A 144,179-nucleotide genomic window follows, 5' to 3' on the forward strand; every position below is an offset into this window, starting at 1 on the left:
TCGTCCCATGCAGAGGGGGATGTACCTAAGATGAGGACTTCAGTTTTGTCTGAGTTCAGTTTCAGACGGCTTTGTTTCATCCATTCGGCAACTTCTTTCATTCCTTCGTGTAGGTTAGTTTTGGCGGTGCTGGGGTCATTGGTGAGAGAAAGGATTAGTTGAGTGTCATCAGCGTAAGAGATGATGTTGATGTTGAGGTTGTGTTGGCGGGCGATGGCCGCGAGGGGGCTCATGTATACGTTGAAGAGGGTGGGGCTGAGTGAGGATCCTTGTGGTACGCCACAGATGACTTCAGTGGCCTCGGACTTGAATGGTGGGAGGCGGACTCTCTGGGTTCTTCCGGTGAGGAACGAGGTGATCCATTCAAGTGCTTTTCCTTGGATTCCGATGTTATTGAGGCGTTGTAAAAGGGTGCTGTGGCAGACTGTGTCGAATGCTGCAGAGAGGTCGAGGAGGATGAGGGCGACTGTGTCTCCATTGTCCAGTAGAGTTCGAATGTCGTCTGTTGCTGCGATGAGGGCGGTCTCAGTGCTGTGTTTTGCTCGGAAGCCAGATTGTGAGGAGTCGAGGGATTTGTTGGCTTCGAGGAAGGCGGCGAGCTGGTTGTTGACAGCTTTCTCGATGACTTTGGCCGGGAATGGAAGGAGCGAGATGGGGCGGTAATTTTTGAGTTTGGTGGGGTCCGCTGTGGGTTTTTTCAGGAGGGCGGTGAGTTCAGCGTGTTTCCAGTCTTCCGGGAAGGTGGCGGAGTTGAAGGAGCAGTTGATGACGTCTCGGAGGTGCGGTGCTATGACGGAGTCTGCTTTGTTGAAGATGTGGTGAGGACATGGGTCTGTGGGGGATCCTGAGTGGATGGAATTCATCAGGCGGATTGTGTCCTCAGTGGAGATTGGGTTCCAGTCGTTGAGGGTGTTCAAGGGGGGAGAATGTTCAGCAGATGGTAGGGTGGGTTGGCTTCCGGGTTGGTTGTCGAAGCTGTTGTGGATGTCTGCAATCTTGTTGTGGAAGAATGAGGCTAGGGAGTCGCAGAGGGCTTGAGAGGGGGTGATGTCGTTGGATTTGGCCGAGGGATTGGAAAATTCCTTGACGATGTTGAAAAGTTCCTTGCTGTTGTGGGCGTTGTTGTCAAGTCGATCCTTGAATGCTGTTTTCTGGGCCTTTCGGATTAGTTGGTGGTGAGTGCGGGTGGCGTTTTTGAAGGCGTCCCTGGTGCTGGTGTCTGGGTCTTTTTTCCAGGCCTTTTCAAGGGAGCGGCAGAGTTTCTTGGACTTCTTAAGATCATCGTTGAACCATGAGGCCTTTTTGCTGCCAGGTTTGCTTTGGCGTTTTTTCAGTGGTGCCAACCATAGGGTGAGGTTGGCGGCGGCTTCGTTTGCGTTAGAAGAGTGGGCTGGGGTGTTTAGAAGGAGCGATGCGGAGATCTGGTCCGTGGTGATTTTGTTCCAGTTTCTTTGCAGAGTTGGTTGGAGGTGGTTGGTGGGTTTTGGTTTGTTGTAGGTGAAGTGAACGCAGCTGTGGTCAGTCCAGAGGAGATCCGTAGTGTGGCTGAAGGAGACATGATTGCTGGAGGTGAAGATGGGGTCGAGTGTGTGACCTGCGATGTGGGTGGGGGAAGTGACTAGTTGTTTAAGTCCGAGGTTGGCGAGGTTGTCTAAGAGGGTGGCGGTGTTGCGGTCGTTGATCTTTTCAAGGTGAAAGTTGAGGTCTCCCAGAAGGATGTAGTCTTTGGAGGGGAGCGCGTGTGGGGTGATGAAGTCCGTGATGTCTTCACTGAATTTTGCGCGGGGTCCTGGTGGTCTGTAGAGGAGGGTGCCTCTGAGTGTGGTCTTGGGGTCGATGTGGATCTGGAAGTGAAGGTGTTCGGAGTTAGCGAGGTTGGCGTCAGAGCTGGTTGAGATGCGGATTGATTTCTTATGGACGATAGCGATTCCTCCTCCTGTGTGGTCGGTGCGGTCCTTGCGTGTGATCTTATAGTCTTCAGGGATGGCAATGGTGATGTCTGGGGCGGAGGAAGCGTTCATCCATGTTTCCGTTAGGAAGGCGACGTCTGGACAGGAGCTTTTGCGCGCAGCGTCCACGCGCAGCGACCGCGCCCAATCCGCGCCGAAGGTGCGCCAAAGGTAAGCCCGTCTACGCCCGTCCGCGCCTGGACCGCGCCCAGCACCAGACCCCCTGGCCCCCGTCCCTGCCAGCCCCCCCGCATTACCTACGATGCCGCCACCCTCCTAGCCCTTAACCCCGGTCGCGCCCCCAACTGCGTCCAAGCCGCCCCTGGACACACCCATGGACCTTTCTCTTGCTACTCCTGCAAATTCATCGGCACCGACAACATCTCCGCTACGACCACAACACAGATTCCCGACCCCAACCACCTACAGTGCATCCTTCTCAACACTCGATCGGTCCACAGGCACGCCATAGACCTATGGAATCTACTAGACACCATATGGGTTGGTAATGAAAGTGTATGCAGCTGTTCAGATATTTTGGTCCTGTGCTGTGCATGGCGTTGATTGTGTGTGAGAAGTTTGAATTGGCTGTGCTTGTGAATGCTGAGCCAGTGACTCTTCCTGAGGTGCGGTGTGATGTGGGTGCTGCCTTGCAGGTTGAGTTTGAATATTGCAGCGGTGTTCTGGATGGTGTGGAGTCTGTGTAGGAGTTGTTTGGAGAGTCCGACAAAGAGAGTATTGCCATAGTCCAGCCTTCTGGTGATGAGTGCTTGTGTGAGAGTCCATCTGGTGTTGTGAGGCAACCATTTGAAGATGTTTTGCAGCATGTGTAGGATGTGGAAGGAGGAGGTGCACACTGCATTGACTTGAGCTGTCATGTTCAGGTTATCATCTAGCATGATCCCTAGATTTTTTGCGTGGTCTGTGGGATTAAGTGTTGTTCCTAGCTCCGACAGCCACCGGGTGGAGTTTCACAGGGAGGCCTTGTTGCCAAAAAACAGCACTTCCGTCTTGTCAGCGTTGATCTACAGGCAGTTGGTTCGCATCCAGTTTGCTACCATGGTCATGCAGTTGGTGAAGTTGGTCCTGGTGCTGGTTGTCTTATCCATCAGGGAGAGGATGAGCTGGGTGTCATCAGCGTAGGAGGTGATGGTGGTGTCTTGTGATCAGATGATGGTGGCGAGCGGTGTCATGTATATGTTGAAAAAGGGTGGAGATGAGGTAAGATCCCTGTGTGACTCTGCATATTAGTTCCTTGGTCTCTGATGTGATGGGTGACAGCTTGACCCTTTTGGTTCTTCCCAAGAGGAAGGAATAGATCTATTTTAGAGTCGATCCTTGTATCCCGGGTGATGATGTTATGTGAGACAGTGTCGAAGACCGTAGAGCGGTCGAGCAGGATGAGGGCCACTGTTGCTCCTCAGTCCAGGATGATTCGAATTTTATTGGTGGCCACAATGAGTGCTGTTTTAGTGCTGCGGTTCTTTCTGAATCCTGATTGAGTGTTGTCTAGAAGATAGTGAAGTTCAAACTGGGTTGTGAGTTGCTAGTTGATGGTCTTCTCAATCAATTTGGCTGGATAATGAAGCAGGGAGATAGGTCAGAAAGTTGCTCAGTTGATTTAGGTCGGCTGTGGGCTTCTTGAGAATGGTATTGGTTTCTGCAACTTTCCATTCTTTTTTTTTTTTTTTTTTAAATATATTTTTATTGCAGGAATTGGCCAAAGTTACATAATAGATCAGAGACATAACTTCAGAGGAAAATAAAAGCAACAGACCCCCCCCGTGAGGGAACACTTCTCATGCACAGCCATTCAGCCCACAACCCGAGGGTCGGGCGGCGCCTGCGATAAGTTCGCATACGGGGATCTGGTAGTCTGCTGGAGTCGATCTGAATAAATGAGCGTTCTTCGTCTGCTTTTCTAAATCATCCTAAAAACTCCCCCTAATTCCCACCCAACCCAACTTCCCCCAGAGGAACGGGGACTAATCACGTAGTATGAAAAAGACCCAGAATGATAGTAAAATGAAATGAGAGTATCCTACGCTCCCCTCTACCTCCATCCACCCCCCTCCCCTCGCCTAGCCACGCCATCAGTGTGTTGTGTGTGCGATAAGAGCTTTTAGAAAGGAACCTTTATCTGCTGTATAGAAACTCAGTGTTATGTATGTCTAACGGGACTCAGGTTGTGCCGCATCATCACTCTCGGAATCGCTGGAAGCGCTCTAATCGCGCAAGGCCTGCACTAATGTCTCCCATTCCTGTGCAGCTTCTAGCGCCCTCTAATTCTGCTGTCGCCTCGCCAGTTGGTACCGCAGGGTGCTCTCCCCCGTAGCCCACTTCAGAAGTTCATTGTGCCATTTAGTGCCTGTTGGACCAACTCGTGCCTTCCAATGCCTGGTTATCTCTCTCTTTGCCAGAATGAGCCCTAGGTCAATGAACTTACTAGAGATTTTGTTTTTTGGGGTATGAGGGAACCAATGTAGGATCCCCACCGCTGCGTCAAAGGTCAGGGATCTCCCAGTGATTCCATTGAGGGTGTCACCTATCAGCAGCCAGTATGAGGACAGCGCTGGGCAGGACCACAGCATATGTATAAGGTCCGCCGCAGGTGATCGGCATCTGGGGCAAGCCGCTGTGTCTGAGGCGAAGTATTGTTGAATTTTCGCCGGAGTCAGGTAGGCCCGGTGGAGTACGTAAAAGTGAACCAATTGAAACCGGGCGTGGCGCTTACCTTTCCAGGCACGATGCATTAGTTGTGCCCACGCCGTTTCCGGTATATCTTTCCCAATGTCGGCCTCCCACCCATTCCGTAGTGTGTTGAGCGGGGGCTGCCCTTCATTGATCAATCTAGTATATAAACACGTGACCGTTTTGACCGTCCCTGAGGACATCATGACATATTGGCACACCGGTGATGTTGGTGGCTCCTCTATACCCTTCTTCCAGTGCGTCTGAATTGCTCGAGTAACTGCTGTGTGAAGGAGGAAGTCGCCTCGGGGAACGTCAAAGCGGTCCAGAATCTCCTGGAAGGGCAGTATCACCCCATCCTCATAGAGGTCTCCCACTAATTGCAATCCTGCATCTTCCCAGTGCCTTAAGCGCGACCAGTCTCCACCGTGCGGCAAGGCAGTGATCATCCCCAACGGGATCTCCGGAGCGTATGGGAGTTTCAGCTCCCCTCGGTCATGGGCACGATTCCAGCACAGTCGTATAGTACGTTCCTCGAGCGTAAGGTCTTTCAGGGCTAAACGCTGGCGTAATGCAATGTAGGAGATAATGTGTCTGGGCATACCTCTTCCCCTCCTCTCCTCCGGACCTCGGAACTCTCTCGCTATCTCCTGAGTAAAAGTTTGCAATTGAGCCGCTAGATAGTACTTTTCGAAATCCAGCACCGCTAGGCCGCCCTCCGATTTTGGTCTCATCAGGGTTTTGAGCGCCACCCTACGGCGGCCCGATCCCCAGAGGAACCCCACCAACATGGATCTTAGGAGCCGGAAGGTGGCCGGCGGAATCCAAATCGGGAGCGCTCGGAAGTAATATAACAGCCGAGGGAGTGCCACCATTTTCAGCAGTGCTATACGCCCAGCTACTGATAGCGGCAAGGTGGCCAAGAAGTCCATACTGCCTCGTAACGCGCGAATACAGCGGCCTATATTGCCATCTAGGAGATCGGCAGGGTCATGGTACACATATACTCCCAGGTACTTGAGGTAGCTAGGTTCCCATCTGATCTCTCTAGCGGTGTCAGGTCTAGACTCCCCTTTTCGAACCGGAAATAAGCAAGTTTTGGTCCAATTTACCTTGAGGCCCGAGATCTCTCCGAATGTCGTGAGGGCCGTATCAGCCCCAACCAGGGCATTGCTCGAATCCTCGAGGAAGAGCAGCAGATCATCGGCATAAAGAGAGATGTATTGTTGCCCCGATAAAGTCTCTAGCCCACCGAAGTAGGCTCTAGTCCGGATCGATAACGCTAGCGGTTCTATCGCGAGCGCAAAGAGCAGGGGGGATAACGAGCATCCTTGTCTCGTGCCTTGTTCCACTGGTTATTGTTGGGAGAACAGCGGGCCCGTTCTCACTCTGGCCGTCGCCGAGGCATATAGTACCATGGTCCATCTGACAAACCCCTCTCCCAGACTGAAGCGCGCCAACACCCTACGTAAATATTCCCATTCCAGGCTGTCGAAGGCCTTTTCCAGGTCAATCGAAAGGATTAATGGGCACGGGGCCTCTGCGTGGGATTCCTCCAGTAAACGGAATAAGCGACGGATATTCATAGTCGTATTGCGTTTAGGGATGAATCCTGCTTGATCTTCATGTACTAAGGAACTCTTGTGACCCAACAGTCTCGACCCCAATATGCTGCTCAGAATTTTATAATCAACCGTTAGCATCGATAACGGTCGATAAGACGCTGGGTCATTGGCCTCCCTACCGGGTTTGAGGAGGGGGACTACTAAGGCTTCGCACATCGAGCCGGGGAGGCGTCCCAGGCGTTTCGCTTCCCTATATACCACTAACAGTCAGGGAGCCAAGAGGTCCACGTAGGCGGAGTAAAATTCCACCGGCAGCCCGTCGAGGCCCAGAGTTTCTCGCCATCCCCTTTATGGCGCTACGGATTTCTCCGATCTCTATGTCTTTACCCAAGTCCTTCGCTATTTCAGGTTCCAGTGCGGGGATCTGTAAGGACTGTAAGTAGTCATCAATCTGGGCAGTATCATGAGTCACTCTACTACGATATAGCCTTTCGTAATACTTCAGATAGCAGTCGAGTATCTCCGGTTGGGTGTGTACCTCAGTTCCCTCCGCGGTGCGCATTGATACCGTCGGGGTGGTTCGTCTCATGGGGTTGGCTAGCCAGGCTAGGAGTGCGCCCGATTTATCTCCTTCTGTAAGTGATCTGGTGACATAGGCTTTATAGTCGAAACACCGCAATTGTTCGACCTCCACCGCCACCGCCACCGCCTCCCTCGCTGTGGAAGTTCGTTCCTGAAGTTCTGGGCGACCGGGGCGGCAAAGCTCCATCTCGCAGAGCTTCCGGTCTGCGTTGGCCCTGATTTCAGCCCTCCTTGACAGAATAAAGACCGCCACCGTTTTCACTAAGCTAGATCTACGTGGAGCATACCATCTGGTGAGAGTCAAGGAGGGGAACGAGTGGAAGACGGCCTTCTGTATGAAGTTCGGTCTATACGAGTATTTAGTGATGCCGTTTGGACTCTGTAACGCCTCTGCAGCGTTTCAATTCTTTATCAACGAGGTTTTACGGGATTTGATAGATGAGTTTGTAATCGCCTACATTGACGATCTACTCATTTTTTCCTCCTCAATCACTGAACACAAGGACCATGTGAGAAAGGTACTGGAGAGACTGCAGGAAAACAGTCTATTTTGTAAACTCGAAAAATGCTTTTTTCATGTTCCTGAGGTAGCCTTTTTAGGATTCATTGTATCTTCCTCTGGCCTCCGGATGGATCCCCAGAAAGCGGAAGCAATTCACCAATGGCCCACTCCTCGCTGCATTAAAGAAGTGCAGAGCTTATTGGGCTTTGCCAATTTTTATCGTCGTTTTATCGACGGTTTTTCGAAGGTGGTAGTGCCTATCACCTCTTTACTAAGGAAAGGCGTTCCTTTTCAATGGACTCCTGCAGCTGACACCGCCTTTACCGCCTTGAAGGAGGCTTTTACTAGAGCTCCTATAATACGATATCCTGATCCAGCTATCCCATTCTTGGTGGAGGCGGACGCCTCCGAAAAGGCAGTGGGGGGTGTTCTTTCCCAACCAGATCCTGAAACAGGAATAAGTCACCCAGTAGCTTATTTCTCACGTAAACTTAATCCGGCCGAGATGAATTACTGTACAGGGGACAAAGAATTGTTGGCCATTAAGAAGGCTTTTAAAGAATGGAGACAGTATTTACTAGGAGCAAACCACACGGTGACAGTTTAAACTGATCATCGCAATTTACAGTTTCTGAAGTCGGCCAGGGCTTTATCTATGCGTCAGCTTAGATGGACTCAATTCTTTAGCGAATTCGATTTCGTGATTATGTACCGTGCAGGACACAAAAATGGGAAACCCGACGCTTTATCTCGTTTAGGGTATGTTACCATTGAAGAACCGAAAGAGACACCACCCATTATCACCCCAGACAGATTCATAGGAGGGGTCAGTTCTGAAGATGATTTTCTTGACAAAGTAAGACAAGAACAAAGCTCAGATAGGATGGAACCCATTAAAATATCTCATGATACAGTCCAAGTGGGAGATTACTACTATGTGAATTGTGGGTTAGTCCTTCCCTCTACAGAATTACAAGGCCAAGCTCTCATATGGTGTCATTCTCATCCCCTGGCTGGACATCCTGGTTACAAAAAGACCTTAGAATTGTTACGGAGGTATTTTTGGTGGCCCGGAATGAGAAAAGATGCGGAAAGGTACATACAGACCTGTAACATCTGTGCTCAAAGCAAGGTATCACATTAAAACCCTGTGGGATTATTGCAGCCTTTACCAACACCTCCAGGACCCTGGCACACAGTGTCCTTAGACTTTATCGTTGAATTACCTGTCACAAAGAAAGTGAACAATACAGTGCTAGTGGTGTTCGATACCTTTACCAAATTAGCCCACTTCATACCTTTGCCTGGGTTACCTACAGCTAAAACTTTGACCTCTGTGTTTTTGAGACAGATAGTTAGATTGCATAGTCTACCTTCAGTATTGATCTCAGACAGGGGGTCCCAGTTTGTGTCTAGATTTTGGAAGGGTATATGTGCTCTTCTGTCTGTTGATGTACGTCTCTCCTCTAGCCATCACCCACAAACAGATGGACAGACAGAGAGAGTGAATCAATGTTTTGAGCAGTATATCAGAGGTCAAGCTCTGCAGTCCTTTACAGAATGGGATGAGTTGGTTTGGTTGGCCGAAGTGGCATATAATAACAGTCATCACACATCCACCGATTTTTCACCTTTCTTTTGTACATATGGTTACCACCCTCGAATTCTCCCTGGTTCTTCCACACCATGCACAACTCCTGCAGCTAGTGATTTAGTACTAGACCTCCAACGCAACCAAAAGCTTGCACAAGATAAGTTTGGAACAGGCCAAAAAAGGGTACAAGAAGGGAGCGGATGCACACAGACAGCAGGAACCCGCTTACGCTGAAGGGGAGGAGGTTTGGTTGTCCACTAAACACATCAGTTTAAGAGGATCTTGTAAGTTTAAGCCTAGATACATTGGACCTTATAAGAAGGTCGTAAATCCAGTGGCCATGAAACTTGACCTCCCCCAGACGGTGAAAATCCACCCCAGTTCAGACATGGCCATATGCAAATCAGTCTGACCCTGTGCCTCATGGGAACAGTCAGCCCGAACTGCCAAGCCATGCCTACCCTGGACCGGAAACAAGCTTCCGAGGACCGGTTTCTGGCATTTCAGCCGTCTTCAGCCCGGCTTGCTTGAATCCAGTGGCAAAGTGAGCAAGGGACTCACGTCTGAGCATACCCTGCCAACTTATGGCCAACAAAGCGGTACAAAAGGGGGTGGTGATGGACGGAGCATCTAAACCAATCAAACACTCACACCCAGTCAACAGATCTGGGTTTAATCCATCACCGTTCTTTAGCCCACTCTGCCACCCAAGTTCAGACATGGCCATATGCTAATCAGTCTGACCCTGTGGCGGCTCATGGGAACAGTCCTGCCTGAACTGCCAAGCCATGCCTTCCCTGGACCGGAAACAAGCTTCCGAGGACCGGTTTCCGGCATTTCAGCTGTCTTCAGCCTGGCTTGCTTGAATCCAGTGGCAAAGTGAGCAAGGGACTCACGTATGAGCATACCCTGCCAACTTATGGTGAACAAAGCGGTACAAAAGGGGGTGGTGATGGACGGAGCATCTGAACCAATCAAACACTCACACCCAGTCAACAGATCAGGGTTTAATCCATCACCGTTCTTTAGCCCACTCTGCCACCCCAGTTCAGACATGGCCATATGCAAATAAGTCTGACCCTGTGCCTCATGGGAATAGTCCAGCCTGATCTGCCAAGTCATGCCTTCCCTGGACCGGAAACAAGCTTCCTAGGACCGGTTTCTGGAATTTCAGCCGTCTTCAGCCAGGCTTGCTTGAATCCAGTGGCAAAGTGAGCAAGGGACTCACGTCTGAGCATACCCTGCCAACTTATGGTGAACAAAGCGGTACAAAAGGGGGTGGTGATGGACGGACCATCTGAACCAATCAAACACTCACACCCAGTCAACAGTTCTGGGTTTAATCCATCACCGTTCTTTAGCCCACTCAGCCACCCCAGTTCAGACATTGCCATATGCAAATCAGTCTGACCCTGTGCCTCATGGGAACAGTCCAGCCTGAACTGCCAAGCCATGCCTTCCCTGGACCGGAAACAAGCTTCCGAGGACGGGTTTCTGGAATTTCAGCCATTTTCAGCCCGGCTTGCTTGAATCCAGTGGCAAAGTGAGCAAGGGACTCACGTCTGAGCATACCCTGCCAACTTATGGCGAACAAAGCGGTACAAAAGGGGGTGGTGATGGACGGAGCATCTGAACCAATCAAACACTCACACCTAGTCAACAGATCTGGGTTTAATCCATCACCGTTCTTTAGCCCACTCTGCCACCCCTGTTCAGACATGGCCATATGCAAATCAGTCTGACCCTGTGCCTCATGGGAACAGTCCAGCCCGTACTGCCAAGCCATGCCTTCCCTGGACCGGAAACAAGCTTCCGAGGACCGGTTTCTGGCATTTCAGCCATCTTCAGCCTGGCTTGCTTGAATCCAGTGGCAATGTGAGCAAGGGACTCACGTCTGAGCATACCCTGCCAACGTATGGTGAACAAAGCAGTACAAAAGGGGGTGGTGATGAACGGAGCATCTGAACCAATCAAATACTCACACCCAGTCAACAGATCTGGGTTTAATCCATCACGGTTCTTTAGCCCACTCTGCCACCCCAGTTCAGACATGGCCATATGCAAATCAGTCTGACCCTGTGCCTCATGGGAACAGTCCAGCCCGAACTGCCAAGCCATGCCTTCACTGGACCGGAAACAAGCTCAGACGTGAGTCCCTTGCTCACTTTGCCACTGGAAGCTTGATGGATTAAACCCTGATCTGTTGACTGGGTGTGAGTGTTTGATTGGTTTAGATGCTCCGTCCATCACCACCCCCTTTTGTACCGCTTTGTTCGCCATAAGTTGGCAGGGTATGCTCAGACATGAGTCCCTTGCTCACTTTGCCACTGGATTCAGGCAAGCCTAGCTGAAGACGGCTGAAATGCCAGAAACCGGTCCTAGGAAGCTTGTTTCCGGGTCCAGGGTAGGCATGGCTTGGCAGATCGGGCTGGACTGTTCCCAGGAGGCACAGAGTCAGACTGATTTGCATATGGCCATGTCTGAACTGGGGTGGCAGAGTGAGCTAATGAACGGTGATGGATTAAACCCTGATCTGTTGACTGGGTGTGAGTGTTTGATTGGTTCAGATGCTCCGTCCATCACCACCCCCTTTTTATACCGCTTTCTTCGCCATAAGTTGGCAGGGTATGGTCAGACATGAGTCCCTTGCTCACTTTGCCACTGGATTCAGGCAAGCCTAGCTGAAGACGGCTGAAATGCCAGAAACCGGCCCTAGGAAGCTTGTTTCCGGGTCCAGGGAAGGCATGGCTTGGCAGTTCGGGCTGGACTGTTCCCATGAGGCACAGGGTCAGACTGATTTGCATATGGCCATGTCTGAACTGTGGTAGCAGAGTGGGCTAAAGAATGGTGATGGATTAAACCCAGATCTGTTGACTGGGTGTAAGTGTGTGTTTGGTTCAGATGCTCTGTCCATCACCACCCCCTTTCGTACAGGGTAGTGGACACAGCATCAAAGGATCACAGTTAGAAGGTGATGGGTTTGCAGGCAATGAGGACATACATGAAGAAGAATACTAGGGGCTTCAGTTATGGGGACCTCAGGCCGCAGCCTCCTTTTCAGATCCACCTACGCCTTGGTTTAAGTGCGAAGCAGCTCACCTGGGGTCCATATAAGTACATGACACAGCTTCGATTCTTTGGAACATGTTAGCAAATGGTCATGGAGGGCTTTGCCACCTGTGCCAGCCAGAGCAATGAACAGGGACTATCTGGCCCAACGCTCTACTCTCCCTGGTGCTGCGAATGGTTACCAGTTTGAACCCTGAACTTTGGGTCATTAGTGTGGGGGTAAACACTGAGCATAGCTAATCTCTAAGTATAAAAGCACAAATGTCCATGCAGTGCACAATAGAATATATCACATGTAACTGTGGTGAACGAAGAGAACAGAAGATTCAAATTGGTCCCTAGAGGAGCACTGATGAAGCATATAAATGGTGGTAAGTGGGTAAAGATAACTGATGCGTGTTATCCACACGCAATAACGCATTAACATTTATACTTATGATACTTTGAGGCGTTTTCCCCCATCCAGATAGCATGGCTGGGTTCCCCTGCATGCTTCGGTGAAGTTTGATCACAAACTGCAGCAGAGACTAACTGGGAGTGGGCCGCCACCTCACATTTTACCAATTCAACTTGTTGGCAAGGGATTCACCTCCATGGGGCGCTGCACGCCTATCAAGGCAATAAGTCAACCATGGGGTAAATCAACAAATTCTTGGGACACAGTGAGTTATGGTGGTCCGGGATAATCCTGCGCAAGGAATGGCATGGGGCCCGGTCTGGGGATGTCAATAAACAGTTGATAACTCAACTAGAGGTAGGTGCTGATCATCAAAGAGGAAATAGAACATTCCAGCGGGTGGGTAAATTGCGCTGTGCGCATGTTCACCAAGCACAGGGCTTTGGTTTCATAAGGCATGGCCTAATTAATGCACAGGGTTCTTCGATAGAGACGGGGTACACTTGTCAGAGGATGGCACAGACTTGTTACTCTTGGACCTTCAAGAAGCACTGTAACTACAGGAAACAGGTGATTAAGGAGCCCCGGTTGTGAAAATGGCCACATTCAAGGCAAAGGCGGGGTTGGAGGGTGATCTGGAGGCAGTTTGATACACAAGGGTACCATCTCAGGTAGCACAGTAGGGGTACTCTATGCCAAACCCCTAGCAGTCTGTACTGCAGGACCTGGGGATGTAAGTGACCGTGCCCGGTTAGCCCTTTGGGCTTTTGCAAGCCTGAGCAACTTGTGGCTTTCCTGGTTGACACTCCGCCTAGAAAAATGTGTGAGTAATAATCCTGGACTGTTGGTCCATTGTATTAATGTGAGAAAAACTCTCCAAATAATATTGTAGCCTCGAATGGGTTGGCCCTCGTTGCTGTTTGGCTCATCAGGCGGGTGGGCTGCTTAGGTTACTCTTCGCTGCCTGCCATTGGATTGCCCCTAAATTAACCCACCACGCTGGCATATTTCATTTATGAAATGTACCTGCAGCAAACTGTTTTTCCACCAAACCATGTGCAGTGTGATTTATTTAAGTCCTTGTGCGCTAAGTTGCCATTTACCATTGTTTGCTGGGGGGGTTGCCAATATCGGCACTATGTGGCTGCCCGCGGCGCCCGCATTGCGCCCTCCTAAAAGGCCGGGTGCTTACTGCCGCATTCTGGCACACTCACCTCATGTCACTCGTGGGGAGCCCCGTGGGAACCTCTCTTTTCCGGCGCTCTCCCTGCTTCTTTTCCGGCACTTTGGAGGTTGGGGCAGGGTACTTATACCTGCCCCACCCAGGTGCCAACCTCTTTTTCCCCCACTGGACACTCTGTCACCCACCCTATCCTGCACCAAACGTGCCAGCGGTGGAGTTTTGCTTCAGGTGCTGTGCTTGTTAATTGTTTATTTGTGTTGCAGGCAGAGTTACAGGAGAGTCCTGGGGCAGTTTGATACATAGGGCTATCATCTGCGGGAGCACAGCGGGGGTGCTGTATGCCAAATCCCAGGAGTCTTTACGGCAGGACCCTAGGATGTAAGTGACGGCGTCCCGTTAGTCCTTCGGGTGGTTGCAAGCCAGAGCAATTGGGGGCTGGTCGATGCTCTGGCCAAATAAAGGTAATAATCCTAGACTGGTGGTGCACAATAGTTATAAGGAAAAAAACTCCCCAAATAAAATTGTAGCACCAAATCGGTTGGCCCACAGTGCTGTTTAGCACATTGGATTGGCAGGCAGCTTGGGTTACTCTTCATTGCCTGCCCTTGGAATGCCTGTAATTTAACCACTAAGTTGGCATATTTCATTTATGAATAAATCGGCAGCAAACAGTTTTTCCTCCAGACCATGTGCTGTGTGATTTGATTCCTTCTGTGCTAAGTGTGCATTTACCATTGTTTGCAGGGGAAGGTTGCCGATATTGGCACTATGCCCTATTTAGCGGCCAAAACCTGGAATTCTCTCCCCACCCACCTCCGCCTTACAGAGAACCACCTCTCCTTCAGAAAACAACTGAAAACGTGGATATTCGATAAGTAAAGTACCCCCCTCCCTCAAGCGCCTTGAGACCCTATGGGTATAGGGCGCTATACAAATACTGAACTTGAACTTGAACTCTTATGCAGAGCTTACTACCCCTAATGAGGCGCTGAAATACTTTGTAACGTTGTACTGCCCGAAATTAAGAAATCGGGGAATACAATTCCTGGGAAACTATTTAACCATTTTCTCTGGCATGTCTAATTAAGAAAAGGTAGGTATTAAACTGTCTGTGCTTCAAAAGCCGTCACCAAAACAAAGGTTTCCTGTTATGTCAATGTGGTCCAACTATGCGCCCGTTTTTTAACGGGATATAATGTTTTGAGTGTTACAGACATGTTTTGGTATTGCATTAATGCGTATTGCAAAGTTTGTAGCAAACAAAACAATTTAGTTAATTTAGTAGAATTTCAGAGACCACGCTGGTAGACGTCAGTTATCAATTTTATATGATGTATGCACAATTCTTTACATGTCTGCCTATTTCCACTCCGGTTATAAGAGTGTCTATTACTAGCTGTTATGTGAGCTTAGCAAGTAATTCAGTTCGCGAGCTGCGCGAGACACTGTCTGCCTAAAGGTTGGGTGGTGGTAACTTGCGCAACCGGGAGAGCATTATCTAGTCACAGTTTAACAGGATCACATTTCTGCATGTGATCCTCCCAACTACAGCCCCCAGACGTCCCAACGCCCGCCTCCGCCTTGGCCCGCCCATTACACCGATTGACTTCCCTGCTACCCAATCAGAAATCGCGATGAGAGGACGGGCCTGGAAAAAAAAAGAAAGTTACTCTTCCTGACAAGAGTTGCGAGTTGGTGCCCTTCTGGCACTGCCAGCCCCCTCGCTTGTTTTGGGGCCCGGGTGTGTTATGGTGAACGTACCCCTGCAGCTGCATTGCATTCCTGTATTCGTGTGCATTATTTGCACAGCGCTGAGGGGAAGCGCCGCGACTCCCCCGAGGACGCAGGCACGCGAGGGGTGAGTAAACAAGGAGTTGTGTGCCCGAGGGCACGGGACTGCGTTGCAGCGCTCAGCCGTTGCGGGGGTGCAAGCACGGTGCCCCCTGATCACGCGGGCTCCGGCCGCTGTGTGCCGCAGAGCACTGCAGTGCCAGTGTGCAGCAGGTGCAGTGAAGAGACCCGCCCGGTGCGTCGGTGGCAGGGTGAGGTTAAAGAAACCCGCGAGGGGCTTGAGGGAGAGAACAAAGGGAGGGGGAAATAACTTTACAGCGGAAATATTCAGTGACGTTTTTTGTTTAAAAAAAATATGGTGCATAGACGGCTGCTTGCCTCATAAATGTTTGCAAATTTGCATCTAAATTAAGTGTTCAGTTCCAGTGCGGAAAATCGATATGTTTGTCTAATGGGCGGCCAAAAAGAATGCGCAGCGTGTGTTTTCAAGGGTGTTGGAATGTGTTTTGTGTATAGGGGTTATTATTACAGATGTTTCCCTTTCGTGGCGTTGTATTCCTTTTACTTGGCAGTACTCTCTTTGTAAACCTCGCAAGGATAGAAGACCGAGTGGGCCCTGTCGAGTTTCATCCCGACAGGCCTGTCGGGTTCCGCATAGATCACAACAGCAAGCGCTATGCGGTTGTCATGTAGCGCTTCATGTCAAAGTGTCAAGTCCCTGGTGGCGCTGGTAACGATGTGGTTATTTTGGCCAATATAGCGCTTAATACTGGCGAACGAGTGAACTGATGTAATATTGTTAATTGATAGGCAAAACCTTGCTTAGGTGTTACCTTTGTAAGCACGCCTAATTTTGGCAGATGAACAGTGGGGAAGGGACATGCCTTGTTCAGTATCACATACAACTGGTCACAGTATGATGTGACCACACACAATGTATTCATTTTTTTGTTTTTTTATATAGCGCTAATGTGGCCCAGGGCTTCGAACGTGTTTGGACTTGAAGGACGGGGTTGAACGAGTTCAAGTCGGGCTCAAAACAAACACATGTGACCATAGCCAAATATACAACAGTTATGCATACCAGGGGCGCAACTAGACCCATACTTTTTTGCAGGGGGAGGGGGGAGCTAACAGTCCCAGACAGTGCTGGCCCATGCACTGGTTGCACACGGTGCAACAGTCTTTTTTTGGCCCCCTCCCGCATTCCCTCCTCCTCCATGAATTCCCTCACTACCACTCGCCAACAATGCACCTCAACTCTCTATAGCACCTTTCTGACAAACATTTATTTTTTTCTTAGCGCTGCTCATAGTTTACTCACACTCAGTTCTGTGGTCTGCGTGGTACACATTCTTTGTAGCAGGCACATTAACCCTCTGCACTGTGTGGATGTTAGGAGTGCCCATGTGAGTGCACAGTTAGCGATGTGAGAGTAGGGTAAGAGGAGTGAGTGAGTTGACCATGTGGATTTGGGTGCAGATGTAAGTGCAGAGTGGGACGAATGAATGCATGGTTAGTGATGGGCTTGTTTAAGTGAGATTGCAGATTGAGCAGTGAAGGGAACAGGTGAGTGACGTGTCACATGAGTGCAGGGCAGGCCCGGACTGGCCGTTGCAGGCACCGGGCAAACCCCCGGTGGGTCGCATGGTTGGGGGCCGTTTTTGGGCCCCTGGGGGCCGTTTTATATTACAGGGCCGTTTTTGCAGCTATGCTGCAAAAACGGCCCTGTAACAAAAACGGCCGAAAACCGGCCCTGGCACAGAGCGCGATCGCACCCCGCCCTGCCCCCCGTCCTCCCGGAGGGGGGGTGGGGGGCCGGCCGAGCACTTTGCCAGGGCCGGTTCTGGTTCCCAGTCCGGCCCTGGTGCAGGGTGAGTGGTGTGCTCGTTTGACTGTAGGGTGAAGTACAGGGTGACCACCACAAGTGCAGAGTGATTACTGTGAGTGCAAGGTGAGCAGGTGAATGGTGTGAGCGCATGGTGATCGGTGTGAGTGAATTGTGATCGCTCTGAGTGCAGGGCGAGTGTGAACGTGAAGGACGAGAATGAGGAGTGTTTTGTCTGAATGCAGGTTGCATTCCCAGACAATTTGAAGTAACTCAGCATATTATGGACGGTGGCCTAGGGTTTCAGATATAAGTTAAACTATTGCTATTATGGCATCAATATGGGATCAAGGGTGGAGGAAGTAAATAATGTGATGATCCTGCAACAATCTTCTAGTCTTCTTATTAGGGTTGCCAGCTCATTATTTTGATGTCCCATACGGTACAAAAATAAACAGTCACGTAAAGCTGTTTTTCAGCACTTATCTGTGAATACTTCTAACAGCAAATATTAATAGAAAGCATTTTTAATTGTGTTCTAAGGCGCATGAATGATCTATGACTGATAATTAAAGGGAACAAAGAAAGAAAAGTCACTAAGACAGAAAAGTCACATTACAAATGAATATATACTTTTTTATTTATAAACCTATTTAGTGTCAAGACGAGGTCTTGCAGGCTCTTTAAACAACGCTTGGTTGGCATTTTTCTTTTGGCATCCCATACCTTCTATTCCTGTTCATGAAAAAGCATTCTCAAAGGAATAGGCAGAGTGGGAGCCCAGGGGGTACTGGAACCAGGAAAAAAAACCTAAGCCTCTGTAACCAGTTTACAAAGGTATGTAAATATGCAAATGTTCTTAAAAGACCTGTGAAAAACTCAGGTGTGCTGGAGATGAGACTCCAGACACTGCCCAAACGAGCCCACAACAGCTCGAGCTGCAGCCGCCTGGGCTGAGACACACGACGGGTGGGAGTACGGGGGACTGAAGCCCTCTGAGCCCTATGGGTGTTGCGTGCCTGATACAACTATCAACGGGATGACTGTATACAAGAGAAAACATGCGAGAGAGAGAGAGAGAGAGAGAGAGAGAGAGAGAGAATAGACCGCAGGGGCAGACGCCAGAAGAAATCAATGAGGTGAATTACATCTGAGATAAGAGATTAAAGGCTTGTAAGATAACAGTGGGGCGGGTGTCACAACCACCAGCAAGTGAGCGGAAAGACAGGAGCGTAGGATAGTGAACAGCCAGGAAAGATGAATAAAGCTGAAAAGGCTGCAGAGTAGGAAGTAAAACACTCAAGTAAACACAAGATGGCGGAGCAATCAATGTAGCGTGGCCGAAGAAGATAATCGTGATAGATAGACCCACTGTGGGAGTGGCTTTTGCGCAATAAAAGTTGAAGGTTCTTGTTGAACGGTGCAAAAGATGTGGTGGTAGGTAGAGCAGAAGGGGTCTAGTTCAAGATTCTGATAGGGCGGCCAGAAATCACTGTGCATGTCTTGATTTAAAAGCTGCAAAGGAAAATACAAAAGAGATTGAGCTCTGCATAGAGTCTTGAGGCCTCCAGAAATGATCATCTGATCGACCTGATGCAAATGAATCCCAGTGTGTGGGACCTTTTGAGTTGTAATCCTAGAACAGTGTCCCCGGCCTTCAGTGTCCCTGCATTGTTGTCCATCATTGTCCCTTTAGCACATGCAAACCACCCAGTAGGAGCTTGGAAGCTGGAACCAGCCTCCTTCGCTGCCCTTGAACCACTCTCTGTCTGTCCTTCACGGCTTGGCACAGCTACTCTGATGTTGGCACAATACTTTTCTTCCAAGAAGCCTGCGCTGTTCCCAGGGAAGGGAGGTATTGAGGCGCTGCCAAGCAACGCGTCTTCTGGTCGTCCACCTCACACCGTGGTTTGATGTGTTTTTTTAATTATTATTATTTGAGGAAATGTTGCCTTTCTCTACGAGATTACACACATAGCGACAACATGTCTTGTTTCATTGAAATACTACTTTCCCTTAGAAGCAGCAGCTATGTTGAAGAGAAGGAATGAGATATACATGTTTCTTAAGAAGGTAATGTTAATAGATGTTCTGAAGAAGAGCAGTAGGTTGATATGTTTGTGGATGTCGCCCTATTAGTTGAAGTTAGACCCTTTTCTCGAGGGCGCCGCCACCTGGTCACTCAGATAACAGGCCTTTGTAGAATGGTCTCCACCAGTCTAGGGATGGTGATCTGTTATCACTCCTCTCCACATTACACCATTGAATTGGTGCTCAAAAATCCCCCACTTCCACCCACCCGTTACCGCGTTCTGTGACACCAGTCTGGAGTTTGAGCACTTTATAAAAACACCAGACAGCATTTTTTTTTTATTACTACAAACCCATGTGCACCTTTTTGTATAGCAAGGATCCTTAACCAGTATTACTATGATAGAGAATCGTTGTAGCTAAGCATTAAAACCCCTTACAACTGGCGATAATGGCTGTTAAAGTCCCCAAATCCATTATGAAGAAGAGGGCCTTTAGCAATCATTAAAGCCAGAAGCGGAAGGGCTATAATGATGTTAAAGCATTCCACCCACAATGGGTGGAATGTTCTTAATTTAAAAGGCTGAAATAGTAAGACAAACATTAGTCATTAGTATGTTAGAGCAGAAGGTCTTTACCTGCCATTATTGGCCTCCAGCCACTCCAGTGGAGCTCTCATCATTCCAGTGTACTTATACAGATTGTTTGTAAACTGCATCCTTATCCCCACCCAGAATGTGCCTTGGAATCCACTCCTTCCAGCAGCTGTTACATACTTGACACTCGAAAGTTTGTTACAATATGTTAGTCACGATGCCCACTGAAATACCATATTAGCAGTGGTGTAGCTTCAGGGGGTGTTTGGGGTGTGACCCCAACCTCAGTCCCCCCCCAGCCCCCAATAAGTTATCTGGACGCCCTGAGTTTGGTCTCTCATGCTTATGTTGGTCCTTGTTTGACTAATAGGTTTTAACTTGTTATTTTTTGTTTTCATCAGGGACTTAGACACTGGCCCACCTACTGCAACGAAGTATTCATCTTGTTCCTCATGGGAACAGTGTATGCAAAGCGTTGCCAATCCTCCACTCTTTGGCATGCTGTTTTCGAGTCAGGAAATTTACGATTCACCCCCCCGCCCCCGAATCTCACAGGCTAAGCCACGCCCCTGCCTCTCAGGTAAATCTGGGATCTCATCCACAGACATCTGAAGTCAGACGAAACCATCTAGTGCAGTTTAGAAGTAGCATTTTTTAATTGTTTTCCTTGGCATTTAAATTAATCATCACAGAGTGAGTGGCCCTAGAACAGAAAACATTGTAAACTTTGAGAACAGAAAATTGAGGAAGAGGGGGGAGGAAGAAAAGAAAGCGGGGGATGGCAGTGCAGGACAGGACAATCAGAGCATTATCATTTCACATGCTGACAAAAGCTGGAAGAAGAGCATCATGAAATCTTCAGTCTGTAAAGCAGCAGAGCAGCCTTCAATGGCTTCTAGATAGCTTCAAATGATAGGGTTGTGTTGCAGTCCACCAATGGAGCCCAGTCAAGAGGCGTCAGACAGTTCACGGTAACGATTGTACCCCAATGGGGGTTCCACATCCTCAGGTTCCGGGGATTAAACATTCAGAGGAGGTCTCGCCTCTGTAGGCAATCGTGGCGGGAGTTCCGGAGACGTACATACGACAGCAGGGGTTCCCGAATGTCTTCAGGGCGGGACGTCGGCGGCATTTTTTCGCAGTTTTGGAGCACCTTTGATATCAGTGTGCTACAAGAAACCAGGAATCACCAGCCCAAGGAACGCCAAAATTTACTTTAGTATTGGTACATCTAAGGAAACTACATTGGCTTCTTGTAGAAAAAAAAGGATCAGGTTTACGGTCCTGTGCCTCGCACATAAAGTATATCATGATGCTGGGTCTTCTTACCTCAGCTGTAAAGTGCAGGGATATGTACCTGGAAGATGCCTTTGCTCAGCACACTCATTGCTAGCAGTGATACCAAAACCTAGGCTTGCTAGACCAGAAAGCAGAGCAGTTTTCTACAGTGCTTCCGCTATATGCAATCAACTTTTGCGAGGGCTCAAACTTCATATTAACCACTTATCTTTTAGGAAGCTTCAGAATACACGGTTCTTCTCTAAATTAACTCCAGCCACCACAACTGCCTCTTTGGGTGCTGTTAGCACTGGGGCGTCCTTGGGTAGCTGTGCGCTTTAGAAATTCCTAAATCAATCAGTCAACCCTAGAATCCCCAGAACGTTCAGATACATAACATCCCATTAACAAAAAACACCAAAGACAGTGATTCTAGTCACCTGCAGTTCAATTCTAGCGTCAACAAAATGCCCTCTTCTGGTAACAATGGTGCACGAAAATGCCCCAAACCTACAGGTTCTACTGATGGGTATAGATAACGATGAAGTTTTGATAATTACTTATGTGTATTTCTCACTCGTGTGAACAAAAGAGTTCTTGCACTGATTTAATAATATTGGACGTGTTCTCTACTGCTCTCGCATTCCTTTCCCCCCGTTTTTTGTGTGCTTTCTCCTGCTTTTGCCTAGTTTTTACTGCTTTCTCCGTGAAGCAGCTAGCAACTCCAGCGCCATGAGACCCTCATGGGTGATTTGCTGCACTTTATAAATCCTGATTGATTGACTTGGGTATAAAGGCCTGTTGTCCTCTCCAGATTCGGACGTGCCACCTGCTGTCAGTCTGTCCATACCCTGGTTTAGGGGCTTTAATCAGTTTTTCCTTCAGAGTGATTCAACATCTGACCACTTGAAATGAATGTACTATGTTTGGCTATCCTATATAGCAAACACAAGGAGATGATGGACGGAACACTGAAACTTTTCAGACACCCACCCCAATCACGGATCTGGGTTGTTACCCCGAAACCAGTCCCAGGATGCTCTTTTTCGGTCCAGGGAAGACCTGGCTTGGCAGTTCGGGTTGGACTGTTCCCATGAGGAACAGGGTCAAACTGATTTGCATATGGCTGGGTCTGAATTGGTGTGGCGAATTGAGCCAAAAAACGATGATGAATTCGACCCAGATCTGTGACTGGAGGTGAGAGTCTGAAAAGTTTCAGCGCTCTGTCCATCATCTCCTTGTGCTTGCTTTGTTCGCCCTAAGTTGGTTGAGTATGCCCAGATGTGGGTCCTTTGCTCACTTTGCCACTGGATTCAAGCTAGCCTGGCTGATGAGGGGTGTTACTCCGAAACCAGTCCCAGGATACTTCTTTCCAGTCTGGGGAAGACCTGGCTTGGCTGTTCGGGCTTGACTGTTCCCATGAGGAACATGGTCAAGACTGATTTGCATATGGCTGGGTCTGAAATGGGGTGGCGAAGTAAGCTAAAAATTGATTATAGATTCAACCCAAATCTGTGTCTAGGGGGGAGTGTCTGAAATGTGTCAAAGCTCCGTCCATCATCTCCTTGTTAATACCTTGGCTATTCTATATTTCAGCAAAGACCTTTAATACTGCAGACAAGTCAAGATCTCTGGGGAGAAAACTAGCAACACGACTAAAGACTTCTTATAACATTTTATAATATGCCTGCTTAGTAGAACTCAAGCTAAATCTGGTCCTCAGCACCCGAGAACCAAATATCTCCCTCCTAGAGTTGTCAAACAATGCTTGATCTCTAGTGATTGAGCAGTAAACGATGGCAGACATCTTTGAGATGGGGCATCCCTCAACCCAAGAAAAACTGAGTGAGATGGATGCGAGGGGTAAATGAGCCATTGTAATAATGATGAGAAACTCAATAGAATCCTGGCTGCCACTCGGAAGGTGTAGTTCGGTGTCCCCCCGGATGCCCTGCTGATGCTGATGAAAGGAGATTGGAAGAGAAGTGAAGAGAACAGTTTGTAACAAAATTTGAATAGATGGGTGACAGCCTCCTTACCAGATCTCATCAAATCCCATACATGATACAGCTTTCACCCATCAGATAGAGGTGAAGCAAAGAGGTGCACATGAGTGGCTGCTTTGGCTCTTCTGTACCTTGGGACCAGGGGGTTGGTGGCAGGGACCCCTGAACCTGTGATCCTTTCAATAGGGGTTGGTGTATATTGACCAGTGATGGTTGGGAGACTAAGATGAAAAGATATATTACTACCGGTTACCCTTCCCCACCCCTACTCCCTGGAATCATTGAGCTGATTCTTTATAAGGATGGGGAAGCACGTACTGGAACTGGTAGTAGAATAGGCAGAAAGAAGAGAGAAAAATAAAGTTAGTCCAAATGATTTGTTTTGGTTAATAAAAACAGGTAATAGAAAAAAATCACAGCAGCCTATCAAAACAAAGAACATTAGATAGTAAAATATACAATTATGCACATATTAAAAAAAGTAAACACAACATCCTGATAGTTCATCAACTTGCTTCTCAGTTTCTGCTAAATCTCCTAAAATGGCTGCGAGCCTGAATAAGTTGAATACCAGAGGATCTCGTAAAAAGGGAGTCAATAACAAAATCAAGCAAATTAAAGCATTACACACGTTTTTAGAAAGCACCAAGGATCTGGGACTCCTTTCGACAAGAATCCTACCAACCCTTCCTTCCTGCATTTCAAGAAGATGCTGAAGACGCTCCTTGTCCTGAAACAGCTTGTTGATAGCTTATCCCACACGTATCCCAGCACAGAGGAATCCCTAGTTGGTTAGCCGTCTTCCCCTTTCTGTTGTACAGCGCTCCATTGCTTCATATCGAACTCTATCGCGATATCCTTCTATACATGCAAATGTAAAGAGAAGAATTATATGATGCTGACCCACGCCTACAAGGCCCTGCACAACGAAGAACCAGCATACATCAACAAAGGCCTGACCCTCCACCACTGACTGGACACCTTCAACCAGCTTCCCTCTCTCTTCTCGCACCTGACAGCCACGGCTTGGAACAACCTCCCCTTGCACCTCAGGACCGCACCATTGTTCCAGCAACTCAGAAGAAAACTAAAGATCTGGATGTTTGAATGAGCAATCATCCACACAGCAGCAAACAGCTACAGCGCCTGAAGACCCCATGGGGGTTCTGCAACGCTCTATAAATGTTTGGTTGATTGATTGATATGTTACATAATGCGCAATGCAGGGAGTGATCATAATGAGACATAATTAGGATGGGTTTAGGCTGCAGACATGAGTTAGTGCTCTAAAAGGAGAGAAACCTAGAAGGAGGAAGGCACTGCAAGCCCTTGGAGAGAACAGAAGAGGGAGAAGCGAGCATCAGGAGGGAGACTGAAAAGCAAGAGTTGACCACCTAGTGGAGAGGAGAAAGTGCCCACCTTGGCAAGAAGCAAGGAGGAGTACATAAGGGAAGGAATACACAAGTGAGAGTGAAGTACTTTGTTGCTAGGAAGGAGAGAACGATTTTAAACCTATGCACCAGCTGCCGTGCTGGTAATGTGTGCAGGGCAGGGAAGGGATTGGTCAAAACGCCGCACTCCGCTTGTGGGCATGGAATAGAGAGGGAGGAAAATAAAGGAGTGGGGAGGGTGTGATGTGATGATTCAGATTGGGGGCACAAGGAAACACCAAAACAAACAAGAGAATCCCAGTCTTCCATCACAACTCCTCAGGTGTAATGTTCAAGAATTCCAGCCAACCTTTAAACCGAAAATGCCACCCTGACCACGCACAGGTGAATGTCCCACAATCTTCTGCTCTGAGACACATGGACACACGGCCATCACATGCAAAGCCTGAAATCTTCCACAGCGGTTATCTTTATAGTCACCCGTGCTGGCCTCTCGAACACACCCAGAACGAAAGGCCCACACCTATAATTCCAGTTTAGTCAGTTTACTTATCGCCTCAAATGTCCTGGTGATTACACCGAGTCCCCTGCTTAGGGCACGGCTGAATTGACACCACTGCATTGCAGAATTCAGGGTGGCATGTCTCTTAGTTCACGGTTGCTGTATCTTAAGGCATAGGCGCACTCCAGCCGGTGCCTGCCTTAAAAACAAAACCTGCAATGGTCGGCATCGAACTGTAAAAGTATCACCCCACAGGTGCAGTGCTCATGAGGCAGTAACCGTGGGTTACACTGCCACCTAGGAAAACAAAGCCAATAGGTTGCACCTTTATTATACAATCTCTCGACTTTGTCAATGCTGGTTTCTTAAAGATTGTTTAAAAAATGGTGAAATACATTTTTTTACAATATTAGATAAAAAGTAAACACATATCCTAAGGTATTTCTTAGCTGTGCACTGTACTCAATATTTTCAGTCTCTACATGTCCCCTTAAAAAAATGCTTTTTATCCGGGGAAACTCTGGGTATAATTTAAAAAGAGAAACAAAGTGTCAGCATGTAAAAGAAAACACTTGCCAAGGCCTTATTTACTTTCCACAGGACTCAGAACTGAAACATGCAGCAGCCATTTGGTCCTCTGAAGTAGCCCAAGGATCAGATTTATGGGCCTTCAGTAGAAGAGACATCTGCTTTTCAGTCAGGCTAAGAGCCCCTTCGTACTCAAAAGGCGACGGCGAAGTGCAACAACGAGTCTACTACCTCCTCCGGCAACATAAGATCATGTGCATTAATGCAGTATGTGGAGCGAACGATATAGGGCAAAAACAACCCTTATATTCTGCTCTTTAGTCATACACGCGAGAAAATATACCTGTTGCTGTGCTTTTACCGTCAAAATGGGGTGTGGGAAACCACACTGAGCCCACTGGGATGGGATTTTGAGAGGTGGGGGAGTGGCAGCAGCACACGTGGGAGAGAGTCAAAAACTATGTACACTCTAAAAAAGTGCTGAATGCAAAAGAAAAAGTTGCTCCCTGGATGTGAGCAGTGGAAAGATACAAGTTATCCAGTCAAAAGGATGATCAAGAAGCTATCCTCTATATGATGACAAACAAGAAGAGGAAGCAAAGCCATCAAATAAGAAGTAATCAAATGCGAGTGATAAGAGAGCTGACCAGGGGTAAGAAACAGATGAGCCGTAAGCCACTGTAAGCTTTTGGTGTGATACAGAAGAGGTCTTTTGACAGTAGCCAGCGAAAAGCTGGCTGTAGGCAAGACCTAAAAAATGATGAGTGGATTGCTTGAATTAATCTCAGCCACTGGTAATTACTCTAGGATACCATCCAGCCTACTTTTTTTTTATCCTCCTTGCGACCTCAGACAGGTGTTGGCCCTATGAAAATCTTCCTTGGCCCTTCTCCCTTAGGATCAGTCCAACCGAGCTGACAGGCCAACTCCTGTTTGAGTGAGAACTCGAGCAACCCAGACGCGTTTCGGCCTATTTTTGCGTTTTTGTTTCCAGCCTCAAATGTATTTTATTATAGATTTATAGTGTTATTCAGGGCCGAGCTAATGATGTGTGGTGCTCAATGCCGCACGCAATTCCAAAAGGATCATTTATGTGCTCAGAGGTAGATGAATAGTGCGTTGAACAGCCATTCTTGTGACCCCAATCACCCCCCCCCCTCTCCCACATACACACTCCTCCCTCTGAGAATGCACCCCATCTCAAGGACCTGTGAGTGAGGAATAGTTTCACTTCCTCTGCAGGCCGCCTGGTCCTTCAAAGTGCAGAAATGTCGCCTTTAAAGACTCTCCTAAGTACAGATGTGCATGATTGGGTTTGCCTAGGCTAATGTTAACAGTAATCACAGACACAAATACCTGCCATCTGTTCGTGTTTTGAGATTCTGGAAGGACCTGGATCTGATAGTATAGGGGAACATTTTCTGTATTTCGTAACACGCTAGCTTTAATAATTACTCAGCAATAACTGTAAAATACTTCTGAACTAATTTCTTCTTGTATTCGCTTTTTTATGTTTATTGTTCAAGGGGGGAACATTACAGCTTTTGCTGATGCTTCCCATATTTTGTTGGCTTTTTGCATAAAGCGATCAATCATTTTGATAAAATGCTGGCCAGGTGGCATCCATAGCATAGGCTAGGATTGGGGGTGCCTTGTGGCCAGGCTGTTGTGCGTGAGGGAGTTAGAGGCATCAGAGAGCGTGTGTGAGCTTTCTGAAGCAGTGCAGTAGGCATCTTTGTATGCTTAGCTAGCCAGGGCATGGCTGATGCTCACAGGGTTATCATTTGGCAACAGGGTGTTGGGTTAGCTTGAGAGCCAGCAGAGTGACTGTGATTGTGCTGTGTGCCAAAAACATGCACCTGGCTTGCAGCTGATTTTCAGTACTATAATATTGCTGTCTCCATAATGTTAATGCTGCCTCTGACCACAAATGACAAGAGCCCAGATGTCCACCAAAAACTTAATTTCCAAATTTGATTGACCAAAAAATTAAAAAATGTATGCCTTTGCATCCTAACATCCTCCCCCATTTTGTATTTGCTAAGATACGCACACACAGGAGTGCAGCACAACATGTTGGTGGTGGAAATTTGACACCTTGATGGGGTTGTCAAAAACTTCTGGCACCTTGCCTTGATGCAGGCAAGGTGCCAGAAGTTTCTGACAACCCCAGCAAGGTGTCAAATTTTCACCACCAACATGTTGTGCTGCACTCCTGTGTGTGCATATCTGGTAGCGCTGCTGCCTTTGCTCGTATTATGAACACACTGGCTCTGCCAAGGTGGTTGAGACACTTTTGGGGCTGGTTGCTGTCTCATGCACGTGAGACGCAGCCTGTAAGTTTGGCTCCTGTTGGCTCCTTTGGGACGTTTGGCATGATTTCCACAAGGTTGGCCTTCTTCCATAATGGCACAGCAGGACTAGCAACTGAGTGATTGTTGTTCTTATGGCAATATCTGCAGTGTTCCAACCAAACCATATATTTTTAGGTCGAGCCTAGGCAGCTCATGCGCTGCTCTGCAAGGCAAGCTGTACCTAGGCTGTGGGCTTGAAGCACCTCCCATCTTTTCTATTAGTTCCTTTTCGTGCCCTTCATAAGTACCTGCTTTTGTTTAGTTAGTATGCTTATTTAGTCCTGCTTTTTAATGTTTCGGGCCCTCCCAGGAGAATGTTCCTGTTACATGTGGTCTTACTTTTCTTTTTTCTTTTTATTTAGGTGCCTTGGTGCGCACAATTTTTTTTGCTTGTCCCAGCTCTTGTATCAAAACAGCGACCACTTCATGGACGCCACGCTTCATGTTTCAGATCACATTTGACTGCATTTTCTTTTACGATTGTGAGTTTCCTTTGTTCAGTTCAGCCTGCCTAAAATGGCTTATACCCGCTGCCGGCAAGTGCTTTCACTTTAAATCTGTGAGCCGTTACATGCCTAGGTATGTGAGTTTCCTTTGTTCAGTTCACCCTGCTTAAAATGGCTTCCACCTGCATGCACTTTCACTTTAAATCTATGAGCCATTACACACCCTGTATGTTCGCTCTCCACCCTTCTCTTTGGCAGAAGCTAGTCGCTGTTTATGGAATAAATCAGTGTGCATGGAGGCTCCGCTTACAGCCCTTCAGAGCATCGCTACCCACGTCTACAGATTTTTTTGGATTGCATGAGCCCTGCCCCGGGCCACAAGCTGACACTCGACTGAGCCGCTGGTCGCAACTGTCCAGAGACGGCTCATCGTTTTAAGTGGTGTCCCTACATATTCCCTGGTGGCTCACACATTCCTATGTTGGGTGTGTGTACACACTTTCATAGAACCACTCCCTGTGCCATCTCCCTCCACCACTAACCCCTTCCACAACACTGCTTGCCCGTCCCACCAGCCCTCCGAGACAGCTTTTTGTTTTCTTTGCACCTTTGTTTCCTCCATTCTTTCCCTTTATGCCTCTTTCTTCCATTATTTTACAATGTTTGTGTTAGTATTTGTTTTGAGGCTTCTAATCAGGCTTTGGTTTGTTTGAAAAAAATTCTTTGTTAGAAATGGGGGTCTCTAGTTGGCAATGGCTTGCCCCTTTGTCCAAATAGGGACCCTTGCTTCTAGTCAGGGTAAGGGGATACACTCCTCAATAACCCCTGCTCACCCCCTTGGTAGCTTGGCACAAGCAGACAAGCTTATCTCAGAGGTAGTGTTTAAAAGCATTTATCAACACGTACAGTAATACAGTGTAAACACTACAAATGGACACCACACCAGTTTAGAAAAATAAGTAATCCTTACTAGACTAAACACAAGATCAAACGACAAAAATCCACAATACTGTAATAAAAATATGACTTTGAAATGGTAGAAATAGCTTAGTTCACTGTAGATGGTAAAAGCTACACTTTACTCTCAAAGTACCTTGGATGCGTCACGCAAAATAAACAAAAGGGTCTCCGGGAAAGTGATGCGTCGGTTCCTTGCTTCGGGAAAGGTGATGCTTCGGTTCCTTACTGCAGTGCAGGGGAGGTGATGCATCAGTTCCTTACCGGAGAGGAGGTGATGCGTCGGTTTCTTACTGCGTTCCAGTTATGTTGTGACAAGATGGCGCGTCGATGCGACGATCCGGTGTGATGAGACAAAATGGCGTCTTTGATGCGATGCGACAACGGGGATGAGAAACGTGCACGCCAAATGACGTGTGTGGTGAAATCGATGATCTTTGGAGTCACGACAGGCTCTGCAACATGCTTCTCCAGTGAAACGGCGGCAACCGCGGCGGCGGCACGCTTCTCCGTTGATGCGACACGCTTCCTTGGCGATGTGACGGTGAACAGCTGCGGCCACAACACGCTTCTTCCTTGTTGTGTCGCGCTTCCAGCTCCCAGCGACAAACAGTCTCTAAAGGTCCTAAACAGCTGCAGGCACCTCTTTGTAGGTTCGAATACCCAGCACGGAAATTCAGGGGGAGCTGGTGTTGAAGTTTGTGTCCCTGGGACTTCAGACAGGAGGCAAGCTCAGTTCAAGCCCTTGGAGATCTTCCTCAAGATGACAAAGCAAACAGCAAAGTCCTTTTCTCCTTTCCTTGGCAACAAGTAACCGCTGCAGGCCAACCCAAACAGCACAGGGGCAGTAATCCTCCTTCAGCTTCTCGGGTTTCTTCTCCTTGGCAAAGGTTCCTCTTGATTTCCCAGAAGTGATCTAAAGTTCCGGGGTCTGGGTTCCCCTTTTTATACACACAAATCATGTGTCTCTGAAGGCAGAGACTGTCTGTACCTAGTCAAAACCAGCTCTGTCCTCCTGGGTGCAGCTTCCTGGCAGGAGGTGGCGACAGCATTGTTAGAGAGCAGACATTGCCCAGGTAGCCTGAAGTAAATCTCCTCCCCCTACTCTCTATTCTATGAGGGCTCAGGTCAGTGAAAGGAAATCTCTGCCCCCCACTCTCTATTCAAAGCAGGCCCTATTCAGCCCTGACCCATCAGACTGCTGGAGCCAAGGCCCTCTCCAGCCTCCGGTCAATCACAAATCAGACACGGAATACACAAACCTAGCAGAGGCATGCTGGATAGTTAGGCAAGAAAATACCTACTTTCTAAAAGTGGTATTTTCAAACACAGGCTGTAAAAATCACCCTCACTAAAGGATGTTTTTTTTAGTTCAGGCATACTAAACTAGAATTTCTACCTTGTTCCCTGGGTCAGTTAGGATTATATGATGTTATAATCAAACTGCCCATTCTGGCCTATGGGAACAGGTATTCTTGCAATAGTGAAAAACGAAATTGGCTGTAATTCACTATCAGGACATGCGCACACATTGGGCATGTCCTACCTTTTACACACAATGCACCCTGCCCTTGGGCCTACCTTAGGGGTGACTAATATGTAGAAAAAAAGGAAGGTGTAGGGACTGGCAAGTGGGTGCACTTTCCAAGTCAACATGGCAGTCGGGCTGCACACAGGCTCTGCAATGGCAGGCCTGAGCCATATTTTGCAAGCTGCCTCTCTGGGTGGCACAATCAGTGCTGCAAGCCCACCCGCAGCATTTGATTTACAGGCCCTGGGCACACATGGTGCACTGTACTAGGGTCTGACAAGCAAATCAAATGACCAATCATGGAATTACTAATCCATTACATCATTTTACAATCGGGAGCACTTGCACTTTGGCACTGATCAGCAGTGGCAAAGTGCCCAAAGCATCTAGACCAATAAAAACAGATGAGGCAACAGCAAAAAGTAGAAAGAAGACTCACGCCAATGGTGCCAAGTACACAGTCTTCTTATTCCTGTTTTCTGAGGAACGTTTGTTACCGTAGAGAGTGTTTCCACTTGTAGCGCTGGCGTGTAATGCGTGCGCACCCCACAGAGCTTCGGTTTGCTGGAACTGTTTTTGAAAGAAGAAAATGTCAGCAAGCCGCATCCTGGGGACGCCAGTGGGAGGCATGGTTGCACCTCATGGAGTGTAAGCGAAGACACCTGGGTGCACTGCTACAATAAGCAGCTTCATGTGGAGGTGTTGGAGATGTGTAGCGACTTCAGCAAAGCTATACTAGAGAGCCAGCCACAGCTTTCTCCGGAGCAGAGGAATAGGGCGATGCAGGAGGCACGCTGGGTGAGTAACTATGGTATGTCTCTACCTTCTAATTTCGAAGGGGTTACCTTTGCTAGAGTCACGAGGTTTAACGTTTCCAATGTCCCTGAGTAAGTAGCTCGACCAGTCTTGTGCTCGTATTCTGTTACTTGTCGTTTTGTTTGCCCTTTTATAAAGACAGTGCAAAGTTCAAGAAACCAAACCTAGACTGTATGCATAGACCTGGGAAACTTCAGAGGTATTCTGCTTGGCTTCTTCTCAATAAATCTTATACTCCAGAAGCAAGGGTGAAAGGTATCAGATTGCTGTTACTTAGTAACTGCTGAACACCAGTACATTAACGCGGTCTCCCAAGGCTGCTTGGACTCCGGTGTATGTTGTACTGCTACTACTCATCAACATTGTCATCCTGGTGGTAGCAAGAAGTTATACACTTTTGAAACTTGGATTAGAGGTAGAAGTGGGCGGATAACGAAGATCTCAAGCTTTATTAATTTGATCTGAACAGTTCCCATGCTTTTAAGGAAAAAAATAAACACAATCGTTCCTGAATGGTTCAGTTGCTGCGGGTTGAAAGGGGACTCCTCAACTGTGAATGAGAGAAGGGAGAGGCAGCTAAAAACAGAAGCAAGCCTTCTCTGTAGTGTCCTTGCTTTTTGAATTCATTGTAAATCTGTGCAATTGTTTAATCGGCGAATCTAAACGGCCAATATAGGCTTCAACTGAAAGAATCTGGAATTTGTCAATTTAATCAAAAGCTATAAAAAAAGATTTTTACAGGGTATTATCCCCATACTACTGAAAACATAACCTTTGAAAGCACTGAAAACAATCCTTTTGCACTTTTTCCCGACAGCCTATTTATACTGTGTGCAACCCATCTTTTACTGTGTGTAGTAGCGATGACAATTCGGATTCTTGTTGTGATTCACTGGTGTCTGCTATGTTTTGACCATTTTTTTCCAGGCTTTTTTCCATTGTGTACGACTTGTAGTATTTGTTGTTACAATGATGAAATATTTGATCTTTACCCATCAGTTTCAATCTTTTGTGAACTTCGTACTGCTGTATTTCTGAAGCATCTCGAACTCTCTTATGTCCAGCCGCGGTTGATGTTCTCTTCTGTTCTGGATTCGTTTGGCATATGACACTTTTTTGTTGTTGAAGGAGTCCTCAGATTGTGTAGTTAGCAACGCTCTGTGAGAAGGTAAAGATCCTCAGCTACCCCCTGCTTAGCTCATGTTTACAAATTTGAATCAACGGAAAATCTGAATAAAAAGCAATACTAAAATAAATTACCAACAAGATGGCTAAAACACATCATTCTAGAGCCGCCATTTTGGACTATGAGGGAAGTGTTGCTCTGCGGGGTTAATTTCTGTCTCTACAAGACTATTTGACCTCCAAAGCTGTGTTTTTGACATCAACATGAAGTATATAGGTCTCATGGTTCCTGAAATATGACATTATCACTGCAACACATCCGCCATTTTAAGAATGTTGTCCAGAAAAATTTGTCACGGATTAGCAATGTCTACCCCAGTTAAATTACTTCTCTAATGATACAAAAACACAAATCAAAAATGAAAATCTCTGGACAACAATTTTTTTACAGAGGTATATCGAGGGCCCAGGACTAAAATCCCCCAGCTCTCTCTTTCGTTTATTCTGTTCTAATCTCTTCCTCACAAACTCGCCACAGCTCTCTGTTTCCCACTCCCTCTCATATTCCTTCTCTGCTCTACCCCATTGTTCTCTAACAATCCCTTTTTCCCTGTCACTCACGCACACTTCTATCTTACCCCCCTTTAATGCACATATCCTGCTCCGGTATTACACACTCTCCCGTCATGTGCATTATACCGACCCTTTACAGCAACTCCTTCCCAATTTTTTTAATTCCCTTTTTCAATTGGTGTCATTTATTTCCCACCTCCCCTTCCTCGTAACCTATTTCCAATTTTCTGGTTCTCCAGCACCGCAACATAATACGAATGGCAATAGCGCTATGTATATATGATCATTCCACTGCAAACAAGAAAAACAAAAGTAAAAAACATTGTGATTTACAACCCCAATAGCTCTCACTTTCACAAATGCGAGACCCGATTGCATTGCAAATGCTTGTTTCGGTTTGCCCTTTAGTTAGCTGTCACTAAGTGCCTGAGCTGCACGAACCCATACAAGTGCTGGCAATAACAGTGGAATTATTTGCTAGTGCAGTTTTGTTTCCTGTTCAGGAAAATGTTCAAGCTTCGAGTAGACAGTAGCTCACTGAGCCATCACAGATAAATCCCAGCGGTGCCCTCGGCGGCTCTTAAACCCCCGGACGCCGTCATAAATGCTGTGTCGTTTCTGATCTTAAATCTGGCTGTCAGGAGACACACTCCGTGCTCTGGAGGCCTCAGTGACTTCCTGCCCGCTCCTCGTTGCCCTGCCAGGACAGGCAACCAACACGCCAGGCAGGACTGATGGTGCCACTGCTTTTCCACTGCGCCTCGTTGGCAATTTTTTCAGGTCTTCGACTTGTCTGGTTTGATGCGTCCTCAAGGTGCAAAATTATGAATTTTGGATCCAGGGGAGTTGGATTGTAATCCTGGCTCCCAAATGCCGCCACTTTGTGTGATTGTCTGCATATAACCGATGACCCACACAGAAAAAAAAGTAAGGCATCTGCTTCCATCGCTTTTATTTCTGCATCTGGATCAAATAATCAAACTTTCAGTGGCAGCCTCAGATAATCCTGTGAGTGAACTTCAACTATAATAGGCTTGACGGGCTGCTGGCAATAACTTGGAATAAGTTCGCGTAGTAGCATTTACACATGCAGAACTTTAATATATACAGTATTTTTCACATATAACTTGCTTAACTCTACGAATTAAATACATTTCCGATAGGGGGCCTTTCCTGCCTGGACATGGCTGTACTTCCGCCTTCAGGTGTGCATTTGCAATTGTTCCCACGATTAAATACTATTTGGAACGGACGTGAAGGACTGTCCTCGGATTTACAAGCCTGGAGACGCTCACCTGTTTGTTTTTTGGCATTAACTCCCAGAAACGCCTGCAAACTTGCCCCTCACCCTCCTGGTGGGACATCTTCATTCACAGGTGTTCTGGGGGCTAACATTGCACCTACCAGTAGTTTTCTGTGAAACTGGATTGCTCTCAGAATGTCACATCACACAAGTAGTTGGTGTTTTCTCTTTCTTGTGATTTCTCTTGTACACGCCTCTTGTTTTTGCACGCTGTGCCTTTTCGCCGAGTGCTGCCTCTTTCACAAGCTCTTTCTTTGGCTGTGCTCTGCGTCCAGTCTTTTAGTGTCTTTTCTGACCTTTTGCTGTGTTTTTTTTAGAGTTATTTTCGTCTCCCTTCTTCGAGGGTTGTCTGCTGTTAGTTAGGAATCCACATCCGGAGTCCTCGGGTGACTCTTGCGTGTGAGCCAGGCCTGCTGCTGCAGTGCGTGACTTCAGGTAAAATGATGTTTAACCCATAACACGTCGCACACGCCTCTGACCCCACTCGGATACGCCTGACTGCGACAGCAGGTGCAGGCAGCAAGGGAATGGCAGGTGTGTTTCTGTCAAGGAAATGAAAACAAGCGTTTCGAGATAGGACGCGGTGCTCCGAAGGGTGCCAATAATTGTGCTGTGCAGACCGTGTAATTGCAGAAAGTGTCGGATAACCGTGAAAACCGTGATAAGGCAACTGCTTCCTCACTCTTTATTCATAGGCCAAACCGGTCCGCGCCGGGACTGGCGTTGCTGTTCCTCCTGCAAGCACCAGACGGGGGCCAGTAGACCAAATAGTTTGGTGGATAAATGAATGCGCCTGCTTCTAAGAGCTGTACGACATGAAGATCGCAGCGTTTGAGTTTGAGTGAATGAATGAGTGATGTCGACTTGGCTGGTGGCAGCGGTCTATAAATATAATACACACCGACCCACAGACCCAGAGCAGGTGGAAAATCCTTCTCTCACATTGCAGTCAAGACCTGGAACAAACTACCGGCAGACATCAGATGTGCCCCCTCCCTGAGACCCTCAAGACCAGGCTCTTCGGCTAAATAGTTCTGCGGACCCTCATATCCCCCGCGTCTTGAGACCCTCACGGGTGAGTAGAGCGCTTACAATTCCACTGATTGGTTGATTGAAATATGTATATTAGCACTGCCTGTAACAGGCACAAACGCACACCACAACCCCTTTTCCAAATTGCGCAAACATTTTTTTATTAATACATTTTCATGTGTCTTAATCAAACAATGTGGGAATTCCAGAACTAATGCCAACACGGGTTTCACAAAAATCGGAGCATATGAAATCAATCACTCTTCTTATATATCAGTGTATACGTCCAGTATCTTTCTGTATAATATTATGTCTTGTATGAGATATGTACACGTCACGTTTACAGTGAGACTGCTCACAACCTTATGTTACTCGATAACATCCACCTGTATTAGAATGCATAGGACCCCTCCGTGTGTGCGCAGTACCCTGACAGCGTCGTCGCATGCCACCAGTCACCTGGTGTTGTGGTGTGGGTTTGTGCCCATTTGATAAGCAATCAGGGGCGGCTCCTCCGTAATGGCGGAGGAATGTTGCCCCATTCTTCAGAATCAGAAAAAAATTATGATAATAAAACATCATTTTATTTTTTTGTGACTGGTTAGGGCATGCGGGCCGGGGGGAGTGGTGGATACTTACATGTGCACATCTAAGTTTGGACGGACGTCTTAGGCCGGCCAAACAGACATGCGTATTTCTATTTCTCCAACGCAGCCACGTTGGACAAAAGCTGCAGGCTCCCATGGACTATCTGAACGGCAAACTAGGCTGCTCAGACCAATCCTGGCGCTGCTCTCATAGCCTGAGAGCAGCGTCTGGATTGGGTAGGGAGCCTGCCTTCCCAAAGACTACAGGGAGAGCACAGAGGTGCGCGTCGGAGACAGCGGCAGCGAAAGAAAAGGTACTTAAAAATATATATATATATATATTATTTTCCCTGTCACCCCCACCCCCGTCCATTCCCAACCCCCCACTTTTGATTTATGGCAGCCGTCCTCTGTCAGTAATACTGATGCAAAAAGTGGTGTAACTTGAACAATCGACCTCGCCCTCCACCTGTTCCCCTTCTGACTATGGCCACCATTGTCCGGAGCTCGTCCCCAGTCAGTATCACACCGCTCTCCGCCTTAAGAGATGGCCCCATGCCCCTCGCTGTCACTATGGCCCTGACCAGACGGGTGACTATCTGTAGGCAAAGCCTGGCGTGGCCCTTTGCCACACCCCCAGCATGCCATGCATGTCACTCATTAGGCAGTGCCGGCTCCGTAATTCTTACCACCACAGACCTGGGATCAGCTCTGTGCTCCACCGCCTGCACAGGCTTATTTCCTGCGAAAGGTCTTTGGGAGACCTCCCAAGCTCTTCCAGGGGCCGGTCATGCCATTGTACTGAGTGAGTTCTGCTGGCTTCCTGCACTCTCTCTGGTCTTTTTAACTCCCTCTTGCTGATGTTTCTCTGGAGACCGTGGTGCCGCGAAATCCGCAGCACCTGCCCCCCCCTCGACCCAAACACTGGCCATAGGGGTTCCCAGCCATGGGGAAGGGGATGGGAGGTGTTCTATGCCTGCAGTGACCGCACCTCTCTAATCCACCTGGGAACAGTACCATGGCAACCAGGGCTTCCATCGAGATCCTCTCAGTGGTGCTAACTTCTCACCCGACTCCCCAGGCCCCTCTGCGCTGACGGGGTACCCACCAGTGACCTCACACCAGACTTACTGCATCATGTCAGCACATTCTTGCTACAGCCTGCACCAGGACTGGCTAGGTCCCCTCAACCAAATTCATCTGACTGAACCCTGGCTTCTCCAGAACTCCTTGTCCAATTACTGTCCACATCGGGGCGGGCGTTGTTGTTCTTCGGACATGCACCAGAGGGAGGCACAGTAGCGGCCCCCTACCAACCCACTTAGGATTGCCCACTCTTCTCCTGTACCTGGGGGTGATCTACATGCAAAAATCACAGCAGAGACACCTGCGGAGTCTGCACAGCACAGGTGGCTGCAAACAGGTTGACCCCCCTCTCCCACTGCTCACCAACAATCGATGCCTGGTGGAACCTTCCTACTACTTCCAAAAGCTCGAACTCTGGCTAAATATCAAGATATCCAGTTCTGAGGGTGGCAAATTGAAACCCATCCATTCACACTTGAATCCAAAAGTACCAGTGGCGGCTGGCATGTACCAAGGGTAGTGAGGCAGGTGACAAACTAGAATAAAATAGACTTGCCTTCTTCCGCGACGCATATAAAATCATGCTTAATATAGTGGCATATTTGTATATGGTAAACACCGTTTACCACAAATCCTTTTTCCCGCAGGGAATTACAACACATACCATTACTCCACAAGTCGGAACAGCGACTTGCGGAGCGGGCAGAAGGTGTTGGATTGAAAATCCAACACCTTCCCTACTGTTGCACATACTAGAGGAATAGTACATTATACTATTCTAACAGCCATCGCCCCAAGTAGAGCAAGTCGTTGTTATGATTTGCGGGGTAATGGTATGCATTGTTACAACGTGGTCATTGTAATGACCATGTTGTAATTGCATGTGGCGAAAAAGCACGTGGAGTAAAGTGGCATATTCACAACATCCTCTTCCTTTGGTATTTGATGGCAGGCTCCAACGCAGGACCCAGCCAACTCCCCTAATCAATCCTGGCGCTGCTCTCACTAGCATGAGAGCAGTGCCAGGATTGGAGGGAGCAGCCTCCGCACTCTCCAAAGCACCGGAGGGCCATGAGCTTTCTCTAACTCGGCTGTTTAAGACAGCTAGTGTACAGAAGTTAAAAATGTGAATCTCTGGCTGGCAGTCACAAGACAGCCGGCCACAGGGACTTGCACATTTTAAACGTAAGCCCACAGCGCCCTGCTGCCACTCGGCAGCACTGGCCCCGTCCCATCCTGTCTCTCAGTTCGAACGGGTTGGTTGCTGTATAAAAAAATGGTAAACTTTATTACCATTTAATTTTTCAGCTCTGACCTGGGGATTTTCTTAGTTGGGCGACACTGCCTTTCATTAGCTAAATTAAGGCAAAAAGGTAGTGCTGCACCCGAAATGAGGAAATATTGTTACTTACAGCTCAAATGTTGGCCTTCATTATCTGCGTCACCCAAAGTCAGGAGCTTTAGAACTTCCCTTCAGGGTGGCAGGAGGCACAAAGAAAAGAGCACCCGCCGGCGTATGCGCTGACGGTGGGTGGCTTTACAGCTGCCATATCCCCTCTCCGTTCTCTCTTCTTCCTCCCAGCCTCCCCAAGTGCAGAACAACATTTAAGAATGGTTTAGAAACTGGAGGAAAAACTCTAGGGACACGTGTCTCTTTTTCACATGGGATTTCCTGTGTACTACTAGGCTTTTGTGTTTGAGGTTTCTTTTTGGGTTCTGTTGTATCCTAGAGCTCGAGTCACCGTTCATGATGCACGCCGTGTGTGCGTTGCATGCAGTGGTCGAAGTGGGAAAAAAAGTAGGGGAACTGTGGGTGGAGAATCAGGGGGCGGGAATAACCAAAGATTGAATCAGTGGGCGGAGTCATGGGTGTGGCTAGAAATAGCAAAACATACCAATTTTTAGTACGTTTAGCATTTGACTGACCAGTTACAACTTATAACGTTATTTAATTCAAACAATCGATAAACATGTTTATTTGAGGTTTAATTCAGGAAAAAGCGAACACTCATAGGGAATACAAGTTCATGTAAAGCGTGTGAAATATAAGCAGGAACAACATGTTACCTTAATGCATCGTTCAGAAATCCATGATTATTTTTTGTCTCAAACATTGAGGTCATGAATACAGGGCTACTCCTGTACACATGTGTTAAGCAGGGCTCAGAAGAGAAAGGGACTCTTCAGGAGAATCTAGACTCACGGAAACCCACAAAGGCTCCTTCATATTCATGTCAGCCAGCTAGCTGCTCAATCATAATATAGCAAAAAGAAGAACTGGTGGACAGAATGCAGAACAATGTCATACATTCACCCCAGTACAGAGATCTGGGCCTAAATCCATTGTTTTTTTGCTCACCATGTCATTCCAGTTTGGACCCAGCCATATGCAAATCAGTCTTGACCCTGAGCCTCATGGGAATAGTCCAGCCTGAACTGCCAAGCCAGGGCCTCCCTGGGCTGGAAACAAGCATCCTAGGACCGGTTTCGGGCTTTCAACCCTCATTAGCCAGGATAGCTTGATTCCAGTGGCATGGAGAGCACGGAACCCATTTCTGGGCATACCCGTCCCACTCGGGGTGACAAATGCAAAAAGAACAATTGATGGACAGAATGCAGAACAATGTCATACATTCACCCCAGTTCAGAGATCTGGGCTAAGTCCATCGTTTTTTGCTCACCACCTCTCCTGCCCCGTCACCTCTCCTTCCCCATCACCTCTCCTTCCCCATCACCTCTCCTTCCCCATCACTTCTCCTGTCCCGTCACTTTTCCTGTCCCGTCACTTTTCCTGTCCCGTCACTTCTCCTGTCCCGTCACTTCTCCTGTCCTGTCACTGCTCCTGTCCTGTCACTTCTCCTGTCCTGTCACTTCTCCTGTCATGTCTCTTCTCCTGTCCTGTCACTTTTCCTGCACCGTCACTTCTGCCCCGTTCATTGCCCCTTGCCTTATTCACTACTCCTGCCCCGTTCACTGCTCCTGCCCCGTTCACTGCTCCTGCCCCGTTCACTGCGCCTGCCCTGTTCACTGCTCCTGCCCCGTTCACTGCTCCTGCCCCGTTCACTGCTCCTGCCCCGTTCACTGCTCCTGCCCCATTCACTGCTCCTGCCTAATCACCGCTCCTGCCTAATCACTGCTCCTGCCTCATTACTTCTACTGCTTCATCACTTCTCTTGCCCCGTTCACCTCTCCTGCCCGTCACCTCTCCTACCCCATCACCTCTCCTGCCCCATCACCTCTCCTGCCCCATCACCTCTCCTGCCCCATCACCTCTCCTGCCCTGTCATCTCTCCTGCCCCGTCATCTCTCCTGCCCCGTCATCTCTCCTTCCCCGTCATCTCTCCTTCCCCGTCATCTCTCCTTCCCCGTCATCTCTCCTGCCCCGTCATCTCTCCTGCCCCGTCACTTCCCCTGCCCCGTCACTTCCCCTGCCCCGTCACTTCCTCTGCCCCATCACTTCTCCTGCCCAGTTACCTCTCATGCCCAGTCACCTCTCCTTTCCTGTTGCCTCTCCTGCCCCGTCACTGCTCCTGGCCTGTCACTTTTCCTGCCTCGTCACATTTACCACTCCGTCACTTTTCCTGCCCCGCCACCGCTCCTACCCGTTCACTGCTTCTGCCCCTTCACTGCTCCTGTCCGGTCAGCACTCCTGCCCGATCACCGCTACAGCCCCATCACTTCTCCTGTCCCATCACTTCTCCTGCCCCGTTCACTTCTCTTATCCGTTCACTGCCCCTATCCGTACACTGCTCCTGCCGGTTACTGCTCCTGCCCATGCCTAATCACCGCTCCTACCCCTTCACTTCTCCTGCCCCATCACTTCTCCTGCCCTGTCTCTTCTCCTGCCCAGTCACCTCTCCTTTTCTGTCACCTCTCCTGTCCCGTCACTGCTCCAGACACGTCAACTCTTCTTCCCCGTCACATCTCCTATCCGTTACTTCTCCTGCCTGTCACTTCTCCTGCCTGTCACTTCTCCTACCTGTCACTTCTCCTGCCCGGTCACCTCTCCTGCCCTAGTACCTCTCCTTTCCTGTCCCCTCTTCTGTCCGGTCACTGCTCCCACTGCTTCTGCCCAGTTCAATCTGTGTACAACATTGACAAATTACACAAGGTGTCAAGTTCCCCACAGTACTCTTTCTGGGGAACTCTCCTCTGTAATCACCAGGCCCGGAATGGCCATAGCGGGCACCGGGCGTTTCCCCGGTAGGCTGCTAGGGTGGGGGCCGGTTTTGGGCCCCTGGGAGGCTGATTTTGGGGGGTCGGCAATATCGGCCCCCTGTAACAAAATCGGCCAAAACCGAAATGGAACTGGAAATATTATCAGTGACCTAATACTGGTACTTTGTGAATTTCACCGAAATGAAATGAAAAACGTATGTATGAAACTGTTTTAATGTAAAGTGCTCTTATAACTATTATGTTAAGTTTGCACTATACAATACTATAAAAATAAATGCATAGTAAATAAATAAACAAATATAACACAGGGATGGGGTTGATAAGGACTAATATCAAAAGAGAGGTAATCCTATTGATTTGCAAATGACTGATGATGAGAAAATCAAGAAATGTCTCTCAACTCCCGACAATAAGGACCGCTGAACACAAGTGGCAATGGGTGGTAGCAAGAAGTCTGCAGTAAAGTACAGGAAGGTACAAAGCATTACGACATTAGTGAAATGAAGCTTTTTATTATAGGTCTGGGTGAAACTGATATCTGAAATACGACCACTAATTCTTATTTGTGAGTTCACTTGGTAGAAGGCAGATTTCTTGCCCAAAACAGAAAGCACGTATGCTCAAGCTGCTGGGCTGCACTCTCCCTCACCCCAGGGGAGGCCGGCTGAGCAGTTTGCCAGGGCTGGTTTCTGTACCCAGTCAGGCCCTGGTAATCACCAACTCCGATCTCACTGGCACTTGATATGCTAAAGGCAGAGGGCGGGCCCATTGTCATTCCAAAGGGTTAATCTGCCTCAATCGGAATGACAATGGGCCTGCCCTCAGACTGTGCGAGCTCAGGTAGGGGCTGCTGCAGCCTCTGGAGTTCAACAGAGAAGTGCGAGCAGCCCCTGGAAGCTGAATGAAAAAAGTTATCATTTTTTAAGTAGGACTATTCTTGCCGTCCCGGCATGCTTTTTTGAGAGTAAGAAGTAGGGGAACGGACTGAAATAATTTTTAGAAGTAGGGGCACGCTGTGCCCTTCCGATCCCGGCCACTTCTACCACTGGTTGCATGAGACCCTGTCTAAAAAGATAGTAAATATGGCATTTGGGACCTGCAAAATACATTAAAAAGCACTTGTAGCTTGATTCTAAATCTACTTTCAATCCAAATCTACTGCCCCTAATGCGCCTAGGTAGAATTTATCACACTTAGAATTTTTAAATTCTTAAAAAAAAAACACATTTTGAAACGCCTATAGATGGAGGCATCTTTGTTGCTGAAGCTGACTTCCTTTGCTTCATGTACTGTGTTCTAGTGTTCATCGGTTCTAGGGTCATAGAGACGGACATCTATGGAATGGGGAATCACATATGAGCACATTGAGCAGGGGTGCATCCACATGGGTGCCAACAAAAGAGGGATGGTACAGAAAATGTAGCTTGCCTATGTTGCCAAAATACCTTGAGACCGCCCTGCCCACCCCTTCTGCAGTCTGCCTGTAAGGGGTAATTTGAATATTAAAATACCTTGAGACCGCTCTGCCCACCCCTTCTGCAGTCTGCCTGTAAGGGGTAATTTGAATATTAAAATACCTTGAGACCGCTCTGCCCACCCCTTCTGCAGTCTGCCTGTAAGGGGTAATTTGAATTTTAATAACAACCCGGCCGCTGCAAAATTTACGAATGCCTGTGTATGTGAAATGTTTTACCATTTTTGTTGCACTGTAGCACAAATAACATATCAAAAGGGATAAACATGCCCGAAATTTATTTCCCTGGTGCTCTCCATTATTAAACACTAATTTCTTTTCCAGAACCTAATTGTAGGAAACTAAGATGCAGGGCAGCAGTTTATTTTAGTGTCACTAATGAATTTGCTTTCTGACCAGCTTGTTGTGTTTCTGCTGTTGCTTCAACTAATGTAAGATACAGCATATTTATACTGTCAACATGACCTGAAAGGTGGAATTTTTGTTAATGGAGATTGTGAGTCAGGCATGATTAAAACAAGTAGCTTTCTAATGCGGCGGATTTTCAGCTTATCCAGCAAAATCTTTAAATCCTTATTTAATTTTTGTAATTCCTCTTGCTCCCATCACCCCTCATCTATGGAGTGAGAATTAAGTCAGTGTGTGTAAGTGTAAGATGTCATTCATGCATGAAAGTTGTAACTTTTAGAGAAATCCTTGCCTTAAAACTGCAGGAACACCAACAAAAGCGTGCACCGTGCTGCCCTAGAACAAGATAGACAGTCTTGTGCAGGAACGAGTAGGTACCCCCGTTGACCTGTTTCAAGGGGGCATGGGTCCCCCTCAATGCTCTGGCATGTAGAGCTTTCCCCCTTTCTTACTTACAAGAGTCTTCTCTGGCTTTTCATGGAGAAGGTGCTCGTGGTGTGGAGTTGACTTGGGAGGTGCTTGAAGCTGTCACTATCCCCTGGAAAGCATGGTCAGGAGGACCAGTAAGGAAGAAGTTCTCCCTATCCCCGTTCCTTCCAGGGTTTGGGGGAGGAGAATTTGAGGTTCAGCAGTAGGTGCAAGGCCACGTGTTGGATGCTGCAAATTCTCATTTCAGCAGCAGAATTAGTAGCAATAGGAAGGACCTTATGATAACTTGGATCCAATAAAGCCTGCTTTTTTTTATATGTACCAGGCACCCGGTTATATTTTATGGGCCTGAAGGCAGCAAAGGCTAGATCAAACCCATAAACAATTTCCAGAACAGGGGTGGAGAGTTGGGGAGGGCTTAAACCGATCCAGATGCAGCCATGTCATGTAAGGACATCGTGGGCTCCGGGGGAACGCCATGGCTTCAACTCTTCACCGAGGCAGCAGAATACCAGATCTAATGTAGCAGCGGAGCAGTGGTGCTTGAGGGCTTATTCAAGGGATCCACCAGGATGAAGGTGCAGTCCTCACAAAAGCAGTGCTTTATAAAAACATTTCTATAGCCCGTATTCTCATGCAGTCGTGTTGGAGCACATGGTGGGGGTGCAACTAAGGTTGCGAGGCAGCGAACACCACTGACACATGAGGCGACCTGAGTTCAGAAGGGGGAGGATGAACACAGCTTAGCTCTCTGGATGTGTGGGATCAATTCCTAAATATGGCAGTGTGCCTTATATTTTTTTCTGTTTGCGAAATGTAAACTCATTTGATTCTGAGGAGAGGAGTTGGCCTAACGGCTAGGGTGGTCGACCTCGAATCTGGGGAACTGGGTACGAGTTTCGGCAATGACGCTGAACATCCTGTGATTCTGGGGAAATCACGTAATCTCCCCGTGCCTAACAAAAAAAATGAATGTGTCCTCATGTCACGCAGCTGGTACTGTGTAAAGTGCTCTGATACCCGGTACTGGGTCAAGTTTGCGCTACATAAAACTCAGTTAAAAAAAAGAAGGTAGCAGGTAACTGAAACTAGGGTTCGCGAATAGAACAGTGGATCGCAGGATAAGTCGGCATGGGGAATAATTTGTGCTAAGGGTCTCTAGAGAGGTAGACCGCCCGAACTTATACTAGCGCTGTCTCCAACTCCTCATCGGGTACATTGCCACAGTTAGTATCTCCACCTTCCCTCCCCCCCTCTCCTAATTCACGCATTTCTAGTCAAAATGTAACATTATGATTTGTTTGATATAGGGCTCGTGATACACTATGGGAGGGATGACTCCATCTGTCTCAACATATAATTTTCAGCTTCTTTAACCCTTTCGATGCTGATGACGAGCTCAGCTCGTCATCACACACGGGTGTCGTGTGCTGATGACGAGCTGAGCTCGTCATGTTGTCACTAAATTAGCATTTTCCAGCACAGGGGGGGAAAACGCCCAGCAGCCATGTGGTTAACAGAATGATGTGAACAGCAATTTTATATTCTTGGCAATGTATTTCTTTAAATTTCTATCTATAGTCCGGGCCAGTGGAATTAGGTGGCAGGAGATGGCCAAATTATGTGGCCGGATTGAGTAAATTATGTGGCAAGAAAATGCAAGTTATGCAGCAGAATTTGGCACATTTTGTGATAGTATTACTTCATTCTTTTGTCATTTTTACACTTGTGATCACTGTTTGGACATTGGTTGCACCTCACAAGTACCAGTTTAACACCAAATATAGCAATAAGCAAAGAAAGGTGACAAGTCAACCTTTGCCAAGGGCCTTCCACTGCACGGTAACATATAAATCAGCGTTTTTAGTAACTCTTCAACCGTTTCAGTTAGAAATATTTATTTGGTTAAAATCTGTAGAGTATGTAGCAGATGATGCATTATGTGGCAAATTATGCAAATCTATAATTATTTGAAAAACAATGTGACTGCACAGTCGTGTAATTCCAGTGGCTCTGTCTATAATTAACACCATTACATTGCTTACAACATCTTTTCGTCTCTAAATTACTTTTGTTGTAACATCACATTAAGCAATTATGTAAAACAAAAACAAAAAATAAGATCAGGGCGTATGTAGAACATCTGCATGCCAAGCAGAATATTGAAAAACAAAGACATTACCTGAAAAGGTGTTGTGATTGCTCGCAATGTTTCAACTTGATGGAGAAACATAGAGGCAGGAAAGGAAGTGTGGCAGAAGGTAAAAGAGATATGAATCTATCTAATTTAGGTTATTAAGAAAATCCAGCTAACCGTGCTTCTGCGCAATAGAACAACGCCTGCATGAGACGGCAAAAACCTAGGCACACATAATAGTAGACAAACAGTATGTAGGTAAATGCAAGAAATACAGTATAGTAGCCACAATTTTGAACGAGATATCTTCTGATGAGTCGGATAACGTTAATTCTTTTAATTTCTCTTAAGATTTAGAGCCAACGAACAGAAGAAAACCAGCCGACACGTGTTTCGTTGCAATTGGAAAATAATTCCGCGACTTCCTCAGGGCTGTAAATAAAAGATAGTTGTCTTGGTCATCGCTCAGCCGGTGATAATTCCAACCCGGCTGGGCTAAATACTCAAGTAGAAGTGGCTGACTGTACCAATGTGCCGTGAGAAAGAAACATCCGGCACGTTCAGATCCAGTCCTGCAGTGATGGACCAGGATTGTTTATAACCGGGGTAACGGAAATATTTATCTGCTGATGCCATGAGGGAAAGTCTGTAAATGATCAGTAAATCCAATTACGTCAAGGATCCGCAGCGTGTATGCCAGGACACTTCACGGCCGAACACTGTGTTCTGGGGTGTGGACACAGACACATACACGCCGCGTATCCTTGGTTTTACCGCTCATTTACAGACTTTTCCTCACAGCATCAGCAGATAAATATTTCCGTTACCCCGGTTATAAACAATACTGGTCCATCATTGCAGGACTGGATCTGAACGTGCCTGATGTTTCTTTGTCACGACACATTGGTACCCCTACAGTCAACCACTTCTACTTGAGTATTTAGCCCAGCCGGGTTGGAATTATCACCGGCTGAGCGACGACCAAGACAACTGTCCTTTATTTACAGCCCTGAGGAAGTCGCAGAATTATTTTCCAATTGCGACAAAACACGTGTCTGCTGGTTTTCTTCTGTTCGTTGGCTCTAAAACTTAAGAGAAATTAAAAGAATGAACGTTATCCGACTCATCAGAAGATATCTCTTTCAAAATTGTGGCTACTATACTGTATTTCTTGTATTTACCTACATACTGTTGTCTACTATTATGTGTGCCTAGGTTTTTGCTTTATTTATCATTGTAAGGGTTTCCCTACACAAAATTGAGGGGTTATAGGGCTTATCCCCACATGGTTACACCAATCTGATCTATTGTTCATTCAAACACTTGTGTTATCTGGCAGAGCGCCAAGAATTTTCCCTGGCCACTAAAAACCCTTCTCTGAAGTGTGCCTGCATGAGACGGGCCAGAGTAGGCGTGTACACGTCAGAACAGTCCGTGTGCATGCGCAGAACAAGCAAACGCGTATGAAACAGTGGGAGCTTAGGTAGATGCGCACAAGCTACATAAACATCTGCACAGAAGTGCATGAAACAGCAGTAAAGATAGAACACATTAAGACATGCAATTACACAGGATAAGTTACTTGCTTAGATGCCTGGAAATAATTATTTAAGGATAAAAGGAAAAGAAAGAAACAAGTACATATCAATGAAAGGGAAATAAAGAGAATATGTATAACATTTATATATTCACTCAAAAAACAAAGGTTAAAGGAACGTTGTTGGTAGGTGAAAATGTCAGTTAAAGCATGGCGTTTTAAACTAACAAAATCACAGAATTCACCAGTTATAGTTATCTCAAGTAACTATAAGTATAGTAACTATAATAACTACAACTCATGCCCTAAAGTAACTATAAAGTAACTATATATGGTGTCATATATTTGAGTTAACATTTTCTAAATAAAATATACATTTTTTAATTCCTACCATAGGCCCGATAGCGTTCTCATTGGGGATCGTGTTGTGGGGAGTTTTGATCTTTGCCTCACTCGATATCTTGTGGGATTGTTTTCCCTTCTACTACCGGATATAGCCCTGCTGAAGGGGTCTGGGGACCACCAGGATTAGGAAGTCAAGGCTAGGTGGTAGAGCTTTCTGCACCTCAGCATCAAGGCTGTGGAACGAGCTGCCTCAAAAGATTAGACTGATCGTTAACCTGCTGGAATTTAGAAAGAGTCTAAAGACATGGCTCTTTGCCAAAACCTAAAGTTCGACCCCAGGCTCATCGAACGTTGTGTCACTCCATCTGACACAAACTCCGCTGTATTGTTCTTTTCCATCTGAATATTCCTTCTGGCGCCAGGATACCCATAGGGTGACAGCTGCGCAGTATAAATATTAATACAATACAATACAATTACCAGCAGTAACCGCTACAGGCCACATGTCCCATAACCGGACATCATAAACGCTACTTTAGCATCTCGCAGCCCTGCTGCGCGGGATGCGCCCAGGCCAAGGGCAGGTCCGTCCGCGCCCGTCAGAGCCCAGAGGAGGCTGGGCTGGGTCAACTCTTGTTGCCATGCCATCCCAACTAACTATGGGGAAGAAGAAGCACTCGCCAGCTGCCACAAAGGGGAAGTCTCCTGGTAAGACTCATTCCTCAATCTTAAATTACATTTATGGTGCTATGACCGCACTAAATAAGGAGATTTCCTTCGTGGAAGAAAAATTAATTCCTGCCAACCAGATTTGATTGTATCGCACGGGTCCTTGTCGCAGGATACCCCCACAGTCTGCGCCACTGGGCCCCATACTTGCAGCTCTGGTCCGTAACTATCGAGGTTCCTAGTGATTTAACCAACAAGGGCACAAGCGGGCCGCTTGAACCCCAACATTGTCTCTTCTGATTTGGCTCTGCTCCCGCCCTCAAAGCGCATAAATAACCTCGGCCGTGTGCGAACCTGTCCAAAACAGCATTGGGGGACATTACAAATGCACCGGCATCATCGCCTAAGTTAAAGTCAAACATGATGGGTGGTGAAGTCAAGATCAAAGTATGGGGGGCAATGCAGGAAGAAGTTACGTAGATTTCTGATGCTATTCATGCCCTAGAAGTCGGACTGAAGTCTGCCCTTGCTTCGCTGGCAGAAAAGCTTACACATGCCGAAACAGTATCTGTTAGCTGCGTCGATCTGATGAAGTGAGAATGCTAACTCTAAAGTTAATTCTGGTTTGCCCTCAGAAAATGTTATCCTATCTTCATCCAGTCTCACTACACAGCGTAGTGAGACTCTGATGCTAACCAAAGGTAACAATCAGATGACTGCCTCACGTAGCATGCCCCGTTCCATTATCCACTTTTATGCAGAGGTGGTAGTGCCTAGATTTGTCGACGCCCCCTGTTTTCTTGATCTTCATCTGAAAGCCACACCTTATACCATGATACCAGCTATTGTACTGCCCCTCAGTCCTGGGAGTCTCAAAGACAGAAGGCCATGGACTAGTTGAGTACCAGAACAGGGTTAAACCGGCAGCTTTTTAATAACACCAAGATAGTGAGAAGAGTGGGTTGGGTTGGTAGAAGAACAAAAAAAATCCGACGAATGTGTGAACTACGGTGAGACCTCAACCCATCACTGTTTTACCTCTTGGGTTCTTCTATCGCCCTCCGCTTTTCCATACCTGTCCCCAGTGTCACTTCAAAATTTTCTGCTGCGTAATGTCAGGACACTCGTTTTTCTATTTTTCTCCATAATCGCTTCTCCCCCTTAAAGAAACTTGAGGGATTTGATTCACTCCTCTGAAATCTTATCCATGCATCTCCGGTGGCAGGTGCAGACTGCTGTTCCTATCCTTAGTACCACATGTAATACCTCCTTGTCCACGCAGGAGGGTTTGGATTTTACAGACAACTGTGGTATTAGCATATGTTTTTGGAACGTGGCAGGTCTAGGCAGCAAAATTAGTAATCCAGACTGGTTGGCTTTTGTTTTCAAGTTCCACAACGTACTGTGTGCAAAAGTCTTGGGTAGTTGAGCCAATCCATGTAAATGGTTATAAAACCTTCCATCATTCCACAGCGCCATGTAGTGTCGACCGAGCAAGGGATGGTTTATGTATTTATGTTTCCAAATACCTGTCATACTCTAGTACTACTACTTGGTCGCCTAATTTTGATCAAATAATTGAGTTGAACTAGTTATACAAAACAAATTTGGTTTTGATTAACTTTTTAATATTTAAATATGAATTAATACTTTTATATTAATTCATTCACCAGGGAAATTAGGCATGTTTTAGGCCAGTTGGATCATGACCTTACGTCCTTGTGTCGTAGTGGGAAGAAGGAACTCCTTGTGCTATGGGTGGTCATTTTAATATTCGTTGGGGTCCCTTGCCTCCTAGTAAGGTATGTGGTGTGACTGATGAGTGAGGTAATGATCAAACGTATTTTTGGCACACTGATTTTGGCAACAAATTCAACAAGTTGGTGTATAAACACGACTTGCCTTTGCAAACGAATTATTATTTTATTTTATTTTATGGTTTTATAGAGCGCGTAGTCACCCCGTGGGTATCCCAGCGCTGAACCTCTTACTCGCAAGGGGGAATAGTCAGGAAAGATGACGGCTCAGGGGAAGAGTAGGGTTTTGAGGGATTTCCTGAACCGCAGGAGGTTTGGTTCTGCTCTGAGGCTCAGAGGGAGTGCGTTCCATTTTTTTCCTGTGTTGACCGAAAAGCGGCGGCCACCTATACGGGCCTTCTTCACCTTGGGGATCGTGATGAAGTTTCCATGCTCCGAGCGGAGCGCTCTCGAGGGTCTATAGGGGGTGATCCAGTTGTTTAGTATAGGGGGGCCGGTGTTGTGGAGTACCTTGTGGGCAAGACAGAGGGCCTTGAAAGTGACCCTTTCCCTGATAGGGAGCCAGTGCAGCTTCCTCAGTGCAGGCTTGGCAGATGTTCTGGCCGGGGTGTTCGTTAGGAGTCGGGCTGCGGCATTTTGAGCTTTTTGCAGAGTTTGGAGAGTGGACTCTGGAGAACCCAGGTAAATAGCATTGCTGTAGTCCAGCCTGGATAAAATTAGGCCTTGGATCAGCTTGAGACGCGACTGGAAAGGCAGTAGAGGGATTACCTTCCTGCAAGATCTAAGTAGTCCGTAGCATATGCCGGCCGTCTTTCTTGCCTGTGTCCTGAAGGTGAGGTCGGTCTCCAGCCACACTCCGAGACTCTTGACCTCCGTCTTAGGGGTGGGGGGTTCACCCATGCAGGCGGGCCAGATGTTAGAGGGGAGGTTCGTGGTGTTATGTCCTAAGAGCAGGATCTCCGTTTTGGCAAATTATGTGCCCCGTGGCTCCTTTTGATTGCACGTTTAATTGCAAGGGCACTTACGTGGTAATTGACTAAATGTTCTCCTTGTTCGGAGCACAGTGCTTTCTCACTAATTTCACTATGCACTTGATATCCCTTAGTGATCACTACCCCAAGAGCGTCTGTTTAAATTTAAATGCAAAGCTAACACACATACGAAGGGAAAACGTGCAAGTTGAAAATGTTGAAGTTGCTTCAAATAATGGTCTTTCCCTACGCTTGTCGAAGGTTAATCCGATACATTTTTTGAATAAACTAACTGTGAAACATAGGAAAAACTTGGATATTTGTCTGGCTGAGGAAATGTATCCTAAAACTGTTGTGAATGCCTTGGTTAATATCTCTAGGGGGATAAAGATCTTTTTGCTGAAGGGGTACTCCCTATTAATAAGCTGGGGTGGTTCGTCTCTTGTTGTTCCAAAGCGCATAAGAACCTTAAAGATGCTCTTCCTAAAGTTCCTAAGTGTGTTAATGAAGTGCAGTCGCATAGACAAGAATATAGAATCTCTCTAAAGGACAGAAAGGACGTCCCAAAGGCTGAAACCTGGGAGGCATTAATCGGTGCCAGTACAGACTGGGATTGCACTGCTTCTCAGGGTATTATAAATTCCCCTCTTTTGAGAGATGATGTAGCTCTACGTATGAAGATAGCCATAACTGAAGCAGATTGGGTGACATATTTCGCAAAAATTTGTTCCAACTCTGGCTCGATGTGTATATTAACAACTTTGGACCATTTTTGGTGAAGGGTGCAAGGACCTCCCTCAAATTGGCCAGCGTCCGGTCCCAGCCCTCCTCTACGTGGACGTTGCCGTGCTCCTGGCTCATACCTATATTGGTTTACAAAGTCTTTTGATCTCTTTTACTGAGTACTTTCAGGAGCTTGGCTTAGTTACCAATTTGGATAAAACTTTTGTTATGAAGCGTGGGAAGGACAGTGAGGTAACGGAATTTATTTATTAATAATACCAAGTTAAATTGCACTTCTTTTTCGTATCTGGAAGTCATGTTTTCACAAAGTGTGTCATGGAAGGTGGCAATTAATTCCAGGAAACGAATTTTTTTGAAACCAACTGTTGCCAGGACCAATTTTGCACATAAACTTGGCAACAAACAGATCAATGAAATACTGACAATATACAAGGCCAAATGTGTCACAACAGCACTTTATGAAGCTGATCTTTGGGGTTCCTGTGACATGAATTCTCTCCACATGGGGGAGAACGCCTTCTTTAGACATCTATCATCAGTTTCCAGAGCTGTTCATCCAAAATTTGCCATTCAGAATTGGGCATGGCTTTTTTAGCTGAAATATCACATGCCCGCCCATTTTATTATGGCTCAGAGTTTGGACTAGTGAGGACACAATTCTGAATCCCAAGGTGATCGAGGACTTCCTTAAAGTGTCTGCATTTCTATGTACACCATGGTTGAGATATGTTAAAAAGGTCTGCAGTGACCTGGGGCACCAGGAATTCTCTGATGCCCCAAGACATTGCGGACTGTGTCGAGGAAAGGGCTGTATAAGATGTGCCTCGTGTTGTTCGAGGAAGCCAGGCTCTCGATTGAATTGAACAAACTGAGTGTAGTTACGAATCAACTGATTTTGATCACATTTTCTTTGAACCTTACCTAAAGCATGTGCAATATACTCAACATAAGTTGGTACTGGCTCGCTTTAGGTTGGATACCTTCCAACGCTTAGTTACATTTCCTACTTCAAACAAATGGTCAACATTTTTACCCCATTGTCCATGTGATAGCACTTCAGCACAAAGCACTTTGCACATTCTATTTTCCTGCAAACTTTTAAAGGATTTAAGAAAATCTTATATCAATCCAATTTTAAGCAAACTGGATTTTAAGCAATGTCGTCCTGTCTTTTGTATCTGCAAATGTTACCCTCCTTACCGATATGCTTTTCGCTTGCAACTTACTTGTGCTAAGTCCTTCAATTTAGGAAAAAAATGGTTTTATAGATTGAAATTAGGTTGGTTTATAATGTCCTGCTCTCTTGCTGTAATATATTTGTGCACAGCCTGGTATTTTAGGGAAAAACCTTTTTACAGATCTATTTTATGATGGCTCACAATTTGTATATTGCTGCTTTGTTGTTTTCTGGTATATGTATGTTTTTATGATTTCTGCTGAAATGGAATAAAGTTGATTTGATGTAAGTTAGAAGAAGTAATAAAAGTGGTAATAACCACACCGCAATCGGTGATCTAATCCAGTTGCGTCTCACATACTACATCCATGTGGCGTCTTCAAGATGAAAGCCCTACAAGTGCAATGCTAAGAAAACCCTGACATTTGATTTGTCAGAAACACAGAATATAGGAGGAAGATGGGAAAAAGGGATGCACAGATTTCAACATTCTGGGCAAGCGACATGTAAAAGATATAGTGGTGAACAAGCACAAGATATTTTCTTAAACCTTTAGGAGATGATGTCTTACCAGTGACATATCCGGCCGAACAGACCGAAACATGCAAGGTCCTAATAAAGTGCCTGAAAAAAACAATCTGGCCCTCAAAGAAACTTAAATTGTAAAAAGATGTATGTTTAACATAGCATACTAAAGGGAAGACACAACGATGGATGGTTTTGTAACACATCTGTGTTAATTAGTAACGTATTTAAACTTCCACGTTTGTCAATAGGGAGGCAATAAGGTTACAGAATATGGAAGGATGTCCCTTGAAAGAAATGTGGATTCAGCAAAAGCTCTGCAGCTGTCTACTCTAGAACAGAAGAAGGAGCAGAAGCACATACAGTATGGAAACGGGAAGGAACAACATTGCAGAAGTGAAACTAGCGAAAAAGAAAAACATAGATGTATCTTGGAGAATTTGGCAAGACAGTAAATTGGATACTGGATGTTATAAATGTGAGATGACCTTTCCGCACCACGCAGTATGCCCTGCCCAAGGACAAAAATGGTAGAAGCGCGGAAAATGCAATCACTTTGCATCTGTCTGCCAAGCCAAAGGAACTGCAGAAAATCTAGAGACAATGCAATGTATGACAAGAGTAGTAAATGCAGCAGACAAATAGGCAATTTAGAAGGAAATACTAAAGAGATATCTCCTGTTAGAAAACAAGCAGAGCACCTGAAATGATTGAGGAGAAAAGTGAAGAGAAAATACAATGTGTGGCCTAAAACATGGCCGGACTGGGAACAGAAACCGGCCCTAGCAAACTGCTCAGCCGGACCCCCCTGGGGTGAGGAGGAGTGCAGCCGAGCAGTTTGTGAGGGCCAGTTTCGGACTATTTTGTCACAGGTGAGCGATATTGCCGACCCCGGTAACAAAAAAGGCCCCCCAGGGGCCCAAAACCAGCCCCCACCCTAGCGGCCTACCGGGGAAACGCCCGGTGCCCGTTATGGCCAGTCCGGCCCTGGCCTAAAACAAGATAAAGAAAATAGCTTGAGTGCAGCTAAGAGCCGGAGAGCACCCAACATTTGTGCTGGATAGTGGCGCAACCTGCAACATTATGTGTGCAACAGAATTTACCAAAATGGGCAATAAACCTTCGCTAGCGAACATTAATATAGTCCAATGGGGAGCTTGCAGTCCTTTTGGAAAATGTAGGCCAATTTGGAGAAGTCATAACATATGGAAGTGTAATCGCAAGAAGAGATATATGTGCCAAAGGTTGAAGCTCCAGCACCTTGTTTACAGAGCAATGTGACCGGTATGCTGTGACCTATAGAATTACAGATGATCGTCAAATAACTCAACGACTCACAGAACTCCCCCTCCGAGCTTGGAAAGTATAGATAATCAAAAATAACTCTTCACAAAAAAGCAGCAGTGCAACTAAACATCAAAATCGTAGTGTCAAGCATCTCCAACAAAGGGTGGAGGAAGAAATTCAGAACTTGCTGGTGTAGGATATTATAGAACTAGTGACTGGGCCAATACATAGAGTGGCCCCAATTGTGGACAGGAAGATATAGGAACCCTGGGTTGCATATTTGTATGAGACAAGTAGCTCCACTGTGCTTATTTTGTGGATTTAATATGCAACTGAAAATAATAAAAAGGATTATAAAAACACTAAACCCCAGAGACGATTATGATAGAAGAGATAGAAAAGGCCACCAAAGAAGACCAACTATGCAACAGGTGATTAAAAACATTTGAACTAATAAATAGAAACATGTTAGCTCTGTGACAAGATATCAAAAGGGAGCAAAAATTGATGAGATGCTAAAGTTGAAACCGCTACAAGAAGAGCTAATGGTGACTGTAATGCATTGTTGCTGAGAGGAAAAAGGACTGTATTACCACAAATGTTACGGAAATGGAAGGTTGATATTGCTCATGAAAGTCATCTACGATTGTGTCGACCAAAAAGCAATTGATGGGAAAGGTGTTGTTTCCAAGTTTAGATTCTTTGCTCGATCATACAGTACAATCTTGGCAATTATGTCAAGCTGTTGGAAAACTGCTAAATTGTGAAACCTCCTAAAAATGTGTGATCCTCAGTCTATTGAATTATGGACTGATCGAATCGAGCTAAACTTGTGTGTATTTACTGATGAATATTCTCGAGTCACTGTAGCCCAACAAGTGTTGTGTACTTCTGCTACAGCAGCGCTCCCAGTTCTTGATAAAGTATTTGCAGAGCTGGGTAGATCCCTGTCACTTAAAAAAGATATAAGACTACCATTTAACCTACCAGAGTTTCAACAGTTTTTACAATGTCTAAGAACTATCATAGAAGCATCACTCCATTGTGGCTTGGGCAGATGGGACTGCAGATAGGTTCATGGCCACAATAGTAAGAGCTAGTCAAAAAGTAAAGTTGTTGCCCAAAATTTTATATTAGGCAATGTATTTGGATGCTGTTTGAATTCTCAGAGTTGATGTTCGCGTGGATAATCCATACCCGACTACCTGAGTTCGTAGAAAACTGTTAATCTGAAGATGAAACCATTCATGAGATGGGTGGCCTAGCTTAACAGAGAATGAAAGAATATGCCAATGCTTGTTGCCATGCGAAAGACTACCGAATCAGGCTAGGTGAGTGGGTTATAGCGAGATGGCCAAAGCTAAGGAAAATAGATGTTCCCTTCAAAAACCCTCCACTGCAAGCCACCCTGGTTTAAGGTATTCTGGTATCTGCCTCAGGCTCAGACAAGAAATGTCTTCTTTCAAGCAGTTGTAGGGGCGAAATAAATCTTCAAAATCCAGTCCAATCGCAGCGTATGGAGACCAAATGGAAGGATTGAAGGAACGTGAATAAGAGAGGTCATTTGAGTGCAAAGTTCTGTTACTTCTGATGGTAACCACAAAGGTGCAAGTGAGCAGGGCGCGTCTAGCCACAGGCTTTCATTAGAGTATAGTAGAGAGTTTATTTATGATCAAGAGGTTTGAGGGATGCTGATTTGCAGGTCCTCGAAGATTAAAAGGAAGCCACAGCAACTAATTTAACACGTGAGTGTGTCAATAGGACTGTGGTTTTAATACATTCTACACGTCTTCTTTTTTTTAAATCTTTCTCTTTTCTTTTTCTCTTCTGTCTCTTTCTTGCCACTGTTTTGTGTGTTTCATAAATAGATCCATTTTTAAAGAAAAGAAGGATAAAATGCTATAGTCCACACTCTTTGGTTAGAAGTACAGTGATGATTGATTGACATAGGTTAGAATGATTTGGTTTAGTTGTAAAGGCAGGTAAAGTTATGGCCAGAGAAGGGGGGCGCTAGAGGGCGCACACGCTAATGGCCGCACTTCCGTGAGGCTCTGGCTGCCTGGCCAGTGAAATCCTGACATTATCCGCTTCCCCTGCGTGCTGAAGCCTACAAACCGCACCGAGTGCGAGGCTGAGGGTCCTGCCGGTCCTGTCCGACTTTGGAGGGAGTTGGAGACACTGGGCCCGAGTTATGGAGCGGTGAGCGGCCACCGGATCAGGGCGACGCGGAGAGCAGCGGAGGTGCACCGGGAGCTGACCTACGCGAGGCCGCGGCTTCCCACGAGGCAGGTGGGCCTCGAATCCCCTGACGGCGGCCTGCGGAGAGGGCGGCCGGAGGAAGATCTGAAGGCGGCTGACGGAGGTGAGTCTTGCCGCCCCCTGTGAGCACCGGGGCGGGGGACGGACGGGACGCCCCCTTTTTTTCTGCCACCGGGTGGCGATCCCGTTCACCTCGGAGCGCAGCGCCTGGCTCTGCCGGAGGTGGGAGGGACGCACCCGGCCAGTGTACCTGCCCCTCTGACTGCATCCTCGACTGGCCTGCTGGACACTGCTGGCGTCAGGCACAGGGGCTAGAAGCCCGGAGGATCACCCGGCTGATCGAGCTGGCGATCGCACACTGGACCTGAGCTGAACTGGCGACATTGCGCTACCCTCCACTGCCGGTGGGCCTGCACCTTTCAATCCTGCACGGCGCTGCTGCAACGGGCTGAGCGCTTGATCCCCAGGGCGCCCTGGTCACTGCATCTGGGAAGGGGATTCACTACCCCACCTCCTACCTTAACCTACCCTGATAGACCTCGGCGCAGTGAGGGTGACTGGCTGGAGGGCCCTGAACTGGTGGGGAGACGTCTACTAACCACGCGTCAGCGTCCGGCCCCGGACGGCGTCACCGGACTGAACACCATGGGCAAAAACGACACCAAACAGGCGAAACTGTCCTTTGAGGCCGCGCCCACCAAGAAGCCATTGTGGGCCCTAGAGGATGAACCTGGCCTGCACTACATATGGTGATGTCACTGAGAACCATCTGGCCTCGTGAGGGGACTGCTGCCGAGCGACTGACAGCTGCTCATCGCATTTTACTGTTCTTTTTTTCTTTTGCCGAGGCCGTGCAGAGGCAGGTCATGGTGAGAGGACATATGGATTGTGGAAAGATTTACGAATGACGAGGGCTTCTTCCCTTCTTGTTTTTTATTCCTTTTTTTTGGATGTGTACATTGCTGGCCCTGGCGGTGGCCGGGAGACGGAGATTTGCACGAGAGATGAGATCCTTTGCCACCGACACGATGCTGGTCGTTGCCCAAGCACATTTGCTCGACCTCCGGATGGAGGAGCACATTTGAGTTGCATTGAGGTGTCGGGGGGGGCTTTGGCCTGCAGGGGCGATACAAACCAGGCACCACCCCACCTTCTCTGTCTTTCCCGTATGCTGCATGCGGATGGGGAGGGGAGTGTTGGGGTGTTTCAGTGTGGACCTCTTTTGCTCCCGATAGGGAATTCCCCACATGGTTTTTCTAATGTTCTGGGACACATGGGTTGGGGCGGGGGGGAGGGACAAGGTACTGGCAAGTTTGGGTTGCTTCAGTGGGAGGGGGGAGGGGACGGACAGTCAGAGTTGGGTGACTGTGCGCGTGAAGGGGAGTATAGTTCTTTTGTTAAGCTGCTAGTTGTTCGAAGTGGCGAGTTTGATGCGTATGGCAATTGTGGCGAGAATGCAGGTGGTACGGATGACATGTATGGGAGCATGGTTGATTGGGGGGGGAGGTTGCACTTGACGGCGGAGTTGGCGACGAATGGTACTGGTCGATTCAGAGCTGGGGCATTGGCTACCGGCTTCATACTTGGATTGACAGACGTCTATAGGCGATAATGTGTTGGATAAAGTTGTCATATTGTCATGGAATGTCCGCGGACTCAATGATCCCCGTAAATGCAGAAATGTGCTTGCATATCTAGATCGGCACCAGGTGCAAATAGCTATGCTCCAGGAAACCCACCTTAGGCCGAGTGGTACTCCCAAGTTTGCGAGTCGGTGGGCGTGTGAAAGAGAGTTTTCCTCTTATTCTACATATTCTAGGGGGACGGTAATACTGGTCAATAAGAAACTTCCATTCCAAAAGCTGGGTGTGCGACTGGATAAGGAGGGGAGGTATGTCATCCTTTGGGGGAGACTAGGATCTGATGTAATAATGCTTGTGAACTGCTATGCACCAAATGTCGACACTCCTGGATTTTTCTTGTCATTGTGGGGCCACATGTTGGAGATTGAGGCTGCGCACATTGTCTGGGGGGGGGACTTTAACTTATCATTACATGACACGATGGATAGATCCGACGGTAGTGGACATTACAACATGAACGCCACAAACACGCTTCAGGGGATACTTACGGAGGCGGCACTGGTAGACAGTTGGAGGCACACGCACCCGGCACTCAGAGAAGGCACTCACTTTACAGCACATGCGCGTTCATGGGCAAGGATTGATTATTGCTTCATCTCACGGGGACTTGCTGGGGGACTAGTGCAAGCGAAACATTTGCCTCGCACCTATTCGGACCACTGTCCAGTATTGACCGTTCTTGAGGTACCCGGGCACACTAGGGTGAGACCGCCATGGCGGCTCTTCCCCTCGGCCTTGCTGGATCCCGTCTTTAAGCACGAACTTGGAGAAGAGATCGAAGCCTTTTTCCCTAGAAACAAGGGTTCTGTGGAGAAAGTCGAAACCATCTGGGAGGCGTTTAAAGTTACCGTCAGGGGCGTCACAATCTCTAAAAGCTGCGGGATATTACGGAGCATAGTGCGCACTCTACACACACTCGAGGGGGAACTTAGGGCGTTAGAGGTGGAAATGGCGGGAAATACCAGTCCTGAGTTGGCAGCAAGATTCAGAGCTAAACTGTCGACTTATGAGGAGGAGGCGGCCAGGGAGGTAAAATTCCGAGGCAAATATTGGACAGCTAGACGGTACTGCGAGGGGGACCGACCGGGGAAGGTATTGGCGGCGCTCACGAGGCACCAACGCTTTGCCTCTCATATCCTAGAGATCTCTGATAAGGAGGGGAAGATCCATCAGGATTCTGAGGGGATTCGGGACACCTTCCTGCAACACTACAGACGCCTATACTCCACACAACAGGAGGGAGAAGTAGAGTTCGGTAATTACCTGGACGATATAGCGCTCTGCTGGTTGAGTGACGGGGACAGGGGGTTCTTAGGGTGCCCTTTCGAACTGGACGAGGTCCGGGAAGCGATCATGTCCCTCAGTAATGGCAAAGCGGCTGGGTTGGACGGCCTACCGGCCGAATTCTATAAATGTTATATCGACATAATGGCGCCGGTATTGAAAGAGGTCTTCGAGGAATCGCTGGAGGTGGGGATTTTGCCGGGGTCCATGAGGGAAGTGGCGATCACCTCACTGTTGAAGCCGGGTAAGGATCCGAAGGACACTGATGCCTATAGACCCCTGTCCTTACTGAACTGCGACGCGAAGATACTTGCGAAAATTTTGGCTACTAGGTTGTCCCTGTTGATGACTAAACTTGTACTTCCGGACCAATCTGGATTTGTTCCAGGGAGGGCCACGTCCCACAATCTGCGCACGTTGTTCTCGTTAATCCCCACCATCACTCCCGAATTGCCGGTTGCTGCTGTGTTTCTGGACGCCACCAAGGCGTTCGACTCGGTGGAATGGGGATACCTGCTGGCCATCCTGGGTAGGATGGGGTTCCCCCGGATATTCATCGCTTGGGTGACATTGCTATACACTTCCCCAGTCGCTAGAATCGTCATCAATGGGGCGCTGTCGGAACAGATGCCGATAACGAGAGGCGCTAGGCAGGGATGCCCTTTGTCGCCCTTACTATTCGCCCTGGCGATAGAACCGCTGGCCTGCAGGATACGACAACTGCACAAAGACAGGGCCTTTTACTGCAACCAGCGGCAGATAGGCATCTCCCTCTATGCAGATGATGTCACACTGTATGTGCGCCACCCGCAAGATAACCTCAATCCACTTTTGAGAGAATTTGTAGCGTTCGGAGGCATATCTGGAGTACATATTAATTGGCAAAAGTCACAACTCTTCCCCCTCACGGCATCGGTCACCCAATTTCCGCTGGACTACCCCTTGGAGTGGTGCAGCTCTGACTTGAAGTATCTGGGGATTACAATATCGCTGGACAAGGCTGACACCATCCGATTAAACTACGGCATAGCCATCACACGACTGACTGACAATATCACGCGTTGGCTGGCACTTCCCCTTTCGATGGCGGGTAGGGCCTCCCTGATCAAGATGGTCGTCCTCCCGCGATTCTTATATTTATTCCAAAATATACCGTATTACCCAGGCGCCTATTTCTTCAAAAGACTTCGCTCTGAACTGCTTCGCCTGTTTTGGGGTGGTAAACAACCGCGCATCAGGTGGTCGGTCCTTACGCAGCCGTATGACAGAGGCGGCTTTGATGTGCCCGACCTGGAAATTTATTACCTGAGCGCACAGGCGCAACATGCTTACTACTGGATACGGCCCGTTCCTTTTATGCCGCAGGTCGCCGCGGAGGACTGGGTAGTGCACCCACTGCCTCTTGAGGGCATGCTAATGGGAGAGGTTGGAGATGTTGAGACGCCCGCCACTACTGTGACTTGCACGATCGATGCCTGGCGGAGGGTGACCAAACTGCTGGACGCCCCCCTACTGTATTCGCCGGCACTGCCACTGGCGTATCATCCGAGACTATCACTCCTGCTGGAGGGAGGTTTCCGTTCGATGTGCCGCCGCATAAATCTTACCACGTGGGGTGACCTCTTTCAGGATGGCCTATTCCGCACCAAGGACCAGCTGTTCCAGATTACCCCCCCGACGCCTATGGAGGTGTTCTATTACATCCGGCTACGTCAGGGTATGCGAGATATTCTCCCTAACTTCCCGGAGGAACCAGGGACGGTGCTGCCGTTACATGTTATGCTCGTATCAGATGGGAGACACCTGGTGTCTAAACTCTATGCTGCCGTTCGAGAACACCGACCGATCTCCCTGGCTAAGGCTCGGACTGACTGGGATTCGGAACTACCAACCGCCCTCACAGACGACCAGTGGAAATATTGCTGCTCGGTCACGGCTAGAATATCCCCCAGCTCTCAAATGAAAATTATTCATTATAAGTTTGTGCAAAGGTGCTATTACACGCCGGTCAGAAAATTGAGATTTGGCCTCTCAACGGATGATAGATGTGCTAGATGTCGCATGGAAGGCGCAGGGTTCCTGCATCTGGCTTGGGATTGTGGGGCAATACAGGCCTACTGGGGCCAGGTGCACGCTGCCCTTCAGGTGATGATAGCCGGCCCTCTCCCGTTGGACCCGATAGTGATGATCTTGGGTCATACCAGGGATGTGCCCAGAGCGGATCGCAAGTTTGTTGACATCGCGCTATTACTCGCTAAACGGAGGGTTGCTTGCAGATGGGGGAGGGGTAGAGCGCCAAAGTTCAAGGAATGGCTGGATGACCTCCAACACTGTCAGGAACAGTATGGCGTCTATACGGAACTGATGCCAGCCCGATGTGCTCCCAGTGACATCTGGTCCCCTTTACGGGTATACTGGTTGGCTCAGGAGATGCACAACGACTCCTCTGGGGATGGTGACCTGGACCCTGGCCCATGAGCGCATTGACACTGTACATTACAATTGCCTCACTACATCCGCACTACATGCTACATATGGGGACACCTACATTGAGAAACGTCGATAGACCCGGGGATGAAGAGCGGTGGAGGGGATCTTGGTCGGAATGGGTCATGAGACACAACGCCTGAGTCAATTGTCCCACACCTCCCTCTTGGAAGTGACGCTGCGGGGCGGAGGGGATATACACGCATCATTTAATGTAGTGGCAAGGGACGGCTGCTGCCGCATTGGTGGAAAGGCATGGCGTGCCGCCCTTGGTCGACATTCATGGGGTCCAGGCACAAACACGTCACACGCTGAGATGCAGTGCTGAGCTGCGCACGCTAGGTACACATAGCTAACGACACTGAGTGGGTTCACGTAGCTAGCTATCAGGTATAGACAGAGATGATGCGGGGCTGGGATGGATAGTGCCACTGTGCCTGTGTTGCTCGGGCCCCATGGTAGCGCAAAGGGATGGAGTCTCCCGGCCTGAACTACTCCTTGTTCCCCCCCCGCCCCCCGTACCCCGGATGAATGAGACGAGATGCCCATACTCGACTAGCAGCCTAATGTGACACATTGGGAACTGTATATGTAAAGTGCTGTTTGCAATGTTAAAATGGAACTTGTACACATGCTCGTCTTTCTCTCGACTGCTGGTCCCATACTGTCATACGAAATTGTACATGCTGTGATGGTCATGCCTTTGTGTTGTATGCATCTAATAAAGGTTTAAAAAAAAAAAAAAAGTTATGGCCAGAGAAGGTAAGCTGTGCAGCAGAAACATTATATAGAACCTGGTTAGGCTAGTGGCTACTCAGTACAAGAAGTGAATGTGAGATGCTCCGAAACAATTGGGGAGAAAATCTATTTGCTCTTCAGAAAGACCACATCACAGATGTGAGTGACCAATAGAACTGGGGAGGTTTTAGGCCATTCTAATTCTAGAGAAACTGTGAGTTGCTATGTTTGTTTATGCTTTTTTTGTTATGTGAAGTTACAATATAAGTGTGTAGTGCAACCAAAACTAATTTGGCATGCAGACCCAATTGTGGTTTTAGATAAAACTGTGAATGAATGCTCTGTTGCCTGGAAAGGGGTGATTTAGAGTTCGGAGTACAGACTTTACTCCTTCAAGGCAATGGAGCAACATACTCCATTGCTCTAAATCTCCTAAGTTAGAGATGTCTGACGCCTTAGTAGATATCTCTTACTTTGATCAATGCACTGAAAGTGTGCCATGTGGCTCTGTCAACATGACAGTGCCAAATTTAAATATCTTTTATTACATTTTATTTTCAAAAACAAAATTCCAAAGCAGGATGTTTTGAATTAAAAGAAAGCAATGACCCTCTCACCATGGGAGTTTTTCCCCATGGCGTGGGGGGGGGGGTCATTAAAATGTTTTTGCTTTTGCTTACCTCTACGTTTTGGATGGTGGTGTGTGAAAGTAAAAACTGGCCCTTTGTCCGTCACCCTAAATAGGGAGGTAGACAGATGGCCAAACTTCTGACGGCCCTTAATCCATCTGGCAGCTGGAGGAGTATGTGAGTTGTGAATACGGAGTAGTATTCGCCGCTGACCTACTTAAACTGTGCCCGACTGTAAATGGGGCGAGGGGAACTTCAGTTTGGTTGAGAGGGCATTCTGTTGCAATTGTGGTGGAGTACCCTCTCGGCCAACCTCTAAATCAGGCCCTAAGTGTTTACAACTCCTTAACAAGTCAGCCTTTTAAATCTATCGAATTCTAAGCGCAACGGGTGCCGCTTCAATCAAGGACACGGTTGCTTTCCCCGGCGGTCCCACGTGTAACGCAACGAAATTGGAATACCTTGGCCACGCCTGACTTCGAGCCCATCCACCGCTCGTTCGACCGCGTCGCCGTGACTTGACTTCCACGTGTGCTGCGACGATACGGGAATTTCCTGATCAAACCTGACCTCGAGCCCATCCACTGCCCGCTCCATCGCGTTGCCGTGTTTTTACCTCCACGCAGGTCTCCATTTCCACCACAGCGCGCTGAAGACTTGTTACCAGCCAGCTGAGGACACGGTGCACTCCCCCATAGGAGGCGACACTTTTGAATACAACCCATTGGCTAAAGACAAACTGAGTTGATTGGCCCTGACGAGAATCCTGAGATTGATAAGGATTCAAAACGCGTAGGCCCTTGGGTCTGGTGGTTACATTTTGGTGTCAATTTGTTTTGCACCTATACGTATGTTTATACACTGAAATTTTGGTGATTGTGTTTAAAACCCTATGATTGTACTGCATTTTTCCATAGTGTATTGTTGAGAATATTAGGGATTGTTTTAGATTATATAGCAGACCCCGTATTTCACCCACTGGTTCATTGACCCTCCAGATTGTGTGAAGTACCTAGGTTGAATGTTTGAATGTAAGTGGTTTGATTGTGATATGTCTGATGAGTAATGAGTGATGGTATGTATGAGGTTTATCCCACTTGTGTCCTTATTTCCATTATTGTTACATAAAATTGCTTGACCTGTTACACTAATTTCAAGATCTGTACCATCAAGTTATTTTTGAATAAACAGCTATTGAATAGTATCTCAAAGTATTGAACTGTGGTCTGTACTTTTGTTATAAGTTGGAGTCAAATTGAATATCAGTATTGGCAACTCTCTCCTGTTTCCTAATCTGAAAGTAGTTAGCAGGTATATGTTGATCCTGGAAGATGTGGATGGTGCAGAAGGATAGGAAGGGGAGGCAAAAGTGTTGGTTAAAAAGCAATCCTTTCATCTCTTTGTATGAGAGAGTTAATGGAAGGGAGGGGTGGCTAAAAGGTGAGTAGCAGTCCAAACTTTTGGTGCACAGCCAGAGGAAGGTTCTTTCAAGGATGATTTTTCTCTTTAAATGTATAAGCGCTACAAAGATTATAGGACTTCCCAAAAAAAGCTGTCATAGACTCCTGCCTCTGGTGAGTCAGAGTGGAGTAGTTTGTGTTCTAAACCCTGATCAATCCTATTCCAGAAATGAGTCCGGCTACAACATAGAGAGTGGCTTTGAGAGGGGCAAGCGGAATATCCTCACTTCCTAAGAGAACTGAAATACCGTACTTCAGTCTGGGGAAATGCAAGGCTCCTACCACATCAGCAGTAGTTTGGATTCTTGGTGGTTCTCGGGAATTTGGGTATTTTTGATATATTTGTGTTGTTTGAGATGACTGTTTCAAATGAATCCAAGAGATTTGGAGCTTTCTGTGCTCTTTGGGGTACATTTCAAGATGTTATGTTATGTTATGTTATGTTATGTTATTGTCATTTATAAAGCGCACTGTTGCCCAAGGGCGTCCTGGCGCTGAGGGAGATGCCAATCCTGAAGGCTGATCGTTGTGTTGCCTGGAAACTTATAAAGTAAACAACCAGGTTTTTAGATTTTTCCTAAAAACAAGCAGGTCGGTAGTGCCTCTGAGAGAGAGTGGAAGGGCATTCCATGCTTTGGCGGCACCTACAAAAAAACTCCTGCCTCCCCAATTGGCTTTTCTAGCCAATGGAATGCAGATCAGCTTGGATTCTGAGGAGCGAAGGGATCTTGTGGGGACATACCAATTAGTGTTTTGAATCAAGTGTTTAGGACCTGTTTGGTGTAATGATTTATGAGTGATGCATAGAGCCTTAAACAGAACTCGTTTCTTAACCGGAAGCCAGTGTAGCTTCTTGATTTCTGTTGAGATAGCTACATATTTTGAAGTGCCGGACAGCAGTCTGGCTGCCGCGTTCTGTAGGAGTTGCATCTTCCTTACCAGGCACTCCTGCACAATTACATAAAGGCCGTTGCAATAGTCCAGCCTGGACATAGCTAGGGCCGTGACCACTGTCTTTTGACTTTCAGAGGGGAGATAGGCCAATATTTTTTTGCATGATTTTAAAATGTAGGAGGTTGTTGAGACAACTGAGTTAATTTGATCTTTGTGTGTCAATTTGTTGTCAATTATGAACCCTAAGTTTTTTACTTTCCTGACTGGTGTGGGGAGGGGGCCAAGAGAATCTGGCCACCATTCTGGGGTCCAAAATTGAGGGCTATTTCCAAAAAGAATCACCTCTTTTTTGGCCGAGTTGAGCTTCAAACAATTCCTGGTCATCCAGCCACCTACAGCTGTCATTCAGTCCTGAAAGCGTCCAGCAAGGTCCCGGGTATCGTTTGGAAGCATGGAGACCACTATCTGGGTGTCGTCAGAGTAGGAGTTCAACTTGAATCCAAAGGAGCCAATGAGAGGAGCAAGCAGGGAGACATAAACATTAAAAAGAGTGGGACTCATGGATGACCCCTGGGGAACTCCGAAGGGAAAAGGATTTTGCAGAGAAGTTGCCAAGTGTAACAGTCTGCACTCTATCTGCTAAAAATTATTTAATCAATTTCCATGCCCTGCCTGTGACCCCAATCTCATGCAGCCGATCCATCATTAAATTGTGATGGACCGTGTCGAATGCTGCCGATAGGTCCAACATGATCAGGGCTCCTTTCCCTCCTTGATCTAGAGTGGCTCTTATTTCCTCAGTAGATTTAATAAGAGCCGACTCGGTGCTATGGCTCCCTCTGAAACCATATTGTGTAGGATCAGCTTGTGTCCTTCCTCTAAGAATAGACTAAGCTGGGTATTTATCAATTTTTCAATGATTTTGGCAGGGAGTGGTAATCTCGAGATTGGCCTGAAATTATTGGAATCCATGGGGTCAAGCTTAGGCAAGGGGAGAATGGATGCTGTCTTCCACACCTTAGGAAAATAGCCTTCTGAAAAAATCGTGTTAATGATCTTTGTCAAAATTGGTATAACTGGGTCGGATACCAACTTCAGTATGGAGGGGGACAAGGGTCCATTGGAGATCCGGATTTGACTTTCGTCAAAATGGACTGTACTTCCTCTGTGGTGGTGGGAGTAAAATTACAGAGTTTGGACCAATTTCCCTCCGCTTCCTCGTTAAGCCTTGTATGTTGAAGGTTAGGGTAAGTGTTACCTGTAAATGTGACAAAAATGTCCTCCACCTTCTTAAAGAAGAAGTTGGCTATCTTGTCGCATAGTTCTTGGCTGGCTGTAACGGGATTTGATAGAGGTTGAGTTAGGGCAGTGACTATCTTAAATAGCTCTTTAGTAGAATTTTTTGCAGACTGTATTTTCTTCACAAAGAAGTCTTTAGTTTTGTGCAGTAGTTTTTTATAGTCTGACAAACAGAGTTTATATATTTTTTTTCTTCAACATTGTATTCCCTTCTCCATATCCTTTCTTGATGTTTACAGAGAGTTTTGCTTTCTCTTAGGTCCTGAGAGTACCATGGAGACCTTGGCCGTTCCCTATTATTGTGAATAGTTCTCTTTGGTGCTAACTTATTAGTAGCTGCTTCTAGCCAGGTAGTATAGGCCAAAGTGGACTCGTCTAGGTCTCCTGCTATCTGCGGAGCCGTGCTAATTAATTGCTGTTGTAAAACATTGGCATTTATTTTGCTCCATGCTCTGATGGTTGTTTGTTTAGCCCCGGGTTTCTGATGATCAAGAATTGATGAGATTACCTCAAAAAACACTATACTATAGTCTGACCATGTTACCGGGAGTGTGTTGATAAACCTCAAGTGGTTGTTATTAGAAAAAATCCCATCCAATGTATGTCCCGCTGAATGTGTCGCCTCAGTGACCTGTTAATGAAGGTCTAGGGAGTTCATTAGGTCGATCAGATTCAAGATATCTCCATCATTGTCCATTTCTAGATGAAAATTGAAATCCCCCAAAATAGTATAGGAGCTAGCACAGACCCCTCTTTCAAGCCAAGTGAGAGCTTGTGTTGAAAATCGGTTCCTGGGGCCCGGTGGTCTATATATCAAAGTACCTTTAAATGTAGAATTGTGGGCCAGCGAAAAGTTAAAATCAAGTGCCTCGCATTCCATGGTGGGGGAAGGGCTAAACTTAGCATTTATTGTTTGTATATATATCACTGCTGACCCTCCTCCCTTTTTGCCCATCCTATTTAGTGTGTGGCATGCAAACCCAGGGGGTGTAGCTTTGATCAGATCTGGTCCTGACCCATCATCTGTTTATGACTCAGTTATAAATGCAATCAAAATTTCATTTTCTTGAATTAGGTCTGCAACCTCAATGCTGTGTTTCACTAGGGATCTAGCATTTAGAAGAGCGCATTTAAACCGTTTGTGTTCTTTGCTTCCTAATTCGCACCTTGTTGTGTGCATAGGTAGCTTCTCGTGTTGCCTTATACAGCCTGGACAGCTATCTTGGCACAAACGAGTGTACTGTTGAGGCCTTATAATAATGTATGCAGGGATTTGCTTCATTGGGTTCAGGCTGTGGCGAACTCTACTGGAGTAAGAGAGAATACGTGGTTCTTCGTTACTCTGCTGAGCAACATGGCTGACGCTGTGTGCTGATCGTGCGCGGACGGGCGCAGACGGGCTTGCCTTTGGCGCGCCGGCGCCCCTTCACCTGCGCGCGCGCACACCAGCTTCCTGTTTTATCGTCAGGGAGCGGTGCAACGCTAGCCCGATAACCTACTCCCTCCCAAGATGACGGACGCGTGTCTCCATCGCCGATTCTTGGTTCGGGAAGCAGCCACCGAGGTGAGTGCAAAGATAGCAAGTTAAAAACCAAATGCTAAAATTCCTCCAACTGTTATCACAGTTTAAAATAAATGTAAAAGATTTCACAGGTCTTAGCAGCGCAATGGTCCGCACGGCTCACGCCTCAGGGGAGTCTAGCCAGTTCAGAACCACGAAAGAGGAGTAGTAAGATGAGATAAGCAGGAATCCGCTTGTTACCTATGAATTTGAGATGGCGAGAAGTCATCCAGGATTGGTTGTCATTTAAAGTCTAAGTGAGGTTGAAGATATTGTCAAGGGAAGGCTCGTTTAATTTAAGTTGGGAGAGCATTTTTATGTTGGTGGTGTAATTTGTAAGTCTCTTATTATGTCACCAAGAGACTGGGTATAAAAGAGCACAGGATTGAAGTATGGAGTTTTGGGGGCACGTGGAGCAATTCTTTGACGTAAAGGAGTGGGGTTCCTAACTTTATTTGTTGCTCTTGATATGCAAGGTATGTGGCTGGATTCAGAGTCGATCCAAGAGAAACAATGAGTGATGCTTTAATCATTTTTTGGCTTAGCATTTTGTGGAGCCAAGTTAAAGAGGCGGTAGAATGCACACATATATTGGTGGGGTTTGAAAAAGTGATGTGTGATAGGTTTCAATTCATACTGCTCAGGGCTGGTATGACTACCTCCAAACAAAGGTGCTTGTATAAATAGGATATTTTTAGGCTGTGGGGTTTTAGGTTTAAACCTATAATAACTGATGAAACCCAACTGAAAGATAAATAACCCTCACCGGTGAAAACATATAAGCACTGAAAAAACACCTGCACAACCACAAACTAAATGCCATTCAAAGAAAGGAAAAAGAGAGTGAAAGAGTTTTTTTCTTCCTGAAGGTGTCAATACAATGTAACTTTGTTATACAAGCTAGCAGTAAGGAAGACTGACTAACATTATTCTGCTTGAGTTTTGTTCTTTAGGGATGCCACTAAAATATTGTTTCTTCTTCCTTTTACTTTTTTCAGTTTTGTGGCCTTTGGTCTAAAGATGCAGGGTTTAGTTTCATGTTTTTGGTCTTGTTTAATTATTTTCTAAACTGTAGAGAATCAGGAAATATCAAACTCATATTTGATATTTTGGCTGCATTTGATTCTTTCACTGATAGGTAAAATGGCTGGTTTCTTAAAAATCATTCCTAATATGTGTCATCACATTTACCCACAGAGAATGGGTAAAAACCCTTAATACATCAGACCATAGTTTCTAGTGGGTTAGTATTGATAGTAGGTGAATTGCCAACACCTCAGGCCTTAAACATTCAATGCAAGGTATAGTGACAAGTATATATATCACCAAGCATCTGGGATAGTGGTGAAAACATGACACCAGACTTTTGGAAAGCATTGAACTCAGTGTCACTTGTAATGCTCGGCAAAAAGGTTCTTTCCAAGTTCAACAAAGATCCGAGTGATATTATTTGTATTTGCAGTGATTCAGCTACGTATATAAAAAAGTTGTGTGATGACCTGTCAAAATTGATACCCGAGCTGAAGTGATTCCCTGTAGGAGATCCTTGCCACTTGTTAGATGGTATGCTGAAAGCATCTTTACCATCTTCAGAGTTAATGAGGGATGCTATTGACTTTTTAGTCCATTCTGGTGCAATGTTTTCTTATGTACAGGAACTAAAACGCAAATATTTATCATTTCGTGCTTTATGTGGCATCAAAGAAAGAGTCATCTGAACTGTGTCCCTTAGCTGATGGTTCTCAGCCCAAGGAACTATGAATGCTGAGAGGGCCTTTTCACAGAAGATTACATGGGAAGGAAAGAGCAAGCGCACATGACCCAAAGACTCACTGAAGAAGTACAGTATAGTGTACTACAATAAGATTAATTTGCAAAAATCTATTTGGACCTCATATACACTATAAGTGTATAAGGTCTATATACAATGTTCTTTCAGTGCAGAAAGCAAGCAATAATAAAAGCAAAACGTTCCATAAACACTGCAAAAACACATTTTCTGTTGTTTTTAGTGGCACAAAAATGTGTAACCACTGATAACAACTGTTTTTTAAGATATTGAAAACACAGAAAAAACCCCACCAGAATTTACCAAAAATAGAAACTGAAAACAGGAAAGCCTAAATATTTTGAAGTCCTACATTTTCAAAGTGGTCTTCTGAAAACCTTTCATTATAACCATTCCAGGAGCAAAAGAGAGAGTTGTACAAAAAGGGGAGGGTGCCAGTGGTACGCTGAAGTATGGCCATCAAATTTGAAGGATTTAGGCTACAGTTGGAGATAACTTTAAAGCCCGGAACTTTTAGCATCAATATCTGGTAATTGAGTTGGTAAAAAACTTACGCCAAAGTTGAAGCAATTAAATGCCACTTTTTCTAGTTCTTTCTAAAATGTTTTCTTTTACACTTCGAGTTGCACAACTTTCCTAACTTGGCTGCCTTTTTTCTCAGGTGATCAAGGCTTTACACAGTCATCAGAAACTGCAATTGAGCCAGTGCTGATTGAGAAGCGCAGTCGGGACCAACAGAGAAACGGTAAGAGTTTGGCAGGAAGGTCATTCATACGGGGCCAGGGTTGGCAGCATTCGTTCTTTCTTTCGTTCTTTCTTTCTTTCTTTCCAGGAACATCCCCTGAAGAGAATGTTACATAAAGATGCACATATTGGTTTAACCAATAAGCATTTATTTACATTCATGGTTGAGCATCTTCTTATAGGAAGCTGAGATAGGTTAAGGAAAATTGGGGAATTACTAAAAGGTGGAAGTAATGCCTCCATAAAGAAAATAAGGCCAAAAGACAGTGGTCTCTCGCTGTGACTTAAATATTGAGCACATCCTCTATGCAGTGAGAAGGTGGCGGGGAAGTAGCAATTTGTTGGGATGGTAGATAGGCTTTTTGGATGTGGAAGTCAAATGGAACCGGTTGAAGAGTTTGTATATTCCAAATAGATGAAAGGCAACCAGGGAGTAATTGGCCATGCCAGCAACCAAACTTCAGCGTAATGAGTTATTCATACCCTAAGTAAGTGCCACGTTGTAGGGCTTTAGGCCTAGTGGTTCTGTTTTATCTCTGCAGGGTTTTAAATGAGGCAACGGTAAGATGTTGGTAGAAAGTCAGGGAAGCATTAAGCCAGTGTTCACTGATAGGTTCTTTCAAGGAAGCACCCATTAGAACATTACTAATACTTGAATAAATCATTAACAATTTGTTGGTTAGGCAGGGACTCTGCAATCATTACATTGACAGCCCATACAATAATACTTTGTATAGGTGTTGTGAAGAAGTGAACTAGATGTGTGTAACACATGTTGACCGAATTTAATTGCTCATGAAATTAATTTCAAGACTAAAGGAAGATACCATTTTGCAGGCTAGTTGTTATAGATTTCAAGTAAAAATACACTTTTTAATGTTCACTTCCCTCAAAATAAACTTTCAGTGGATGTATAACGCTGTTGTTGAGGGACACCGCAGGAGAGTCCACCTAAAGCTAATGTTCTTTACTAGCTAGGGTGCCCTTGCAAGCTCAGGTGTGTAAGTTTGCATTTAACATTTGTAGAAGATCTTTATAGAAGAAGATTTATACCCAAAAGATGCTTAAGCACATTAGCATAGTATGTTCACTCTTGGCGCCCTCAGAATGAGAAAAAAGTGGATGTGGCCTATTATTTTATATATAAGTATATTTACATACTATTCTCTTAGGAGTAGAAAAAACAAAGTGCACTCGGAGCACATGTATTAATTGTAAACTATGCTTTCATTTATTTCATACAATATGCAGTAAATTCCCAGAGCTGACATGTTTCTATCATTCGGTCATGGTCACCAGCCTGGTCCTCTCTGCCAAAGTTCAAACAGCTTTCATTGTATGGCTTCTATCATATGTTTACTACTCAGCCACACACAATATGCAGGAGGTCTTTTCTTGTCCTTTGATGGGTTATGCCATGATAGTCTTTCAGTTTTGTATATTTGGTTTAGTGTAATCCACTTATTTTTGTGTTAAATGATTTGAGCATTTATATCCCAATTCTCAAACTCATTTATTGAAATCCTACGTTATTCCTGATTTGGGCTTCATTTATGAACCAAACTAGGGGTTGATTTTCAACAGATGTTTATGGAGGTTCATCATACCTGGGTAAAGTGATTATTCAAGGTGTTTATGAAGTTCTTCATCCAATTTATGACCTGGTAGTACATTTGTACTTAATTAGTTACTATATCTTGATTTCATTTGTCTTATCTTTGTCACTTTGTCCATTTCTATTTGCTAGGACAATCTCAAAGTATACTAATGATGTTGGGTCACTGTTATGAAATCTCTTTTTTATTGGCTTGCCACAGGATGTAAACTTTGTGTTTTATAGCTTCAATATATTCTTGAATTCTTTCCTGAAAGGGACAGAGAGTGCTGCTGACATACCTTGGGACATCAATCATATAAACAACAAAAGTGATTTCGCTTGGTATTTTTCTTTGATTGTCAACATTAAAATGTTATGGGCTTAGTCACGGTCATAAAGGAAAATGTAATGTGATATGTAATCTCATCTGCTAGATGATTTGCATTAGTAATTGCATCAGTTTAATTAAGGGTGAGGTGATGAGCATTGCTTTTGGTGTGCAAATTAAAACACATTGTGAAATATTTCCGGCTGTCCAGATCACTTAACAGCCAGTCACACAAGCCAAAGAAAGATGTAATGCAAAAGTGTGTTTGGGAGTGAGGGGGTAAAGGGTGTTCACCCCACCACTTTCCTGGCCTGGTCTCACACTTAAAACCCAGGAACTGGCAGAGTGTCTTTTGCATGCACGTCGTGCTCAAGGGTAGAGGGTTTTGTTTTCTTTCCTTCCCGGCATTGTCCAAGGGTGTGAGAGGGTTACTTCAGTCCAAATCCTTAAAGCCTTTCCCAAGGGCAGCATGGCATTTTTGATTATACCGGGACAGCTGACTGCTGCCCCAGTGCCATTGCATCCTGCATTGCTGGATTAAAAGTGTGTTTTCTCCCGCTCCCTCTTCTGTCCACTGGGGTAAATGGAATTTAAAATAAAAGAAAAGGCAGATTTGCAGCTGACTGCCCTCCTCAGGGTGACTGGGTGTGGCAGCACAGCTTATAGCTGTCCAAGCATTCTTTCCACATTTTGCAAAAAGATCACACCGAGCTGAAGCTGCCCTGGTCCTCTGCTGCATGCAGCATTTCACTTCTTTCTTGGTTCTCACCAAGGGGCAAGGTCTGGAGAAGGCAGAGAGACACCCCTTGCTCTTGAGTGCGGCCATGGTGGGGAGGGGGTTAAATCTATCTATTCTAATTGTATACATGGATCTTTCCGCTACCGCACTGTGACCCTTGGTGTGGCAGCTTCTCCTCTGGTATATCAGGGGACCATGCACATCGTTAGTTCACTTTTTGGAATAGACGATATACTTTTATAATTAGGATTAACTATAGAAAGTGTTACAATCCATGGACCGTGTTGCCTTTTCTCCCTACCTAGAACAATTATGTCCTGGATAGCTTGTCTTCCAATACAATTTTAGCTGGAGAATCAGGCGGGTATTTCCCATACAAGGATCCAAACCGAAACTGCAGAGTGATTGGCGGTAGTCGTTTGAATGGCTGGTGACAGTGGCTTTCTGTTTTTTCAAACTTGTTGTCCGGTATCAATTTCTAAACCATTCCCGCTAACTCATGTAGAAATGGCAGGCACTACTAATATGGGGCTAATGCCAGTCTTTTAATTGGAAAAGGAGCGGATAAAAAAAGACTCCAGTGCTGGCTGGCCAGCAAAATCAGTAACATTAACTACTTTAATATCTTTATTATCGCTGCCTATTTTGGTGTCGGAGCTAGCCCTGTTTGCCAAAAAATTTTCATTTTTCATGACGGATATTTAAAGGCAAGGTTACATTTTTCACAACTGTGTGAAAATGGCGCTTCATCTGTATTTGCAATTTGTAAAATGAATCAAAATTAACATTTTCAGATCAAAACAAACAGTGCAACCTGGTGCGAGAGAGATGAGAGGGCTAGAGAGAGCGCATGAGAGAGGAGAGGGATAAAAAGAGGCAGAGACAGGAGAGGGATAAAAAAAGACAGGAGAGGGATAAAAGGATAGAGAGAGTGTGCAAGAGGGGGGATGGATAAAGACAGGAGAGGGCTAGAGAGAGTGTGAGAGAGGAGAGGGATAAAACTAGACAGCGAGAGGATAGGGATAAAAGGATAGAGAGGAGAGGGATAGAGAGAGAGCGTGCGAGAGGGGGGAGAGGGATAAAAAGACAGGAGAGGGATAAAAGGATAGAGAGGAGAGGCATAAAAGGATAGAGAGGAGAGGGATAGAGAGAGTGAGCATGCGAGAGAGGGATAATGATAGGAGAGGGATAGAGAGCGAGCGCTTGAGAGAGAGGAGAGGGATAAAAAGAGACAGAGGAGAGGGATAAAAAGAGACAGGAGAGGGATAAAAGGATTGGAGAGGGATGAAAGGATAGAGAGGAGAGGGAAAGAGAGAGATCATGCGAGGGGAGAGGGGAATAAAGACAGAGCAGAGGTCTAGAGAGTGAGCGCGTGAGAGAGGAGAGGGATAAAAGGATAGAGAGGCGAGGGATAGCGAGAGAGAGTGTGTGAGAGGGGAGAGGGATAAAAAGAGGAGAAGGATAAAGAGAGAGGAGAGGAATAAAGAAAGAGCGATAAAGAGACGGTGAGTGCGAGGGGCAGGGATAAAGACAGGAGACGGATAGAGAGCATGTGAGAGAGAGAGGAGAGGGATAAAAAGAGAGAGAGAGGAGAGGGATAGATAGAGTGATAGCATCGTGGTCACACACAGAGGAAAGCTTGCATTGTGAGATATAGTTGCCGTAGTAGTTTATTCAAAAGTTTATTAAAAAGACTGACGTGTTTCGATTGGAACACTCTTTGTGGTGTTATTTCTGATATTTACATGTGTTGATCGTCTTCATTGCTTAATTTTGTCCGCAAGAAAGTGTCACTCGTAGTCGTTGAAATGTCACTCATAATTACACTGAAATTATGAAAATGTCACACATGGCAATCTGAAACCTTGGCAGCTATGTTATTGAGTTGCTGGCCCACATCAGTAGTAATCGATGAGCCTTTTCAAACACCACTTTGTCAACTAATCGTGTTAAACAGCTTTAATTAAAAAACATCGACCTCCGCTTCCTTGGAAAGTTAGATAAACAAGCACTGGCAATGCCTAAAGGTCTGGCTTATGAATGAAACTGCCTTTGATTTCATTGATGGACTTAGCCACTCAATAAGTCATCATACATGCACTCTAGCACTCATCTTTTCACTCACTCAGCCATCAACTGACTCCTTCTTGCATATGTGCTCTGACAGTATCACAAAACACACGCTAACTTTACAACACATGCAAAATAAATAAAAAAAGTACAAGTGGAAAAGAGAAAACATGCGGTCATCTAAATATGGCAGGCATATGCATGCAGTAACGAAACTAAACACCCCAGCGGGTGTCTGTCTTGCAGAGGTATTGTAAACTGTCTATCATTTTGTTAATGTTCCAGCATGGCTGCCACGTTTAAAACCAACTTATTGGTAACCTTGGATTACTGAAACAATGATGCACTATGTACAAAAGCATTCCATAATGGTCTCTTGATTTAGAGGAAGTGCCCACATGGAATGTGGCACACTACAGATGAAATAAGTGGCAAATAAGAAGAACCATAAGCATTGCCAGGAGCACTATACTGTTCTCTTAAACATCCAAAATAAAGGAGAAGCAAAGTAAAGAAGAACATTTTAAGTTAAAGGACGGACCAACCAGCCCTGACACAGAGGCACACTCATTTTCAGGTGGATGTGTACACGTCATCAGAAAATGCCGTCATTCACAGTGCAAGAGAGACCATGACTGATGTTGTCAGAACCATTACCCTGCTGTAATAGTCAAGTCAAGTCAACATTTGTATAGCGCACTACTCACCCAGAGGGTTTCAAGGCGCTTGAGGGAGGGGGGATCGCTACTTATCAAATAGCCAAGTTTTGAGTTGTTTTCTGAAGGAAAGGTGGTTCTGTGTAAGGCGGAGGTGGGTGGGGAGAGAATTCCAGGTTTTGGCCGCTAAGTAGGAGAATGATCTTCCTCCCATGGTGGTTCTTCGGATGCGTGGAATAGCGGCGAGGGCTTGATTGGACGAACGTAGTTGGCGGGTGGGGGGGGAGCGGGGGTCGCTGTCATGGATTGAAGTAGAGCGTAAATGCCACTCAGTCAGACCAGTGGCAGAACAGAGCTGACCTAAAGGCCACTAAGTATCTATGTTGGTATATTTTTATTTATAAAAACAGCTAAGCTACATTCTATAAAGATTTCTTACAGTTCACATCTTCTACCCCTAGGGCTTGTCCGTGGCAGTAACCAACACAAAACTCTTTCCCTACAAAGGTAATCTGTGACAATTCATGTAACAAAATACCAAGCTGTACGCTTTAATACAGAGAAATAACAATCCACCCTTAAGTGCCTTTATTGTCACCTGTGCTTTCACGGTCGATATAAAAGTCCTACTGCATTTATCATAACTTTTCATAATAAACAGAGCAGACCTGTGGCATCGAAAATCATTTTTCCTAGTGATCCAATTTGTGTCTCTAGCTGATATCACTGGCTTGTCTTCATAACCTACTGAGGCCTCCTGTACTGAACTTAAGCTTTCCGACAAGCAAACAATCAGGCACATAATCATAAAATGACATAGCATACAAATGTACAGTTGGATGAGCAGAATACTGTCTCTCCTAAGGCGGCCTAATAAGGATTCTGACAGTTCATCTTCCGCACCCACAGTTTGTCAGAGTGAGTAGACAGCACATAAACCCTTGCCTAATACAGTAATCTCTGAGATTCCATGTAACAGAATACCTATCTGTAGGCTTTAATGCAGAGTGATAAAAAACTGACAAGATAGTTTATGACTCTGTTGAAGTCTCCGTAGACCAGTTCAGTTTTTATTAAATTGCCTTTTCAATGCTGGTGAGCCGATGTAGGCAGATAATTCTCTCAACAAAAATAATGTCCTCTCTTGTAACCAAACTGCAGCCTCTAAGCAACCGTAGCCAATAAATAACTTTGTTTAGAAAAGTTCCCCATTTATTTTTGCTGCTTGTTGCTCGCCTTCAAGAGAAACCGCGTTATCATGCCTACCGGTCAGTTGGCTGATTTCTTTTGTGGTGGACAGCTCCCCTGCATTCCCTCAGTTCATGAGCTGAGGCCTGTGGTAAATGCTACCAGCCTTTATACATTCCCGAACCATATTTACTGCTTCTTCTGCAATTTCAGTTCTTTGCCCCCACTTAGTTTTAGCACTCTGGCTACATCCCACAGGTCCACCCATGCCACCCCACTTATAATGACTTTCCATGCAGCCACATTCCCAATAGGTTGCTTCCTAATAAATGTGTGGTCACTCTCCAGACATTTTCTTTATCTCTTTGATTTTATAATTTCTAATGACCAAGGCATAAGGTTTTAATGGAAACACGGTTAACTGGTAGCTCAACCCCCATATATCCCACACTGTCCCACCTGGATATTTGGTAATGTGCTAAGACTGGAGGTGGACGTGCTATAGACTTTCAGATTTTCACAAAAGTGCACATTGATTCCATTCACTTTCTAGCAGGGGAATGCTTCTATTTACCCAAAAACTCAATCCCACATGCTCTCTTGGACCCGCTTGTTTATCTACCTTCAGGTCCCAGGGCCAATTTTACTGCCACTGTTGGTGACTTCCATGCAGCATTTATCTTAAGCCAAGTGAATTTCAATATTTTAGGTGATATCAATTATCATCTTGAAGACTCTTTTTGTAAAGATGCCACTAGTCTCTTGCGTGCTTTTAACTTTCACTATTTCAAATTGGCAAAGCACCTACTCATTCAGGACCTCCATTTAAGCTAATGTTCACTAACTTTCATGCCCCAGGAGTCCTTCCTCAATTTTCCCCTCACGTGGACTGATAAGTACTCCGTTTCTTTTTCTACATTAATAAACATTCCTCGACCCCTCACCTGCTCCTCCATAGATCCCTTGCCTGCTCTTTCATACCTTCTTCGACTAAAATGACCTATAACAAAATTGGCCCATCCAATCTTAGGGCCTGATTTAGTGTTTGGGGGAATGGTAATCCATTACAAATGATACTGATTTCCCGTCCGCCTTATTACAAGTGTATTATATCCTAATGCACTTGTAAAAAGGCAGATGGAAAGTCCTTCACATTTGTGACTCAGTATGCGTCCCGTCTGCATAACTCTGAACCAAGCCCTTAGTTCTCAATTTCGGCTAATCCCTTACCCCTGTAATTGCCAGGATACCAATAGGAATACTTACACAGCTGCTTTCAATGCTCTTTGTTGGAAAATTACTGCTATTAATCCTTGGCACTACTTACATAATGTTGTCCTCCACAATTCTCCCGAACAGCACAATGCTATGTAGAGGAGGTATGTGAGATAAAATGCCACTGGAAATCTTTAGCAAGATCTTGGAGACCGTCTTATGATCCTCAAGCTAAAGCCACCTACCGTAAGCCACTAAAAAATACAAGCTCCTCATTTGTTCTACACAAACTTCTTATTTTGCTAATAAAATTGAATCGGCCAACAATGATCCCAAAGAAATCCTCTCCATTGTGAAAGTTTCTCCAACCATCCGGTTGCTCTAATGGAATTATACTAACTCGAACTCTACGCTGGCTTATTCTCTCTCTTCAAGGAAAACATTAAGAAAATGCAATCTAGCTTTCATCCATCCTCTGCATACGTTTTCTGACCTTATCTTATTAGACTATCTACTGGTTCCACACTCTCTCACTTTGAACCACTTGGCTGCATTCATAAGTTCCTACGGATTTGACATAATGTTGCATGAGCATGACACTCAAATTATTGTCTCAGTATCCAATGACCTGGCCTTAACCCAAGAAAATATTCATTAATTGCGGGTCAGAAGATGGATGAAACCTAACTCCCTTAAACTAAATGGAGAAAAAAACTGGAATTGTATGTGGAAAAAATACCTCTGTCTGGTCGCCAGCTTGGTGGCCAACTGCAGCTTGGTGGTCATCAGAACTTGGCCCACCTCCTTCAAAAACACCTTCAGCTGAAAAGTGGGTATTTTTTATCAATCTCAAAATTTCTTTCGCTACTCACATTTGACCTACTACAGCAATCTGTTTGTAAAATTAATCCTTTCCACTCTTTGTCAGCACGGTCAACAGTAATTCAAACAGTCGTCATCTCACGCCTTTGTGTCATCTCATGACATCTCATTACTGTGCCAACTCTCCATCTCGGCCTTCCATTCCATACTATTTGGAGACTCCAGACTGTTTAAAATTCAACTACATGGGTATTACCAAACTTCCCTCCACATATCTCAGTTGGCAACCGCCTCACCCATCTACACTGGTCGCCTGCCTTGCAACATATCCACTGGAAGTTTCTCTGCATAGTAAATAGATCCTTGAACCTGTCAGATCCTGCTTATTTCTGATCAAGGTTTCAATGTGATCACCCATCCTGCCCCTTACATTCTTCAAATGGTGCTTAATTAGGGTTCCTCTAGCCCATCGTCGCTGTACAGCTTAACATTCTTTAGCCTACTCCGTGCATTGTCCGCTTTTAGCGCCTTGATGCCCTTGGGCTAAGTCCGCGCTTTATAAGACCCAGTTTCATTCATTCATTCATTCATACAGGAGGCTGATCCTTTTCTTACATGGCTGCCAAACTCTGGAAAACCATGCCGCATAACCATGACCGTATCTCCAACCATCCTATTTGCCTACTTTGCATACCTGTTTCCTCAGCTCAAGGATGCTGTGTTTGGGTATTTGTTACACATTACAAATATCATAAATAAAATACAAATCAATCACATTGGGGGCAGTCATTCTGGTTTCATCAGTCACAGAACATAAAATGTTACTAATAGTCAAAGTCAAAGTCAAAGTCAAAAAGGCTTTATTTCGACATATAACAATATCTTAAAAAGCATACATACAATAAAAAATACTTTTCAGTGCATTTAAAATAAACCGTAACTTTCTGCTATCAGGAAATGGATCTATAGGTTCTAAAATAAGCATTTAGTTTAAAACAGACCATGGTAAAAAGTGTAATTAAACAATTTGCCTAAGTCTTTTTGACCGGATTCGCCATGCCCACCCAAGGTACTTCGAGGTGGCACATGCGTAAAAAGTACGAGTGTCCGAATAGAGAATCCTTAAAGCCACGTTGCAATGCCTAGTGCCCAAAGTACGACACATGGGCTTGAGCCATTTTGACCGTGGAACTATATATGCAGGACACTCAAATAAAAAGTGAGGGACAGATTCTCTGCGCTGTGGGCAGAAGGGACACCACGGAGCAGTCTGGTATGGGATTTTCCAGTGACAAGTAAATTCCATTACAGGGAGAAGACCAGTTCTAAATTTAAAGTATAGGGACCTTTCCCAAGGGGCTGAGATGGTGTCCAGATACAGTTCTCTGAAGGGGGTATCTTTGGACTCCATGAAGTTTCTAGTCGACTTGCATATCGAGGTAGAGGAATTCCTTCTGTTTGTTACCCAATTCCAATAAAGTTGTTTTATTGTGGATTTGGGGGGGGCTGACTGTTGGTGCCATGCTTCTTCCAGCCCCAGATTGGTAAGTAAGGCTTTAATATCCGTTAGCCACTTTATTTTCGCCCACCCTGTCGATCTTAGAATCTCCCGTAGACCGTCCGCATAACTTGAGAGTTCAGGAACTCTCCAGATGCGAGCCCACAGAAGCAAAGGGCGTAACTTCGCTAGGTCTTCTATAGCCCGACAGCCCATGTCCAATTGCAGAGGCAAGATGGGGACAGACGGGCCAAGGGACATCAGGCTTCTCAAGAAGGAATTCTCAGCTCGAGTAAGGTCTTTCAAGTTCGACATTCCCCATAATTCCGCCCCATACAAGGCAGCACTTACTCCTCTGGCCGCGTAAATGTCCAATACTGCAGCTATGGGTTTAGTTGAGGCTGCTCTCTGCTCTTTTAGCAGGGTCCCGGTTATTCTTTTTAGGTTTAACAACATCTTGAACAGATGCTGGTCCCATTTCATGGAATCCACCAACCTGATGCCCAGATAATCGAAGGTTTTAGTCCTGTCCAATGCCACGGAGCCCAATGTTGGCGGAGGGCCCAGTTTTTGCGGAGGGTTCAAAATAAGGTACTTTGTTTTGTCTGTATTTATACAGAGTCCTCTTTGTTTACAAAAATCGTCAAAGCCTGATAGAAGCTGTTGCAGGCCCATTGGCGATTTTGACAGGAGCAAAGTATCGTCCGCAAAAAGCAGGGTGGGGATGGAACGACCTGCCAGACGAGGGGCATCTGCTGGAATCCTTAACAAGTGGTCCACCACCCCATTAACATAGAGCGAAAAGAGTGTTGGGGCAAGAACACACCCTTGCCGCACTCCTCTGTTCACATCTATTCTTCGGGTTTTTTGGCCATTGGGACCCCAGCGAATTTGGGCGTAGTTGTTTTCATGAAACTTCATGACCAGGTGGAGCAGGTAAGGTGGCAGGCCAAGATCATTAAGAACCTTCCATAGATTATTTCTGGGGACCAAATCGAAGGCCGTCCGGAGGTCGATGAAGGCCAGATATAATGTACCCTTCCCAATTGTGACGACCTTCCAGTGGATCATAAGAAGCCTTAGCGATTGTTCAATTGTTCCAGTGCCAGCACGGAACCCTGCCTGAAAATCCGAAAGGATCCTGTTCTCATCTGCCCATTGCTGTATTCTTGTTAAAAGAACCTTGCCTGCGACTTTTTGTGAGCAGTCGATCAGGCTGATTGGCCTGTAGTTCCCAGGGTCTTCTCTCGAACCTTTTTTGTGAAGGGGAACCACTTCAGCGGCCATCCAAGAGGCAGGCAGAGGTGCGCCTTCCAAAGCAGCATTCAGGACCGAGGAGATCAGTGTGCTCCAGTCATCTATGTCAGCTCGGAGCAAGTCGCCCGGAAGACCATCGGGGCCAGCCGCCTTGCGTGGAACCAGAGATTTTATTGCGCTTTCCGCTTCTATCTTAGTAAACAGACTTTCCTCGGATCTTTCCAACACTCTAAGGGGCTGTGGTAAAACGAAATCCAACGCTTCAACTGCGGTTGCCGTATACAATTTCGAAAAATGTGTGAACCATAAGTCCTCGGTTATATTACAAGTGATAACTGTATCAAGGGGTCTGTTCTTCTTGTGAACTAAGTCCCAGAAAGCTTTTGCATTTTTTCCGCCGCTGGCAGTTCGGAGATCCTGCCAGAACTTGTCTTCCCAGTCTCTCTTTGCTGTTTTAAGCTCCGATTTATAGCCCTTCCGTTCAGTGGATATTAGGGTGGCATTTCCACTTTTCACCGCCAGTATCAGGGCTCTCTTCTTGGCACGACACTCCTTCGTATACCATCCTGACTTGCCTTGTTGGTTATTGCGATTAGGGTTCCCATTTTTTGCTTTAGCCTTGAAAAGGTCCCCAATTGAGAGTGAGACCTCACGAAACAATGCTGTAATCTGATTAGGGCAAATAGGCTGACTTTTTAAAATGGCACAGGCTGTAGAAGTAACAGTTCTGATACATGCCATTTTCTCCTCATCTATTGCCACTTTGTCCCATTTCAAGCGTCTTAGGCAGTTTGTTGGGACCACTCCTCCCAGTGGCCCTGTTGCAAGAGCATCGTGGTTTCCACTTCCAGGGAAGTTCTCTTTCCACCAGGTTGATAGGGTCAAAGAAAGGGCGTTATGGTCACTGTCCAGGGAGGGTAGAACTACCATATCCTTCATGTGAGCCCACAAAGAAAAGTTTAGAAGGATATAATCGATCCCGGAAGAATGACCGACCCTGTTATATGTATGAGCCCCCAATAGGTCTGATGGTGTCCTCCCATTGGCTGCCCTTAGGCCATGCTCTAAAGTGAGGGAATTTAGTTGGATGATTCTGGGGGTCCAACTATTTATGATGGGCAAGTCAAGTGCCGGGACACCTCTCCTAGAATCTTCATCATTTAGGTCCAGGGATTCATCGGGTAACAGAGGCTCGAATGTGCAATTAAAGTCCCCCATGACCAAAACTAGGGAATCGCTACAGCACTCACCCAGGGCTGCCTCCAGGTCCAAGAGCGTTGGTGACAAAGCTCTCCCGGAGGCCCCTCGTGTATAGATGTTAATAATCTCCAGTTTTTCTGCTCTCCTCGGGCAAGTTACAGTGAGGTGCATCAAATCTGGAGTTTTTTGGGGATGATGGTGTACCCTCCATCCCAAAGTAATGTCTATCCAAACCAAGAGACCTCCGAAGGGGCGGCCTCTTCCCGAAGCTGGAATTTCTGCCGGGACAAAAAAGGTGGCATTACCTACTCGGTGCCTAGGTTCTACGCACCATGTCTCTTGAAATGCGCAAACTGAGTGGGGTTCAACGAGCGCCACCCAGTCTGGGACATCTAGCTTACTGCTTAAGCCTGCCACATTCCAACTAATGATTTTCAAAGGGGCATGATGCTGGGACACATTATAGCCACTATTCCCACCCTGAGGACCCGAAATTTGTGGTCCAGCCACTAGTTCAAGTTTGTCTGTCCCATCACCTGAAGGAATGGGTAAGATTGGGGTAGGCGAGGGATGGGGCACAACAATATTGGTCAGCGGTACCTCCCCTACCAGAGAAGTTGTGTTAGCCCTTTGGGGGGAGACAATTGTTACCTCTAAGGTGTTAAGTCACCAGCCCCAACCCTGTGGAGTGGTTGGTTGGGAGCGGGTCCATACCCTTGCTCTAGGATCCAAGGTTGGGTAATGGGGGAACCATACACCTCTACCCCCATCTTGAAAGAAATTATTATTATTATTGAGCCCCATTAAGGGGGGGGGGGGTGATAAAAATACCCCAAATCCCTAGTTTGTATGTCGCAAAAGTTGTGCTGCGACTGTTGGCTACAAATCATGCCAGCAGCTCTGGGATCGTTGAAATTAATCAACACACAGTCCCCGGTAATAGCCTTGCGTCTGTTACCGATCCAACCCACCCGTCGGACGAAGGCTATTCTGCCATCAATGTGCCCTGGGAGGGGTCTATTAGCTTTTAGCCAGGAGAGCGTCTTGTGTTTGAGTTCAGAATAGGACTCACAAGAACCCTCTTCAAGCTCGGGTACCCCTGTTAGGATAACCACATAAGGCTTACAGCCAGGCGGAAGGCTAGCATTTGGCGTACGCCGTTTTATCCTGTCTTTGGCTGGGGATTTTGTTGTGGTTTTTGCTGGGGATTTGGGCGCTGCATGTGAAGCAGAAATAGGAGGGGATGTGATTATGATTGCGGCGCCCTTGCTTACGGTCACTGTATCTCCAGTTGCCTTAGTTTTGGAAGTGGTAGGCTTGGGATTTGCAGCAAATTTGACCTTAGGTGCCTTTGATGCATGGGTGCTGGATTTATTCATTGGGCGTACCAAACTAGCCTCAGGGGTAGGGGTCGATGGGAGGGGTATGGTTCCAGTAATAGGTTTGGGCGCCTTAGCCAAGGCAGGCGTTTTTAAACTAGGTGAGGGATCAGGGAGGGCTGCCGGAATAGACGGAGCTGTTGAAGCGGCACCACTCCTTAGCCCACCGTTATCTTCAGCCTGGGTTTTAGCGTGAAATTTAACTAACGATTTCACTGCATAAAAGTTGTCCAGCATTGACTGCTCAAGTGAGGCTAGTTTGCGTGTGAGGCCATCGATCTTATCTACAAGTGGCATCACCACAGACTTAATAATGCTCTCAACTTGGGGGACAATGCTAGCATCTATAGGAGCCAATTGCCCAGGAGTGCCCTCGACAGCAGAGTCTCCAGTATGGGACGCTTGGGGTTTTGAGTGAGGAACCTGATTCGGGGTAATACCCCCTTTTGGTGTGATGTTCCTACTAACCTTACTGTGAGGTTTTAGAGAGCCTCCCCTACGGGGACTAGTGGGACGCTTTCTCTTCTTTTGAGGGACGGTGCCTAGGGTTAGATTCCCTACAGGTACAGTTTCAGGGACTACCACTCTAGAAGTGTTAGTACCAGAATGGCCTGCAGTGGATGGGGAATTCACAGCTATATTAACAAGCACTTGGGGGCTCGAATCATCAGGGGTATTGGGAGTGCGATCTGGAATCTGCCTCTCTGGTGATGGAATACTAAAAAGAGAGGAAGTGGAGTGTGTCGGGTCGAGCACAATACTTGGAGCTGTGGTGGTTACCCTTTCTAGGCTAGCCCTAATTCGACTCACTCTCTCGTCAATGGTGGGGGAATCAACTATTAATAAAGGAGTTGATGGGATGTGACCAGGGCTATCAGCTAGGGCAATGGCGCCCAAAGAAGAGCGCTTATTAGACGTGCTAAAGGAGTCCCGAGACAACCTTCGCTCAGCCAAGATTATCTCCTTCTCAACTATGGAGACAGCACGGGTTATGAACTGGTCCATAGTACCTAAAACAACGTCTCCAGCAGATTTCTTTGTCTTACAAGACCGGGTTCCTGAAGCCATAATCCTGGTGGCTGGATATCCGCTTTATGGAGCCAAGGGATGTGGCCCAGCCCGGCCTCCTCCGGCCCCGGACGGCCACAGACGGTCCCGCCCTTGTCCCGGGCTTCTCCCGGCGCGCTCCCGCGTAGCGGTGGGGCAAGCATTTGTATATAGATGGTGTGATTGGTGAAGGGGCGGGGCTTGCAGGGAGAGCGGCCCAGGTGATTGCAGGCGGGCTATCAGGGACTCCTGGGATATGGAGTCCCTGACCACGCTGCTCGCAGCCCTGCAAGGCTTACCGGCACCCTTGGCGTCTGCACGCACTCCCGAAGTTCCTATGCTCCCAAACACGAAGCGGGACCCGCGGAGCGGGTCCGGCGAGGAGTAGCCTGGGTCCACAAGAAGGAAGCTGTTCCAACAGCAAACGGGCAGCAGGTACGCACAAAGAGAGTTACTAATAGTGGATTCGCATCCACGAATCCTAACTAACTTGGCCTGCTCTTTAATCTTCAGTTAAGTCTGCACCTTATTTTGTAGAGTATGTATTTGTGTATCCCTTCGATGAAACCCACTTGTGGAGCAAAAAGCACTCTTCCGTTATTAAAGCCCTATGAACGATTCCACCAGATGTAAGAACTCATTGATTTAAGACGGAGTGGCTGAGGCATTATTTGTTGTTTTCTGTTTGTGATCAGAGGTATAGAAAAGCCTGTGAGGGCATTTTATCTAACTAATAGCCATGTTTAATTAAAAAGGAACATAAAGTAAAAAAAAGCTTGAAATCTAAAGCACCCAAGAGTAGGGCCTAGATTCTTCAGCCTGTTATGCGTTACAGAGAGACCCTCCTTCAGCCAGGAATTAGCCCTCTGCATGTTGGCCTGTAGCGGGTTTAACAGACAAATCCCAACCCAAGTAGAAATTCATTGTGAGAGCTAGAACCCCTGCAGTGACCATAAGATCCTATCTGAATGAACTCCAGAGAACACTCAAAAGATGGTCGGCCTTAAGAGCAGCTTGAGTCCGGTGATTCCGTGAGGGCTGGGTGAAAAGTTGAGAGTAGCACGCAGGCCTACAATTGGTTTTATCTCCAAGTTCCATTCCCAGCCAGAATTGAGGTTCAGAGCTAGAGCTCAATGTGTCCTGATCCTTTCAGCTACGTAGACTTGCTTTGCGAGTGAGCCGCAGTCAGGTTTTTACCACCATTCCACAGGATGCAGAATTGGCGGCTAGCGGGCAGCAAAGTTCTAGTGATCCCACTTAACCGGGTTGAAAGGGAGTAAGAGGAAGCGTTACGGAGCAGGTGGACCTTACAGCCAAGTTACAACATTTTAAACAGCAGCTAGTGGTCCACCGTTCTTGCCTTTCTCTAGTGTGGCAGCCTAAAAACCACAAGCTAAAAAAAACAAATCAGAAGTGATTGTTGGGCTTGTTCATTTAAGCATAAGAGACGCTTGAGTGTTTCATTCTTGATTCCGAACCAGGAGTTCTTTTTGGTGCATTAGCCAGACTCGTGCTACGGTAAATCATTTAATACATGGTTTCCAGTCAGGTGAAGAGAAAAGTCATGAGTGACACCCAGCTCTCATTTAGGGATTGTTGCTGGATTCTGCTCAAGTCCTTTCTCGTGTGCGGTCAGCTAATAAATGTCTCATCTGATCCACTGATCTTAAATTGACCACAAGAACGCTTTCTTAGTTCATTCACTTGCGTCCCTACTGCCAGCAGTTTTTCAACACTTATTGATAGAGAAACTGACTAACATGGTTGATTAATTAATGTGGTTTTTAGGGTTTAATAAACTAATGTCTCGTGTTGATTTAATGGTGGCTAAAATCCACATTAACGTTCATTGTTTTGTATTTTGCTTCTGAATGTAGAAGGCTTCGAGGTGATATTTTTATTTTCACATATTTGAGGGAACATCCTTTGCTGCAAACGTTCCCCAACAATATGGATTCTTAAATGTGCATTTGTTAAATGTTTGATAATGAGTTGAGATCTATTGTAACTTCTTTAACTATATTGATGATTTAAAGGAACTTAATTTGCATTTGTATGTTCTTAGCTGTGTAATTGAAAAAAGTGTGCAAGATCCAGTCTGCTTTGCGCAGAGAAAAAAATCATTATTAATCAACTCTCTTCTTGTGGCCGAAAGGTTAGGTTGTAGTGCAGTTCAGAAATCCTCAGTGACTCTTCCTGTTACAAGAGACCTTTCCTGTTCCTCTTAGAACCAGTTTGTTGTCGAACAGCTGTGGAAAGAGGAAATATCTGGACAGACCTGCATGCCTGGTGCAAAACTTTACTTTTTAAAATAATCTTCTGGATTGCTTATGCACCACACTAGAGTTGTGGCACTTTACATATAACTCATTTGCACATATTACATTAAAACATTTAGAAGATATTGCATTGCAGAGATATACATCAAAATAATGTTATACTGATATTTAATAAATATATGAAGGAACGTATAAGATACATGACATATTACTACACCGGCTGCAAGTTTTTGAAGAGGGCAGGCATGAGTTCTGGAAAGGTTGAGTTTTTAAGTGTTTTCTCATTGTAACAGTCTTGTTGTGATGTCGAGACGCAGCGAGTTCCAAGTGGCAGCATGGTGGTTACAGTGAAAGAGTGCTTCTTTGCAAGCGAGGATCTGAATCTTTTTACCGTCAGGTTGAAGGGAGTCACTACTTTTGAGGCCTTTAAGACCATTAGATAAAGAGAGCAGCTCTGATAGATATGGGGGGCGGGTTGTTCTGGGGATGACTTTGCACTTGGGGCAGCATCGTTTTGTATTGCATGTTGGGGTTGTGAGAAAAATGTTATGGGCTAGTTGGTGGCCCTGCTAGCAAGCTCCCTTTCCACAAACAACTGTTGCACAGGTAAAGGTCCTTTTGCAGTGCTGCTTTTGGGCGTAATCTTGCTAATGGGCGCTCTAAGGGTGAGCATGTCTTTTCCCAGACTCAAGGTCTGGTCAGCCGTATGACAACTGAGAAAGACAAAACGTGATTTATTGGTGAAATAGGTCATTTAACTAATATCATCCAAGACTGATGCCACTCTCAGCTAGTTATTGAGTGGGGTGCAGTCCAAATGACCGGGATGAAGCCGCTGGCCCGGTTGCACCTGTGTTAATTTCTATCTGGGAGCTACACCCAACTATATTGCTATTGTAAAACAGACCCTTCAAATTTGGAATGAAATTGTTTGTTAGTTGATGTGTTTTTCATGGTACTGTTTCGGTGGAAGGATGCATACCTGTTGGTGTTGTTTTTTGGTGATACGGCTCTACCATTTTTGTCCTGTTAAATGCCTCGCATGGAATGCCTGGTTTTGAGGCAGATAGGAATATATATAAAGATCTTGGTCACAATATAAATCATTTATTAGTGGTGCTGAAATAATATTATGTATTGTAATTTTTAAAATAATTGCACCCTGTTTAAAATGCTGATCCTCTGAATTAATTCGGTGAGCTGCTTTTGAGTGAATTTTTGTTTCTCTTACAGTTTTCTCATGGACATTGTGGTTAATGTTCCGATAACTGAAATAGGACACATTTTCTATACATCCACATAAATTGTCCTAATCCATTTTTTTTTTTTTTTTTTGTAAGACGTTTATTATTGTTCAAAAGTGCAGTACATATAGCAAAGCCTACAACCCTGCGGGCCGGCTGCAAAAAAAAAGCGGTAGATCGTAAGGGTGAGGGTTTACAGGGGAGGGTGCTCTGCGGCACCTCACTCGTCTCTGGCATGCTAGACTGCAGGTATTATGTTAACAATACTTTTGTTCTGCAAATAAACATTTCCATAAGTGACGTCTTATTTTACAATTTTTCTATAATTAAACCGTTAATTCTGCAAACGAAACAGAACATTTCGTATCGGCGTGTCCCAATGTTTCTTTCATGGCTGCGCTGCGTCGTGCCTGTCCCGCATGCCAGGTGCCAAAAGCCCTCTAGACAATGCAGTGTATATTGATAATGTGTTAGTGGATTGAGGGGTCAGTGGCGCACATGCGCAGATAATCGCGGACTTGATGAGGGACAGCCCCTGTGGGCAGTGGTGCTTCGCCGGTCGTCGGCCTGGCGTGCGGCGTGTGTAGCAGACAAGTGGAGTAGCCTAGCTGTTGTTGTGGCAAATATTGCCCGCGCCTGTGCTCGCTGTCGAGGGCGCGGCTAATGGCGTCTTCCCACCGTGACGTGGAAGGGTGTTATGGCTACAGCTGGGAATCAGGAGTCCGATACCGTAAAAATGAGAGCATATAAGGGGAAAGGGTGGGGGGGGGTGGAGTGTACTTGCGGGAGCGGTGCCAGTGGCTTGGGGCTGGGGTCGGATTTCGAGTCGGCATTTGCTAGAGAGCCTTCGTGTGTGCGGCTGACTGTGTCCATGCATTGCGCGCTTGAGGGTCGGCGTCCATTGCTGGGGGAGGGGAGGACGTGATGCGTGGTGCCGCCTACTTAGCTGCCGCCCCTGTGGTGCCCGCCCATCACAGCGTTCTCTATGTGAGCCCTCTGACCGCGCCCTCCCCCTGTAGGGACCCCAGGATGTCATCCCAGAGCTGTGCGATCGGGAATTGCCTCAAACCCGCTATCTCCTCCCGGTGTAGTGTCGTACCCTCTGCTCTGGCCCAGTTAGTAAAGGATGCAAACCAGTGTGCTGGGGTAGGTGGTTCCCGTCTCTTCCAGTGCCGAGTGAGCAGTCGTTTGGCCGTGATGAGGCCCAGATCCCAGAACCGGGCTTGTGTTTTATTCTGTTTAGTCCTTTTATATAACCCAAGAACGCATGCCTCCCACGTGTCAGGTAGCCCCGGGCCTGTGCTGCGAGTCAGGAGTGATGTCACTTCCCCCCAGTATGTAGCCAGAGATGGGCAGTGCCAGAGCATATGTAGGATGTCCGCGTCCAGCAGGTCGCATCTGGGACAGGCGGCAGTGTTGGTCGCAAAGTATTTATTTATTCTATCTGGTGACAAGTACGCCTGGTGTAGTATGTACAACTGGATGATTCGGAAGCGGGAGTTGCGGGGGATGTTCACAGGGCTGGCCAGAACCATGTTCCACTCCTTATCCGTCCAGTCTCTCCCACGGTGGGTTGCCCATTTGTCCCTGATCTGCTGTGTGGGTCTTTGCGTGTGAATGAGAAGCGCCTGCGCCAACCAGTGTGTAATGTGTGAGCCTCTGCCCATGACATGCAGGTATTGGATTAGATAATGCATCGGTGGCTCGTCCTGGATGTCCCCCCAGGAGTCAGTGTACGCCCGCAGCACCGACGCGTGTAGCAGGAATTGCCCCGCCGGCAGGCCCGTGCCCTCCGACAATTCCGCAAATGGAAGCAGGGCCCCGTCTGCATATAGGTCGCCCATGGTCTCCACTCCGGCTGCAGTCCAGAGCTCCAGGTTGCGTGGCGTCACCATCCCACTCCTTCGGGGGGTGCCCATCAGGGGGAGGGCAGGGGCATATGGCCTGACATTCTGTGTCAGTTTCAGACTACGGACAAAGCATTTGCGGGCCACAGTCATGTGTAGGGGTAGAGGGCGGGGGCCCTTGGTCAATGGGTGAAACAGGGCGCACACCTGTGGGTGTGTCCATTGGTAGTCTGCGGTTGCCGTGTCGTCGATATGTGAGCCGCTAAGCCAGTACGTCACCCATTGTAGCTGTGCAGCTAGGTAATATAGCTCCATGTTGGGAACTGCCAGCCCTCCCTCCGCGGTCGGGGAGTATAGCTTCGCCAGAGCTACGCGTGGGCGTCCCGTGTTCCAGATCAGTCCGCGAAGCATTGATTCCAGTTCGCGGAATATCCGTGTGGGGACATACAGTGGGATATTCGCAAAGTGGTAGAGTAGCCTGGGAAGCGCTATCATTTTGGATAATGCAATCCGGCTGGGCACGTTCAATGGCAAGGTCTTCCAGAAGTTCACCTGGGCCCGCAATGAGGAGATAGCGCGCACCAGATTGCCCTCCAATATGTTCTGTGGGTCTCTGTAAACGTGTAGCCCGAGGTATTTGAACGTGGTCGGGTACCATGCGAGCCGAGCTCCTCCAAGGTGCACGTCACACTCCCCCAGGTCCGGGCTGAACGAGTATACTCCGGACTTGGTCCAGTTGACCCTGAGGCCCGACACCTCTTCGAAGGGCCGGAAAATGCCCGACAGCGCGGCGGGCACCGCGGTGAGGTCTCGCACATAGAGCAGCAGGTCGTCCGCGTAAAGCGAGACCGTGTGTATTCCATCGGCCAGCGGGATCCCCCATTCCACTCCCTTGTCCCGTAGTAGAGCCGCCAGGGGCTCGATGGCCAGAGAGAAAAGGAGGGGGACAGGGGGCAGCCCTGTCGGGTGCCTCTGCGTACCCTCACCCCCTCCGATAGCAGCCCGCCCGTCCGCACTCGGACGCTGGGCCTCCGGTAAAGTAGTCCGACCATGTCCGCGAAGGCATCGCCTACTCCGAATCTGTCCAGTACCGCCCCCAGGTATGGCCACTCCACAGAGTCAAAAGCCTTCTCTAGGTCCAAGACTAGACATCCCGATCTAGGCCAATGCGTCGTGGCCGCTTCCTGAACTCGGAAGAGGCGACGCAGGTTACGGGAGGTGCTCCTCGCCGGCATGAAGCCATTCTGATCTGCATGTACCAGGGTCTGGACCTCTAAGGCCAAGCGTCGGGCCAAAAGGGAGGTGAAGATTTTATAGTCGGTGTTCAACATGGCCAATGGCCTGTAGGACCCCATGCTCGTACCATCCCTGCCTGGCTTCAATAGTGAGACCAGGTTTGCTTCATTGAGCGAGTCTGGGAGCGCCGAGTCCTCAATAGCATTGTTATACAGCTTGAGCATCTCCGGGATCAGTGTGTCCGAACATGCCTTAAAGAATTCAGCGGGTAGGCCATCCGGGCCAGGGGACTTGCCATTGGACAGTGCGAAAATGGCTTCGCGCATTTCTTCCGGGGTGAATGGTGCTCCTAGATCCCCCTGTTGTGCGTCCGTGAGGGAAGGCAGTGGGATGTCTACAAGGTAATCCGCAATGTAGGCCGCGGAGACCCTCAGTTGTGATTTGTACAGGGCCTGGTAGTGCCCCACAAACGCTTGATGTATCTTGCTTTGTGTGTATACTATCCCTCCCTCAGCTGTACGGATAGCGGACACTGGCTCCGTGCGGGTCTCCTGTCTGACCAGCCAGGCCAATAGTCTCCCGGGCTTGTCACTGTGTTGGTGCACTCGCGCCGAGTGGGCCGCGAAGTTAACGTGTCGCAGTCTTTCCAGCAATGCTGCATGTTCCGCTCGGGCCTCCCTCAGCCGGTCTCCCTTGCCACCCACCGTCTCCTGCTCCCAGCGGAGTAAGTCCGCTTCCACCCTGCGTATATCTGCCTCCAACTTCTTCTGTATGCTCCCCTGTGTGCTCAGGCAGTGTCCCCGTATCACCACCTTGAAGGCGTCCCATTCCACTCTCGGGGAGGACGCTGTGCCCGAGTTGTCAGTGAAGTATTGTGTTACTCAGGCCTGCAGGGAGTCCCTAAAGGGGGTGTCTAGTAGCAAAGCAGGTTGTAGTCGCCATGTAGGGATGGGTGGGTGCGGGCGTTCCCAAGCCATGTGCAGGGTGTGTGGGTTGTGGTCCGAGTGTGTCCGGCCGAGGTATTGAGAGTCAGTGATGTGCGGCAGCATTTCCGTCGACACCATGTATCTGTCAAGGCGGACGTGTAGCGCGTGCGCCCCTGAGAAATAAGAGTATACCCTGGCATCGGGATTGTGCGCGCACCATGCATCTTTCAGGCCCCACTGTGTCGCCCATTGTGTGAGTGCCCTCGTGGCCCCCAGGGATGTTGCTTCTGGCCTGGGCGGGACCGAGCGGTCCATCACAGGGTCCAGCACCGTGTTGTAGTCACCTCCCAGTATCCATGGGACGCCGTGCCAGGGCGCCAGTTTCTCCGAAATGCGTGCCAGGAAGTTTCCCTGGTCCGTGTTTGGAGCGTAAATGGACGCCAGGACTACTGGTTGCTCGTCCATGCGTCCCTTTACCAGGACATACCTCCCCTCCGGGTCCGTGTAAACCTCTGACATTGTGAAGGGAGTGCCCGGCTTTACCCACAATAGCGCCCCGCGGGCAAACGAGGAGTACTCAGTGGCATACAATTGTCCCCGCCATCTGCGTCGCAGCGCAGCCACCTCCGCCCCACACAGGTGTGTTTCCTGTAGAAGTGCAACCTGCACCTGTTGCCTTTTCAGGTAGGAGTATATTTGATACCTACGTGCAGGTGTGTGCATGCCCCTGATGTTCCAGGTACATAGCTTAATCGCGGTCATTCTGGCAGTATATACTCCTCCCCAACATTTCTACTAACAGCAGCTCTACCAAGGGCTCTCACAGCGTTTCCCCCAGCTCTCCCGTATCCACCCCCCACAATACACTCAGCAATGTTCGGGAAGACATTAGGGTGGGGAAAAACAATGAATAACAGTAACCAACAGCGGGTGAACCCCACTAAAATACCAAAAGGGCAGTGGCGAAACGGGCCACCGTCCATGTTCTCAAGTGAGAGGAACAACCTTGCTAATCTAAGGGGCAATGTGAACTAAGCACAGTCTCGGCGATGAGGATGTGCAGTCAGTTAAGGAAATCAAGTCCCATCCCCGAGCCTTATGATACAGGGTGCTGGTGGCCACCGTCTGCGCTCCGGCGTTTGGAGTCACTCTGTTCGTGGGGGGCCCTGCTTGTGCGGGTCCCTGCGGGTGGGAGGCAGAATGGCATGCGATGTGAGCCCTAAGCCCCTATCAGGAGGAGTCCTCCCCCACCCGGGCCCGCACCTGGAGGTGGTCAAGGTTGGGTGCATGCTGAAAGACAACCCCGCCATTACCCACCCCGTCGATCACCAGTGTCACAGGGGCAGTACTCACTGTTCCAGATGTCCACTGTCCAATCGGCAGGCAGGGGGGGGAGAAGAAGACGCCCCCAGCAGCGTCGGGCGTCAGCTGCGCTTCATCGTCCAGTTGGCCTCTGCCGCCCCCCCCCGCCATGGCAAACTCTTCGCAAACTACTCCTGCGGAGTCAGTGAATCAGGTCAGAGGTTTGCGGCGTGACGACTGGCAGGTCTACTGAGATCTGTGAGTTCGGGATCCCATATATGGCCTCATCCTCGTCGTTGGGTATCGTCTGCTGACCGTCCTCCAGGATCGTCTCTTGTGAAGGCGGGTTGCTCAGCTGGGAAACCCTCCGGAGTGCATCGCGTTGTTCTTGGAGCATCTGGTCCATCGGGGGAGAGTGCCGCGACCCCTCCTCCATCCGTTGGGACTGTTGGGTTCTATGTCTGCGGCGGCGCCGCGGCCCGCGTGGCCTGGACCTTGTCTCACCTCCACGAGAGTGTTTGGGTGCCGTGTCCGTGCCCCCGTCCAGCCACTCACTGGCCTCCTCGGGGGTTCCGAAGAAGTAGGTGTTGTCCCCCGCCACCACTCTGTTTGGCAGGGAAGAGCAGGGAGTATTTGAGGCCTGCGGTGCGTAGTCTCCGCTTCACTTCCATGAAGTCGTGCCTCTGGCGCTGCACCTGGATGGTGTAATCAGGAAAGAACATGATCGTCGCATTGTCTATGCGTATTTCGCCCAGTCGTCTTGCTTCCCGCAGCACCGTGTCCCTGTCTCTATAGTTCAATATCCTGAAGAGCAGTGGTCTCGGGTTAGCGCCGGTGGTATGGGGCCTTGTCGGCACTCGGTGTGCACGTTCCACAACGAAGTGGGGCGATAGCGAGCCTTCGGGTAACAGGGTCCGTAGCCACTCTTCCACATGCTGCGCGGGGTGGTTCCCTTCCCATTTTTCAGGGACCCCCACGAGTCTGATGTTGTTGCGTCTCGCCCTCCCTTCCGCATCCTCTGCCCTGTCCTCCAGGAACTCCACCCTGTTCAGGAGATCCTGCACTTGCCTGTCCGTCTGGGTGACCTTGGGTTCAATCTCCTTCACTGTGCCCTCCAGGGTCTTGGTCCGGTCGGATAATTTCCTGTGATCGTCTCGTAGGAGGGTCATGTCCACAGCAACACCATCTATTTTTGACTCCAGGGATGTTCTGGTCTGCTGGAGCGACTGTTCCATGCGTTCCACAGCTGCCAGCACGCTGTCCAGCCTCGTGGCCAATTGTTCGGCGGCCATTTTGTGCAGCAGTTTGTCTGTTTTCCCCTTTGGTGGGGCCCCACCAGTCCCGGTGCGGGTCCGCACTCCCCCGGACATGGGCAGGGGGTGCCCGTCCGGCAGAGTAGTCGCCTGTTCTACTCCGGTGGCGCCCCCGGGATCACTCCCCTCCTGGGTGGGGGGCCTGGTGGTCGGCAGCCGTCCCTTCGATCGGGCCGTCGTCGTTGCGTCCGGGGGGGGGTCCGTCAGGCGGGTCTTCTCCCTACCACCACATGGCTCCGCCTAGCCGTCCCGGGTGTAGCAGGGGCCGAGGAGGCGTGCGCGGTGCGTGTGTCCGGGGGGGTCCGGGCGTCACTGTCCAAGCCGAATCACCCCGCCACGTGTGCCTCACTGACCCCCGAGCAGCCTCCACCTCCGTAGGAGGGGGCCCGCAGGTGGGCCCAGGGTTGAATGCCCCTCCGTGCGCCCCCGGTGGCGTAACTCCCAGGCCGGGGGCTCAGGTCCGCAGCGTCAGGCTTGGGGGCGGCCGCTCCGCGCTGGCTCCTCGGTATCGGTTGAGGCGTTGTGGGCTCACCGGGTGGTGCCGGCTGCAGTGTGGCTTCCCGGGGGAGGGTCTCCGTTGGCCGGCGCTCCGGTCACATCCCACACCTCTCCGGGGTCGATCCCCGCTCCCCGGCTGGCCCAGGTGTGCCAATGGGGAGCCCGGTTATGCCTCACCTTTTTCCGGGGCAGCAGTCGACTGGAGGCCGCGATGTGGGTGGTGGGCGTCCGTTCACCTCTCTGCCCGGGCCCGGCACTGGTGCCCTGTGGTGAGGCAGGGCAGCCTCCGGACCACCGGTGCGTGCTCCCGGTGTGGCAGTGGTCGGCCCGTGGGCCGCAGGCAGCGCGATGTGGTCGATCAGTTGGGGCCTGTTCTCTAGGCCCAAGCCTCGGTCTCCCTTGACTGCTCCGCCGGTCAGAGGGCACCCAGTCCCGCAGGAGGGCCTCAGGATAGGCCCGGGTCGGCCCCGTCGGTGTCTCAGGGCGAAAGTCGGCCAGATCGCCGCAATGGGCTCCGGGGAGGTCCGCCTGCAGTTTCAGGCAGCCACGATGAATTTGGACGGATAATCGGCTCAGGGAAGGGGGAGCTGATCACGGAGCTCTACCCAAGAGCGTCCTCCGCCATTGCGTGCTTAGCCAAGCCCCCATAAATTGTCCTAATCCATGTGAGAAAATAGTATTTCTGATTTGACTAAACCCCGTCGTTCCATCAGCAGCAGGGGTTGATTCTCTAGTGTTGCACTAAAGCTTCACTACAGAGTTTAAATGAACTAAAGTGTTTACATTTCATATTCACGACAAATGTAAGGCACGCTGAACGTCATGTTGCTGAAATAGGAAACGATTGAAAGCATTTGCTATGGAGGAGAGTGCAGTAAATGAACAAGAACGTGGGGTGAATATTGTGGAAAATGTGGCTAGTGCTCCAGATGTTATAATCTGAAATGTCTTCCTCATTCATGCGAGAAAACAAGTCTGACATTCTGAATGAACATCCGGCAGCAGCGTCAGTCTGTTAGTGGATTCCCCAGTGTTCTGCTGTTGGTTCACTAGCGTGCTGATGAAATATTTGAATATCCCATGTCGCTAGAATTGGGACTAATGAATTTAAAGTCTTTCCTATGGAGCAGACTGCAGTATATTACCATTGAAGGTTAATGGTTCTAAAGCTGTCTTCTCAAGCACCTCATCCCCAGTGTGTGCACATTATGTGCGCCAGGCGAGCAATCTAGCTCTCTGTTCTAGTTCTGTGATCTTTGTAGACAGCTGTTGGAGAAGGCAGCATAGCGCCACGTGGGTTGATATTGCAATGAAGCTCGTCTCAGGCACTAGTTATGAATCTTCTGGGCAGATATCGACCTCGTAGAAATACATCAAAAGGCAGCATTTTGGTAGTGTACAGCTGTCTGACATCAATTCATCTTAGTACCTGCAGATTTATCCTGTACACAACAGTGGCGGCTGGTTCGTTTTGGAGGGAGTGTGCAGACAGGACACACACGCACACATGCACATTCAAAGCCATGCATTTGCACGCACACACACACATCCATTCACAAGACACATTCATACATACACGCAGGCCCCCAGCATTAATTTAAAAAACACACACACATTTACCTGCAGCTCTGCCTCAGAAGTCCCAGGAGGCTTGGAACTGCTGCTTTCCCTCATTGGCTGACCTAGGGTCCACTCTGTGATGAAGTGTCACTGATTGACACCCAACCCTGGGTGCTTCAGGGCTTAATCTGAAGCGCCCAGGTGCAAGGCAATCAGTGACGCTCCCCGTCGTCACTGAGGGGAGGGCCTTAGGGACCTTAGCTGAGCTGAGGAGGTCACGCCCACAGGAGCTGTGACTTCCTCAGCCCAGCAAAGTTCAGCTCAGGCCGCCAGGAGCCTGCGCATTTAGCGCATGTCTGGCTCCTGGCTGCCTGACCTGAAAGTGAACAATGTCTGTCAGGCTGAACAAAGGTCAGCCTGACAGACTCTGTTCGGGAGGGGCAAACAGTGTGGCTCACTGGTTAGAGGAGGCAGACCTGGAAGCAGAGGTCAGACCGGGTCAGAGGGTTCAATTCCCGGCTCGGCGGGGTCTTGAGTCCTAAAATGTCCACGGACTCGACAATTCTCGCTCCGGTGCCTACTCGATTCACGGGTTCACACTCTGCGACTCTGGGCAATCTCCACAACGGCCCCTCGCGGCGGGATGCCTGGCTTTCACCTTGCGGATACCCTGCCGGGGTTATCTCACAGGGGAATACCAGGACGGGTTCCCTAAGCAAGCGCTTAGAAACCGCTCGGTGATTTGCGCTATATAAATTCCTGTACATTTACATTTACATAACGGGTAGGGGGGCATGGCCCCTCCGCCCCAATGGACCGGCCGCAGCTGGTACACAAGCAGAGTATGTGCTCTTCCACACATGAACAGATCTTGCCTAGTGGCAAACCAGTGCAAGAATGGCACTTTCCTGCACATGTGCACTATGTGTGCCATATAAATGCCGTCTGATTAATTGATTGAGTGCAGCAAAGGGCCATTCTCGCACAGGTCATTTGCTGTCCATTGACCTTCATAGGGGCCACTGGTTTGCCACTAGGCAGGGTCACTATACTGTTCATGTGTGGAAGAGCACACTCTCTGCTTGTGTATCGGATAAATCTGCATTGCGCAGCGTAGGTGCCATCCACTTCTGCCATTGCCCACTGGGATGAAGGGACCGCTCTTATGCGGGGAAGTCTGGCAATGGTCAGTGGTCAAAACAGTACCTAAAGCAATCACTGCTGGAGAGAAGATGGGAGCAGAGAAGAGCAGCATGGTTCAGCCATTTGTTTACTGCAGTACACCGTACCCATCCTCCCACACCAGACACCACTACATCATTATGTTAGGATGAAGTAACCATCCTAGGAGTTGTTCGTTTTTAATCGGTGAGCGGCACTGCAGCCGTTGAAGGTTGTGGCGCCTACGCAGGAGGCAATGGTTAGATGCAGGGCTGGTTTCTTCTGGGGCTGCGGTTGGATTGTAATCGTTCATTTAACAACACATGTGTGCCATTAAAGTTTAGTAAATGTGAAATCTGGTGCTTAGCTGCAGCATAAGTAATAAAGTAAATAATGTACTTTGTTTTTAGTTTACAAAAAGCAGAGTCTGAAATTGTTTCTTTCCATTATTCATAATTCAAGGAGGGCTTTGGCAGGGTATTGTTGAAGTCTGCTGCCGGTTGTGACAGGCACTGACTCTCTGGACCCTTGCCTCGCCGAGGGCCTGTCTTGAGCACACCGTGTGTGCACCAGGACTGTCTGTGCTCCCGTTTTTGCAGCTCTCTAGGTGATGTCCCATAGGATCTGTCTTGCAGGACCATCCAGAGGACTGCATTCAGCCTAATCTGGAAATATAAGTGTGAGATGTTTGGATAATTATCCTAATGGGGGATTCTGAGTCCGGTAACCACAGTGAATAAGAAGAACTGAAAATTGAAAGAGTATGCCAAGCTGACCTTTGTAGTGTTCTTTTCTGATATTTTTCATTGGATCCTTATTTTTCTCGAGGCAAACCATGGCCGTCTAGGAAGAAAGCAACAGCACCAGTAGAACCTTGTGAATGCACTTTCTTAGCAAGACTATAAGCCTGATTCATCATAGACCCGTTTTGCGAGTCTATAATAGCGATTCATAAGGAATCGCTATTACAGACTCGCAAAACGGGATTCATGTAGGAATCGCAAAAAGAATTGCGAATCCTACACATTCCTTATTTGCGATTAGCAAATTGCTAATCGCAAATAAGGAATAACTCCCCATTCATTTCTATGGGCCAAAAGGCCCATAGGAATGAATGGGGAGTATTCCTTATTTGCGATTAGCAATTAGCTAATCGCAAATAAGGTAGCGATTTAAAGGGTGCCAGGGGTGTCCAAAGGACACCCTGTAGCACCCCTTAAATGCAAATTGAAACAGGTGTTGCGCACACACATGTCCAAAGGACATGTGTGTGTGCAACATGCAACTTAGAAAAATGCTTTTAAAAGCATTTTTCTAAGTTTTCGCTATTTACCACGAGGTTTGACCTCGCGGTAAATAGCTGGCCGAAATTGCAAATTCGCAATTTTTAAATGGATGATGAATTGCATTTAAGGAATCTCAAATAGAGATTCCTTAAATGTAATTCCTCGCAAAATAGCGAAATCGCTATTACCGATTTTTGCATTTGGGATGATGAATCCCTAATGCAAAAATAGCGCTCGCAAAGGGCCAGATTTCGGCTTGATGAATCAGGCTGTAATTTGCTTAAATCCCTGGTCAGCATTCTTTATTGCCTCTAAATTATCATGGATGTTTAAGGGATCTCTTCGCAAGCATCTTCAAGGCGGCTTGGAGTTGTGGAAATTCTAGGTCTAGTGGTGCATTTTACAACACAATTTTTACAATGTATTTGCTAAATAAACCTAGCTTAGGATAGAGATTTCCAACCAGATTCCTCTGCCAAGGGGCCCGACTGAAGCCAGCAATGTTCAACATTACCAACACTTTTTACAGTGTGCAATGGAAATGTCCCCTTCAAAGACTGCATATATCAAACCCTGTAAGGACTGTTGCAAACAAATGTCTGTGACAGATGCTCATCTGGTTTGCCTGTGGTGCCTGGGGTCGAGCCACGGCTCCCAAGCAAAGGGTTGGTCCATGTCCCTTTCCTTGTCTAGAAGTTGCAGGAGTAATTTCGGACGTTGGTCATCAGTTAAGTCGAAAAATAAAAACATTAAAAATCCAAGTGGTAAATTGCCATTTCCAGTCACTTACATTCTCCTGGGAAGGCACAAGGGCATTGCCAAGCCTCTCCATCTTCCTCCCGGGGTCAGTTGACCATGGATCCCATCCCGAGGTTTCTCCTAGCACAACCCAAGTTTCTGGGCCGCCTGTGACACTGAGGCATTTCTCAGAGTTCCGCAAGGCCATCTTCTTACTCTTCAGATCTTTACTTACTCCCTCTGGTGCCTACCGGCTATAAGGAGCCGAACGGGCCGATCTGGTATACCACCAGCAGGTTCTCCCTCAGAGCCAGTTGGGCCCTCCGAATCATCCACTGAGCCTCCGGCTCATGCACTGACTTCTCACCACCCTACACACCAGTCCCTAGAGCCTCAACGCTGATGCTGGCTCCATTGACAACAGAGGACAAGGTGCCTATTGTACTTTCTGACACTGATGTAACCCTGACCAAGGCTGTGTTCAACTTTCGTCGAAGCACCCCCGGCAACCACCCTGACTTGCCACATAGGTGACATTCTGGACATGGTTTGGTTTCATGCCTTTCCCTAGAAAGAAGAGTCCAGTATATTCAGGTTTTGAACCCGATCTTTCAGCCTGTGTTTTTGATTTCAGTGAGGTAGACCATAGACTTCTGGGACTGATACCCTTCTGCATCCTGTTGGTCAAGCCCTCACAGTGGCGAATGGGGGCTCAACAGTGAGATCTGAATTCTCTGTGGGTCCAACATCAAGCGGACACCTCTAACTACGCCCAGGTCTCGGAGGAGACCGCAAAAGATCTGCAGTGGTGATTACTGGTAAATGGGTCAGCAGCAGACCCCCTCTCCGTACCCCTCCCAGAGTAGACAGTGGTGACCGATGCATCACTTCTGGTTAGGGGAGGCTATCTGGGAGAGGCAGAGATCAAAGGCATTTGGTGTCCTGCGGAGGCCTGGTACAATATCGGCCTCCTGGAGCTGAAGGCCATGCACTCGGAGTTGAAAACCTTGCTTCCGTCCATCAAAAGGAGACTGGTGCAGGTGCTTACAGACTGCACCGCCCCCATGTGGTATTACAACAAACCGAGTGGTGTGGGGTCCTAGCCCCTATGCCAGGAGGTATTAAACCTCTGGAAATGGCTGGATCAAGAGATTTTTCTGTTGGTTAACCACCTAGCAGTACCTTTGAATGCCCGGGACAGACAAGTTCAGCCTTCGACGCCTAGCATATCACAAGGGGCAGTTACACCTGGAAGTGGCGCAGGGTCTCGTCCGCAAATGGGGAGAACCTTGGTTCACTCTATTCACCACTTCTGAGAATACGCAATGTCAGCAGTTCTGCCTTTTGGAGTTTCCAAGGTGTATCTCGCTAGGAGATGCATCACATCTAGAGTGGAAGTCAGGAATCCTGTATGCCTTCCTGCCAATATATCTTTTGTCATGAGTTCTAAAGAAGTTCAGGACCAACCAGGCCAAAGTTATCCTAGTGGGAATGGAGAGTATGGTATCCAGAGCTCCTGGGATTGGGCATCTTTCCTCAAATCAGGCTGCCATTCAGGCTAGTAATCTCCGTCATGCATGGCGATTGAGTGTCGACTGCTGAACACATTCGACCCTACTCCCAAGGTGGGTGATGTCATCCGGACAGCCAGGCATCACTCGACAATCAAAATTTATATTCCTGACCTTGGTGCAAATTTGTGGTTTGGTGTTGCACATGCCAGATTGAAGTCCCCCCGGCCAAGCAGTTTGATGGTCTATTTGTTTTCTCTTGCCCGGCAAGGCTCTCCTTTGGGCACTGTTAAAGGGCACTTTTGAACTTTTTGTATGTGCTGGACCAGCCCTTTTGGTTTAAATGACAGAATCTGATGTGTTTTTTTTAAAGGTTTCCAACACTTGTGTTCTCCTTCTCCTGCGCTGTGGGACTATAAACTGGTCCTCACATTTGTTGTGTACTCCCTTTGAGCCACTTCACAGCTGTGCTTTGCGGCTTCTTACCCTCCAGACAATATGACTTGTCACCATAACATCAGCGCGCCGAGTGGGTAAGCTGCAGGTTCTCTGTGTCAATCTGCCATATACCAACTTCTTCCCAAACTGGTTCTGCAGCCGTGAGCATCCTTCTTGCCTAAAGTTGTGTTGCCATGCCACGTCGGCCAAACCCTTACCCTGCCAGCGTCCTGTGCTCCACCTTACCCCTCCAAGGAGATGGAAAGACTCTAAAAGAGCATGAAGCTTTTACATTGATTGTACCAAAGAACACTGGGTGCCCAATCAACTCTTTGTGGGGTTTGCTGGAGTGAAAAAAAGGCAAGGTTGTGCAGAAAAGGACCATTTCCCACTGGATCGTATCCTGCATCAAGATCTGCTACGCACTGGCCAAAAAAGCAGGCTCTGGAAGTGCTGCAAACTTATTCCACGAGGGCCAAAGTTACTACCACTGATTTGGCATACATATCTCTGTTTTGGATATCTGGTAGGCGGCTACATGGGCACGTTGCTTCATATATTCACAAAGCACTACTGTCTTGATAGCCAGGCTTGCAGAGAGGGCCTTGTGTCCACACTGTCCTACAGCCTTCTTGGTTTGAGCCAATTCACAGACCCACCTTCTAACAGGTACTGCTCTTGTATCTATTCAAAAGATGAGGAATCTGCAATTAGAAATCTCTATCAGAAGAACAACTTACTTACCTTCATAACGCTCTTTCTGTTCAAGACTCTAAGTGCAGATTCCTCACCGACCGTCCCATCCTCCCCATTCTGTGAATTGAACTCTACCCATAAATAAGATCCCAGGTCACGGAATCTGCACACTGGTCAAAGCCAGTCTGCTGTTGGGGCTCTGCATCTTTGGGCGTGGACAGCCTCGAATACAACTGACTTCTGTACCGTGGTATTGCGCCTATATGGGCCCCACATGCCATTTATATCTCATTGTGAAACCACACAGTGCAACCTACCGGCATACAGAGGTACTGCTGAAAATGTTTCTAGATCCAGTCTGACTGACCCCTGTGGAATATGCAAAATGTGCAGAATCTACAGTAAGATAGTCTTTTCCTGAAAAAACTTTACAGGCGTTTTGCAGGCTGCTGTTATAGAGAACATTAATCTGACACAGCAGGGCAGCATCAGTGAAAGTCGCCATGTATTTCTAGTGAGGTGCCCTAAGGTGTATCAAATGTGGCAAATGTATCTTTAATGTGCTCTTGAGGAAAGGGTCCATGCTGATGGACTTGTTAACAAGGCTCCTGCTTAATATGTCTGAAAATGCAACAAACCTCTTTGAAGTAGCATATAAAGCACTGTATTCTCTGCATGTTTTTATTTTAATAAGTAATCTGGATTGAAATGCTGTTCTTTTTTTGTTTTTCAGAGATGTGGGCCTCTGGAGAGTGAACTCTGCCTGGTCTTGAATGATGGCACCCTCTCGTCCAGTAAAGAAATAAATAAAAAAAAGGACAAAGTATTATAACTTGAACAATTCGTGGTTACTGGGGCTTCCACAAGCCAATGATTCAACCTCTTTAACTGTGCCAGAAAAGTCTTCAGAATGTATACCTTCCTACCAGAGAACTTCACCCCGGTCAAGGCGAAGCCGTCCAAGGAATTGAAACCCATGATTTGTGCTGTCCTGTTGGGACTTGTTCTGGTGATATCAGCGATTGTTGCATGGTGCTTCTACTCTGCGTCCCTGAGGCGGGCCAGTCGCTTAAAAACTGAATTGCTGGACTTGAAGGAAGATGGTTTTATTATCAAGAACCGCAACGAGGAAGTGGTCTTTCGGTTGGCTTTCCAATCAGGAACCCTAAATCTGGACTCCTGTTCAAAAGAGGGGGATATTTTAAAATGCACCAAATCAGACAAAGGAAATTTGAATTTCTTCATTCAGATTGTGAAGCCAAAAGACACTGTCATGTGCTACAGAGTGCGTTGGGAGGAGTTTAGGGCGGACACCGAGGTTCAACATACCATGTTCTGGGATGATGCCCATTGGTATGGAGGAGCTGAAATGAGTGTACAACACTGGCCTATAAAACTCTCCGGATACCAAGAGCCAAAACCGTTTGTGACCAGTGACGTGTATACGTTCAGAGACAGCTTTGGGGGCATCCTGGAGCGGTACTGGCTGTCGTCGAAAGCCGCAGCGATTAAGATCAATGATTCATGCCCGTTTCACCTTGGTTGGAACAGCAGCGAAAAGTCTTTGTTCTTTGAAGCTAGGTACCAAGATTCCTCGTACAAACCTGCCATAGGACAGCCTCCATTCCCAGAGCTGAGCTATCGAGTTTGTGTTGGCTCAGATGTGACTTCCATCCATAAATACATGGTGAGGCGGTACTTTAATAAGCCCACAAAGATACCCGCTGAGAATGCTTTCCGGTACCCAATCTGGTCAACCTGGGCCTTGTATAAAACGGACATTAACCAAGATAAACTGTTACGTTTCACAGAGAAAATTAAAAAATACAAATTTAATTGCAGCCACATAGAAATAGATGACATGTATTCAAAAATGTATGGAGATTTTGAATTTGATCCTGTCAAGTTTCCCAACGCTTCGGAAATGTTCAAAAAACTCAAAGAGGACGGTTTCAAAGTAACACTATGGATCCACCCGTTCATAAATTACAACTCTCCAAATTTCGGGGTGGGAATAGAAAAGAAGCTGTTTGTCATGGAGCCTAGTGGCAAACTTCCTGCTATGGTCCAGTGGTGGAATGGTATTGGGGCAATCTTGGATTTTACTAACCCAAATGCGAGAGACTGGTTTCAGAACAACTTAAAAAGGCTCAAATCTAAGTACTTCATATCATCTTTTAAATTTGATGCGGGTGAGACGAGTTATCTTCCAAAACAGTTCAGCACTTTCAGGCCCTTGTCTGATCCTAGTATATTCAGTCGGAGGTATACTGAAATGGCTATACCATTTTATGATCGTGCTGAAGTGAGAGTTGGTTACCAGTCGCAAAATATATCTTGCTTTTTCCGTATTATTGATCGCAACTCTGTGTGGGGTTATGAGCTTGGGCTAAAATCCTTGATTCCTACTGTTCTAACAATTAGCATGCTGGGCTATCCATTTATCTTGCCAGACATGATAGGTGGCAACTTTTACCCTAATTCTTCTACTGGTGGAACTGACGAATTACCAGACAGAGAGCTTTATATTCGTTGGCTTGAGTTGTCTGCATTCATGCCCTCGATGCAGTTCTCGGTCCCACCTTGGCTTTATGATAAGGAAGTAATCGAAATAGCCCAGAAGTTTACAGAGCTCCACGAGTCCTTGGTGGCACCTCTTCTATTAGAACTTGCAGGTGAGGTCACAGACACTGGAGATCCAATCATACGGCCAATTTGGTGGATCTCGCCAAACGACATAAGAGCCCATAAAATTGACTCTCAGTTCCTTATTGGAGACACCCTCATGGTGGCCCCGGTCTTGGAACCGGGCAAGCAGGAAAGAGATGTATATCTTCCAGCAGGCAAGTGGCGCAGTTACAAAGGAGAATTATTTGTGAAGACTCCTCGCTTTCTGACAGACTATCCTGTTGATTTAGATGAGGTTGCATATTTTACTTGGGTGTCATAGTTAATCGGAGTACCACAATTCTTGGTTCTGGGCCACCACTTGGGAGTGAAAACATTACTCCACACAAGAGCTTGTTCCTTTGGCTAGCTAATTGGAAAGGTACCCTCTTTTTCATTATTTGAACTTTGCTGGCTCTTTTATGAGGTGTACAATTCAGAATTTATGATCTAGTTTTGTACAGGAGTAGGTATTTCAGATATTTTTGCGATATTGCAAATAGCAAGGATGCTTTAAATAGTTAAAACTAGGATTCAACAAAAAATATAAGCTGTAGCTTTGAACAGTACTGCAGATATGGACAGTCTCTGGTATCTGGTGTGACCATTGCTAGCCTTTTTCTGGCCCTGTCATCTAACCTTGTGCAGCCTGTTAAAGTCCTGTATAAAATATGTGTTGAGATCTGAGAGCAAAAATCTGCATTTATAGGTAGACATGTGTTGGGCCTGGAAGCTTTCTTAATCTTGGGCCAGTTATCCAGTACAAAAAGCCCAGCATAGCCTTCACCCTAAGATTGGTGCTGGAGCTTAGCTGGATAAAGTTAAGCCTGGTTTAAGTATGTCCGGTGTGTTAAATTGATATTTGTACTCCGAAGCATACATTTCGGCACCTGCTAAAATGCTGTTTTGGCTACCTGTGTCCATATTGCTTTCTGCTTCACATGCATTACAGTAGGCACTGTAGACTAAAAACTTGCCACAACACAAATTCACAAATGTGGATTTGTATATTTTGCCTCAACACAAATGTCTCGCACATTGGCAGTCATGGACGCCCTCCCTGGTTTCTTTGGTACCTTCAGAAGCATCTATGAAAGGGAAGTGCTTTTTTGGCACGAAAAACTAGGGCCTGGTTGGCTGTCGTACACTTTGAATCGTTGCCTGGCTTTCCCAAGTGCCTGGCTGCTGCTAAGGCTGCCAGTCCTCTTAGCAGTTTAGTGTCTAATAGTGTGTTTGTGTGTTTTCATTCAGAAATACAATTAATTTCTAGGCAGCCATAATGAATATTCTAGGTTTGGCTGCTCCATCATGAAGGCTTCCTGCTGTAGCACCTACGCCCATTTGAATACAACAGTATTAATGTCAGGCAGTGAGGTGTAACCCAGGCTAATGTATGGCTCTGGGAGGCTGACAATCGCATAAGGATCCCTCTGTCTTTCGCCGTCCATCCTAGACTGGTTTTGGGGTTGAGTACTAGAGCTCGCTCAATGAACCAACATTGTCCTTGATTAAAGGATGAAACAATCCACCTGATCACATGCATTCAGTTGTCAGAATTGTGTGTTGATCATTGCAAGTGGCCACATCTCTGCTGACTTTGCATCTGGAATTCTGTGGGCAATGCTTGCAGGAATGCCAAGAAAGTTCAGCAAAATTATACACCCTTTAAATAGCAAGGGTGTAGGTATCTGTATGATCAGGCTGTACATAAACATCTCTCTAAATATGAGCCTTGTGTGTGTCATCATCTGTGATGGCTCCCGATGTGCTTTATTAGGTACTTTATTGGTATCTCCCAATGCATATACCTTGTTAGCAAGACAGTGTTCTCTGGCTGTCTTTCCAGAGGTCAACAAAATTATATTTTTCTTGTTGATCTTTCTTGTTGATCTTCCGGAATGTCTAGCAATGCATCTCTTACTGTGGCTTTCATTGAGAACGCATGGTGGACCACTGCACTATTCAACCTCCGCCCATAGAAATTGGAACCATCGAGCTAGGACACAGTTCTTTGAGGACCTTGACATAGGGACTATCCTGTCTGTCTATGCGCTACAGAATTATCCACCTGTCTGGGGTTCAAGCCGTCCTAGATGGCAGAAAGTCTGTCTTCATATGGTTTACAAAAAATAAAATCTCTAAAGTCACACCTATATACAGATTCTTTTTCAGATTTCTGGCGTCTTTAAAGCAAAACATCTTAATTGCTCCTCTAGTTTCCTAGAGCTTTGATAGAGATGACAGTTTCGCAAAGTCAAAGCCTAGGGTATGGCACTAAAAATGCTCCACTAATCGTCTCTTGGCAAGTTTGGTGTTGACATGACATCTAGAAACACCAGCCATGAAAAGTCAGGATCTGTTTAGAATGTCTGATTTTCCTTTTTAAGGAATCTCCTACGAGGGACAATGCCTCCTTTCCTCTGCCTTGCTTATTTGTCATGATATTGTTGCTTCAAGTTTTGGGACACACGCCAGCATGCGTTAAACCCTACAATTGAAGCAAACCAGAGCATGCATTAGAGCTATCCATGCTTGCAATCCCTAATTCAAGATCTTTCACAATCGGCGGCTTCTTTTACTAATTCCATGTCAACCCTTTGAGGCAGTGCCTCGTTTGGCCCATCTAGTTTGTTAGACAACGAATCCCCCAAAATGCTGCTGCAATAGAATTGTAAAGTGTGTGTTGTAGAGTCTCACCTTTGGATGGGACTGGAGTCCACGTTGGAGAGTACACCCCTTTATGTCATCAGGTCCTTTCCAAAAAGGGACATGGTCCTGGATCCCGCTTGCTGATGTGGATTCTTTTCTGCTCTGAAAAAGAATTGGGAAGTTCTGTTTTCCTGCTTAGCTAAGTGGTTTGCAAATATTTTTGTGTAAATAGTGGCCATTTCGTGGATGTATGCTGAAATTAAAGCATGTCGTAGAGAGACAGCGACTTGTCTATCACTGTTGAATTGCATTACGCAGAGACACTCAGTTATTGACCAGCTTTACTGCATTTCAGAAGACTGGTGCAGAGTTCAAATTGGAATATTTTTACCAAATGCACATTCAGTTTAGAATAATCTTTGCTGCTAATTGTATTGTTTTCCCAGAAAGAACAACAACTCTGCCTTCTGCTTTTAATTCATCATTAAAGATAGTTTCCCAGCCCTCTAGTTGCAAAATAGTTTTAACTAACATTATTTTTATACCTTAGTCAGTCCTAGATTTTTAACAGAGTTAAATTACATAATTCTATGTTAATTAAACCTTTTGCCTAATTTCAAATGATGGCTTACTTCTCAAGTGGAGGAAGCAATGGTGCATGGTTTTTTGGGTGCTCCTAGAAAAATAGCATTGTGCTAACTGGGCGCTCCCCATTCATTGAACAAAGGCAGTATTTCCAGGCTAAGATTGCTGTTTTGCTTTGTAGCGTCAGTCGTCCCGATTAGAGCCTTTAACTCTTCTCTCTAGTATTTAGAGTTTTTCTTTCTTTTGATCCTTGTGATCTCTGTTGAGTAAAGCTGAAGAAGAGAAAGAACCATTCTATTGGAGGAGGTGGAAAACACAGCGACCTAACAGAAATGTAACTTTATTTTTGAAGATCTTAACTTTAAATGTTAGCTAAACAATGGGGCGGTGCACTTCCCAAGTCTTCGTTGGAAAAAACTCTATTCAGGTGCATCAAACATGATAAGCAAACATCAGCCAACGCGTTTCGTTCGGTTTTCGAACTTCTTCAGGCCGTGTATGTAGTATCTTTATAAGGCGTGTATTCATTCATGAAAAAAGATCCAGGGTCATCAAGTGCAAATAAGCAATCAGCATGCCTGTGTGGCCTCCATGTTAAGAGATCACAATCGATATTCTGCCGCTATGGTCCGGGCAAATCAGCAAAGCTAGTGCGGCACCTGGAGTCTGCCGTTGTTCTTCCAAATCCTCAACTTTAAATGTTGTTTCACAGTTTAAAGTAAATATAAATAAGATGAACATTTTATGGGAATAAGAATAAGTAATCATTACAGTCCGAGAAGTGGGATTGAGCCTTTGACCCACACAATTACGTTAGGTGTGCTTCATAATTCTTGATAGAAGTAAACAGAAGCAAAGATGGCTGCCTTCTTCATCTGCTGGCAGGGGCTGATTACAGCCTCCAATTTACTGGTTAAACACAAAAATTATGCAGCAGTGATAAGGTGGGTCATTTAAATGACTGAAGAATATCTGAGGTTGTGGTTAATCTCCATAGTCTTAGGTATGGAAGTTAAGATATGATGTTACACTATGTTCTTATTCAGGACCACGGGTGTGGTTTCACTTGATGTGTCTCAGTAGCAGTGCAGTTGTCATCCTTCCATTTGATGCCTTCCGGGGGGAGGGATTAAAAATCTGGCAGGTCAACACCCCTTCTTGCGAGCCGTCCATAGCCATGGAAATATATATTTTGATTGCGCCAAAGTCTGAAAGCAGGGAAAGGAAATGGAAGTAAAGAGGTACACCAGTGCAAGTGCCTCTTATGTGGTTCTTAGTCTATCAATCCGTCCTTTCAATCAAGCCCTGGCTCTTGCCAGGTACTTTCCTTGCCAAGATGTTATTTTGTATTTGTTTTGTGCCCTGTGCTGCAATGTTTCTGCATTAATCGTGCAACTTAAGGGAATAATTTTTGGCAGAGGCAATACTTGGTTTGCGCTCTGCAGGATATGTTTGCGTGGTTTCTTTTTATTTTGTCTCTATCAAGAAGGTTTTTAGGGTCTAGGTGGGATTATTTTTACATTTTTATTATTGTAGTATAGTTAAATCTGCACTTGGTTGGCCAAAGCCTGGGATCCTTAGTTACCCCCTTTTGTACCGCTAAATCCTTAGTTACTGACACATGCTTGGTGTTGTGGAAACAACTCACCCTCTTGCATAATTCATGCTCGGTTGGCAAGAGGGGAGGAGACACTGCGCCCACCTGCACTGTCTCACTGCAGATGGCCATGGCCTTTCTAAAGGAAGGGCAGGTTTGAGCCCGCGGCTGCGAGGTTGCCTGCCTTTAAAGTTAATAATGGTATTTAACTCAAAAAGAGTTTCCTCCTCACCTGTTCATCACTGCACCTTCACCACCAACAGTATGATTTAAAATGATCTCTCGTGAGTAATTGGCAATACTCAAACATCCAAGATGACGGTGGCAGCGCAGATGTATGGATTAAAAAAACCATATGATTTTTGATTCCAATGCTTTATTTGGAAATGTTTTCAAGCAAATTAAAGACACCTGATCTTCTTACCGACGGGTGAAGAACTGACTGGCAGTAACATAAGCGTAGCAGTAAAACAGCTCGACATGTTCTCTTTATTTAAGCAAGAAGTGGCATAGCAAGTTTCATAGCAGTTTTGGAAATATGTGTTGTTTGCCAATGTTTGTCAAGGGTGCAACCTTTTTATGCTGCATTAACCTGGTCGACTATCTCTGTTGATTTTACTGGCACTACAATCTTGTTGAAAAACAGTCTGTTTTACAGCAGGAAATTTGCTATAAGCAAAAAATCCTAGTATGAAAAAAGCACAAAAAACTCATTATTAGCCAATAATAATTATTCATGTATTTTTATTTCTAAAAGTATCAGAATCCCATTCTACTTAATTGCAAAAAAGGTTCATTTTTAGGATTAGGGGCGCCCACCTCGAAAGAGGCATAATGACAATGTCAGTTGCTCAGTGGTGGTGTAATTCACCTTGAAATCCATATCCCACAGTCAACTGTGCATCTCACTATAATGACACATCTGGGTCTCATTGCTTCTAGCTGCTTGCAGTCAGACTACATGATTAAGGAGAAATGAGCTAGGGTTAAAGAGGAGCAACATAGCTTTCAAGATGGCAGATCCTCAGTGTTAAAAACTAAAAGAAAAAAAAGGGAAAGTTTGACCATTCCTTTTTAGGTCTAATCTTTCAGTTGTAAACTCCAAGTGGCAGATTAGTATTCAAGAATACGAGGTTCAACCTTTCATTCTTGATTTTTTTTTAAAGTTACACTGTGCCAATTGTATTTTATAAAAAGTAAAATGACATGACCTATTGTCAAATGCTTTTAAACCTTTCAAAGTTTAGCACAGTTTTCTTGAAATATAATAGTATGACTCTTCCATAAACATTTATTTAAGTGCAGAAAACTATTAATTCTTTGCGAGAAGTAATCAGTAACTAAAGAGAAATGATGTATGGACTCAGGACTAATTAAAAGTATTGTGGCAAATTCTTATTTAGCCTGGGGGTGAATTGGGTTGTTTTTAAAAGTCATTATCAAAACATTTGTCATTTAATCCTAATGGTTCATTATACTGTTTGATAATAATTGTTTCAAATTAATAATCAAACACAATGTTCCACTAATGTGCACAACCGTATATTTTACTCAAATACATTCAATACACAAAGCTCACAATTCCGCACACAACGGACTTCCAAAAGCAAAAAATAAAGGGAAGGTTTTATCTGTTCTAAAGAATATACAAAATATATCTATCAAAAAACAACATCCGATCTTAATCTGAGTAGTCATTCACCAAATGGTAAAATCACATGCAGGGCATGTTCAGCAGTCATTACTCTCCAGAAATGTTTGAATTCAGATGAATTCCTCATTTCATGTCTAATTTTAATTGGTAAGTGATCATACTGCCTTTGATTTAATAGTATTTTTGTGTATATTGTTTATAGTGCCACTGTCTGTTATTACAAAAATGATATCAAATCATATCCCTCATTATGCTTTTATCAGGTTCTTTAAGCAGACTTTAATTTTTCTGGACATTTTTGGAAATGCACCACATAAGAGCTTAAGGTATTAAGGTAGCTTTGCTATTAAATGTTCAGATCCCACTGTGTTCAAATACATGCTTTTGACCTCTTTACAAACTGCATTAATAATGTTAGAGGATTTGTTTATTCTTTAGGAGTCCACGGTATACTTGAATATTGGCTTTTGTGTACATACTTTGCATTTTATTCACAAGAACATTAATTAATATAAAGACAAAATAAATTTTTTGCTGTTAAATTTTGCGAAGAAATAATTCCAAGTGTAATTTTTCTTCAGCGACTGTTTTGATTTTTAGGTTATTTTGGTGTTTTATTCTTTTACACTGTATAGATAATTAATTAAAATACAAGCAGCATTGTTTTAGAAAATTCATGAGTTTGCACAAGGATAGATGAGGAAGTTAAAGCATTTGTATAGCACACAAAACAAACCACATTACCTCTCGATGTCACTAGAATATCCCAGAATTGGCCAAGAGTGAAAGTGGGTGCGCAGTTTGCATAGTATTAGGGGCATTCAAAATACATAAGCTTTTTTCCAGTGTTGACACTGGAAGCTGTGAATAGTTTGACACCATCAAGTTAAAATGTTCTACTTTTGTAGTCACATTATTAATTTATGCCTCGCATCTAGGTAGTGTTTTGTGACACTCTCTATTGTATACCCATTGTTGACTAGAGTAATCGGAAAAACCTATACGATTTATACATGCCCTGTTTGGAGTCCTTGTGACTTACTACATGCATTAGTAGTCACTGCCAAGCAAAATTTTATTTTGGCACAGCCAGAGTTGCTTTTATTTTCTAAGGGTTAAGGAGATGACCCAACTCCTCCGTCAACAGACTTACTGGAGAAAAGAAGAAAACCGAGTACACAAAATAAAAAATTAAAAAATTCTGAGGATTTGCCTCTGCTTGTGTTTTTAAAGGCAGATTAATCTTAAAATGTGGAAGCCGTGCATCAGTTTGTATTATGCTGGGGCAAATTATTATGGTTACCTGCAGGTATCAAATTCTACCTCTGTTTTTTGGAAGTCTGCACAATGAATATGATCATTTGTAACTATAAAAGGTCATATCGGAATCATAAGATATAATTTTAACTTTTTTGATACTTGCCAAGCTGATTATAGTGCCATAGTGCCATATTAAGACTGACCGCATCCAACTGATTTGTCGTTTTGTTTAGTTCGGTGGATTTTAAGGTGTGCTTGTAGTCAAATAATTGTGTGTTTATGTATGTTTGTACTTTGATTTGTCACGCAGTTTTAGGAGACTGTGTTTAAAATGGCACCTATTGACCTTTAGCCTCATTTATGTCTAAGAATATTGTGGTATGACCTCTAGAGTTCCTTTAGAGGCCTCTTCTGGAACCTTTTGTTGACACACTGGTAACACCTTGCTTTTCTGTATTTTTATTATTGTTAAATGTACATTATTACTTTTTATCTAATCTTGCTGGTGCCTATTATTTCTCATTTATGTCATGCAGTTTGAAATGCTTGCACTATAAAAGGAACCTAGGCTCAGCTACCGATACAATGACCCTATCTTCCAAACACAGTTAACTTTGTACAGTTCCTGCAGTCGTCCAGGTTTCTGGTCATGTATTTCATTTTGTCCTCCATCACTGCTCAAAAAAATGTGAAAAAGCCCGCGTGGTTGGGAGAGCATGCTAAATGGCATAATTCATGAGTAAGTACTTACAGTGTAAGTACCTATATCACACTACTGCCTTTTGGCTAGGTTCGCCCTATAGAAATACCATATGTTTCCCACCCCAGTAGCATAAATAACATGACCTTCATTCTATCCTCAAACTATCCTGTGGAAAATATTTCTACATGTACAATTCCATATCTCTCTTTTAAAATGTATCAGAACAAGATCATTTGTTGTCCATTAAATCTTTTTTAGGGAGGTGGGAAATGGAAATCTGTAGCTCCGATTCAGATGTTTATACACACATTAAACAATCACTGGCTTCTGCATGTCATTGTAGCAATAGCTGTGCAGGGCTCTGAAGGTGCTTGGACTAATAACATGGAATCGTTTTAAACCTCAGTTTAATGTTAAACAGAATGGCCTTGTTGGTGTTTAGGACTGTAATGCTTTTCTTTTTTATGTCACTTTGCAGAATTGAAATATTTACTTTATTTGTTCATGCCAGACTGTATTATCACTAAAAATAAATGCTTGTTTATTCTCTTCTCAGCACAGGACCTATTTAATTGGTTACATTTGTGTTAAATAAATGCCTTCTTTTTATTACATTTTGTTTGATGTTTTTTGTTACTATACACATTGTTTTAGAGATTGCTTATCAACGTCTTTTTCAGAGATTACCTTTCTATACTAAACGGTAAAAGAGCAGAGGATACTGAGAGGCGGTTGGAAGTTTATCAGTCTCTTTAATACAGCGCAGTAGTTAATCGGTGGTGTGCCCTCATCAGTGACTGAATAAAACTTGAGGGGACGGGGGCCCTGGAAAGTTCACGAAAGGGAACCCCTCGCTCCGCATGCAGTCAGGATATTTAAGGCTAGGGGCCCCACTGCTCCTGCACAGTGCCCAAAGGGGAGCTCGGGCACCCATGCAACGCAGGGCTGCAGGGTTTATTGTTAAGCCACTGGTGCGCAGCTCAATGTGTTTATCTTTTGGTCATTCATTGTTTTTGGAACTTGTGCCACTCGCTTCCCCTTCAGCCATTACATTGTTGTAGTGGCATTCACATTGTTGGATGCAAACAAGGTGGAAAAGCACAATGCCAACAGATAGAGCATCCGCTAGAGCTCTCATCATCCTGGTGGCCTGCCCTGCGAATGAAAAAGTTCCTAGTTAACGTGAAGGAAAGTTTCAATTCTATTAAGGAGGCGCAGGCGGGGATTATGCATTACTTTCTTCACTCTTTATTAACAGTGCGTTCAAAGATAAAGTAAAAAAACACAGCACATAACTACAACTCTCATGAGCCAAACGGAGTAACCATGGGCACCATTAGTCCAATCAAGTAACAGTCCGATAGTCTATATATTGCAGATCTCGCCAAGTCCTTCCTCTTCTTCTCTGGAGGAAGTTAAGCAGGCTCAGCATCATTCTGTCTTTAAATCCAAACCTAAGAGGATATGGAAAGGACGTTAATAATTTCCCTCATAACGTATCATCCACTGTTGAAGGCAAACAGTTCAAAAAGAAAGTCAGTGAGTACTATGAGGAGAGTAAACAATATGACAATCATTATAAGACTGGTACATTAGGTGCTTCATTACCACCATTAGATACTAATTTACACAACATGTCTGTCCGTCAAGAAGAAATACAATGTTCTGAGAAACAATACATAACCATATACTTTTATTGATTATAACCCAAAGTACTTCTCTGTTAATTACTGAATCCCATTTCAGAATCAAGGTAGAGATAACCTCAGAAGTCCCCCAGGGAGGGCGGCATAGAGATAGCATGCCAGGGGGGATAATCCTCGCTTCTGCGTCCTTAATAGCACTGTAACTTTCCTTCATGTTAACCAGGACATTTTTTGTTCTATGTCGGGGCCCAGAGGCGAGGATTATGCATTTTTAAAGCTTACTTACCACTAGTGCGGCTGCGTCATAGATTGGTTTAAAATAGAACCTTTTGAAAGTGGAATCGGAGGACCAATCTGCTACATTTATATCTTCCAGTCTACCACCTACTTGGACAACCTTAGAAGCCATAGCTCCCCTAGTCAAATGAGCCCCAAACTCACTGGTTTCGATGCCTGCCTGTCTCATGACCCATCTCACCTACTTGGCAATGGTCGGAGACGAATGCACAAAGAACAAATTGATGGACAGAATGCAGAACAATGTTATACATTCACCCCAGTACAGAGATCTGGGCCTGATTCATCTTTTTTTGCTCACCATTCAATTCCAGTTTGGACCCAGCCATATGCAAATCAGTCTTGACCCTGTGACCAATGGCAACAATCCAGCCCGAACTGCTGGGCCAGGTCCTCTCTGGACTGGAAACAAGCATCCTAGGACCTGTTTCCGGCTCTCAGCCCTCATCAGCCAGGATAGCTTGACTCCAGTGGCATGGAGAGCACAGGACTCACGTCTGGGCATACCATCCCACTCGGGTTGACAAATGCAAAAAGAACAATTGATGGACAGAATGCAGAACAATATCGTACATTCACCCCAGTACAGAGATCTGGGCCTGAATCCATCGTTTTTTTGCTCAACATGCCATTTCAGTTAGGACACATTCATATGCAAATCAGTCTTGACCCTGCGCCCAATGGCAACAGTACAGCCCAAACTACCAGGCGACGACACAGCCTTGAAAGGTTTTTTAATGGCAATCAACAGCTGCCCTTTCCCTGGAGGTCAAACCTCCAATGTCATATCTTCGTAGGCCTTCAGGCACCTGACCAAACACAGCCTAGGGGCCTCCGGGAAAGCTGGATAGGATACTGACCTGGTACTAATCTTTGTTCTCCTGGAGATGTTGAATGTAACCCCTTCCGGGGTAAAGAGGCTAGCAGATGGGTCTATGCCCGCACATCCGAATCTCTCTTGCAAGAGATGAGGCAGAGCAACATTGCCAATTTCACTGGTATTCCCTTCCTAGAAAGGTATTGGTTGTCCTGCCAGGATGACAACAAGCGCAGAGCCAAGTTGACCCAAAGATCCGCGTAGCTGTGTTCGGGGGGGGGGAGGGGGAGTGGACGGGAAATCCTGATACACTTGAGGAGTTCCGTCACGAATTTCTGACACTGGCATGTTACTGATGAAGACGAACACCAGAAGCCATGTCAGTGAACGCAAAGCCTGGTCAGCATAATAGATGAAAATACCTCGCGTTGATGACCAGCTTTGAACTATAAGGAACGACCGGGACATTTGCAAGTGCTTGCTTCAGCCTTGCCTGCCCGCAGTGCTTGCAATAGGTCACGAAAGCACGGTTTCAGTCCGATAGTGTGATCGTGTTCATCCACCATGTCCTTGTCAGCAAGCAGTCTTCGCAACTCGTTTTGCTACAAGCTGGATGTATTCAAATTGAAAATTGTTCCCTAAGCGTGAGACAAGCAAGTACCCCTCTATAAATGCTTCCTTAAATCGTACACTTGTTATGTAAAGTGCTGCCAGTGTTATAACCATCACTTTATCCTATAATGGGTAGTAGTCGCTAAGACACTGAAAAGCAGATCAAACTTTTACTTTGATACTGATTCGTGCTTGAGAAAAAATGCTGACAGGGTCATTGAAAAGTGTGTAAATGCAGGACATATTGCTCAAGAGGGCAGTTTAAATTGTGTAACATAAGACAAAACGTATGCCACTTAACACGCTTTTCTGTTATTTACTTTAAAACGTTGACATACAAAAATAGCTCATTGCTTATTGTATCGATTAAAGCCATCTGTAAACGAGTCCTAATACCTAATAACAAGAGAGGAAAACTGAAAGTAAACTGAAAGCAGAGCGCAAAGCAGAGCGTAAAGCAGAGCGCAAAGCAGAGCGCGGCCGTGAAAGAAGTGAAACAAGCTCTTGGCATTGCTGTGGGGAGGAGGGAGGAGAAATGCGAGTCACGGCCTGGCGGCCGTGAAAAGTGAAGTATATAATTAGGGGAGGAGAAATGCCTGAGGCAGAGCGCATGCTGGGGGGGAGCTTCAGATGCCTGTGGGAGGGAGGCTGGTGGCTTTGATGAGTGCACACGCTTTTTCACGGGGACAGCATCAAATCGCCTCGATGGTTAAGCTCTCATTAAGCCCCAATATGTCTCGACATCTGAAATGCGCAAGCGCATTGGCAGAGGTCGAGCCCTAAAAAGCAAGACTATTAAGACTGAAAGCTCTAAAGGAAGAATGGTGGGATAATTTGCAAGAGGCTGCTTTTAAAAAAAAAAAAAGTTCACAGGCTTTTAGGTCTCTTATTAATGCACCTTTCTTAAGAGATGAACACCCATGTTGAACAGGAGGAATGGATTACACATTTCGAAGGTGTGTTTGGATCTAATGAGAAGGTAATTACTCAGTCAACTTCTGTAACTTCAAATGGGGTAGAAAGTGTTGCCAGCTGTACATTATAAGAAACAAATCAGTGTAAACGTGCAAAGGCACCGGGACCGGATGGTGTCCCTATTGATCTGTTTCTGGATAATCAAGATCTTTGGGCCCCACTTTTAACAAATGTTTTTAATAAAATTGCCCAAAAAGCTGCTCCTCCTTCATGAAAAACGACTGAAATTGTCCCTAGGATAGGTCAACTCCGAAAAACTATCGGCCTATTTCTTTGATAGATTCCACTGCAAAACTAATGGGCCGCCTGCTTTTAAATAGACTCGAGGAATGGGCACTGGAAAAAAGTATTATAATCCCATGTCAGTTTGGCTTCAGAAAAGGGAAAGGCACTGTGGATCAGTGCCTGAACCTGAGCCTAATAATAGCAAAATACACAGCAGCTAAAAATGGCCACTTGTATCTTGCCTTCTTGGATCTGTCGGCAGCCTTTGACTGCGTGGCACAGCCTAGTCTCTGGCAGATCATGGAGGCAATGGGGATCGACCTGCAGATTATTAACATTTTCGCGATCAGTACTCGGGTGCCTCAGCCTGTGTTCGCTATGGCAAGGGAGGTGAGTGCACTAGACATTTTAAAATTGCAAGAGGCGTGAGACAGGGATGCGTCGTGGCGCCCTTCCTATTCGCACTCTACACTAATGCTGTAAAATCTGCTCTGCTAGGGTCCACTTCAGATGTTCCTTAAATTAACTCACTGCAAGTACCAATATTATTATATGCGGATGACTCAGTGATTTTAGCTCGTACAAGCAATGCGCTGTGTCGTCTATGGTCAGAATGCACGTAATTTATGAACTGGATATGAAAATTAATTACTCAAAGTCCTTTTTTCTAGTGGCAGGCCCAAAGCAGTGGACATAGCCATACATTAATATTGAAGGAGCCGGGGAGGAGCCACGACACCAACCAAGATGGCCGCATAGTCTCCCGGCTCCGCTGACCTCCGTCCTACGCTCTACTATCCTGTTATCTATCCTAATTTCCTGCCCCGGATCCGTGTGTGTGACCCGTTTTGCACTTCAATGAGGTGCTCCCGGAGTTTCTCTGACATCGTGAAGCGAAGTAACATCGAGTATTGATTTGAGGCCTAACCTAGCCGAGAAGCCGGGGTCTCGAGTGTTGGCCTGGCCGGGTCCGAGTTGAACAACAACGGACTGCTGGAAGCGGTTGGGTCCGGTCTCTGGAACATTAGAAATTTCGGAATTGCATTGCTACCGTCTGCTGCCTGATGCTCTATAGGAGGTGAGGTGACGAGGACGCACGGTGCTGGGTTGCGGGGGTCCCGGTCCGGGGGTCCGGCATTCATACCGCCGGCGCCCCTTGGGCTGGAATCTCGCTACGCGTTACTGCACGCTAATAGTTTGTCCCTCATGGCTAATACCCGCTCCGCCTAAATCGTGACCCGGAGAAGGCGCCTCTCCGTGGGGACCACCATGCCCGAAGGAAAATGGGGGCTGACGGAGCAGGCTCAGAGTGGCCCGTCATTGCGGACGGTGCTAGAGGCCCTTGTGACACTTCAGGAGACGGTTAAAGCTCAGACCTGCAGCCTGTTGTTGGCGGCGGATGGAATCAAAGGTTTGACACCGGATCCTGACTTGACGCCCGAGACCCGGCGGCCAGCTCGCATTTCGATTGACGCCCCGGTGGCGTGTTTAGCTCCGGTGCTGGAAGCTGTATTTGCCCCCATCGCAGTGGAACTACCCGAAACTACTGTGCTTTGTGATTCAAACAATCCGTTAGGATCCCCGGTTTTGCAACTGTTGGAACACTTGACTGCTACCCCCACTTCGGTTCCTTTTAATTGGGACTGTGAACTGTCTTGGACTGTGTCGACCCCCCTCCCCAGTCGGTCTCTCAAGATGGCGGATGGGATGAAGACTGGCTTCGGAGACGGGGAGGGGCATCGTTGGTACCAGCCGACTACCTCGGGACCTGCAGTCCTTTTTTCATCTGTGGACCCCTGTTCTATTAATTTCTGTGTACTATTTGACATTTTGAGGACTGGGCTTTCTTCCCCTTACAGACTTAGCAAATTTCATCGACGGGGCCAAGGCTGAGACTGTTTTCTGGGTGGTTTACTGTGATATCATGATTAACGGGATTGTTTTATTGACTTAACGGAGTCCGGGGCGGGGTTGGTTAGGTCGGGGAGGGAGACCGGGAGTGCGTTGTACAAAGCCCTCCTCCATTTCCCCTCTTCGGGTGGGGTTTACTTTCTTCTCCTTTCTTCTCTGTTTCTTCTATATTTCGGGTTTCGTTTTTTGGGCGACAGGCACGCTGCTAGGGGGGTAGGCCGTAGTCATCTGCAGGGGTGCAGGGGTGGGGGATGGGAGTTTTGTTTTTCTTTGTTTCTATGGCCTTTTTCTTTTCTTATCTTTCCTAAGCCTTTTCTTTTCTCCTTTTCCGGGTCAGTGTAGTGGGTTCCTTGTTAGGTCCATCTCTGTTTTCACATCTGTGCCTCAACTCTCGCGATGTTTCAGGGCCAAAGGGCGGGCATAACTGCTGGCGCGAATCGTAATAATATGCTTGTTTATCCTGGGTGTCGTTTGCTTAAATGCCACTGCTTTACATGAAAATGGATTACCTATGGACACATTGCTATTTCGCTTGCCCCCACTTTGTAGCTTGAAATATTGTATGGCACCTGATCCTTCTATCTTATATTATAAAATGAAACCTTTTGTATCCTGTTTCCAATTTGGTAGGTCTTCCAACCAGTAAGTACTGTGGGAGTAACGATTATGCCCCCGGGAGGCTGGGTCTGAAGTCTTCACTGTAGTACTGTGTTGCAATTGCTTAGCGGCCAGCCCTGGGGGTTGTAGGCCCGTGTTTGTATCTGGTTGAGAATGTTCAATAAAGGTTTTCAGAAAAAAAATAAAAAAAATACAAATATTGAAGGAGCCAAGCTGAGAGTCGTAGATTCTTTTAATTTCTTTTAATCTCGGTTTGATCGTCAAAATAACTGGCAAAGTCTGGTTGTAAGTAGGGGGCTGCAGGTGGAAAAGAATGTTGGGGTACTATCAACATTTTTTTTTAAAAAAAGTTGGTTCTAAACCTCTTGAAGCCGTAAAGACAATCTATGAAGCAAAAAAGGTATCTGCTGCCACTTATGGAGTGGCTGTGTGGGGCACCAGAGACTGTTTGAAACTACAATGTATAGAGAATAATTCTTTTTGAAAAAGTTAGTATCATTACCAAAGTCATGTTCTAATTTTAACTGTCATATGGAGCTGGAAGTCCCTTATATAACTGACAAAATTTGTGTGGCTCCAATTGTAATGTGGCACTCGGTATGGCGGAAAGAGACCCTTTCTTTGACAAGGGATATTATAATGACGTTTTGAATCTAGATGGCGCTGGTAATATCAGCTGGCTACGTTATGTCAAATCTACCCTTAAAGAAGCTGGCCTGCACCGTCTCTTTTTAGACCCTATATACTGCCGGTCTATCTCTAAGAAAGACCTGAAAACTTTCTAGACTGCAGACAAAATGGAAGTTTTCAAATAGTAAGTTGCCGTCAGTTAGAGCATTCCTGGCGGCCCCTAGCATAATGCAAATGAATATGAATTTTACATATTTATTGTTAGTCACTAACTTAAAACATTGATATATTTTGGTGAGATTTCAGTTAAATTACATCCCTTTAATGTTGGGCAGTCTTGTAATATTGATGTAATTTCCGATCTCCCATTCTGTACATGTGATGGTCGATCTATTCAGAATAATTTGCACTTTCTGTTTTTCTATACATTTTATTTTGATGTAAGTAAAAGGTTTATAGTCCCTCTTATGCGTAAAATGGATTTTAAACAGTGTTGTGTGGCCCTTTACTTCCTGCAGCTATTATCGGACCCTTTCACATGCCTATCATTGACCTCTTTTCTTTTATCTGTCCCAAAAAAGAGATTGCACGATTAGATAAATGTTATACTTAATAGAGGAATGGACTTATTGAACTGTGCTAAATAACTGTGTGTGTATGAATTTCGTCTTTTTATCTCTACAATAGGAATAATATATTTTAACATGTTTCTCTTTTTAGAAATATCGCTGTAATCTTTGTATTTTAGGTTAAATGAAATATTGATTTGTAGTATACTTTTTATGCCTTCATTCAGGCCCGGACAGGCCATAGCGGGCACCGGGCAATCCCCCGATGCGCCGCAAGGGTGGAGGTCGGTTTTGAGCTCCAGGGGGCCGACTTTGTTACAGAGCCCTTTTTGCAGCATAGCTGCAAAATCATCCCTGCAACAAATTCGGCCGTAAACCGCCCTAGCAAAGCGCTCAGCGGCACCTCTCACACACCCCCTCCCCCCCCCCCCCCTCGAGTGGGGAGGGGGGGCCGGCCGAGCACTTTCCCAGGGCCGGTTTTAGTTACCAGTCTGGCCCTGCCTTCATTGCGTTGGCGAAATAAAGTTATTTCTGACTGACTGACGAAGGGGGCAACTTCTGGAGACAAAGCATTCCAGCGCCTAGATGTTCGAACAAGGGGCACTGGAAAAAAGCTAATAAAAAGCGGTATTCATTCACCACCGATCAGTGACCCATGCCTGCAAATTACATTTCTGTTCTCAAGTGGCACCAGGTGCACCTGTGATGCGCTAGTGAATGGGGTGCTAAACTTATCTCCTGTTTCATTCTACGGGCAGGTCTGTTTCAGAGAAACTGCTGGGTAGCTCAGTCTGTCTGAGCCATACTGTACTCAAGCCAAGTAGCCCACCGCCCTAAAGTGAACTGGAACCTAACAAGTTCTCTACTCCACTATTGGGGCCCACCTGTAATGCGATCACCCACTTTCTGCCCCTCAGAGTGAGGAAGCATCTCATGGAGGGGGCGAGTGAGCCTCATATGTGTGCAGAGGCCACTTGTTTTTCAGTGATTCCCCCTGAATGTTTAGGTGTAATCAATCACACTATGATCACCCACCTCCATCTCTGAAGTAGGCTTCTACGTCTGCTGTCCCCCACTGCAATACATCGATGTAATTAAAAATGGCATTTTAAGAAGGCAGGCGATCGAAGTGAAATTGGCGCTCCCCGGGGTGGCATACATCTTATGTCCGCCCGCGGGGAGTTTTTGGGTGAATGGCGCAGTCCAAGGCCGGCTGTGACTTAAGGGTTTAAGGCAGGGGCAGGGCTTAGGTGGCAATTGGGACATTCGAGGACAGTTGGTGCATTGCGTAGTGCAATATGAGGTAGGACAAAAGGTTTCGTAGTTTTTCTTTTTCACATATTGTGTTGTCCAGGTTTGTTTCTCAATGCTAATTAAATATGGATAAATATATTGCAGCAGTGAGGGAGGCCTTAAGGATTTTATATGAAGCAGGGAGGGATGATTTGATTAAGCCTGGCTCGGCCAAATAGAGAAGCAACGAGTGGAGTAGCGGCTGCCATCATGGCGAGCTCCCTACAGAAGTCAAGAACAAAATATGCGGCTGCTGTGAAAATATCTAAAATATGGGGGGGAAGTTAAAATTCAGGGTGACTCGACGCCCTCCGGGACTGCTATGGTAGGGCCGTGTGAATGCCATTCAGGGAGAGGCCGGTCTCGCTTCCCTGCAGGGAAGGGAAACCGACTGTCTAACGTTGGAGGAACTTCGGTGAGCACAGGGGCGGCCTTAGGCATGTGCAAGCTGTGCACCTGCACAGGGCCGCCAAACCCCAGGGGCCGCCAAACCAATATATATTCTTAATATAATAATCTTCTGAGGAAGGGTACATATTTGTGTGGCAGCCCCTGGCAGGGATTTGGTGGCCTTCGGCTCTGTTCCACTTCCAAACACCCTGACCCCCCCTCTTCACTGGCCTTCCTGACTGCCTCCTGGTTCCTGATTGGCTTCTTTTTTTCCCTACCCACTCCCTCACGTCGTGTGTCACAACACCCTCCTGCTCCTAAATGTTATCATTCTGAGACAAATTCGGAAGGGTAGGAGCAGCCGCAGGTACTGGTCATCTAACGCCTTTTCTGGACGTTTTATTAAAACACCTGGGTTGACTGGGCACCTGTCTTAATTATACTGGTTAGTGTATATGTACTGAGTAAAGAAAATAAGCACATTTTATATTAGAAATGACTCTATATCTCTAAATGAAAGAGTCAAAGTATATGAAGTAAAAAAAAAAACATCTGTGACCTTGTCCTTTCATACATCTTGACTTCTATGACCAAAAGAAATTGTCAGAGCCACTGGTCTACTAGCCCCTAGCCTTGGACAAAAATACAGTCCAAAGTCAAAAAGGTTATGTGAGTTAATTTTGCAAGAACTACTCAGAATGATGTATAGATTCAGTTTCCTACGCAGGGTTTCAGCCTCTAAGTTACATTAGCAGATGTGCCAGTAAAAGCCTAGGTTAGTTTAAATTTTTTGAATTGCCATGACTCTGACTGAAATAACCATGCAGCCACTGGAAGACAACAAACAGGGCACAAGTCCGGGGTACACGTGGATACACGGCGTCCACCCACTATTTTCACAGGATGACGGCCGTCCACCCTGCCAAGAAGATGGGCTCCACAGAAATGTGCTGAACTTGTCCTGGTGTCATTTCCACACATTGGGACACATTAAGCAGCACCTGCATGTTGTCTGCTTTTCATTACTATTAGCAAACCGCATGCGGTGGGGTTATTGTTATTTTCACCTCCAGTTGGGCCAAAGATAAAGGCCAAGTAAAGGGGCCATCAGGCCTCCTTTTGATCGAGTATCCTAGCTGGACATGGCCTGGAACCTCACACTTAAATGCAGATGCGATGGAGGGGAAACCAAAGCATACAGCTGATCACTTCGCAGGTACTTAAGAGTCCAATGTGTTGGTGTTTTCCAGTATTTACACCCATAATTTAAATAACACCTTGCGCTGAGGAACTCACCGGCTGCTGTCCAGAACGCCATTCTGCCCTTGCTATCCTGCCTGCCTCCCCGTATCCCTGGAGGGATTGACCGCCCCGCCGCGTGGTAACAGCTTGCAGCACCCGCTTCGCGGGTGCCGCTGCGCGGCGTGAGGCGTGGGGTCGAGGCTGCTGGAGTGCTGTCAGTCGCGGAAAGGAGGAGGGAACACCGGAGCAAACTGAGGGTGCGAGCTGCAGGGACTCTCAAGACCAGGAGTCCCTGCGCTGCACAGGTGTGCACGGCCACGCCCCCAGCAAGACACGCCTCCGGCCGCAACGCTCGTTATAAAACCAACGGACAACCGCTCAGCGGAGCCCGAGCAAAGGGCGGGCAGTCTGTGGCAGTCAGGGGCTGACAGAGGCTGGGCTGGGCCACCCCCTTTACATCCATCGCCTTTGGTCCAAATTCTCGGAGTCCACCTGTGGGTCCCCAGGCCACCATGTCAACCCGCTCTGGTAAAGCTCTGAGGGGTGGGGGAGAAAGTGCCACAGGGAACACCATAATCGGCACAATGGATAAATTCATCACCAGGGTGGCTGCGGTTATCGAAAAGGAGATTGTGATGACGGAACGTCGCCTCTCACTAGACTCCTTTTCTTCCAAACGCTCCTCCCTGGGAGCAGTTGCACAAGCCCTGTCCCCAACCTCCAACTACCCTATCTCCCCTTTGCCAGAGATTGTGTCCGTTGAGCCACGGATTGTAGCTATAGAGGCAGGCATTGACAGGATAGAGAGCTTAATCTCTAATTCACCTAACCTGAGTCATAGTCCAGCTGCCGTGGGATCGAGGCTTACATCACCTACGGATATCACCCCAAGCTACAACTCCCAACTTCCCAACGAGGCTCCCACTTTAAGCCCTAAATTGTCGCCTCCGGCATGAGTTTCTCGGGCCCTCAAGAAAAGGAATAGGGTTATTGGCACCAGGAAAGGAAGCCATTCATCGCTCTATAAGCGCCCAAGTACACAGCCTCACAAAAGCCATATGCACCTAGAAGCAGGAGGGCCAGCAACTCCAGGGAACATTACCACTCCGGTGCCAGTAATAGAAATACCATCGCCCCAGCATTCGGCTACGGTACCTCTTACATCCTCAAAAGAGGGGTTTTCCCTAGAGCACTTCGAGAATCTGGTTAAGGCTCTGTTGGTACCGCTGATTGACCAAGTTAAGAGTCTGGGGGATAGGCTCGATAGATTTGAACAGACCACCCGAGATAATTTCTTCTCCCTGAAGTCCCTAATTAAATTGCAGTCAAGGCTCAGAGATGATACTGCAACTGGGAGTGAGGGGAAAGTAAATTCAGTAGGCCCTCCACATGGACACATACCGGCCTCACCCGCTTTTGCACAAGCTAGTGGAACAGCTCCAACACCAGCACCAATGGCAACTACAAAACCGGTTAAACAGTCCACTACCACCCATGTCGTTCAGGTCCACGCTAGTAATGCCCCAGCAGCGAGAACAGTTAAACCTAACCCTTCTCCCAAGAAGCAGCAAGATAGAGGGGCAGGTCCCATTTCTAAACCACCTCCCGCTCCATCCACTGTTGCCAAAGGAGCAGTTCAGGTTCCAAAGGCAAAAGCAATTACAAACCCATCTAAAAACCCAAATCCAGTGGCTATACCCCAAAAGGTGGTACGCAAGTGTCCCCCAGTCAATCTCCCCCTGAGTGCCACCCATACATAGTTGTTCTTATTAAGGTCCCTGCCTTGAAGGACAACCAGCAGGAAACCCACCAGGCCCTAAAGAATAAGGTCATCCACTGGTTGCAAGCCAACAGACCCCTTCCTGTGGGTGTGGATGGCCTGATTCTTGGTGTGCGCAGGGTGGGCTGGATTGGCCAGAAGAAGAAATTATTTGAGGGGGATTGTGTGGTGGTCAACTTCCAAGATATAAGAGCTGCCCACTCAATATTTAGTCAAGGACAGGCCATGACCGGCCCCGGAGTTGAAGTAGTGGATTTAACATTCTCCTACCCGCGGCCGGCCTTGAACCCTATAAACTGCTTCCCTGTGATTCCAACCCCAAACTATGCTTACGGTCATTGGCACCCAGCAACTAACGTTGCGCACTTGCATGCAGCTCCGCCATTGCCAAACTGGGGTGCCATGGGTTGCTGACTTCTAGACCCCCCCAGAGGAAGCTGGGACGTCTTGGCCCTCTGACGCTCACTCCTTGTCAATTGCTAAACCCCAAGAACCCCTGACTTCCTTAGATGACCAGGTGGCACCAGCATACTCAGGGGAGACTAGGGTGGGGAGTACTCTACTGGAACGTGTGATTGCCTGCCCCACTGCGTGCGAGACAGGCCAATTGGGACCTGTCGAGCCCTGCGGCATTTCGGCTGTGGCAGACCCATCCATTAGGGTTCTCAGCTGGAATGTGGCCGGTCTGGACAGGAAGCTGGCCCTGCCTGATTGGAACGCACTGGTGGAGCAATACTCCATCTCCCTGTTCCAGGAAACCTGGAGTAAAGAGCCCCTACATAAGGCAGGATACTCTACCCATTTTCTACCAGCTATTCATTCCGAGACAGGCAGGGGTCGCCCATCGGGAGGCCTTCTGTCTGTGTAGCCTCCACACTTAATTGCAGGGTGGAAGAGCATGACACTCATTGCCAGGATCTTCTTAATATCACACTTAAAAATGCCAAGGGGCATGTTGTTGTTAACATCTTCAACATATACGCCCGCGGTATGAAAGGGGGTAGAGAATCCCCTACCATAGCTTGTCTGGAGGCCTCGCTTCGATCCTCTCCATACAAGAACTGTACCCTGGTTGCGGGTGACCTTAATTGTACCTTCGAGCCTCTTGGCCCTGAAGTTACTCAGGACCAAGAGGAAGACGACAATAGATGGGGGATCCCAGCCCTAGAGCTCAGACCAATTAAAAAATGGACGGAAGTGGTGCTCCAGGTCAATTCCCTAACAATGGAATTTGATCTGAGGGCTCTTAATGGCAGGACTACTTCTAATAAAGAGGGAGCCCATACCTACAACAGGCCCGAGCACACGTCAAGAATCGATTATTTCCTCCTTGACGTCCATCTTTGGAGTTTGGTAAAGGACATGGTGATTATACCCTCTGTTGAGAGCGACCACAACCTCCTCTCACTCACCCTGAACCATAGATGGCTCGATGACTTAGGGAGCAGAACTGCTTGTCCCCCCGCCCCAGATATGTCAGTGGTCTCTAACTGTGGTCGACGGCTAAAGTGGCCTAAGCTATCACTTTCAGTGGAAAAGATATCTTCCATAACACAGCTATTAGCTACAGCCCTGGAAAACCTTGCCACTTCTGAGGGTGGGTTGGTGGATGTGCCTGCCGGGTTTTGCAACCTGACACAGGCTCTTAGTGATCTTTTTATTGTCCGAGGAAGCGCTAGTAGAAAGAAACCTTGCCTCAGAGCCAGACAAGGGTGGTTTAATTCCAAGTGTAGGGAAGCGAAGAAATTACTTGTTGAAGCTGTCAAATCCAAATCCCCAACTATGACCAGAGAGGCCAGAAGGTTATACTCCCACTGTCAAAAAAATGCCAAGAAGGAGTGGGAGGACAATTTTTGGCAGGACCTCTTGGCCGCTAGTCGAGGGAGAGATGCGAAAGGGTTTTGGGACCTGGTGGGCAGTAGGAACCGTCCTGATGACACCCTTAGGACGTGTACAATTACTGCCCAGTCGTGGTTCAATCACTTTATGGCTCTTTATTCCGCCGTAGAAGGAACGCTAAATGACCCTTTTATTCTTCCCCCCTATACCTTGGACAGAGACTTGGATCACTTTTCTGCACGGGAGGTTACGAACTTGATAAAAACTCTTATACCACTAAAAGCTGCTGGCCCGGATGGGTTACCAGGGGATCTCCTTCGAGCTTATCCAGGCGAATGGGGGGTGTTGATCTCTGCACTTTTGAATGCCATTATTGAGGGAGGAACAGTACCCGAGTCCTAGAAAGGGGCAGAGGTAGTCCCGATTTTTAAAAAGGGCAGTCGGGACCTACCAGGAAACTACAGGCCAATAAGCCTCATAGACTCCACACAGAAGCTGGTGGGGAAAGCTATTCTGGGAAGGATCCTCCAATGGGTGGATGATAACCACATACTGTCTGAGATGCAAGCTGGATTCCGCTCAGGCACAGGAACAATCGAACAAGTCTTCAGACTTTTGTTATTATACTGGAAGGTGGTGGAACTGGGCAAGGGCAGTCTCTACCTGGCCTTTATAGACTTGAAGACTGCCTTTGACCTGGTTCCTAGGGAGGAACTTTGGAGGGTGTTGTATGGTCTCGGAATGCCCCCTTACATTCTAAATCTCCTCATCAAACTCCACAACGCCAACTATGCCCAGGTCAGGTGGGGTTTGAACGGGGAAAAGACCGAGAAAATCCCTGTTGAAAGGGGTGTTCGGCAGGGCTGTGTTTTAGCTCCCACCCTATTTTCTCTCTATGTAAATGGGGTGGTCGAGCACTTGCTTGAAGAACCAGCAGACGCCCCCACACTGGGTGGCGTAAAGATCCCAACCCTGTTGTTTGCCGACGACACCCTTCTCATCTCGAAAACCCCTCAAGGTTTACAAAAGCTTCTAGACCGCATCCAGGATTTTTGTGTAAAAAGAGGACTTGTTATCAATGTGGACAAAACGAAGTATTTAATCATGCACCTGCCACGCAAACTTGGCCGCCCGCCTATCCTGAACTCAATCGCCCTTGAAAGAGTGTCAGAATTTGACTATCTGGGAATCCGCTTGAGCGATGCATTGAGCTGGACCCCCCACATCAACAAATTGACTGTGGGCCACAAAAGGGTGGGGGGAGCACTGTTAAAGGAGTACAACAACTCATCGAAACATTGTGTAGCTCCAATTATAGATCTTTATAAAGCCCGCGCAGTATCTGCATCACTCTATGGAGCAGAGTTATGGGGCCTGGGAAACATGGATCCTCTGACCAAGGCAGAAAACAAATTTATCAAGGACTTGTTGGCTATCCCGATAAGCACACCGACAGTTCCGGTGCTCCTGGACGTAGGCTGTAAGGCAATCAAGGATCAGGCCCGCCTCCGACCACTTCTGCTTTGGGCCCGCCTGTGGAGGGTCCCTGAACTAAAATCTTATGCAGACGGATTGGCAGAGGTGATGCATTCAGATGGTTGGCAAAAGATTAAATGGCTTAAGGACATCAAACATTTGCTTGGGGACCTGGGCTTGGGTTCCTGTTGGTCTACACATTCATCACCCCCTAAGGAGACCCTGAAAAAACTCTATTGGGAATGGGTCTCAGCCAGGCTAATCAGCAACCAGCGACACTGCAAATCCACCGCAGCCTTTCTGGAAATCAAAGACGTTGTTGCCTTTGAGCCATACCTAGACACTATTACCATCTCCATGGATCGGGCCCTTTACATTAAATTTAGACTAGGGACCCTACCCCTTGCCGATCTTCTCTCTAGATGGAATGCATCTAACAGACGCGAAACTGTGGCACACTTCCTCTTCGAATGCCCGGACTATGTGCGACCTAGATCTCGTTGGCTCAAACCAATTTGTAGAGAATTGGGCATTCGAGAGTGCTTGGTGGCTTTACGGATTTTGCAAACGGGCACTGCCCCTCCCATTGTTTGTGCAGTTTCTAAATTTTTTAAATGGGCTTGGTTGATTCGCTTAAAAAGACTGTCTATTTCAATTTAATCCCTTTTTAACTAATTTATTATGATCTAAATGCCATCTTTTTACCTGGTTTTAATGTCCAGTGTTTTTGTCTTATCGATGAATTGTTTTAAATTTTGTTATGTAAACGCTTTTAAGATATACTAAACATCAAAATAAAGCTATCAACCAACCAACCAACCAATAACACTATTTTATTTCTTTTATATCGCTACTCATCACAATGCAGGGTGTCAGAGTGCTTTACATAACATACATATTGACAATAAATCATGCAAGTGTGTAAATCAATGTAGAAGATGCTTTGCATGAGTCAGTGTGTGTTAAAAGGTGTAGCAGTCACATATTCTACATAGCTCACTGTGCTATATTAGAAGGCTTAGAATTTATGAACTGCAAGTAATAAAAGGATCTCTGTGTTCAAAACAGTAACCCACTTACCTAGCTACATTAAAAAAAAATCTGTCAACTGCATATTACATGATGTGCTTTGTAGGAGACACATTAACCTTCTATACTACTTTGATTCAGATCTGGGACAACACAAAACACAGATCTCTCCAACAAATACTTTAACCTTCAGAGTTATCACACCATTATTGTTATTCCCTGATATTTAATGGGCACCTCTGTCGCAGATTTCCCCATTAAATATTTGAAAATGCAGACTTTGCAACCAATTAAACATAACAGACCTACCACCATGCTTCTCCTTGTTGCCATTTTCCAATCCAATCCAATCCAAAAATTCTTTATTTCGGCCATTTAGGCCATAAAAGATACAAATAAAAACATGCATTAGAAAACATACATATTATATTAAAACATTGTGTTAGAACATACTTTGAAAGAGTAGATAAAAGAATAAAAACAATCAATTCCCTGTTAATGATCAAAAGATACGTTGGCAATACAATTATATAGAAGTTCCGTCCTTTGGTAGTCAGGCTTTTGGTAATTTTCTCCTGATGTGCCACATGGCCATTAAAAATTTAGCAACTGCAAATACTATGAGGGGAAGTATTTGTTTTCAATATTCTGTGTGAGATCACAAAGCTCCTTACGCCCAAGTTCCTACATAGGGGCACTAGCCAGTGTTTCCTTGGTCTATTGTAGGCTGGGCAAAAGAACAAGACATGAATTTCCTCCTCGTCATGGTTGCTACAGCCAGGGCATGTTTTGTCATCCCCCTTTGCCCATTTACGTGTGAAGGATTTAATGGGCAATGTACCAAGCCTCCATTGGATGAATAGTTTTCTTGCCAATATCGGGAAAATGATATCCATAAAACTTTCAAAGTGGTAAGAATTCTTGGAGTCCAGGAATCGTTCAGTTAAAATCCCATTGTGGGGTGCAAGCACAAGGGAAGCAAGACTTCTCTCCTTATGAATCTCCACAAGTCTTTTTCGGGAAACTTTTTGGCAGCCTATCTCAGGGGCCTCCCAAAGCTCATGGAGACTCAGCCGGTACAGTTCTTTCTTTACAAAAGCCAACCACGGAATTCTGTCACATTGGGTCAGATTCATTACGTGGATAAGATCTTGCCTGTAGTGTGCAAGCTCAGTGGTGGTCCAGAGCCTGATACTATGTACGGTGGACGTATGTTCGTTATACACATCCATACCCCACGACTTGGGCTTATTGGCTGTTGAACATGAACTTTCCCATTCCAATCTTGACTCTGACTTGCAGATACTGTTGATGGAACTATTGGTCTTCACCTTGTACCATAGTTACTTCACAGTATCTGACAAATGGTTCCATCAGCTCTGCGGGACGGCCATGGGCAATTGCACAGCGCCGTCGTACGCTAATACCTTTATGAAATCTTTTGAGGAATCCCATATATTGAACCAGACCGCCTGGACTGACAGTGGGAAACTATACTTAAGATTCATCGATGACATCTTCATGTTATGGTCTGGCACTGAACAAGCTCTCTTGGATTTTTTGAACACATGGAATCTCATCAATGAGCGCATACAATTCACCTGGAACTTTGATAGGTCAAGCATTCATTTCCTTGATGTAAAGGTGGAAAGACATGCAGGCAAGGTGACCACTACCATTTTCCGAAAACCAACTGATCGGAACTCAATGTTGCATTACCAAAGCTTTCATCGTGTTGGGTTGAAACAGAACTTACCTTTGTCTCAATTGATGCGTGTCAAACGCATCGTCACAAGTGATGAGACCTGTCAGGTTGAAATGAACAACATGGTTGAGAGGTTCAAAGCCCGTGGCTATCCGCCACAAACTCTACAAAAGGCAGTTACCCGGTGTGGGAATATAACTCGGGACGAACTACTACAGGTTCGCACCAGAACTGAAAACTCCCGAATGGTAGTAGTATCCAAGTATACGGTCTTGAGCAACCAATTCAAAAACATCATCTCTAAACACTGGACACTATTGAGTTTGGAACCTGATTTCCAGGGAGCCTTTACACAGCAACCCATGTTTGCATATACAAGGGGCAGAAACTTGAAAGAAATGCTATGCAAACCCAAATCTGATGGTCAACCTGTTACCTACAAGGGCTTTCGCCCTTGTTACAATTGCAGTAACTGTCACAATTGCATCTTGGGGAATGTCGTCAACCACCCTATGAAGGGTTACCCTATAAAACTACGGGTGAATGCTACGTGCAATTCCATGAACGTTATCTATCTACTGAAGTGTCCTTGTGGCAAGTGTTATGTGGGACACACTGAACGGAAAGTCAGGACACGCTTGTTGGAGCACAAGAGTAACATAAGGACATGCAATACCAAATCCACTGTTGCTGCACACTTTCTGGAGCATAATCACACAGTTGCCCAGTTGAAATATCTCATTCTTGAACAAGTACCAGTGACACATGATAACAAAAGAACTTTATTGAAGAGGGAGAACTTTTGGATCCGTTACATGGCGACCATGCAGCCGCACGGGCTCAATGATCGCATGGAATTTCTATGTTACTTGTGAATTTTCATGATAGGTTCTTGTTTGTCAATCTGAACTTGTTTGTCACCCTCTTTTTTACTTTTGTGTTATTTTTTACCAGTTTGTGTATGTGTGTTTCATATTGTTTCTTGTTTGCGCTTTTATTTTTATGTTTCCAACTTACTCTGTCATCATGGTTTATTATACTCCTGCTAGTGTGTTTGTTCTATGTTGTTGGGTGTTGTTTCACCACTCTAAGATGGCGCCTACGCTTACGTGACCCTTTGTCCATCTTCCATGTTCACACTGCATTGCTTATACCGGCTCTGCCTTCAGCGCGTTTGCATCGTGGTCTTTGATGTGGGATTTACGATTAGATTCCCAGCGCGCACTGTGAGTACCTCTTGGTGGGGACCTTTCTGATAACATTGGGCATACTTTCACGGTCCTTCTGTTCGTACCTCGTGTGACACAGCTCGGGTGCATCTTTGTTATACGCTCATATTTTTGGGTTCTTGCAATGCTTTCTTCACGCATGGGTTCACTCTGCTGGCTGACTATGTGGGAATTTAGCGGTGGCTCACGGCGCTTGTTATACTGTTGTTACGAGGCTATTGCACACATTGTTAATTGTGGATGTTAATGGGCTTCCCGTTTTTGTTATTATTTTTGTCATGTCCACACGCTTCCTTCTTTTGGTTCACACACTGTTGGAAGTTCGGTTGTTTCATGGAGCACATCCCACGTTTCTACTTCATTTGCACGTTATACTTAGATTGGTTGCTTTCTTGTTACAGTTGACACTTGAACTAGAGCTGATGATGGTATTTCTTTTGTTTGTAGAGCTATCCCCTGAGGAAGGGCTATGTTTCAGCCCGAAATGCATTGGGATCTATGATTTTTGGACTGTTATTTCGTTGATGATATATATCACCTACTTGTGGATCACGATGACTTATACATGGAGCATAATGTATATGTATTAAATGGCGATGAATCAGTAAACCTTTTTGGATTGAACTTTCATATGAAGTTTGCTTTAAATCATTAGACCTCTGTGTCTTTTCCACGCAGTGCACTGGGGAGTCTACCTCTCATCAGGGGTAGCCTTGTATTGGTCCAGAGCCTGTGCCAGAATTTTAGTGGCCTTGATTCCAGATCCTCACCTATGGGGGGTAGACCCACATCTAATCGTTGCCATTTTCTTTGTGGCAGGGTTTAAAAAAAATAGTGAAATTAGTTGAGGCCCAGATGTTTTCGGAATTGCGTTACTTTTTATAACACAACCCCAAAGCAAACTCTCATTTGTTAAATCTAATAATGCGCTTTAATATGCTCATGATATACCTAAAAAAAATATGTGTAAGATCTTAATATCTATTGTCACTTCTTGTGATATAACTTACTGTGATGCCACGTGTAATGTCATGCATTGTGCCATGGGCTGTGATGGCACACGCCATGATGTCACTTGCATACTGCCTATCTTGGTTAGTCCCCCCACGTGCTGAAGCTGCAAGAAACTCCATAGCTTCATTGAGTTCCATTTTAGGAAGGAATCATTTTACCCAATACCGAAACTTGCTTTGCTAACTTTTTCCCAAAACTAACACCTCATTACTACTGTGAGAAAAAAAAACTACAAAGTACATATTTTTCCCTTTAATGCATCGGCAAAGGAAAACACATGTCCCATGGTACACAGCACAGCAGACAGTTTTATGCTTTTGTCCTTTGGCCTGCCCCATACCTCCGGGTAACTTCACGTGGTGATACAACAATCAACAAGACTTATATACTGGCCACTACGCGACGGGATGACTCGAGTACTGCAGTCATACGAGACTCCTTTGAAAATCCCCATCAGCCCCAGGTCTCAAACTAGCGGTCTGTCCAACTTTCACCCATATCCGACTGACAATGGGAGCAGATACCTTAAACAGCCTGTTTTAAGTTGATTAAAAAAATGAGTGTGCAGGAACGCCTTGGTCGGAGCACCCAGGTAGGTAAGATCGTGCTGACCACACCACCCTCTTTGGCAGCATAAATTCACTTCCAGACAGTTCCTACTGCTGGGTAGGTAACATATAACTTAATTAACTTACTTTAAATAGGGGAGTGTGTTTCTACTTGCTGCGGCCAGGCTCACACCTGTCACAAGACTCAAAGCGGGGCCACACCAGCATAGGGCTGGGCCACACGCATGCACCACCACTAGGCTGCCTGAGTCCAGCCCAGGTCTCCCTCAGAGTGTGTGTACTGTGTGACTTAATCTGAGACGGTCGGAGTGAGTCAGTGATAGGGCTTGAAAAATCCACTCGCCTGCTCGCATTTGTGAGCCATATTTTAATTAGGGTGAGCTATTTTTAGTTCCTACTCGCCCATTCTGGCAAGTAGGAAAATATACTGACTTTTGACCAATGTCAAGCAGAGGAAATGTGACAAGAGAGCAAGATTGAAAGGCATATTCATTACAGTTAGGTCAAGTAGATTTTGTAGGTTAATATACCTGCAGGTCTAGTAGGAAATGAGTTTTCGAGCCCTGAGTGACAAAAAAGTCACAGGCCACGGCCTGGTCGGGGATCTCAGAAGCGGGACTCATTGCCACATTGGTGGTGATGATCTGACACATTCCTGGACAGCAGCCACTCCATGCCTACTTCCAGTACATCCCTTTGTTAGGTTTTCATTTTAAAGGTCAACTGTATGTGGATAAGGTACTACCAATGGGTTTCACAATTTTGTGTAAATTATTTGAGGCATTTAGCATATTTTTACATGACGCTTTACTTTTTGATATGACCATGAGCTAATAGTACACTACTTAGATGATTTCCTTTTTCTGAATAGGAAAGGTTCCAAATGGATGTGAGAATGCATTACACAAACTTGAGGAAATGGCAGAAGAGTTTGGGTGCCATTGGCAGCAGGAAAGACTGAAGGTCCATGGACCTCTTTACAAATTTGGCATTGAACTGAATATGATTCATATGAAATCACATTTACTGGAGAACTATATTGAAGAAGTGGTCCGGAACAAGCAATAGCTGCTCCTAAGTTACAACTGAGACGTGGGCATGGTCAGGCTGCCAACCAAGATGGCCACGTAGAGCTGCAGCTCCGCCATCCGACCCGACATCCTTAGGCCCATCCGTACAAACTACCGAGCCATTCTCTTTTCCGACAGCGGAATCAGACACAACAGTGTGGTCCCTGAGGATTGGTGGCACCCTCACCTCCTGAGAGGCTGTGAAGCTCGAGAAAGAGCAACCGGCGCGGCTCGGTCGGAGACCTGATCGGCGTGAGTTCACACTAGGGCCGGCGCATGCAGGCTGGTGGTTCCGGCAAAGCTCGCCTTGCGAATGTTGGAGAGCGACCTGGCCCAGAGTGCAGTGACGAGGCCACTGTGAGCTCAGTAGGGAACTCCATGAATATTACCGCTCACTCCTGTCCCCGCAGGTAAGCCGGCCCGTGCCTTTTCCGGAGGTCCCGCGGCCTCCGGCTGGTTGGGCTGGTTGCGCTGGTGCTGGGAGGGGTCTTGATTCCTTGGTTTGGCTAGTCTAGGCAGGGACTCCATGTCAACCGCACGCCACAGAATTGTTTGAGAGCCACTTGGGACTGTGCCGCATTGTGCGCTGTGGATTTTGGGGATGATGCTGATCAGAGGCCTGGTCTGCATTCCGAGTCCTGCAGATACCTACCTGGACTTCTTCCTGCTGTAGTATAACACCTGCCTGTAACGGGAAACCCACACCTGTTTGCTTTGCCCTTGTGAGCGCTATTCGACTTCCTGCACTAAGCTGAGGATGTTTGGGGCCCCATGACAGGTCGATCCATTACGTTATGGCCTATACTGCCAATCCTTGCTGGTTTTAAGGGCTGGACACGCACAACCTACATCTACTGTCGCTGCCTAGCTCTGCGCCTCCTTGTGCCACTGTTCAACACCACCTGGGCGTGGGCCACATCATGGTGCAGAAAGACCCTAAGCAAAGGGTACTACAATTTAGCAAGCCAAGTGAGGCATCAGTGGAGCCCGGTGCTGACATGGCTGAGGGTGGTGTGGAGATGGCCCGGACGGAGGGTGCCCCTTCTGGTCTGGACGCCCTGATGCTAGAACTGCGAACAGGGTTTAAGGCCCTGGTTGGTCGCTTTGGCTCCTTAGAGAAGCACCTGGATACCATGGGGCTAAGTTAGAAGTGCATGAGCGCCGCACAGACACTGTGGAGGGCAGGGTGTCTGATCTGGAGAGCGGTGACGCCCAATCTTCCAAACGCCTGGGCGTTGGACAGAAAATACTAAAGAGTGTGGCCATGAAAAATGGAGATTTGGAGGCAAGAAGCAGGTGTAACAATGTACACATTCTTGGAGTTCCGGAGTACACCAACACTGGCCACATGGACTTGTTTGTCGGAAACTTGCTAACTGACCTATTTGGCAGAGAGTCCTTTAACACTACTTTCTTAATGTGGGGAGCACACCGTACACTTGCTCTCACCCTAATCGAGGCGTCCCTCCAAGGCCAATTACAGCCTGCCTCCTAACCTTTCGTGACAGAGATACTGCTCTGCAGATGGCAAGGGAAAGCGGCTCCCTGTCCTGGCTGGGGTCCACAATCACATTGTTTCCATACTTCACCGATATGGTCCAGGAGGCGAGAAGAAAGTATACTGGTGTGAAGGTTACACTTCGAAATTTAGGCCTCAGATACAGCATGATCTATCCAACTCGCCTTTGTGTGGATGTTGCTGGTAGATCTCATGTTTGATACCCCTGCAGCGGTTCAGGAGTTTTGCCGTAACTACAAAGGGACCAGTGGCACCCAAGGGAAGGACCCTCCTAGAGTCTTTCCCCCAGACAGCGGGTGTCCCCCTGCGAAACTCAACTCCATTGATCTCTCTCGAGCACACTCGTGCCCCAATTGTGTAGCACATTGAGCGGACTTCTCCCACATGACTAGGAACTGCGTGAAGATAGGGAGCTATTGGAGAGCTGTCCACATAATCATATTGCGAATGACTCACCTTGATATAAGCCCTTTGCCTGAGGTAGCCTTCCTGGGGTATGTGCATTATTTTACCAAATAGCTGCTCAAATTCGTTTACATTGCTCTATTGCTTGCCAAGTAGGAGATAGCGCTGAGCTGAGGCAATAGAATTATCCCCATAACAAAAGCTTGGCTTATTAGCCTCATCTACTGCAACACAAATTGTGAGCTGTTTGCAACAACCCAACCCTTAACATCCACACCCAAGGGCATTTGGAGCCCTCTGAAGTGTTATTTGCTGAAAGTTGAGTAGGCCCATTCGACACAACCACCCGCAGGGATGGTCCCCACTGGGGCGGGTTGACCCCTCATGTCCATTTTGCATATTGATACATGCCATGTGTCGGTTGAACGGGTGGGTGGGGGGGCCTGCGTGAATGAGAAGGTTGCTGGGTCCGCGGGATATCATGTATATGTTACTCCTACCTAACAATGTTTTATGCTTTCTAGGCAATATCCGTCCTGACCAATATGCTTTTATACTGCTACATTGAGAAACTAATATATGTTTGTTGTGATTTAACATGAAAATGGTAAAGGATTTTTTTTTTTAAAGTTAAAACTGAGGCCGTTACAAAAGTTGTTAAGTCATTTGAATTTTGCCTTCAAAGTAGTGAAATCAGGACAGGCTTTTTGCTGCAGGCTTGGTTTTGCGATGGGGGGCTGCAAGGTTACCACACGAAAGAATATGCATCTCTGCAGCAATAAAGGCTGATTTGGAAGTCTGTCTGATATTTTTGAGAGGTTTTAACACAGTGACAATATAGTCACTGGATGGGGACTTTGTGTAGCTGATGATAGTTTTTTTCAGAAGCTGCCAGCTCAGATAGTTTTGGGCTGTTTTGTGAAGGGAGTTGGTGCTCTGAGCAGTGGCCCACAGCTTGGAAGGCAAAAAGGTAGGAGCATAGCCTTTCATGAGTTCTTTGCATTATTGGTAGCTCTAGCAGTATGGGGCAAACTGCTTGCTCATAAGACGGTTACATTACACGTACAGTAAAAGACCGTCGTAGATGTGGGAAATGGTCAGAAAGTCAGAGATAAGACTGGTTGCTGCAACGTGTCATGCTCGGGTGTTTATTGTTTAACATCATGTTTAAAGCAAACACAAGGAGATGATGGACGGAGTGCTGAAACATTTCAGACACTCACCCCCGGTCACAAATCTGGGTTGAATCCATCATCGTTCTTTAGCTCACTTCGCCACCTCAGTTCAGACCCAGCTATATGCAAATTAGTCATGGCCCTGTGCCTCATGGGTCCAGTCCAGCCTGAACTGCCAAGCCAGGTCATCCCTGAACTGGTAACAAGCATCCTGGGAACGGTTTCGGGGTAACACCCCTCTTCAGCCAGGCTAGCTTGAATCCAGTGGAAAAGTGAGCAAGGGACCCACGTCTGGGCATACCCTGCCAACTTCGGGCGAACAAAGCAAACACAAGGAATCATGGATGGAGTACAGCCAAAGATCTGGGTTAAATCCAGATGTGGGTCCCGTGCTCTCCATGCCACTGGAGTCAAGCTATTCTGGCTGATGAGGGGTGAAACCCCGAAACCGGTCCTAGGATGCTTATTTCCAGTTCAAACGGGAATGGCATGGTGAGCAAAAAAACTATGGTTTTAGGCCCAGATCTTGGCGCTGGGGTGAATGTATGACATTGTTCTGCTTTCTGTCCTTCATTTGTTGTTTTTGCATTCGTCACCGTTAGTGGGACGGGTATGCCCAGCCGTGGGTCCTGTGCTCTCCAGGCCACTGGAGTCAAGCTGTTTTGGCTGACGTCGGGTGAAACCCCAAAACTGGTCCTAAGATGCTTGTTTCCAGTCCACGGAGGACCTGGCCTGGCAGTTCGGGCTGGACCGTTCCCATTGAGTGCAGAGTCAAGACTAATTTGCATATGGCTGGTTTCAAACTGGAATGACATGGTGAGCCAAAAAACTATGGGCCTTATTTATGAAGGACTTGCGCCGCCGGTGCGGCACTTTTTCCCATGTTAAAAGTGACGCACCGGCGGCGCAAGTCCTTCATAAATAAGGCCCTATGGATTTAGGTCTGGGGTGAATGTATGGCATTGTTCGGCATTCTGTCCATTATTTGTTCTTTTAACATCATGTTTAAGGCAAAGCATGTGCCAGGTGTGGATAACTACATCGCAGACAAATTGTCTCTCTCACAGGGGCAAAAATTCCGTCATTTACAGCCGGAGCAGATTTGAGGAAGACCATGATTCCTTTGGAAATTTGGGAGCTAAGAGAATGAGAATTGCAGTGAACCAAGAACAGTCGATTGCACCCAGTGCCAGAACTGCATACAGACAAGCATGGCAAGAATTTTGATGTAGTGACGCAGGTAGGAGAGGAGGAGATGAAAACAGTGTAGTGACTCGACAAAATGATGTAGATTGTTTTATTTTGATGAATATTGACAAAGGTGTAGCGGCTGCAACAATAGCTGCAAAACTAGCAGGTAGTAGCTTTTATGGAAACATTTTCTGTTGTTGTTAACCCTCAGCAAGAGAAATGGTTCCATCCCAGGAAGAAGAGGATGGCCGAAAGAGAAAAAATACGAGTGAAAATACAGAGAGAACTAGCTTCTATGAAATAATCTGGTGAGTCTGGTCAAATGTTTAAACGATGTTTATTTCTCACAGTTTGAGACACTATTATTGATGATGTGCATTTTGTGGTTATTTGTTGTGCTTTTAGGGTATCTGAGTTATTGTGGTTTGGAAAGGCGGGATGAAGGAGGTGGGGAGCCAGTGACATTTGTTTTTGAAGAAATCCAAAATGGATCTGGTAGAAAAAGTGGCCAAGGTCTTGTTCAATCACATAGGTGGGCATTCGTGCCCAGCAGGTGCTTGGCATGAATATAAAGCAGTGGTGGTGAGGGGGGGGGGGGGGCACATACAGTTTTAGTCTTTTGCCATGCAGATAGGAAGCGTTTATACCCAACCTAACTTTTGCGAGCCATGCAACAGGTATTGTGCAACATGGGTGAGGGTCCCAAGAATTTTGGGACTCATTCATTTTCCATTGGTGCAGCATCCGAAGCGAACATGCTGGGGTTTCTTACTTGTAGGATGCCAAACATCTGGGAAGGTGGTTGCTTATGTTACATTAGGCAGATAGAGGATGTACAGTTTCTTTTGGTTAACGTTTATTTCTTTTCAGGTTGCGTGGCGGGCCTCAACTAGGAGTTGCTTTCAGTATGGCTCTTTGGGCATTCCTTCGTGAGATGGGCTTAGAAGCAAGCTGAAAAGTACCCTTTGGGAAAAAATGTGAGTTTTTGTACAGATGAAATCAAAATTGAATGGTGAGGTGGGTTGAAATGGAGTCAGTTAATGCCATGGTTATCAAATTTGGTGTCTGCTAGACCGTGTCTGGATGTT

General features: G+C 46.5%; 1 protein-coding gene across 2 annotated transcripts; it reads left to right on the forward strand.

Moving 5' to 3' along the window:
* The first annotated feature begins 15,189 nt into the window (after positions 1 to 15,189).
* MYORG (myogenesis regulating glycosidase) lies at positions 15,190 to 116,477 on the forward strand. Of its 2 annotated transcripts, none has more exons than XM_086960287.1 (3): positions 15,190 to 15,390; positions 71,637 to 71,720; positions 105,484 to 116,477. In XM_086960287.1, exon 3 carries the CDS (start codon positions 105,661 to 105,663, stop codon positions 107,698 to 107,700), a length of 2,040 nt encoding a protein of 679 aa, XP_086816413.1. In that variant the 5' UTR covers positions 15,190 to 15,390; positions 71,637 to 71,720; positions 105,484 to 105,660; the 3' UTR covers positions 107,701 to 116,477. The 2 variants fall into 2 exon arrangements, with proteins under 2 accessions (XP_086816413.1, XP_086816414.1); XM_086960288.1 differs by lacking the exon at positions 15,190 to 15,390 and adding an exon at positions 15,480 to 15,574.
* The last annotated feature ends 27,702 nt before the right edge of the window (positions 116,478 to 144,179 follow it).

This window comes from Lissotriton vulgaris, chromosome 3_1 (assembly GCF_964263255.1).
Source record: "Lissotriton vulgaris chromosome 3_1, aLisVul1.2, whole genome shotgun sequence".
NCBI classification, from domain to species: Eukaryota; Metazoa; Chordata; class Amphibia; order Caudata; family Salamandridae; genus Lissotriton; species Lissotriton vulgaris.

Coding starts and splice junctions, on each gene's coding strand:
- MYORG (XM_086960287.1), top strand. CDS start 105,661: ATGTATACCTTCCTACCAGAGAACTTCACCCCGGTCAAGGCGAAGCCG.